The 107,714-nt window shown below is 37.2% G+C and overlaps 1 protein-coding gene across 1 annotated transcript; it reads left to right on the forward strand.

Annotated features, from left to right (window-relative positions):
* Positions 1-6,992: 6,992 nt before the first annotated feature.
* FAM171B (family with sequence similarity 171 member B) lies at positions 6,993-73,105 on the forward strand. The gene is made up of 8 exons (XM_079924131.1): positions 6,993-7,354; positions 42,340-42,573; positions 47,428-47,520; positions 50,487-50,645; positions 59,057-59,227; positions 62,394-62,510; positions 67,852-67,975; positions 68,220-73,105. Exons 1-8 carry the CDS (start codon positions 7,132-7,134, stop codon positions 69,562-69,564), a joined length of 2,466 nt encoding a protein of 821 aa, XP_079780257.1. The 5' UTR covers positions 6,993-7,131; the 3' UTR covers positions 69,565-73,105.
* Positions 73,106-107,714: the final 34,609 nt, after the last annotated feature.

Below are 107,714 nucleotides of genomic sequence, written 5' to 3' on the forward strand. Positions count from 1 at the left end.
GACTTTCTGACGAACCTTTACTACTAAACCAGAGCGAAGCACTTCACTATCATGTGGTACTAAATTACTAGCAAAAATTGAACCTGAAGTTTCTTTTCTCAATCACTACACAGGTAGGTATTCAGTGATTACCAAGTAATAGAGATGACAGAACAGAAACTAATTTTACCATATTCCCACTGAACAGTCCTAGCCTCTCAAGGGAACCCTAAAATAGCGGCAGTATAGGAGTGATTTAATAACAGAGCTGAGAATCTGGTTTACACACTGTACAGAAATAGTTCCCTCTTCTCACCTCTAATTCTCCAAATCCAGTTCTTAACTTTTTTTTTTTGGCGGTACGCGGGACTCTCACTGTTGTGGCCTCTCCCGTTGCGGAGCACAGGCTCCGGACACGCAGGCTCAGCGGCCATGGCTCACAGGCCCAGCCGTTCCGCAGCATGTGGGATCTTCCCGGACCGGGGCATGAACCCGCGTCCCCTGCATCGGCAGGCGGACTCTCAACCACTGCGCCACCAGGGAAGCCCCAGTTCTTAACTTTATCTACTCCATATCCTTTCCTAGATCCACGCAGACTTGGTCATTGCATGAGGCTGGTGACCTCATGCCTTGGATAGTGAATTAGTTTTAAATTATTGCAGTCTCTTTGCCATGATAGGTAACATATTCACGGAATCCGGCATTAGATCATGAACATCTTTTGGAGGGCATTATTATGTCTACCACGGTCCATGGTCTGGCCCTCAAAGATTCACATCAATCTCACAAGCAAAATACATTCAACCCATTCCTAAAGTCCCCCAAAGTCAAACCACTGCAACATCAACTCAAAGTCCAAAACGACTTCTTAATCTCAGCAGCTCAAATGTCCCAAATCTCATCATCTAAATTATGGGCAAGGCTTGGGTATGATCCATCCAGGGGTACAATTTGTCTCTGTATGTGAACATGTGAAACTAAAGAAACAAGTTTTCTGCTCCCAACATATCACAGTAAGACAAGCATATGATAACAATTATAGACATTCTGGTTTAAAAAAGGGAAGAAATAGAAGGAAAATAAAAGAAGTCACTGGTCCCAAGCAATTCCAAAATCCAGCTGAGCAATCTATATTTGGTTTCAAAGTCTATGAATTTCTGTGGTTTCAAACTATGTGGTTCTCAAACTCTGTGGCTCATGGCTTCACCTTATGAGTCATCGTTTCTCCCCTCATGAAATGTAGCAAATGTTTACAGCTGAGTATTGTTATCATTTTCTTCCTACTGATAAGACTGTGTGGGTTCAGTATGCTTTTTCATTTTGTACACTATCCCTTTAGACTAAGCTGGCAGTGTTTCTGCTGATATAAAATTCACAGGAACCTTACGGATCGCCTGTGTATGTCAAGGATATTTCACTCCATTAGACTAGAGGCTACGCCACAGAGCTTTCCTAAATAATCTCATCTCTATCTTTGGCTTCTGTTGGGTTGTGTGAGGAGAATCTATGAGTTACACACTTAATCTCTTCAAAGAAAAATTTCTGAGATATTAGCAAATGTTTGTACAGTCTCTGTGTTCTTTCTAGAGGAAACTCTCTAAATATATAAATCTCTTAATTTTAGCATCTTCTGCAATCTGGATATGTTGAAAAGTTCCCAAATCATAAAGTCCTGGCTTCCTGGGTTCTCTTTTTTAAAGATTCATATCTATTTAATGAATTTAGATAGTTAAGGTCAAGACACACAAGAGTGGGGTCAGAGGGCTTGGCACATAGGCCCTCAACAGTCTTGTCCCTGAAACAATCCAAGCTTTTGAAAATCTAGATCTGGTCTTGAAGTAAACTCTGGCTTGAGCCTTTTAATCTAGTTTGAGCTGGCTCCATCACTTCCCTCTACACGTTGGGCCATCCTAGCCGTAGTGCCTAATGAACTCTTCTACCGAGCCACCATATTTGGAGCAACCTTGTTGGGGGTGAGGGTGGAAAGTACCTGAAATGCCATGGATAAAACTGCACAGCAGGTAATCCATGCATGCTGACCCCAGAGAGTCTTAATGATTTACATGCCTGTACCTGAGAAGGACCTCTAAACCCAGAGTTTAGTGACTATTTGAACCATATGACCCACTTTGGTTAATAATCCCAAACTGTCCCTATCTCTATGGATAACCCTACCCGGATAAATGGTTCTTAGTCAAAGAAATACAAATTTGAACTTTGTGCAACCCTCTTTAACAGTTAGTCCTTTGGTTTTCAAACTCAAATTAAATGGCTCACTATCAAATGAAGGCAGCAGTGTTGGAGGAAGAGTCATAATTTAAGGAAACAGTCAGTTACTAAACCTTGCAAATCATATTTCCAAAAAGGTAAACGTTCTTACCCCTTACATAAATATATATCTAATATGTTTAATATGTTATTAAATCTAACTCACTCTGTTCCTCTAGGAACAATGGTTCAGTATTTGCTAATTGAGTGTTTGCAGTGACTATATAAAATATAACAAGAAAAATAAGAATTGATTACGTATAAAATTTTATATACATTATAAAAATATACAAATGAAACAGAACAATACTACATAACATTAATAAAAGAAGTAATGGCTGACATTTACTGAACAGTTCCTATAGCAAGAAACTCTAAGTATTTATATGTTATCTTATTTTGTTATCTCCTTTAGGCTCTGTTATTTCTCCCACTATACAGTTGAGAAAACTGAGCCCGAGAATCTTCTGTAAATCACATAGCTGTGAGGGGTGGATACCAGAGCTGTCTGACTCCGGGCTCTTCTCCATTAACTAACAGTTCTGCCGCTTTAAAATCGATTTGTTGATTTAATCAACCAAGTAATCAGACAACCACTGTTGGGCATTGTGGCAGGAGCTGGGGATACAGCTGTGAACGTGATGGCCCTGACCCTTGTGGAGCCTACACTGGTGAGGATACAGGCAAGAAAATATCCACTTTAAGTAACAGAGTCCTAAGGGGAAATACAAGGGTCATGAAAGTTCATAGCAAGGGCTCCTAATCAAAGCCAAGGGTGTCAGGGAAAGTACCCTAGAGGAAGTAATACCTAAGCTAAACTTGAGGCTCTGTGGGAGCCTGTCAGTTAGAGATGAGGGAGTAGAGTTCCAGGCGAGGAAATCAGTATGTGCAACCTAAATAAGTCTAGTTCAAGGGAATAAAAGAAATCCTTCCTTTCCCTTCCCTTCCCTCCCCCCACCAACCACCATCTCTGTGTTTATGTAGGAAATATTAAAAGGTGAGCCTGCATAGTCAGAGGATATATTGTGAAGGGCTTTGTAAATCTGTTGGGGATTTTGGACGTTATGCTAAGAGCAATGAGGAGGTACCAGTAGATCTTAAGCAGGGAAGAATTATTATATACGTATGGTATTACAATCTGCTTTCCGATGGCTCTTGCAGTATATTTATAAAAATGAAGACATTCTAACATTAATGATTACATTGTATTAAGCATGAACAGTACCATGGATTAGGAACCTGAAAATAACTTCCTAGATCAACCGGCATCTTCCATTCCTTTGTAAAACACACTGGCTGACATGTAAAGTACATGAAATTAGCAGGATACCCTTTCCTGAACATCTGCTTGGTTTTGCCCCCACCAGTTGGTCTGTGTCTGTGCCGAAAGTCAGTTATGTTTGTTTACACAGTTGTTTTTGGCAGTTCTATGTGTTATAAGGTATGGATGAAATATAAATTTAAATGAAGTATATTTTTCTATGAAAACTAAGTTTAATACTAAGTGGGTGAGAAAATGGTAAAATTGGGGAAAAATTGAAAATAGAAGGATTTGGCATTCGAATTGTTTGTCAAGAGTTTTTAAGAACTCCTTCCACTTAATCGAAAACTGCAATTAATAATAGGGATGCATTGTAATTGTGGTTTACTACTTCAAACCCTAGGATGTGGTTAGATTTAAAAAAAAATTATTGGCCCTACGTCAAAAGATTGGTAAATGAATATATATTTGCCTATTTTAAGATAAAATAAGCAGCATAAAATATATTGATTTTTTTGGTCTCTTGACCTGCTTTTTTGATTCACCAACTACTAGTCCTGATTGCATCCAATAATATGGCTTTTGTATATTGCACAGAAATTAAGCATAAACTATATGAGTAATGGAGCAGTTAAAGACCATCTAAAACCCATCTTGATTAGCAAAGCTTATTTCTTTAAACAGTCTGTAGTATTGAAGGATTTCACGTCTACCCTCCACTGAGGGCTGTGAAATCAGCAACTTTGCCTCTGGAAGGTCAGCTTCTAATATATTAAAGATGACTTGGCCACCGTAAGGCAGGATGACAGAAATCCTGGCAGCATTCCTTTCCTTCTGATCTGCCAGTCAGGATTCTGGAGCCATTTCCATTTTCTCCTTTCTTCTCTCCAGGAGCAGAGGTAAATTGGAGGAAAATGCAACAAAAACAGCTTGATGAAACTAATGAAGACTCTCTGCATTCAGCCTCCCTCCCCCCATAATTCCTGCTCACACAGGTGAGGCAAAGCCATGATGGAATAGTGGTGTTTTGTGTGAGGGACCTCATTTTGGCATCTCTCTTCAAAAAATTATGTAGCCTATATTATGTAGTTTATTTTCATCTAAAAATCACTAAAAAACAATGCAAGCTCATGGCGAAAGTTTCAAACAGTGCTGAAAGGTAAAGTCACTTCTTATTAGTGTAGCCTTGGGCAAGACAGTTGCCTCTCTGATCTTCAGTGTTTCCATTTGCTAAACAGAATAATGAGAGCTAATTTGTAGGACTGCTTTGAGGATACGAGATAATGTATGTAAAATGCCTATTATTATTATTAGTTATAGTTATAACTATATAACTATATAACTATAGTTATAACTATATAGTTATGGTTATATAGGCACTAGTTTCACATCCTTGACCAAAGAATAACTTTCCACTAGTGAGAAATTTGTTCTTTTCCAGCATGTTGGAAACATTGGGACGAACACACAAAAGAGTGGTGAGTGTGGAAAGGGACTGTCCAATCAGCCAAATCATCTGAATCAACTATGATGGTAAAGGATGTGATGTCACAGATCACATTTTACATATATTATGAGATGTCCCACAGACATTCCAAATACAAAGAGACTACAACTGAACAAGCCATGGCTTATCACTTATTCTGTAGTCAGTAGTACCAGCTAATCTTGATAATGTCATAAGCAGCCACCCAAGATCTCAATCTGGCAATTTAAGTGTCATACTACACATGCCCATCTTTCTCCTTTTCTCTTCCTCACCCAAACAATCAACCATTTTTGCTGATTCTAGCCCTACATACTGAATCTCCCACTCCTTTTTTCTCCTTTCTGGTCTCACAAGCCTTTGATATCTCCTCACTGGCTTTTGCAGACACCACTAAACTGGCCTCCTCTCCGCCAATCTATCCCTCTTCCTCTTCCATACCGATAGCAAAGTGAAAACACAGACTGGTAGCAAGTCCCTTCCCTGATTAATTTCTTTCACTATTTCATAATCACTTGCAATGTAAATTTCAGTTTCCTTGTATAGCATCCAAGGTTATTACAGGAGTTAATGTATATAAAGTGCTTGAACAGTGCCTGGGCACAGTAAGTACTATAGAAGTGTTTGCCGTTATTTATTTTTTTAAAAATTTTATTTATTTTTGGCTGCGTTGGGTCTTCATTGCCGTGCACGGGCTTTCTCTAGTTGCAGAGAGTGGGGGCTACTCTTCGTTGCGGTGCGCGGGCTTCTCATTGGGTGGCTTCTCTTGTTGCGGAGCACTGGCTCCAGGTGTGCAGGCTTTAGTAGTTGTGGCCTGCTGGCTCAGTAGTTGTGGCACACGGGCTTATTTGCTCCGCGGCATATGGGATCTTCCTGGACCAGGGCCCGAGCCCGTGTCCCCTGCATTGGCAGGGAGATTCTTAACCACTGCGGCACCAGGAAAGTCCCTGCTATTATTTTTTTAATGACCTGATCTCCACTCTCCTTTTCGATCTAAAACACTGTCACTCTGTCACAATCATTGCTGACAATTTTCCAAGCACACTGTGCTGTTACACACCTCTAGGTGTGTGTGCACGGGCATACACACACACACACACACACAGAGCTACACTTTTTAGATGACCTGGTTACACCCACCTATGTGTGGAACTCTTATTCTTCTTTAAACCCCACCTTTCCTAGTGTTTCATAGCCCCCATCCATATACCACATTGTTAATTTCTTCCAATTCAGTGCAATCTCTGCATGCTGTAGTGTTTCTCCAGTGGCAGGCACCACCCTGGATTATAATTTGTTTATATGTTCCTCTGTCCTAACAGGTAATGAGCTCCTAGAACGCAGGGATTGTATGTTGCTTATTCCAAGCACCTGACTAAATACTGGCACGTGGTAAGCACCTAGCAGGCATTTAGAAAAATATTTTTTGAGCAAATGAAAAGTATAGACTATAATTAGACAAAACGTAATTAAGAATATTTTACGATATAGAAAGAAATTCCAATTTGGGCAGAAAGAGGAATTTAATCAAAATCTGGAGAGCCGCAGTTTAATTTCTAGCTAACCAGTGATGGCTGTGATACCCCAAAGCCCACATGGTTAAGAGATCCTGGCTTTTTGATCCGCTGGTGCTGCGTTAAGTGTTGTGGGAGCGTAATCAATACACCACCTTCTCTTCTACTTTGCGGTCAGGTGGAGGGAATTTTATTCCACTTTCTGCAAAATTTCCCGGTGTCTCGGTAGGGGCTAGAGGATCTGAAGGTCTACCAGCCCCCAGAAAGGCTCTCCTTTTTCGTTTACCCTAGGAAGCCACCACCAGCACTGCGCCCCAGCGCCCCGCCGAGCGCGCGCGTCCGAAGCCCCTGAGCCCGGGGTGAGAGCGTAGACGCGGCGCCGGGCGTGAGGCTCGCCCCACCCCGCCCCGCGCGTCACGTGCGCGAGGATGCTAACTTCCCCCTCCTCCTCCTCCCCCGGCGTCTCCGCCGCCACAGCCTCCTCCTTCTGGTGAGGGTGTGCGAGGCAGACCGAGCGAGGGGACCGAGCGGGCGGGCGCTGCCAGAGCCCGCAGCCCTGGCGCCCGCCGCCGCCGCCCGGACCTCCGCCGCAATATGCCGCCGCGGCCCTCTGGCTCTCGGCCATGGCGAGGCTCAGCCGGCGCGTCCCTTGCACCCTGCTCCTCGGCCTGGCCGCGGTGCTGCTGAAGGCGAGGCTGGTCCCTGCGGCCGCCAGAGCTGAGCTCAGCCGCTCCGACCTCAGCCTCATCCAGCAGCAGCAGCAGCAGCAGCAGCAACGGCAGCGGGAGGAAGCTGAGGAGGAGAGGCCAGAGGTGCCCGGGGCATCCTCTACCGTCACTGCTCCCGGTAGGTCCCGGCAGCCCGGCCCTGCCTTTCCTCCTCTGGTCTTGCTGGCCTCCTCGCCGCTTCCCTAGCCAGATGGTTTCCCATCGCCTGCATCTACACCCCCCCCACCCCCACCCCCCCAAACGCCTGCCTGCGTGACCCGGATTCGGGCTCTGCTTTGGTTTTGGGAATCTGCCCTTTGGGTGGTGAGCTTTCTGGGAAGCGCAGAGCACTGCAGTGGGGTGGGGAGGGGTCGGGAGGGATGGGAGTGAGTGCCTGGATTGATTTTTTTCTTCTCCCTCCCTTCCTGAATTTTTCCCTCCGCCCTGGGAATGATTGTACACACACACACACACATACACACACACTTCTCAAATCCTTTTAGCCTTCTGTTCTTTATCCTTTTCTCTCCTAGAGACTGAAAAATCTTGCAGTAGACACCCACACACCCCTTTTCACCATCTCACTCCGCCTATATATTTAAATTTAGCTCTGGAGAAAAGAAATCTTAATTTATTTTATTATTTATTTCTGTCTCTTCTTATCCCGGGAATGGTTGAAGGCAGTTTGCAAGAATGCCTTCAGTATAATAAGATGAAACAAACCAAAAAAGAAATAGGAGCTTGTGGCTGAAGGAAAGGGAAAAGGAGAGGGGGCTGGATGAGGTGAAGTCTGTAGCGGATGTTAGTACAGCAAAGCCTGCCCCCAGAGAGGGGAATCTCCTTACTTGTTAGTAGAAGGTAATGAGGCAGATTCTCCACACTATTCAGCTGAGGGTGAGGAAAGCCCTTTTGGTATACGTGGCTGTAACAGTCCCTCAGTTCCTGCCTGGTTCCCCTCCATTAAAGCTACGCCGGTAAGCAAAAAGCTGGATTATCCATATTAATAGCTTCTCCCTACCCCCCAACCCCAGTCCCCTTCCCTACTGTAGAAGCTGCCTGCTCTTTGGAAAGAAAAAAAGCCATCAGTTTTTTTTGGCAAGTGGGCTTAGGTTTCTGCAAAACCAAAGTGAATTATAACATTTGTTTTCGCTTTAAAATCCTGCCTAGTAACGTTATACGAGATGCCGAAAATGAGATTTTAAAGAGTAGGGTTCGGTATCTTATTTTGTACCGTTTGCTCATCATCAAAGAGCAATACTCAGGTACACCAGCTGCGATTCCTGACACAGCCAGAATGATTTAATTTATCAGAGTGCTCTGAGCGTAGGATGAAATCACCAAAGTGTGCCGGAAAGCATGTGTTTCTGACACCCTCTCAAACCATTTAATAACACTTGAGCGTGGCTGAAACTCCTGAAAGATGTGCTGTGTGTGGTGGTTTTCCTACCTGGCTTTTTATAACTGAAAGTGCTAACCACAGGGTACGGGCGAGGCAGCGATTAGATATGCTGTTGGGTAAACTTAAGGACATGAGAGATAGGAGAGTGATCGAGAGCCTGTCTTCATTATGGGAGGGATTTCATAAATGATGAAACAGAAGTCAGAGTGGTGATGGATTTTATGATTTGCAGTATATTTTTATTTCGATTTATCGTCTTTCAGGAATATTAGTTAAATGGGTTTTGGCTACTACCATATAGATAGGTTGTGATGAAGGTTACGAATAACGGAAATAATATGAGAAACATCTGTATCCAGTGTACGTGTGAAAATATTTGTTTTCTGATATTTGTGATGTAATATTTTTGAAAAGGGTTATTTTGGGGGAAACTAGCAGTTTTTATCTTATTTACCTATTAATGGAGGTAAAGGAACCATTAGCCAACAGATCAAACTACAGCCTGAAAAGTAACATAAGATGACTCTTGCATTTCCCTCAAAAACTCTAACCCTCCAAGCCAGTGGCAAACAAGAGAGCAATTCAATTGACTGCTGTTTTAGTTTCAGGAGTATTTGGGTTGTATAATGAAACATAACCTATAAACAAATGAACTTAAAATGTTCCTCTGAGCACATTGTGATCTCTAGGTTGAACTGGTCTTCCTGCTTCAACCTTTGCTCCTCTGTCTGTTCTCCTCACACAGTTAGTGATCTTTTTTTTTTTTTTTTTGCGCGGTACGCGGGCCTCTCACTGTTGTGGCCTCTCCCGTTGCCGAGCACAAGCTCCGGACGCACAGGCTCAGCAGCCATGGCTCACGGGCCCAGCGGCTTCGCGGCATGTGGGATCTTCCCGGACCGGGGCACGAACCCGTGTCCCCTGCATCGGCAGGCGGACTCTCAACCACTGCGCCACCAGGGAAGCCCTAGTGATTTTTTTTTTTTCCTAGTGATCTTTTTAAAAACATTAAATAGGATCATTTCTGCTCACAGCCCTCCAATAGCTTCCCATCTCCCTCACACTAGATGCCCAGACCGTGAAAATGGCCCACAAAGGCTGAGATCCTCTGCGGCCCTCTCACTCCCATCTCCCTCAGCTCTGACACTAATTCAGCGCTGGGGCCACACTGGCTCTTTGTTTCTTCAGTTTGCAAGTGGGCTGTGGTGTGGGGCCTTTGCACTTGTCATTTTCTCTGCGTGGAATTCTGGACCTTCGATTCTTCAGGTTTGCTCCAGTCACGCTAACAGAAGCCTTTCCTGACAGCTGTATTAAATAGCCATCTGCATGCTCTTTCCTACTGATTCTCCTCCATGGCACTTACTATCCTCAGCCCTTCTTGTAAGCCTGTCTCCCCTTACTAGAATGTAAACTCTCTGAGGGCATGAACTTTGCTTTGTTCGTTATTACATTGAATTATTACATATATTTCTAGCACCTAGAAGAGCACTTGCTACTCGTAGGAACACATATTTTTGAATGAATGAATGAATGAACAAAAATGCTGGCATCAAGGATCTCCTTTACTTTATGAGTGTTTGTTATTTCACATCTTGTGAAATTCTTCATTGGAATTTAGCAGGGTCATATAAACATAAAGAAATGTTAGGTAGAAATATTTGTAAGTGGAGGTTATAAAGTATATATATTTTGGACTTTTAATTTTAGCTAATTTCAGTGTTTATCTTGTGTTCACTACAGAGAACTGCTAGATACAATACTTAAGTCCACTTTTTAGGTTCTGTCAAGAAGATTCTTTACCCAGGTGCACTTATAATCCTCTTATGGGTATTAACATACCTTTAAATAGCTCTAGGAGGGTATTAACATACCTTTAAATAGCTCTGACTGAGCTTTAATTCATTCTTTGCCTCTGTGTGGTGCTTCTGATTCTTTGGACATGTTTTGTGAAACGCTATAGGACTTTTCTCAGGCAATATTTAGAAAACTAATAAGACTTGTTTAGTGACTGATACCTGATTGAGCCTCATAAGTCCATAGTAGAGAAACTGACTGCTGACTCTGGTTACTCTGGATTTTATTATTTTGAAAATTTATGTCTCTTCATATTGCTGAGAAATAAGAAAGTGAGGTTAAAAGAAGTTGAATATGAGATTTTAAAAAATCAGGATGTAAAAAAAGTAAATTTTCATTTTCTCATTAACTTCTAAAACACCATCCTCAGAGAGTAATGAGAATAAAGACTAAGGTTGAGATCTGTTTTCTCCAGTGTCTGCAGCAGCTCTGATTTCTCCATCTGCACCAGTATTTGTTAGAAATAAATATTCGAGGGATGAGGGAAGAATTAATTTGGGGGTTGGTGGTAGCGGAGACAACCATATCATATTCAGTCTGATGGCCCATTAGATGGGAGGCATGCTGGGGATGGGGGCAAGGGGAGCTGGAGAAAATAACAAGCTCCATTTCAAATTCTCCATGCGAAGCACAGACACTGGGGATCTCTGTGGATTTTTATAAAAGTCTTCTGAATACAGAGAAAGCCTCTTGAGGGATATATTTTCACAGTATAAACATTTTTGATTGTACATTTTACTGATCTATGTTTTTAAACCTTTTACCTTGGAAAACGTCAAATATATAGAAAGTAAACAGGATAGTATTAAAAACAGCCCATACCCATTACCCAGCTTTAACAATGATCAAGTTCTGCTGTGACTATTTCACTCACACCTCCATCCATTTCCATTATGTGGGATTTTTGGGGGGAGCGGGGAGGTAAAATGTACATACATTAAAATGTACATACCTAAACTGTACTTCTTTTTTTTTTAACAATAAACTATAGTTTATTGGGTGGGGAAAGTGGTGTTTGATTTACAGAGTTGCCACATTATATATATATATATATATTTAAATATTAAAAATATATATATATATATCTTTTTTTTTTTTTTTTTTTTTGCGGTACGTGGGCCTCTCACTGTTGTGGCCTCTCCCGTTGCCGTCCGATGCGCAGGCTCAGCGGCCATGGCTCACGGGTCCAGCCGCTCCGCGGCACGCGGGATCCTCCCGGACCGGGGCACGAACCCGTGTCCCCTGCATCGGCAGGCGGACTCTCAACCACTGCGCCACCAGGGAAAGCCCAAAATATATATCTTTTAATTGATGTTAGAATTTTATTATCACTCTATGTTTGCCTTACAAAAATATTCAAAAGTAATTTTCAAGTGAGCTTATGATTATATACATTTTGTAAGTATTGGTTTAAAAATATCAAAAGTCATAAAATGAAAAAAAGCTGTAAAAGCTACTTAATGGATGTCCATACTTCAGATTCTGGTATTAACATAAACTGTATTCTCTTGACAAATGGATATACCTTTGTAACCATTACCATATCAAGATATAGAACATTTATATCACCTTAGAAAGTTCCCTCATGCCCCCAGGCAATCTTTGCTCCTGACCCATTGACAACTGTTCTGATTGTTTTCGTCACTGATTAATTTTGTGTTTTCTAGACCTTCATAAAATACAACCATATAGCATGTACTTTTTTGTGTCTAGCTTCTTCAGCTCAGTCTAATTTCCATAGGTTTCATCCATGTTGTTGCATGGATGTTCAGTAGTTTATTCCTTTTTACTGCTGAGCAGTATTCCATTGTATCAATTACTGCAGTTTGGTTTATCACTTCTGATGGATATTTGGGTTATTTCCAGTTTTAGCTATTGTAAATGAAGCTGCTACATTCTTGTACTTTTAAAGATTTTTTTCATATTCTATGTAGCTGGGACCTACTTAACAAAATTTAAAAATACTGAAATTCAGTAGAGAGTATTACTGAATACTTTTTATTAAATTCAAATAACTTGATTTAAACTTTGATTTAAGCAAACCTGATTGAAAATCTCCTATCCATGAAAGCATTTGTTTAGTTTTTTTCCGTTCAAGGAATTTGAAAATCAATAGAGTGGTACTAGACATTGGCTGTTTTATCTAAAGTACTCATGCTTTGAAGGCCGTATTCCCAGATGGAGTAATTATGATTTCTTTCCAGGATTTTAATAACCAAAGGGAGCTATTTCTTGGTGTTGATTACAGGTGGAAAAACACATGCCATTGTGTTGAATTTCAGTCCAGTTTGTTTTAGTGGTGGTTTTTCAGTGTTCTTAATGTGCCTGAACAGAAACAACCAAATATTTTTCTGAAACAGAACTCTTCCCCCTAAGTATATAAATATTGAACTTAATTCTCTTTCAGCATTCTGACTAGGTACTAGCTGCAGTATTGTTGTCATTCATTGACCTGGCTTAGTGTAATGTGTCTTAATTTCCTTTCCTCCAAGTTGCCTTAGCTAGGAAATGGACATAATATTTTCCATCTGCTATTGATAAAAAGTATGCTTTGGAATAGTTACCTGGAAAATTCTAAAACTATGAAAGCTATGCATTGTAGTGAAATACATCATAGGCTTAAGAAAACAGCTTCTGTTTGCTTTGAAGATTCTGTTTGGAGATGTCTCTTTAATTGCCCTTTTGTGTAAGCACAATCCATCTGTCCAAGACATATCAGATTCTGTGCCTCTTAAATTTTTTTTTTTTTTTTTTTTTGGTACGCGGGCCTCTCACTGTTGTGGCCTCTCCCGTTGCGGAGCACAGGCTCCGGACGCGCAGGCTCAGCGGCCATGGCTCACGGGCCCAGCCGCTCCGCGGCACGTGGGATCTTCCCGGACCAGGGCACGAACCCGTGTCCCCTGCATCGGCAGGCGGACTCTCAACCACTGCGCCACCAGGGAAGCCCTTAAATTTTTTTTTTTATGACTGTCTATGTTATGAGGACTAGGCAGTATTCTTAACTACTTGTTGATAATGTCTCGGAGTATAATTAGGCCAGTTCACTTGGGCCTGAAATGAGGAATGGTTTCCGGGTGCCCTTTCATGTAGGGTAGAGGGTGTCAAGGAAATGGCAATTGCTTTCCATGTTAATAACGTGTCAAATCTGTGACCTAGTGAACCTAGACTGTAAAATGTCTCAGCAACGTCTTGGGCTTCTCTGAAGCCTTGAGTTGATAATGCCTGTTAATTTCTCCATGTTCAGTTTCTGTGTCTTGCACAAAAAACAAGATTTGAAATTAATTTTATTTATATGTGACAGAGATTTCAATTGTTATTTAATGTGGTTTTTTTTCTCAAGTAGGTTTCTATATCATGACACGAGGGTCTAATTTAAAATTAAACATTTGCCAGTATTATCAGTTATTGTACTTAGTTTAGTTTTGTTCCTATTCCTAGAGAAACAGCACTTAGAAACTATATAGTTTTAGTTCACTTGTTAGCTCTGCTAAAATTTAGAACACATATATAGCTAAGCCATTAGCAGTTCATATCTGTGGACCTAAATACTAGTTGGGCTTTCAGTGACCACTTGATCAATTGGAAACTCGTAGAAATGTCCAGCCTCACCTGGGGCTCATGCTGTAAGGCCTTTGGCTTACCTCGGGGGTAAGTGCTCCAGGGATGTTGTAGAATTCCATATTCATTGTTCTTTCTAAAATAAAATAAGACCAGTGTCCATGGTTTTATTCACACCTACCTGTTCTGCCACTTTTTTGTAATAGGAATGTGACACAAACAGAAACAGCATGGGTAGATGGATAATTTGTTTTTTCTAATGGGTTAACTATAACCAGGAGTTGAATAGAAGCTGCGAAGGTCCTGGATTTTGTGACCCATTCCACCCTTGCCTGTTTCCCACCCCTGCCCCCAACTGCCAGTGTTTTTGAAAATGATAGAAATTAAGCTGTCAAAATATGGCTCTATATAGTTAAATGGATTATGTTTCTTCAAAACTTTAAACATGCTGCTAATGTTTTCATATTTGTATGAGTAGGATTTGTTTATAATGTCTGGGTGACTGAGACAGGATTACCAAAAGAATATCCATTTACTGTAAAAATGAAGTAGAGGGAGGCCACACTTTTTGCGTAAGGGGAAAAATGTCACCAGGGATAATGGGTATAGTACGACTTATTTAATTATTTTACTAAGTAAAATGAACCATGCATGGATCAATAAGTGTGTCATGAAGCACAGATTATGATTAATTCATGTTGTGTGCCTGAAGTTAAAAAAAAATCTATCTGGTCACTTACTTTTAAATGAATTGGTGTATTCCAAATATTTGCATTTAAAAACAAATTACTTCTCCTCATAAAATAAGTACATTCCAAAATATATTTTACAATATTTTTGTGCTGTTAGATTCTGGACTTTTAGCAGAAAAGCTGTGATTTAATGATTCCCCAAATTCCAGTGTTTCTTTAAAGTAATCAGAATTTAAGTCTCATTCATAATCATATGCAAGAAAAGTATCTCTGTACTAATGTATGAAACAACTAATCTGATCTTCTAATGCTATTTATAACGAAATGATGTCTAATATCAATTAAAATATGCAGTAATTTAAAAAAACCAAAAGTTTTCACTTCATAGATTAAAATAAGACTTGGAATCATAGGCTCTTGGAATTGGGATGAGGTAGAAATGACCTTCTCCTAAGTGCTTTGCTCTGGCAGTGTTTTAAAAGTATATAACATAAGCTGGAACACATCCACGTCTTTTCTTTTTTTTTTAATCTGGTAATTTGTAAATTTTCTTTTTTTTAAAGACAGTTATTTTATTTTTTATTGAAGTGTCACTGATTTACAATGTTATATTAATTTCAGGTATACAACATAATGATTCACAATTCTTAAAGGTTATTATACACCATTTATAATAATTATTAAATATTGGCTATCTTCTCTGTGCTGTACAATATATCCTTGTAGCTTATTTATCTCATACATAGTAGTTTGTACCTCTTAATCCCCTACCCCTGTCTTCCCTCCATCCCTGTAAACACTAGTTTGTTCTCTATATCTGAAGTACTATTTGTTTTATTTTTATTTAAAAATTTTTATTGAAGTATAGTTGCTTTACGATGTGTTAGTTTCTCGTGTACAGCAAAGTGATTCATTTATACATACACATATATTGAATATATATATTTTTTTCAGATTTTTTTCCATTATAGTTTCTTAACAAGATATTGAATATAGTTCCAGTGCTATGCAGTAGGTCCTTGTTGTTTATGTGCTACTCCTAAATTTCTATGTTATTCCCAAATTTCTAATTTATCCCTCCCCCCGCCTTTCCCCTTTTGTAACCATGTTTGTTTTCTATGTCAGTGAGTCTATTTCTGTTCTGTAAATAAGTTCATTGTATCATTTTTTTAGATTCCACATATAAGTGATATGTGATATTTGTCTCTCTGACTTACTTCAATTAGTATGATAATCTCTAGATGCCACATTCACATCTTAAAAGAAATTGTGGTACCACCTGGCAGTTACAGATTCTGATAAAACTGTTACTTAAGGATAATTTGATGATTTTCTTCATAGCAAATATAACTAAGGTAAGTGAGCTTTTTAATAGTTTTTCCCTACCAATGGATTCAATTTTGTGAATCAGAATAGTCAAAAGAATGTGCCTTTTTAAATTGCTTCTGTGCCATAGTATTTCTAATAGGAAAGAAGTCTTGTGAATCCATAAAGTTTGGTAAATATAGGGTGTCAAGATGTAAAAGGTGAAGATTTTGGAGGCTCATAAGCAAAGAAGAGAGAGGTAATATAATTCGCTGTGACAAGTTTGAGTGGAGGTCAAGTAAGTTCATAGGGAGAGAAAGTACTCACAAATGGTGAATCTTCTTCTCCCCTGTTTGTGTAAGGGACTCACTATCCCTTATACCCTATATGGCAGAGGTTCTAGGGAACCAGTGGAAGGGTGTAGAGGGTTTATGAGCACCCTGAAATTAATTATACAATCTCAGTTATCTAGTGTTGAGATCATCTGTAAGATTTTCAAAGGAATCCTTGACCACCCCCAAAAGGTTAAGAAAACCTGCCATGGTTGATTAGACCTTTGTAAGTGGACTCAATAAGAAAAGAACAAAGGTAACGTTCAGACTCAAATAACATTTTTGTGTTTTCTTAACATGTGAGGTTTCTGTTATTGTGTACATGTGATGGGTAGAATTAGTAAGCGTGACAGCAACATAACCCGTCCTGCCAGAAGGCCTTAACCCTTGAAGAAACTGATTGTGTGGGATGCACGTACCTTGGTCGATTCTTTCAACCTTTGGCTTTTCTTTCAACCTTTGGCTTTTCCATTCTGTTTGTATAATGTCTACCAAAATGCAATAATTATCTTTTGATAAACCATATGACTCTGAATTGTTTTATATCCAGGTTTCATTATATAATAACCTAGTGGGATATCTTATACCTGAAAAAACCCTCTGTTCAGAATTTTTTGGCAGTCAACCCAGAAACTCTCTGCATCTTGGCTCCTGGCTCTTGCACTGAAGGATAGGGTCACTAAGACCAAGTTAATAATCTTAATAAGGGCTCTGATTACTTTGTGATTCATCCAGTCCCTCAGGCCTGATTATAAACTTCAATGCATTTTAGCAGATGAGGGCCTGCCCTGGTTGTTATTAGCCTTCAGAGAAGGCATTTATAAAAACCTAAGCCATTTCCCACCTGCTGAAGCAAGTATTAATCTTTGGTTTTTTAACAGTTTGGGGGTCAAAATAGTAATTTCAGGCTACTGTGATTTACGTCTGTGATTGAACTTGCTCTTTTCATCACCAGTGCTCTTCTCGACTTTCAGAATTAATATCATCTCTAAACTCATTGAAACTCATGTTTTCCTTATTTACTTTTTTTGATTCACACCTCTCCTGGTTTCACTAATAACTGACTACATTGGAAAAGCTAGATGCTAGGAAGAGTGAATAGCAGAGCGATTCCTTGTTTTGAGGAATGGATTTATATTGCAAAATTTTTCTTTCATTTGAAAGTCCAAATGGAAAAATTTGTATTTCAACACATTCTGATGTTCCAAAGATAAATAATAGCATGTGCTGAGACTTGGAAAGCTACAGCTTCAGAGAATGGCACGGGGGCACAGACAGGGAGGTCAAAAAAGACATAAGCTTCTCCTGACAAATCCATCTTACTGTGGCCTTTGTGTTTCCTGTATGTAAGGACTGGCTCACAGACTGGAACTGTATGCAGGGACTGTATATGGGGCCCTTCATGGATCCAGCAGCTTAGAGATAGATCTGACAAAGGAAGATGAAAATATGGTGACCCAATTTACTCCCCTTTCTTCCCTATCAATATCCTTTGTCAGTAATACAGTCTCAAGTCTGTAACTGTTAAATAATTTGCTATGCAATAATTACATTATATTGTAAAATTATACTTAAGTATTATAGGCATAAAATATTTGATAGTGTAATATGTACGTAATTAAAATACCTTTATATTCTAAAAGTAGAAAAAAATTTTTTCCATTTAATTTAACATTCTCTCTTCTCATTCTCTTCTCTCACAAGGTGATCTCATCCCCTCTAGTTGCTTTAAATACCACCTATATGCTAAGACTTCCCAGAGTGCACTCCTGAATATACCCACCAATTATTTTGACATCTTTATGTGGATAGATCACAGGTATTTCAGTTTAAGCATGTCTAAGTCTGGACTCTTCATTTCTCACCAGACCTTCCAGGATAAAAAAAAGTCCCCTTCTTATTTTTTTAAACTAGGGTCATCATGCTGTACATTACCTTCCAGAACTTATAACTGGCAGTTTTCAGCTTTCGACCACCTTCACCATTCATTCTTCCTTTTGTTACTAAAAACCCCACTGTTATTAAAGTGCCCCTCTGGCCAATAAGGAGAGTTGAGGGTGCTGTCCTTGCCGCTTCCTCTACCTTCCTCTCCTAGTCCCTCACCAAACCCACCAAGTCTATCTCCTAAATATTCCTCATCTGTTAACGTCTCTTCATCTTCACTGCCCCTGCTCTAGCCCAGGTCACTCTTAACACTCTAGTTCAGGTTAGCATATTAACTGGCCTCCTTGTTCCATTCTTGGTGCTCTAAAAATCCATACTCCAGTTATGGGAATCCTCCCCCAAGACCCTACAAATAGTGTTTATTTTTAAGAACAAGTTTTATCAGGCTTCCCATGATATTGAGAATCAGTGACCTATAAGGGCCTGCATGCTTTCCCACCCCAGTCTCAGCTCCAGTTCTCTGTGCCTTGAGTGTGACAGGTTTTGTACCTCAGGGCCTTTGTACAGGTTGTTCCTCTGTATCTCTGCTTGCAGTACTTCCCTGATCCATCCAACACACACACATACACACACACACACACATGCACACTCACTCTCTCTCTCTGTCCTGGCTAAATTCATTTAAACTTCAGGTATTAGCTTAAGTGCCACTTCGTTTAAACAGATTTTCTTTAGCTTTCCAGTCTGAGCTAGGTTCCTCTGTTAATGTGCTCTTGTAAGCACTTCCTAATCACTCATGGTCTGTAGTTGATCTGTAGCTAGGCATCTATTCCATAATTCCATATTTGTCTTCACCTCTAGATTGGAAGCAAGATGAAGCCAGGTGCAATAACTGTTTTGGTTGGGACTGTATTCCTGTATAAATAGTTGTTGAGTGAATAAATGAATGACTGAATATAGTTAGATATTTGTGCAGTTGATTATCTTCTTTCATCCCCAAGCTTGAGTGGGCTTCTCTAGAGAGTATATGTATGAAAAGAATATTATATAGGGAAAAGACTGTAAGACATGCAGAATGAGTGGCCAAAGTATGCAGGTTTTATATCAAGAGCAATTCCATGATTTGAAAAAAATATACTGAAAGAGGAACTGGTATTTATTTGGAGTTAACACATCATATGTTGGTTTATATGTGGGGCTAGAGATAACAAAGATTCATACAGTAAATGATTTCATTTTTTTCTTCTTTTTTTTTTTTTTCAAATCTCACTAATTGCAGAGAACACTTGGTGGAGACAGAGAGAGACCACAAATCATAACAGAGTGTGATAAGTGCTTTATTCGAGGAGTATATAGGGGACAGTGGGAACACAGGCTTGAGGGGAAATAATTTGGCCTGTTTCCTGGAAGAATGCACATTTAAAGTGTGTCCCAAAGTGATATAGAAAAGCAAAAGGAAATTATTTATTATTTTTGATTTAGATCTATTTTTTCCATTTCTTTTGTGATTAACAGTATAATAATTCTGTTCCTTTTATCTTTAGTATTCTCTAGAATTCTTTTTTCTTTAATTTCTCTTTATTTCATACTTTTACCGCTCATCATTCCATGCTGTTAGAAAAAAATAACATAGTTCTTCCACCGTTTCCTCATTTCTTGAAGACACCAGATGTGCCCTCTCCTTTCTAAACAAAGGAATTGAATTCAGGATTCAAAGATAAGCCCCATTTCTATCAATTTAGGTCTGCTGTGAATTAGCAGTGACTGTGTCTTGCCTTTACATTGATATATAGCAGAAATAACTCTCCCCTGCCTTTAACAGTGGGGTATCACCACCTTGACCAAATTGTGCTGTTTTCTTAACATCTCAGTTCTCCACATGAACACAGCACAGAAAGCTGTGTCTTGACGTCTCCTGTAGCCTCTCTCTCCCATCTGGGCCAGCCTGTTGGCCATTTCCCCACCCTATCATGGGAACAACTTGGCTTCTCTTCTTTCCTCCTCAGTGACCCCAAATTTTATTTCCACACCCCACCACAAGGCAGTGAGTGATTTAAGATTTATTTTGTTAATGATTGTGTTTGCACCATCCGAATTGAGACTTTAAAAAAATGTAATTGCACATAGCAGTTGCCTGTTTTTCTGCTAAATCAGAAAGTATATGAAAAATAATAGATAGGAATTTTATATATTCATGAACTTTTTCTCCATTAAGGTTAATCTAGAGGTGTACTCATAGCAAGAGGCCATTTAGCTGAAATTACCAATGCATGAGAAAAGTTCTCACATTTACTTGAAGCTATATACATTGAGGTATTTTTGTGGATACAGTCGAAGTTTGCTCTTACCACTTTAAAGCACCCTATCATGCAGTTTTTGCATTTTTAAAAAATCCCTGAAATTCTGTAAATCTTCCAGGCTAGGGGAACTGAGACACTGAAACAGGTGGCTTAACAGGGGGAGCATATGGGCTGACTCTGGCTGTTTTCCCCCAGGCTCTAGCCCAGTGTGTCTGCCTCTCGTTCTTAGGGTGCTTGTGTGGTACGTTGTCTTTGGATTTTCACAGACTATAGGAGGAGATTATACCACATAGTCAGCATATGAACTATATTTACATGGAAGAGGCAATATATTAACATATTTAATGAAAGACATTGTCTTAACCTGACAAATCTGTTCCCTGCTTTAGACCTTATCTATTTCTATCCCTTCCCTAATCATTTGACTTGGGGAACCAGAGATCATCATTGATTCTGTCTTCTCTCTCCCCCACACTCACCTGTCACTCACTGGTTCTTTTAAGTATTCATCACAGTCTTTAGTATCCATTCCTTCTGTTTCATTTTCACAGCCTCCTTCTCAGTCCAGCCCATTGCTGCCCCGCCCCCCATCTGTTTGGACTTATACAGTAATCTCTTAGGTCTCTCTATTTTTTACTACTTCTAATTCAAACCATACCCTTTCTACATTATCTTCCTGAAACACTACTTTCATTTTTTATGCTTTCATTATATTGTCATTTAAAATTTGAAGTCTTCTGTCAGGCTTCTACTTCCCTCCAAATTTTTATAATGAATACTTTGAAATACTGTATACTGAAAAATTCAATTAGTGTAATGGGTATCCATATATCCTCCAAGATGCAACAATTGTTAACATTTGTCATTTTTGCTTTATCTCTATTATTATCTGTCTTTACACACACACACACACACACACACACACACACACACACACACACACACACACACACACAGTATTGCAGAACCAATTGAAACTTAAATTTATACATCCTGACTTCTCATCCCTAAAAGCTTTAGCATGCTTCTCTTAAGATCTGGGGAACATTCAGTGGGCAAGTAACACTTTTTTTGAAATGGTAAAACAATTATTAAAAACTTTTAATTGAACTGTATAACATCAATGAAGAAAAGGTATAGAGCTTCAAGTAAAGAATGAATGAGTAAATGAATCTTATAGATTGTATATGGAATTTTTAAGAAGGTTTCACTTTGGCTTGTTATATTTGTGCAAATAACACATTACACATCCACCAGGTTGTGATAAGACTGAGTTTTGTATAAAGGTAGCAATTTAGCTACATTATGCTACAAAATGGGAGGTTCTGCCAGGCTTTCAAGTTACTTTGTTTTTTGGTCATTTCCCACCAATCTAGGATCAATTCCCATTAATCAAATTTTTACTTGTAACGTTTATGGTGGACGTATATAGAACTGTCTGTCTGGTACCTATCTTCCCCTTTCTTCTGCTTATGCTGCCCTTATCCATCCACATTTGATGTTGGAAATGGTAAGATGTAAAACCTGAGAGTTGTCTTCAGCCATGCTGCCCACCATGTGGAGAAAGCCTATGAATGGAAATGATGAAGCCAGTATTCAGAGATGGAGTTCCTGGTCCCAGTCATTCTCCAGATCGGCTGGATAGTTGCCATCCCTGTGGTTTTCTTGTACAACCCTTTCTAGTATCCATCAGTTGATAAATTTCCATTTTGCTTCAGGAAACTCTGGTTGGATTTCTATAACTTTAGTCGAAAAAGTCGTAACTAGCTTAATAGCTTAATATGTTATTTCCCAAGCTAAGTCCTAGCTCCAAGGAAATTTTAAATCCTTTGACTCTTTTCCCTCCCCATTGGCACTGCCCTACCTCTTTTTTATCTCTAACTCCACCAGAAACCAACTTAGCTCTCCTTTTTTTTTTGGCGGTGCGTGGGCCTCTCACTGTTGTGGCCTCTCCTGTTGTGGAGTACAGGCCTGGGATGCACAGGCTCAGCGGCCATGGCTCACGGGCCCAGCCCCTGCATGGCATGTGGGCTGGACCGGGGCACGAACCCGTGTCCCCTGCATCGGCAGGCGGACTCTCAACCACTGCGCCACCAGGGAAGCCCAGCTCTACTTTTCTCATGAAGCTTTTTCAGTCCACAATTATTTTCTCTTACTACATCAGTCAGTCTCTATTTGGTGATTCAGTACTTGATAATATGGTGTTCCTTTAGAGCATAGATATATTCCTTCATTCGTTTTTACATTCCAGAATACCTAACACTCAGTAAGTGCTCAATAAAAGCATGGCATGTTGATTCATAACATGCTATGATAGTATATATTAAGAGAACTATCTAAGAACCAAGGATCTTTTGTTATTCATATTATTCATTTACTCCTCATGCCTATCACGGTGCTAGACACAGGGTAGGTGCTTTAAAATTCATGTTAATGAAAACATATTTGTTCTTAGATTTATGAGTTTGGGGTAAATGCTGATGATATTCAAATGAATTTGAGGATGATGATTTGAATAATACTTTATGATGCTTTAAGATTGTGAACTGTCAGTCAACCATGTACAGTTCTTAAACCCAGAGTACTTTGTCAGAGCCATTTTCTTTCCCTTTTCTATATTTTTGTTTCCTTTTACTTCTACCTTTATTTTTTATCTCTCATTAGCACTTAGTTTTGTCACTTTCTGGTCCATGATGAAAAAACATCATGCCTCTCACTCCCGCTTCCCATTTTTTCTCACTTACATTTCCCCCTCACTTCACAGTACTAATTTAGATGTCCTTAGGTTTCCATAAAGGGATCTTATTTTCTCCGAATATTGCCCTCAGGCCTCTGACTCACAGAAGCAAATTTCTAAATCTACATTGCAAACAAGTACATTTAATTAATCTAGTCCTCAATAATTATCAAATAAAAGTTCTGTGTCACAATAAAGCATAATAAATGAGGGTAGTCGTTAAAGATTATTTTTTGGCACTTTAAAAAACTGGGCGACTAGCTGAACTGCGGTTCATGATTGTAATTTTGGAGAGGAAGGGCCTTGGTGAGTTTGAGCTGTGGAAGAAGGCCTGTGTGGCTGCCCTGGGGAGAGTGAGATGAGAGGGTGGGGGGATGGGGTGGTTAAGGGATGCAGGTATGGTTGGTTGTGGCAGCGCATTGGCTTCCGTGCACTCCTACTTGCTTCTGTGGTTGATGTCTTTACCAGAAGAGGAATCCTTCTAGGGTGCGTGGTTTGGTGGCTAGACCATGGCCTTTGGAGTTTGAGCAACTGGAGTTCAAAATCTGCTCTGCCTCTTCTTAGGTATGCTCTTGGGCAAACTAATTAAACTTTCTCTGAGACAGAGATAATGATACTTACCTTGCAGCGTTGTTAAGTATTAGAGTTGATGTATGTGAAATACCTAGAACTTAACAGATACCTATCAATTACTGCTAGTATTAGAGACGATTTTTAGTAAATTAAATATTTCAGAAATATGAATATTCTGTCTTGATTTATATTCTATGGTGGTAAGGATTGAATAAGTAGACAGAAAAGGTAACGTGTCAGTTTTACCACTTTCTAGTAAATGAGGCTGGATTTCTTTTCATTGCTTTATTGCGTTTCCTATAAATTGACTCTAAAGAGAATATGTTTATATAGTAAGAAGTATTAAAACATATCGTGGAATAAAATTTCTGTTTTTCTTTTAAAGCAACCTAGAAACAACATTGTCTTTGGAACGTTACCTCAAGCAAGCAAGCAAAATATATTTGAAAGCCAAAAATCAGAGGGAGGGTATTCATCTGTGAGCTTCATGTTTTCACTACTATATTGATTCCTTTTGTTTTGCTGAGAAGACAAATTGGCCCTTAAGAAAGGCTGAATTCAAACAGTAGTTTTTATTATTCTTTCTTCTGTCTAGAAAATCTTAACATGAGCTGGAATATTCTCAGCATACAAATAAGCCAACGGATACTGGCTGTGGTCCTTTGGAAAACTTTGTATGGAAAAGGTAGTGTTTCTTCTTTATGGAACAAACAGGAATGTTTTGCAGCTCACCTCCTTTCTCTTTTTGCTAGCCTTGGCATTGTGCTGGGGCGTCAGATCTGTCCATTAAAATGGTGTGTCTTGAAACATTCTCTTTAGAAAAGAATTCTGCAAAGCAGATGAAATCTTAATTTAGTTTTGAATACGTGTCTCAGAGGAGTAGTAAATTATGTTTCTTTGTAGTATTGCGGTTACTGCCCCACAGCAGAGAAGGGCATTGACATCCTAGTGGAGCCAGCTGATTGATTAACGTTATTGATTAGATCTGGAAGATTGTGTGGAAGATTGTGTTCTGTAAAATTCAAGGCTGATTGAATTCTCGATTGGTACGGCAGTTGCATCTAACCAGTTTAAAATTTTCTAATGTTAACAACATTCACAAGTCAAACAACATTTTAAGGAGTCTTCATTAAAAGATGGGATGAAAGAATGAAATAGAATTATTATAAACTACACATTAAGAGAAAAGGATTCTGAAATTATTGGCCATTCTTCTCTCTATAAGTAGGAAGCAGGAGACAGTCATGAATTGTAAAGGCCAAATAGGATTCATCAGGAGTTTACTGAAAATTCCTAGTCATGATGATAGTTATGTTCAAATTTAAGTAGTAAACCAGATGAAGGTTTACAAAGTTCGTAGGACAAAAATAAATCAGAGCAAGTAGTTTAGGAATTATTTTTAGTCCACTTTGAACGTACATGGAAACAAAGGATTCAGCTATGTCAGACTGATTTTTTTTTTTTTTTTTCCTCTGTACTTTCAGAGCCTGGCAAGTGGCAGGAAGGCATTATCAACCCTGGACTTGTGTTGGGTTCACAGTAATAGCTTCCTGAATGGTTGGATCAGTGGATAAATGTATGCTTCCTGATGGGTTAGGTGGAATTGATTGACCGGTGTGGCAAAGGCTAATAAGGCAGCTGTGTCTAAAGTGATGGCTGGCTAAATATAAGATTTGATTTCTACTGCTCAGTTCTTTACCTAAAGCAGCTTTTGCTATCTTCTCAGGCATTGTCATGAGAAAGAATTAGAAGCACTTAGTTTAGAAGTGGTAGTTTCTTAATCTATTAAGTCCAATAGTTAAAAATTAAATGATATACTGAAGTTCTAAGATGGAAAATTATTCAGTCAGATAGAGAGATGGGCGTATAGTCTAACACTCAAAGTCAATATAGCAACTGCAGGTGAACATTTATTATGCAAAGTCTCTTTGACTTTTTGAAGGAACTTTGAAAAGTAAGGTTTTTGCTCTCAAGATACTTAACATTTAATTGATGGAGAGGGCATAAACATATGTAAATATAATTTAACATAAGTTGCCATAATATGCCCCATTATGAGTTTCAAAGTGCTGTGGGAACCTAAGGGAAGGAGAGACAAACTTTCAATCATTAAGGGACTGATTTCCCAACTGCTTATGGTTTAATTACCTGCTTTTTCGTCACCACAGTTTTAGAGCCTACATTACAGGGGGTGGCTCGAAAGCAATAAGGAGAATGTTTTTTGTGCTGATTGTCTCTTAGTAGAAGGCCAGATGGTAGAAGGAGGAAATAGAAACTAAGATTTTGGTTTGTGTTTTTGTATTTACTCACCTATTCACTGTAGGAATACATTTTCCCACTTCTATTCTGTTTTTATTTTTTACAATTTCATCTTAATTATAAAAGACTTCAAACATAGAAATATAGTCTATATAGTTTCATCACTGAAATTAATCAAATATTAGCCTTTTGCTCTATTTGTTTCAGATTTCTCTCTCCGTCTTTTTTTAGGAAATAAAAATTAAAGGTCAAATCAAGCCCCACTTTCATCCCCTTTCCCTCATTATCCAGAATTCATCACTATCCTGAAACTGGTGTTAATCTGTTTCAAAAACTGGAACAGATGTGCATACATATTATACATATCCTTTAGCAGTTTGATTTTTTTTTTTACTCAATATCATGTTCATTGTTGATACATTAACATCTCATTAATTCAGCTTAATTGCTACATAATATCCCATTGTATAAAAAAGCCACACTGATGGGCAGTTAGATTTTATCTAGTGTTTTTTCAGTTTTCAATAAGCTTCAAGAAATATGAGAAAATTTAAAAAGCACCTATACTTTTTATTCAATATATACAGTTATTTGTATTTGGTGCATAATAATTATTTAAAGATGTATTCTGTTCTCTTTATTTATGAAGTAATACTGCTTTCAAAGCATTCAAAATGAAAGCAATTCATAAGGAAAACGATTCATGTCATACCTAGTATTGGTGTGAAGGATGCGGTCTTAGCCTTGGAAGGGTGTTAGCAAAATTATTTTTTAATGTGGTAAATATTACTTTCGATGTTTGCTTAGGCCTGACACAGCATGCTTTGTGTCGAAGGATGAGACCACCATTCGATATCTGAGACAAAAGCAAAATGCTGAATTTGTCGCATGCTTGATAGGGAGAGCTATGTTGGTCGGGCACAGTTTTTCTCAGTAGAGCAGGAAACTGACCTTACATGGAGATTTTTGAGGAAGTGTTGAGTTCTGGGATGGACGGGCTTTCAGAGGTGTTGTGGGATGACGTTGGCAGGGGAATCTGGCTTCTCCGGTGAGGCTTTTGCTGTTTGGGTGGCAGGGCAGAGGCACAGTCGTTGGAGTGAGTCTGCTCCCGATAGGCTGATGCTTAGGAGTGTTGGTCGCTGAGTGGTTGCCTTACAGAGGGGCGTTCACTGAGGCAACTTGTCAATGTTTGATTGGTTAAAGGAGTTGCAAACCAATTCTGTGAAACTGAAGGCCCCTAACTTTGGTGCCCTTTCTCATGCCAGTCCTTCTTCCTGATGTGACCTTGCGTCAAGTCTGTGTTTTAAAATTTAGCTACTCTTTCGAGTTTAGCCTCAGTTAATTCCTACTTGAAAATACCTCACATTCTCACTTAGAATTCATATTTCCCTTTTCTGCATACCTATAATACTTTGTTCATATCATTTTTGTATGCCTTTCCTGCTAGATTTTGAACTGTTTCAGACCTGAAACTAGGTACTATTAAATAGAATCACATAAAAATTTAGCAGAGCATAGTTTCTGATACAAAGATGGTGTTGAATAAATAAAAGTTATGATATGTGCTCCACTGGATCTGGCATTTAACCTGATGCCTGGTCAATATTCAATAACTGGTTACTCAAGTGAATTTCATCTGGAGTTTTGAAAATATTGTGATGCTACCTATGGACCTTTCTTTCATACAAAACGCATACTGCTTTACCTTTTAAGATCTTTTGATTTCATGTTATTTTTTTCACTGAAAAAAGAAATTAATGATTTGTTCTGCTTGAAATTTCCAGGCCAGTATATTGCCTCTCTGCTAATACTGTAAACTGCATCCCATTCAGGCTGTAGTAGTCATGCTATGGTCATGCTTTAGGCACTCGTTCTTCAAACACCTGAATTTCTGTTTACTGGTCAGTATTCCTTTCAGATGTCTAATTAAAGCGAAATTGCTACATTTTACTAAGTTGTCAGAGGAGCATTGGAGAAAATTCTGGTACTCATTCTGTTTAAATCTAACCACTCTCCCCACAGGGTGGGTCTCATCTGCTTAAACGAGATGCTGACAGTAAGTTTAAGACCCTTTTAAAAAAGCCGTGCTGAAGCATGTATCTGGCAGGTTCTAAATAAGTTCCATTTTCTCTGTACTGATTTAGACATATTTTGCATGTAGAAAGAACAAGGAGAGAACAAGGAGAATGTCTTTTGAAAAAGGGAAAATGGATGTTTTATTAAGTCCTTTCCACTTTATTTTCCCGTGAATAAAGTCTATAAATTCACCAATGCCATCCCAGAACAACAAAATACGTAGTATATGTTGGGCTCTTTGTCAGGCTATTGTTTGTCTATTTAGTTTTGTTCATAAGAAAGCTCTCTCAACCTATCAAGAGGGTGTGAAGGAAAAAAAACAACAGTGTTAGGAATGAAATTTAAAGTAAAAGGAAAATAGAATAAATGATTTCAAAACTTTACTGAGTAGTTTTCATGGTAACTCCCTGGGGAGACAGGAGCAGTCATATTGATATATTGACTACAGCAAAATAAAATATGAATACTCTTCTGTTTACACTATAAATTGGTATCATATTCTGGAAAGCAGTTTAATAATACATATCAAGAAGCTTTAAACAGTTTATACATTTTGGCCTATTATTTTTCCTCCCAAGGAAATAATTGAAAATTCAGATGGAGATATATGTACATGGATTTTAATTAAAGCATTGTTTGCAAATGCAAAAAATTATAAATGACTAAACATACACTAATGGGAGAATAGGTAAATGAATAACAACCCATAGAATATTCTTCACTAATGAATACGGTAATTTTGAAAAATATTTAATAGCATGGATACATGTTCACAACACAATCTTAACTGAAAAACACAGCATATAACATTCTTTATCTATTTTCTTTTTTCTTCTTACTATAATGCATGCTCACTGTAGTAAGTCACATCGCATGTTGTATGCAGTAAGTCAGATAGTATCACCCCATGACCCAATTAATAATAGTCAGTGTTGGGCTTCCCTGGTGGTACAGTGGTTGAGGGTCCGCCTGCCGATCCAGGGGACACGGGTTCGTGCCCTGGTCCGGGAGGATCCCACATGCCGTGGAGCGGCTGGGCCCGTGAGCCATGGCCGCTGAGCCTGCGCGTACGGAGCCTGTGCTCCGCAACGGGAGAGGCCACGGCAGTGAGAGGCCCGCGTATCGCAAAAAAAAAAAAAAAATAATAATAATAATAATAATAGTGTTAACAATTTGGTCAGTTTCCTTCACACCTTACTTCATGCTTATATAAACATATACACAATTATATACATATATACAATATGCTTTTAATTTTATAAATCTATTTATAGATTTTTAAAGTACTGGGTGAAATCCAGTACTGTATGGAATCCAGTACTTTTAAAATCTATAAGTAACTTGGATGGAATCCAAGTTATTTCTGAGAAATTGGATTAGGAAATTTTTTTTATTTTTCTGTATTTTCCAAAGTATCTATATAGAACATTAAAAAAAACACTGAGTGAAGCCATACCTGAGTTAACCAGGTATTTTGAATGTGAGAAGGACACAGAGATAAATGATTAAAAAATAGCAGATATCAGTGATTTAAAAAATACCCAAAACCACCAACAATAACTATTAGTAGACGTAGCCACCAAGGTCAGCTTTCTTTCATGTCAGTATCCCATGTCTCTGATTCCCTGGGGTGCTTATGCAAGCCATGGAATAAATGTGCAAGCCATGGAATAAATGAGCATGCCAGTTTCAAAGATAAGAAGTTTAAATTCTTTTGTAGTAAAAGAAACAATACTTGAAGAGGATGGCTTTAGGTCATGACCCTATCCCCTTGGGATATACTTATTGTTTAGGTCAGTGGTTCTCAACCTTGGCTGTGCATTAGAACCATCTGGGACCTTATGAAAATTTGATTCTCTGGACTGCATCTGCAATGATTCTGACTTAATTGGACTGGGGTGGGGCCTGGGAATATACTAAAGGTTCCCCAGGTAATTTTGATATCTACACAGGGTTGAGAACCACTGTCCTAGGCCAAGAGAGTTGCACATGCTGGAAAAGGTAACAATAGTAGCACATCATGCAAATTGATAATTTTGAGGTTTTGTTAGATTTTCATTTAATATTTCATGTATTTGTTTATTCAAGCAATCAGTCACACATTCAGAAAATAATTGAGTAGACACATGCATGTTTACAATTCTAAATGTGTTTTTTCCAAAGAACAATTGTTTTCTGGAATGTTCTGACTAAGACAAAGTGAACAGGCACTTTTAGAAAGATGGATGCTAAGAGTTCACATGTGACTCGTTTCTTGCCTAACATTGTTAACCAGAATAATTTAATCATACAATTCTCTTAACTCAAACATCTTATGTGCACTTTTTTTGGCACTATCACTCTTTTCATTTGATTCTCTCAGGTAGGTATTTGAAGGCAACTAATTTCTTTGCATCTCTCACAGTGACTAGTACAGATCATGCATATTGTAGGTGCATGTGTCGCATAAAATGACTGCTCAAACCCAGACTCTGGAACTTTCTTGGTTCACAGTCCTTTTAGTGCCTCAGTAATTTTTTTTGTGTGTGTGGCCGGACAGCAACTTCTAACAACTTAGTAGTCATTTGAAAAAAATAATCCATATTTGCTAATTACTTAATGGGATGTACTTGTCTGTTAGACACTGCACAACTTCTCTGACCCTGGAGTGAGATGGAACACTGCCATCCTCATTTCTGTTCAACATTGGTTTTCATGCAGTGTTTACTTTTTAGCAGAACAATCACTGAGCACTCAACTTCTCAAAGATCTCATGTCATTGATTTGAGTATAGAATGTTGAATTATGGACTCTCAAATTAGTTTGCTTTCATGAAAATTTAAAATATCTTCTGACACCTCTGAGTTTGTTGTGTCACCTTTGGTGGCTTCGAGCATAGTTTAGGTTTTTGTGGCCCCAAATCTGGGGCTTCTGATGTTTTTCTGTTATAGGCACGACAGGATTTGTCTACTAAGTTTTTGTTGCTTATGTTGTTTGCTTTAGATATCCAACTGCTAAGCCTACGCATACATTCTAACAGAAGACTAATCATAGTCTTTCTTTTTTATAGCATTAAGATGTGGAACCACTAAAAATAGATACTTAGAAAAAGCACTTGGATTCAAGGCACTGTACTAATAAGTACTTTATAGTATCATATTCTTTGATTCTATCATGTTTTTGAAATTGAACGATCTCACAAAACTTCCCTGATGCAGGACAGAGAGGAATAGACTGTCTGTCCTGTTGTGTTGGGCTTAGAGATGGTGGTCTTTGGGCAGTGCTTGACTGTTCTCTTGGCAGGAGGTGGAGGGTGCTGGCCATTCCAGTTGGGATGGACCGTGACCCTACCTGAAAGCCCATTCTGGAGAAATGTGCTAACGCGGGCTCCAGGAATGAGTTCTCTCTTATGCCAGGTCCCCTGGCTTGGAGTTGTGCAGCCCAAAATAATAATCCCACTTTACAATTATTTGCTCTTTGGAGTATTACATCCTTTCTGGGAACGTGGTGGGGAATATTTTGGGGGAATAATTTGAGGGAGGCATTTTTAGTTTGGTACGCTAAATCTTTTTCAGGATATTAATTATATAAATAGCAATAGCTTGATTCTCCTTTTGGCCTGGACGACATAGTCCTTTCCAGACTTCATCCATCAATTTTACTAAATTAGGGATACTTAAGGAAATTGAGTCATTAAGTTGCACAGGAGGCTAGAGTACTCTGTATTCAGTTCAAAGAGTTCATACTTAATTCATTCCCAAGTGGGTATTGTACACCAGCTAACCCGATTTCCATTGTTACATTCACGAGAGGGAACATTCATTGATTGTTGGTTCTCTAAAGGTCTTCTCTCCTATATACGATCATTAATATATTTGAAATACCTAAGGGAAAAACATTTACCACTCACAGATTCCTAATGGACTTTTCCTTTTAAATAGCGTTTTATTAAGAAATCTAAGTCTGTGTGAAATAGATTTTGTAACAACTTTATATTTTTAAATTCAATTATTTTCCCAAATGGGTTTTTTTCCCTTATAGCAGTCTCTTGTTTTCACCCATATTACTTGTTTCCATTTTTATTGTCAACTTCAATTTTGGCTCCTTGATGATCTGCTACAGAGATTTTTCCAATTAATTATTTAGAATTGGGCAATAATTGGTAGAACTTAATCATCATTTAATTGCTTTTCTAAGGAAAAGCCACAATGGTTGCCCTAATCTTGTTTTGTAAAGTTCTTTCTCAACATCACAAGAGTGAACATATCTGTTGAAGAATTTATTGAAAGAACAACTGGTAAAGAATCAAAGAATCTGTACTTTGCTTAAAGTACATAATTATGAATGTTCTCTGCACAGAAATGGTTGCTTACACATTATCTCCTTGCCCCTCCCTCCACTGCAAGACTTATGTACTTCATATCACACACTTGCATCCTCCCTTGCAGTTATTAAGTTGACCTCTCTGGGCATGGCTGATGCGTTTATTTTTCATGTTGTTTTTTACTCTTTATCCTTTTGCTGTTACAAATCTTAGTTGTGAGTGTGACCTGCCAGTAAGTGGTACCTTTTGCCTTCTGCTGAATCACTGAACGTGAAAGTGGTCTTGGGACCCCTGAGACATAGAGCAAAAAGGACTGGGAGGGTAGGACTCATGAGAAGTATAATTTTGACTTTAAGGAGGTGAGAGTAAGACATTTGGATATGTGGGAGGGGGCGGGGGGTGGGAGAGAGAACTCTAGGCAGAAGGAACAGCCTGTGCAAAGACCCAAAGGTGGGCACTTGCCTGGCTCAAGGAAGTGCAAGGGGCCGATGTGGATCAGAGGAGTGAGGATGGAGTGGCGAGGATTAAGCTCAAAGACTCAGTGGGACACGTCATCTCAGGCAAGGACCTTCTTGAGGGAAGGGGATGATGTCAGTCAGCATATGCTTGCTGGGTAAGTGACTAAATTCCCATCTTTCCTCTAAGGAGGAATATCTGCTTCTCACGTTTTCTTAGCTCAATCATTTGTCTTTGGTGGAGACTTCACATATTCTGTTTAACCTCATTGTTCTTTCCTCAGTCTTAAAAATTTTTTTTGCTGATTTTTCTCAGGAAAAGAAATCTCTCAGTCTTTTCATCTGTGATGCCATTGGGCTGTCAGTTCTTCTGTCACTCCATACTTAGCACCTTCGTATATAGTGTACGTAATTAATGCATGTTGGGCGAAATTTGTGAGTGAATGAATAATTGTGATTCTGAGGCAGGATGAAAAATTGAGAAGACAAGATAAAAGTTAGGATGAGAAATGCCTGTGGAGTGAGCTTGGGCAATATGTTTTAGGATTTTGATTTGTTTATTTATCAGACTGATTTATTTCTACTGAGGGAAGGGGCCCTTTGGGTAGGCAAGAAGAAACTGAGTCCAAGTACTAATGGTTCACTTTCTCATTTGTTCCCTATTCAGTCACCTGCAATGTGCTTGTTCTTAAGTTATAAGGACTCTTTTTTATGTCATTCATTTCATTAGTTTTGGTGAATCACACTCATTTAAGATTATGGTCCTAATGGAGAAAATGTGCATTTTACTTGGTCTATAACATTTTTCACCTTTGGAGATCATGTCCTTATTCTATCTCTGTAATTTCTTCTTAGATTTGACATTTTCTCTGTAATGAATATTAGTACAATAAATTTGTTTTTGCTTCAAACAGGCACAGATTTTTTTTCTCTTAAACTCCACAGCCAGTAAGAATTTTGGATCCAATCTGATGCTTAAGCAATGAAAAGGAGGCTTTTCTAATTTATTGAACTTTTTCTTTAATTCAGCTCCCTTTTGTTCCTTTAAAAGAAGGAGGCTGTGTGTCCATATTTGAAATGCTGTAAAGATTAAACTGTTGAAGCCCTTTCCACCCTGCTTTACAGAATGTGGAATAATATGTTCCTTTCTTTCACAAGCCCCTTTGTTGTCCTCACTCTTTCCTAAACTTTCGGCCCTCCTTCCAATTAAATACGGAAATTGTGCTGGTACCCGGGAGAAAGAATTTTAAAACTACTTTGTTAGTATTGTTTTGTAATAGTGAAAGTAAAGTTAATCTTTGATGTAATACAATTGCAATATATTTATTTAGCAAGTTTTGCTACTTATGTGTTCTCTAGTCAAAATTTCCAAGTTAAATATTCTTAGAAAGAAGGAAAATTCGTATTAATTTCCAAAAGGAAAAGGAATCTTAATATTTGTTTTTGTGATTATTGTAATAATGTAAAATGTTTCTTATTGGCAACTGTGGGATTAAGCTCAAAATTTCACCAAATACTGGGGCCGGAAAGCTGGCTGTAATTTCAAGTGGCTTCTGTAGAAATCCTATAATTATCATTCTTTCCCCAGTTCATGGTCACTTCTGATCATCTCTTCCTCTCTTCCTTCATTTCTTCTCTTTTTCCTGCTCTTCTCATCTTCCCTCCCTTCCTCCCCACCCCTGTTGCATTCATCTAGAATCTACATGCTAAACTCTGGCGAAACACAAGGCTGAGTTTGAAACAGTATCGGCTGTCAAGGAGATTGTTCTCACAGAGAAGACAAATGCACAGAAAGTAAAACATACACCATAAATACTATGTGCTATCAGACGAATCAGTACAGAAGAAAAGAGCCCATCTAACTGGGATAAGGCCACATTTATTTGAAGAGTGTCGTTTGACCTAAACTTTGAAGGATAGCTTAGGATTTTTGATGGGTAGAGATTAAAATTAAGATTTTTTTCAGATAGAAGAAAGGAATGATATAGCAGGAGAGTGGGTTGGTCTTGGATAGTGACTAGTGACCCATTCATGTGACGATATAAAGCAGAGTTCTGCAAACTTTTTCTGTAAAGTGCCAGAGAGCAAATAATTTCTTCGTAGACCATATGGCCTGTGCTGTTGAAGCAAAAGCAGCCATAGGTAATCCATAAATGAGTATATTGGCAGTGTTCCAATAAAACTTTATTTACAAAAACAGGCTGCAGGTCAGAGTTGGCCTGCAGGCTGTAGTTTGCTAATCCCCATAAAAGAGTGGTTAGTGGGAAATAAGGCTGGAATGGAAGGTGGTAGCCAGATGTCAGCTTTTGAATGCTAGGCTAAAGGCTTGGGAATTAATTGAAACGCTCTTTAGTGAAACCATGATGATGTCTCTACTAAAGGCTTTAAATACCTTAACATTTAAATGTGGAACCAGATGTTTTCTATTTACATCCTAAGATATCTGTATAGCTAGCTCTATTCCAAGGTTTCTCTGACTGAATATTTTGTATGAAAATGGTGGGTGGAGAACAAACTCTAGGCCTCTGAATGCCCCCAGTAAAGTTTGATTTGAGTCATAACATCTTTGAGTCATAACATAAAGTCTCCACTGGAATGGACCAAAAAGTCAGATCATGGAAAACAGGAGAGAATGAATGGGCAGGCCCTTTGGAGATCTGAGCTCAAAATGTCCACAGTTTCCCTGTTCAAGAAATGATAATGTGAACTGATTCCAAAATAGATATGAGATCCACATTTTTTAAAAACCATTTTATTGAGGCATGGTTGACATGTAAAGGCTGTAGATATTTAATGTATGTAACTTAATGAGTTTGGGGATAACTATACACCTGTGAAAACATCGCTACCATCAAAACCATAGACATATCCATCACTTCCCAAAGTTTCTTCCCGCCCCTATTATTATTATTATTTTGTGGTAAGAACACTTAAAGTAAGATCAATCCTCTTAGGAAATGTTAAATATATAGTACAGTATTGTTAACAATAGGCTCTGTGCTGTATACTAAATTTCTAGTGTTATTTATCTTGCGTAACTGAGACTTCACACCCTTTGACCATCACCTCCCCATTTCCCCCTCCTCTCAGCCCCTGGCAATTACCATTCTAATCTCTGCTTCTATGAGTTTGAGTATTTAGTTTCCACATATAAGTGAGATCATACATTATCTTCTTCCTGTGTCTGGCTTATTCCACTTAGCATAATGTCCTCCAGCTCCATCCATGTTGTTGCAAGTGGCAGGATTTCCTTTTTTTTTAAAGGCTGAATAATATCTCATTGCATGTATATACGAGTTTTCTTTATCTGTTCATCTGCTGATGGCCGTTTAGATTGTTTCCATATCTTGGCTATTGGGAATAATGCTGCAGTGAACATGGGAGTGCAGGCATCTCTCTTTGAGACTGATACTTATAGGAATAGTGACACATGTTGATTCTGAATTTCTACATAATTTCATAGAAGATTGTATTACGTACTATAGAAAGTTGTTCTTGGTTTCAATATTGCCTTTTTAAAACTTCCTCTATAGTAATATCAGATAATTCTGCAGTACTGTTTTTTCACGTTTCCTTAGAATCTTCCTCAAGGTAAGAATGTATCCTATTAATGTTTGCAGCCCCATTACCTAGCTAGTGCGGATCTGGCCAAAGTCAGGCAGTCAGTAAATATTTGTTGAATCAATCAATGTAGGTAAACATTTCTAATTGTTCCCAACCAATTATTTAATTTCACTATATTTTTGTGTTCTTTATTTTTTTATAGCTCTCATTTAGAATGCATAAACCTCAAAGCTTTAAAATTTTCATTGTTAAAATATTTTATTAAATTTTATCTGTGATCTGTTTATAAAAACTTTATCTACCTAGTATATTTTTAGCTCTATATTCCTAGAGAGGAAAAAAGTTGTATATTAAATTATTGTAGATGCTTGAAACATAATTGAAAAGAAGTAGGCTTGTTTTTGTACTGGAGAAATCTGAAAAAGTTTCTCCATGGGTATAGTTGTAACCTACATAATAGTAACAACATAATAAGATGATGTCAGATTCTCTTGAAAAGAAGTGGGGTTGTAATTTCTCAGCGCACCCCACTTCAGATGTCGTCAAATAAATAGCTATTTTGGACTTTGATTTACCTATCTATATCCTGTAGCAAAACCATAATACAGTGTTGATTCTAATATGCTTTTGCAAGAACATTTCTTTTATACCTATTTAGTAGTCTTTTGAATTTGTGATTCTCATTCCTTAATGCTTCTAATCATGTGCTAAATAGTTAAATCTTTGTCAGCAACCTCAGACCTCGCTCATGGGTGTGTATTTTATTTTTCCTTGTTTCTCTCAACATTTAGATTATATGTTTTCTTAGGGTGCAGTTGAAATCATTTGATATTGAACCATTTTTAAACCAATGGTGACATACTGAAAAGAAAATTATGTGGGCAAGACATAATGATTATAATTACATGACAGAGAAAATAACATGGGCATGGAAAGCTGAAAAATACAATGGAGAAGAGTAGGTAGATTATGGAGACAAAAGCACCTCTGGTTGAAAATCATATATTTAATCACACAATCTGCCCCGTCTAAATGCCAGAGTATTTTTGTTGGAGAAGAGAGCTAGTGAGGGGGATTATTATGGATATATATTACTTCTGGCTGCCAGTGCTGTTTGCCTGGTCAAACTTGACATCACAGAAGTCAGAGGCATCCTGTTTAAGTCAATGGCAGGTAATTCTTTATAACTTTTTATTTGAAGGAAAAAGAGTTGTTTGTGCCTCTTTAATTGCTGTAACCAGGCTTTCAGCCAAGATTTTGTTTTTCGGGTTTTTTTTTTTTATTTTAATGCTATTTTTGCTGCGGCTTATGTCGGGGCCAGAAAAACCAGGCTGAGAGAGGGGATGAGCAGGTCAGAGAATCAGCAAATGAGCACTTCCTTCTCTGCACTAGTTGGGAGGAAATAAGTGAGCTAGTGAATATGATGGAAACCAAATTCCTAAGGCTTTTCAATGAGAGAGAATGTGGAGTAAAACACATGGAACTTGGAGTAAAATGAACCTGTTAATCCTGCCTGTAATTTATTAGCTGCTCAACTTTAGCCTCGATTTCCTTGCCTTAAAAGGGGGAAGTTTTGCAGGTTTGTATTAGGATGAAATTGGACAACCTGTGTAAAGTTTCTAGAACTGGGCCTGAGGGAGCAGGGTGTGTGTGTGAATGTGTGTGTATTATACAAATAACTAGTTTTTCCCATTTGAGCTAGAGAGGACAGTGCTGGTCAGGCCTACAGTATGTCTTAAGTCTGTTAGGCAATCTAAGGTACAGACATAGGGGATCTCCACAGACAGAGAGGCTATGAGTTTGATAGCCAAGATGTGACCTTTGCAAATTGTTTTTTCTGAATTTGATACTCATTTTCTCATCAAATTTATTACATTAACATTATTAGCACATGTGGAAAAAAATCGTCCGTTCTGGATTAGAAAACATTTTATGAATCAAACCCAGCTTCAGAATGCCAGGAGGCTTTAGGGTGTCTTATTTTGGCAACTGTACTTTCACAAAGATGAAACATATGGAATATGCAGAGGTTTTTTTTTTTTAATGAGTTTAGCTTAAGATCTTACTACACATTGGACTTTGTCTATAAATCCAAAGGCTCTGAGAATTTCTAAAATCTTTGGAGCAAACAAATTAATAAAAATTCCCTGTTGAGTCCCATTCCTGAAAATGCGGTTGAAGGAACCATTGTAGGTACATTTGATTTGAATAAGACCCATTACCAAATTTTAATAGGGAATGTTAATTCCTTATCTTCTAGTTATGTGCAGTCTCCCTCTTATGTGGTTTCTCATATTTTTGGTACATTAGCCTTCCCTCCTTTGCCTTCTCTTATAAAAGATAGGGTAGCCTATTAAATAAAATATCATATATTTACAGTTGTATCCCATGTCATTTAAGGTACTTGCTTTGGAAGCAAGCAACAGAACCCAACTCTGGCTACAAGATTCGGGGGAGGGATTTTGATATAGCTCAATCAGCAGAGGGACAGTACAACCCAGCTTCTGGAAGGAGAGGGACATGTAAGCACTGGAAATCACAGAGAGTAGGAGTTCATAGACTCTCTCAGATGATTCAGCTCCAGCAACTGTTAGCCTCTGTGTATCTTTATTCACATTTTGAGGGCCTGACAGACTGTCTGGCCTGCGTTAGTTAGATGCTTTATGCCAGTGGCTCAATACATTTTGTCTAGGGGATTAGGGGCAAGTGACTGGGGGAATTATTTTGAATTGAGCAGCAGCTACTTGTCCTCTACACATAACTAGTGTTTTGTACTAGGTGGCTCTATTCAAGGACATTGGTTTAGAAGCCCATCATGCCCTATTTACATATGGCAACCTTTTACTTTTTTGCCTAAGAGTTGTATTCCCATTTGAATTTGAAGCCATGGTTTGGCATCAGCATGTATGTATAATTACTTTTTTTCTTTTTAATTGATGTTGTATAAGGATTTAAGTTCTCAGTGATGATTGCAATCATACATTCCTTGAATTAACCTGAGTAATGTGACCCCAGGACTCACTATAACATGATATAAAGATGGCTTTGGAGTCATGCATGGGGGGGACACTTGAAGGCTGACACAGCTTCTTTTTTTTTTCTTTTAGCATCTTTATTGAAGTATAATTGCTTTACAATATTGTGTTAGTTTCTGCTGTATTGACACAGCTTCTTAATGACTGTGAGATTTGAGGCAGTTTGCATAGCTGCCTGAATGTCTGAAATCTCACTTCTTCATCAGTAAAATGGACTTGATAATATATATTTGACAAAGGTATATTGAGATGTTTTTTGATAATATACACACAAGGCTTGGCAACAGGAACATGTATTTATTCCTAGCCCTTTTTCATATTTTGATTTTAAATTGTTAGCAACATGATTTATTTTAGTGTGAATTTATATGATGGGGAGGTAGTTAAATAATTTGAGGAAAGCTTGGAGTTACAGCCAAAGGCTTAGTTGACCTTTTAGTACCAGATGCTCCTGAATTTTTCTATTAAAAGTAATGATAGTAATGACTGCTCACAAATAATTTAACCTCCCACAAAGGCTTTTTATTATTAAAAATGCCGAGAAAGTAGAGGTGTGGATAAACATCAGTTATCTATATTTTTCCTTGTAATCTATTCTCCATATTTACATTTGAATATATACAAAGTTGTTTTGGAAATTAACCATTTTTCAGATATACTAATGGAACCTCATTTTAAGGTATGACTCTACAGGAGTCATTTTTTCCCCCAGTTCTTCCCATTTCCATGCTCTAAAGTGGGACTAGAGTAGCTTTTAAGGGTATAATCAGGCAATTGTAGTGCAATAAGAGCACAAGCTTTGAGGAGAGACTGCGGCAAGTTTGTGTCTGGTTTCCTCCATGGCCAACTTACAAACCGTGCTAACCTGCAGTTACCAATATATGAAATGAAGACAGTCGTATCTATCTAACGGGGATGTTTTGAAGAGAAAATGGAATGATGCACTTAAAAATTAACACAATGCCTGGTTCATTAACCGCCAACACATTTTAGTTCTTTTTAGAGTTAATTATTATCATGTATGAGGAAATATATGAAAAATATGTTTGTGTCTAAATATGTAAAGAATTGTGTTTGGATAACATTTAACCTCATTTTTTGATTCTTAAAAGGTTAAGGACTATTTTATAACTTGCTGAATGATACCTTTCCTAGGACTGGGCAGTTACAGTGGTTCTATTTGTATTTAAAATATCTTTGTATGGTCAAAAGCAATTTAAAGTCTAGCTTATCTTAACAAAAAATAGATACGGTGTGACAACAGTTTTGTAGCAATATTGCAACTCAATCATTGTTGACTAGGATTTTTTACCTGACGTGATGTTCTTGCTAAAAATTCTTTTTAAAAAATGGGTTTGTTTACACAAATGCATAACAGCATAATTAATCCTTATGAGATGTTTCTTATTGAAGTACTCATGTTTATGAAGTGGTCTCCAGTTGTGAAGTAATAATTTTTGTTATAAATAACGATACTAACATTAGATGTGACAACCAAACACTGTACTGAGCACATTATTTGCATTATTTTATTTTACTAGCTCAAAATAGTTGCTATCTCCTGATTTTACAGATGAGCAAATGGACCGAGAGGTGAGTAACTCACCCAAAGTCACATGTCTAGGGAATGGAAGAGATGGACCTTGACTGGCTGCAGAGCCCATTATGGTAGAAGATAAGGCATCTTTAGCAAAGGTGTTATGATACAGGCTTTGCAAAGGCATTTCCATGATGGTAAAAGTTCTTTTGTAGCCAAACATTATCATTGGTAAATGCATGGACACATTGTCAAGATCTATAAGGCTGGAGGTTTAAGTAGAAAAAGCTTTAATTCTTATTTTCTTGACTTTATTATTTTCACATGTTGTATCTATATATTTAATGGATAATGTTTTTTTATATTTTAGAAAAAGGGTTTTTTTTTTAACTTAAGTATAGTTGATCTACAATCTTAGTTTCAGGTATACAGCATAGTGATTCAGTATTTTTGCAGATTATGTTCCATTATAGGTTATTACAAAGTAACGGCTATAATTCCTTATGCTATACAATACCTTCTTGTTGCTTATCTATTTTATAGATAGTAGTTTGTATCTGTTAATCCTATACCCCTAATTTGTCCCTCCCCCTTCCCTCTCCCTTTTGATTACCTTAAGTTTATTTTCTATGTCTGTGAATGTGTTTGTTTTGCATATACATTAGTGTTATTTTTTAGATTCCACATATAAGTGACATCATAGTATTTATCTTTCTGACTTATTTCACTAAGCATAATATTCTCTAGGTGCATCTGAGATTCTGTTTTGATATTTTGTAATTTGGAACTAAAACACATCCCCTGCTTTCCAGACAACAGAACAAAATAAAGGAGCTAGCCATGCACTAAGGGGTTTGGTGAGATGGCATTTTATTCTAAGACCTTTGACTGTATTTTAAATTAGTATTAAATCTATATAACTTGATAATATTAGAAATTAGTAACATAAAGTAAAAATTATTTTCCTAAAGCCAGAAACTCTTTCCATTATTCACTGTTCTCCCTTCTTCTTCTAAATGGCAGAGAAAATGGAGTGATAATCCTGCGCCGTGTTAATAATAAATTCAAATTTATTCAGTTTTAGGGAGAATAATGAATTTGTTGGAATGTTTAACACCTCTTTCTATCCATCCATGTGTATGTATTTCCTAAATTTTTCAACAGTTTTGTACTGTTGGTTCAGGTGCCTTAAATGACATTTTAAAGTATAGTGACATATGCTTTCTAGGATATAACGTGCTGCGATTTTCTTTTTCTCTTCCAGTGTCTGTATTTATGCTGAAGGTCCAGGTGAATGACATCATCAGTCGTCAGTACCTGAGTCAAGCAGTTGTAGAAGTGTTTGTAAACTACACGAAGACAAATTCCACAGTAACTAGAAACAATGGAGCAGTGTTGATAAGAGTACCCTACAAGTTAGGACTCAGCCTAACCATTATTGCTTACAAAGATGGCTATGTGTTGACACCTCTGCCTTGGAAGACTGGAAGAATGCCAAGTAAGCAGTTAAACAATGTTTTGCTTTCACTAAATGTAAATGATTTTTTTCTCTTGTTCTGATAAACCGAAAATGAGACTATGTGAAGCCAATATAAGGAGGTAGAAAGGCGTGCCAGTTTGAAGAAAACATGAAGGTCTTTTTCCTTCTACAGAAGCTTGAAGGAATCCCGAGCTACAGCTCTGCTCTGGCACAAAGCTTGTCTGCAGGTGGCGGAGAGGGGTGTGGCATGCCCAAAGAATTAGTTAGAAGCAGGATAGTAAAGTAAAGTAAATTATCTGGCCCAAAGTAAAGTAAAGGGCCAGATAATTAAAGGACAGTCTCAAAAGATAAGATGAACAGTTTAGATTTATGTGACGAATAATTTAGAAACTGAATTTACAGTGTATAAAGAACAGGGCAACAGCAGCGCTAAAATGGATTCAGGGAGCCTGGCTATGAAGCTGTGGTTGTGCTGCTGGACAGTAGCCTGATGTAAGAAAGGAAATGGAAAGGAGAGGTGAGAGTACAAGAGGCATACTGGAGAAAGAATTATTAATTATTGTGGCAATCATTTCACAATATAAAAACATATCAAATCATCACATTGTACACCTTAAACTTACATGATGTTAGCTGTCAATTATATCTCAATAAAGCTGGAAAAAAATTGGTAGGAGTGATTATAACTAATTGAATACTGGGAAAATTGGCCATACAAGGTACCAGAATACAAGTCTGATTGACTGGAAGGATGATACATTAGGTAGTCAATCTTTCTAAAAATTTTATTTTTTATTGTGGTGGTTCTTGTTGTTAGGTTTTAGATATTTTATTTAGTTTCATAATGGAAACATTTGAATTCCTGAACTATTTAAATTTAGAATGAGAAAGAAAATGAAAAATGAATTAGATAATTTAATAAGACTCATGTGAAATTGTAATAAAATGACTGGAAAATCCAGATACGGATGTATTTGAGGTGACTTCATGGTATCAAATGCTTTAAATTTTTTTAAAGACAGAAATTAAGTACAACTATTCATTCAACAAAAGTGAGAAAAATAATGAAAGACGAAACCAACTAAAATGGGAAAAAGGAAATAAAAAGATTGAAGTAGATTGGCATATATTAGAAAAATAAAAAGAAATAATTGACAAAGTGTTAGTTCTTTGAAGTAAATTATACATACATCTAGCTAATTTAAACAAAAATGAGGGAAATAAAAGATAAAAATATATAAAAGCTTTAAAAATCATAAAAATTATCAAAAAATTTGGCAATAATCTTAAAAATCCAATAAAACAAACAATTTTGTGATAATATAAATGGTATATTGATTTTAGATGAGGTAGATTAATAACCATGGGTAAAATGTTCTGGGTAAAAATAACTTCAAAGGCTATAAGGAAAAGTGCCCCAGATCATTTTACCGAATCAGTACAGCCTTGATTCTGAGACCTAACAAAGGTAATACAAAATTAAATGCCCTCATGTGTGCATACTGTCTCTCATATACACACACCTCTCTATTGACCAGTCATACTTATAACTCTAAATGTAAAATTCCTAAACAATACAGAAAAGAATTTCACCATTATTTAAATATAGGATACTGTCAAGACCAAGTAGGATTTTTCTTCTTTGCAGAACTATAAGGATGTCAAACTTCATTAATTTTATGTATCATATTAGTAGAACAAATTAGAACTAATATGTGATAATATCAACAATTGCCTGAAATGTTGCCTGAAATGCATTTTATAAGTTCACCATTCATGCCTAACCAAGAACACACTCTTTAAAAACTAGGACCACAAAGATATCCTTAGGTATCTCAAAATCATACTTAACTGTAAAATATTAGAGGTGATCCTACTAAAATAAGAAACTAAACACAGATGTCTATATTATTTTACATTGTAGTAGAAGTTATTATCAGAGCAAAAAGATATTAACAGATTAAAAAAAGGGAATAGCTATTAGGAAGGAAGAATCAAAACCATTTTTTCTGGTTATGATCATATCCCTGGAAAACTACAAATAAGTATTGCTACAAATCAATACATGTTCTTATATACCAGAAGTAATAAACAATTAGGAAAAATAATGAAAAGAAATCCCTCTCAGAACAACAAGAACAAACAAAATATGCAGGGAAACCTACAAAAAAAAGTGAAGTAACTGTGGGGAGGGAAAATAAAACTACCAAATGTTACTGATAGACCTAAAAAAAAAAACCAGCTCAACTAAAACACCAGAAACTGGAAAAATATTTTTTCTTAGCTTGAATATTGTAAAGATTTGAATTCTTCCCAGATTAATTTATAGATTTAATGCATTAACAAAACACTTGGCAAAATAACCCTTAAAGAACAGATGTGTCAAAATACCTGAAATCTTGTTTTAAAAGACGATTTACTAGAGGCAATTTGCCATTCCAGATAACTAAAATATATAGCTACAGAATTAAGTGATATTGTGCTATGATTTGTAATGTGGTACAAATCAGATACTAGTAGGCATAAAAAATATAATCTATGATAGGAATCATAAATCATAGAGGAAAAACCTGAATATTCAATAAGTAATATTGGGATACTTTGGTTAACTATTTGGAGTAAATTAATTTGAATCCATATTCCAAAATATATTGCTCAAAAAGTTAAAATATGGAAAATTAAATTATATTAAATTTAATAAACTATCTTATTTTTTTAGTATGGTCTTTTTAAACCGAAAAGCAATGAAAGATGTCATAAAAGGTAGATTTCCCCATAATTTTAAAAAGTAGTAAAAAAAATATATGAAATAATAAGGAATGATATCCTTAATGTGTTAAGAATTCATACACATCAGTAAAAAACCAAGGCCCTGCCTAAATAAGGTGAATGGATAAAATCATGACTTAGTTTTCAAAACAGGAAATACAAATGATTAGTAAATACGATAAAATATTTTACCTTCCTAATAATCCAAGTACGCCTCCAAAATACACATTTCTTAGATTTTTTTCACTTTAGAAACATTTTTTAAAAGTGAACATACTCAATATTGACAAGCTGGGCAAGACGGCCATCCTCAAACACTGCTGGTGGGAGAAGTCGGCAGTGTTATCTGGATAACAACTTTGAAATGTGTGTGTCAGTGTCTTCGAAATCTTCATCATCATTGACTGCTGGGAATATATCCTAAAAACAAACATACAAATAAAGTGGACAGGTATCTGTGCACAAGGATGTCGAGTCAAATATTATTTTGTAATAGTGAAAATGGAAACAATCTAAATATACAGTATTGTACAGTGTGGTGGTTAAGTGAATCTTGATACTTTAAGAAATATGTGACCTTGAAAATGTTATGAAAGTTTCTATTGAGGAACAGAAATGCTTACAATATTATTTTAAGTGAAAAAGCAGGGTGAAAGTATTCTGTATACAATATCATACTCCTTCTTTTTAAAAACAAAATCACAGGAAAAATCCAGGAAGAGCTACACTGAAATACTAATAGTGGTTGTCTCTGTGGTGGTATTGTGATGACCATCATTTTCTTCTTTCCTTTTCTGTATTTCTCAACTTTTCCAGAGTGGATATATATCCCGTTTATAATCAGAAACATTTTTTAAAGTCAAAGGAAATCTGAATCCAAGTTTAAGTGACTTTCTGAAAGATTCTCCTCAGGTTTAATAGAAGAGCCCTTTTTAACCTCCCTGGGACTAAGAAAATATCCAAATATGGGATACAATCATCTCGGGTCCAAGCTACTACCCTAACCACCTCCTCTCCAATCTAATACGTCTAACAATCCATCTAAATGTTAGTGTATTCTCAATTAAAATTACTTTCATTTGGTAGTCCTCTATTCCTACTTAAGAAAAAAGTATATTATTTTACATCCACCCATACATCATCGTATACTTTTAATATTTTATCCTGTCTTTTCCGTATTTCCTTTACAGCTCTTTGAAATATCTCCAGATTTTAAAAGTATTCTCATGCAAGTGTGTTTTATCCTTTCTTAAGTGATTTAGGGGTATTGTATCATTTCTGTTGATATTTACTTGCATTGCATGGAGGAGAGAGATCAGTGAGAACTTGAACTCTAGGTGATGCCTCAGAACTTATTTTTCTTTTGCAGGATTGGTCAGGTTGTTTGATTTGGTCTTGCTTATAAAACGATGGTCTTTTGTCCCTGCCTCTTGTTCCTGATCTTGAAAGAATTTAGTTATCTTTCAGGGGATCTGCACTTACTCATCCCACCAGGCATTTCAGGTGCCTACTCTTGTAGGCGGGTCCAGCCCCATCCTCCCTACTACTAAAGGTTGCCTCTGGATCATTTTATGTGTTAAACTGTTTCTTCCTTTGGCAAAGCACAGTCTGTTTGGTGAACCACACTGTGAAGAAGAGCACTGCACCTTTGTATGGGGAGTTAAAAAAGAAGAGTGGATATACTCCCCATCTGAGAGAACCTTGAATCATGGGGCCAGGAAAAAACGGCTTAAAAATTATTCAGTATAAGAAGGAAATAAGTAACGATTATATAGAGAAAATAGCAGAGGGTTGTTTAAGCATTTAACTTGACCAAATATATCTGGGCTTAGTTAGAGAACATTATTAGTCACCTTGGTACAAACTACTTATAAAATTTTAAAAAATTAGTAAAATAGTGATGCCAAATCGTCTCACTTTATTATGTTCCTTTTTTTCCTCCATCATATTATACATGCATTCTTCCTTTGTTTTGAATTGCTTTTCCCATCACAGAACTTCTTTTTCCCCACAATTTTAGGACCTGCCAGAGCAGAACTATATTTGTCCCAGTTTTCCCCCCCCATGTCTAATAAAATATCCTAATTATGCTATATTTCACAGTATATTCATCAGTTACACTTTCACTGTTCCCGCAAAGCCAAGCAAATATATGGCTATTTGAAGACACTGTTTTAATTACTGGAAAATTAGCTGGTAAGTACACCACTTCTTACTTAGCTAGTAAGTAAAGAGACTATATTGTGACTATATTGTATAACTATACTTCTTCACCAGTGGATCAGTGTTGATTATAAGGTGGGAAAAATCTAAGTTGATCAGGGATGATTAGTACTGACTATAAGTTGATCTGAACTGATTCTTATTTCACTATCAAACTATAGCATTTGTGTGTGTGTGTGTGTGTGTGTGTAGTGGGAATCATTCTCTCTTTTACCATTTTAGCCACCCCCAGTAGAACATCTGACTTTCAGAAGTACTGGAAAGAGTCCCTGAACTGCTTTCCAAATCACATCTCTCACTGAGCTTTAGTGGTTGGTGAAATTGGGAAAAGGACTCAGATCTCTGGGGCTTTCTAGTTTGCAGGTCACTTTCATTCCTGCCTCTGACATTAATCTTGCTGCCTGTGTGGGAAGGGTCTGAGGCTGGGGAGTTAAGTATCTGCTTGGCAGACATGATTTGCCCCACTCACATATCCCAAGGGCAGGAATACAGGAAGCGTGATTTGGGGTCTGATTCAAGCTGTGTCCTCCAGCTCTGCTTTACCAACCACGAAGATGACAGTTTTATCCTTACCTCACCTCCTTACCCCCTTAACTAGTCCCAGCATTTTGTGACTCTTAACTGCATATTATGTAAAACCTCTATAAATGACAATAATTGGCTTTTGTTTCTTTTGGGAAATTAATGTTGAGAACTAAAGCATAATAAGAATGACTGGTAAAGGCAGAAAACCTCAAAGTCCAATACAAGAGTCATGGTAAAAAGAACTGTTTTTGAAGTTCTCTTCATCTTCAGAAGCTTATCTTATTTAGTCCTAATGTATTAAAAAAGAAAGCCTAACACTATCATTTGGAAAAAATTAACTAGGGCTTGATTAATCTTAGAGTAATTTACTGAGCAAGGCAGTAGAATCTCTTACTCTTGCACTGAGTTTGCCGGTGCATGGCAGAATGGGTGGATGTAGCGTTGAGTATGAAAGGTGGAAAGTAAATAGGAAGTACATGTTTGCAGAGAGAGGCCACATTGTACACTGCTGGGACCTTAGTGAAATCAGGTTCTCCACAGTCCTGCTTCATTTGTTTGTTTTGGTTTTATCTTGACACATCCTACTCCTTCCTGGATTCTTCAAACCCCATCACAAATTGTAATTTCTGCTGGGTTATATGAAAAGGGTCAGCATGAGCATGTTCATGTACCACTCCTTTGCCACTGTACGAAGCTGTGGTGAGCTCTCGTCTGTCTGGGTGGCACTGCACATGCCATGTGCCCATCTCTGTGAGAACACTGTGAGCCCTCTGGAATTCCTTTTACTGCCTCATTTCCCTAAGAGTTGACCTATTGGTGAGGCCAACTAAGAAGGGATGGATGTTTCTGATGATGTTAAATCTTTCCTTAGGAAAGTACACATCCTCACTTCTTAACTTCCAGAAAACGTTAATATTTTTCCTTCTAAGATTTTATCAGGAAGTTGTTCATTTTGTGTAGTGAAAAGTATGTTAGGCCTGTGTGTAAATATATTTGTAGTAAAAGGAGCAGCAAAAATTGGGAACTTCAGGAATGTGTAAAACCTTAGAGAAGTTCAGTTAGACATTTCCTTTAGTGTACATGTTTTCAGTTGTAAAGAAGTTTGGATTTTCATCATAATTAAGCCACACATTTTAAAAAAGTAAGTTGTAGATAGTACCTGTAAGGGATCAAAAGGTATTACATTGTTCCCTCAAAGCAATTTAACAAGGATAATATAGATGTGTTGTTTTTTTCTTTATATCCCTTAACTGTTTATTTTCCAGGTACCATTTTTCTAGCTTCATACATAAATGATAAATAAAACAATGTAAGATAATTCTCAGTCAGTGTATAGTTTATTTTTTATTGTCATGTAACTCTTTAAAAATGGATACTTTTTTCATCCTAAGAACTTAACTGATTGTTTCTGATAATTTTTAGTTTTAATGATATGAGTTGACCCTTGAATTGTTAAAGATCTGCTGAATACAGAAAAAAATCAATATTGTCCCTGGGTTCTCGATAAATTAGAGGATAGTCAATTCAAAGTTATTTACATGAGATAATATTTATAAATTGAATGCCTGGCATTTGAAAAACTTTTAATGCATGTTTAATTGCCTGATGCAGAAACCTACCCACTTAAGTATATGGCTTATCATCAAAGATACTTTCTGTTGCAAGTTGCTGAAAACCCAACCCGCAACTAGTTTAAGCCCAAAGGAAGCACTTATTTATTGCTCAAATGATTGATAAGTGTAGGAATGGGACCACCTTTAGACATGGCTTGATCAGGGCTTCAGCTGAAATAATTGAGAACTAGTTTTACTCTTTCTGTTTCTCAACTCTCCGGTCCTTAAATATTGTCTCATTTTCAAAGGAGCTCTCATTTTTGGTCACAAGATGGCTTTTGCAACTCCCAGACATATATCTGCTCACATAAAATCTAGTGGGGAATAGAAGGTCTTTTCCCCTAGAAGTCCAAGCAAAACTCACATTTTATCTCATTAACTGTGGTTGTCACAAGTCCCATAGTTCAACAAATCACTGTGACCAACAGGATAATGAGATGCTTTTGATTGGTTTCAGCCCATTCTGGCATGCACCATTACCTCTACTCTTGTTACAGAAATGAAACCCCAAGTGAACCACATGGGTCAATGTGTGGTTCCCTAGAAGTGAAACTCAAAGGGTGAAGAAATTCTGGGCAAGTGAATCAAGCACTCTCTAGGCTAAAGGTGCCTTGTATGATCTAAAGAAAGGGGCATTTCTTATTTATTCAGATCTGAATATAAAATAATAATTATAATTAGGAGATGTCAGTAATGTTTTAGAAATAACTGGTTCACTTAGAGTAAAATGTCCTGACCAATAGTGCTGTGCTTAATATGCATTTGTTTTGTCTATTTGCTAATGAGGTTTCCTTTTTCCAGATGCCAAATCTCAACCAAGTGTTCAGTTTTCAAAAGCCTTAATTAGACTACCCAACAGCCATCACATTAGCAACGTTACAGGCTACCTTACAGTCCTACAACAGTTTTTGAAAGTGGATAATTTTCTGTATACGACTGGAATTACTCTCAATAAGTCAGGTATTTTCTAATTTTTTATAATCTAATCTATTTATAAAAACAGCACATAAATCTCTCATCAAGTACTATTTATTTAGATGTCTGAAATTCATTTAAGCTTTGGAGGAGACATGTCACTTTTGAAACATAAATATAGTTATTAAAGTGTTTATAGGCAGTCCCTTTGATCTAATGAAAGATTATACCAGTCTTCTGCATACATTATTTCAAATTAATAGAGAGTTTAATTTACAGGATATTTTTATCCAAAGGAGGTAATCAAGGTATAGAAAATAGTAATGATTATTGTATAATTTTGCAAATTAAAAAATATTGAAAGTAGAAATTTGATTAAGAAGTTTACATATATATTATAATTTGACCTATTCATTCTTATCAAATTGATCAGCAGTGTCAATAATCATTAGATATAAAAAAGTTTATAGATTAGAGTAAGCAACTGGAAATTTTTCTTTTCAAATATATTTGATATACTCTGAGTAAAACGGTAATATTGAAAAGTACTTTTTACATTCAGCAGCACTAGTACACTTACATAAGGCTGTCATGACCTACATTACGAAGATGATGGAATCTTACACTTTATTTAACAATTAACTTATGAATGACACCTGTAAAAACTGTATCTTCCCTCTGTACATCCACACTTGTTCTACCATTTCTACCAGTTGTTGCAATTAACAAACTCCACTGTTTTTATTTTTTTATTATTATTTTTTCACTTTGAGTTACCGTGTATTTTGCTAAAACTTTAAAAACTTTACAAGGTTATTTTTTTAACATCTTTATTGGAGTATAATTGCTTCACAATGGTTTGCTAGTTTCTGCTGCACAACAAAGTGAATCAGCTATACATATACATATATCCCCATATCCCCTCCCTCTTGCTTCTCCCTCCCACCCTCCCTATCCCACCCCTCTAAGTGGACACAAAGCACTGAGCTGATCTCCCTGTGCTATGCGGCTGCTTCCCACTAGCTATCTCTTTTACCTTTGGTACTGTATATATGTCCATGCCACTCTCTCACTTGGCCCTTCCCCCTCCCCATGTCCTCAGTCCATTCTCTACGTCTGTGTCTTTATTCCTGTCCTGCCCCTAGGTTCTTCAGAACCTTTTTTTTTTTTTTAAATTCCATATATATGTGTTAGCATACAATATTTGTTTTACTCTTTCTGACTTACTTCACTCTGTATGACAGTCTCTAGGTCCATCCACCTCACTACAAATAACTCAATTTCATTTCTTTCTATGGCTGAGTAATATTCCATTGTATATATGCACCACATCTTCTTTATCCATTCATCTGTCAATGAACACTTAGGTTGCTTCCATGTCCTGGCTATTGTAAATAGTGCTGCAGTGAACATTGTGCTACATGACTCTTTTTGAATTATGGTTTTCTCAGGGTATATGCCCAGTAGTGGGATTGCTGGGTCGTATGGTAGTTCTATTTTTAGTTTTTTAAGGAACCTCCATACTGTTCTCCACAGTGGCTGTATCAATTTACATTCCCACCAACAGTGCAAGAGGGTTACTTTTTCTCCACACCCTCTCCAGCATATATCATTTGTAGATTTTTTGATGATGGGCATTCTGACCGGTGTGAGCTGAAACTTCATTGTAGTTTTGATTTGCATTTCTCTCATGATTAGTGATGTTGAGCATCCTTTCATGTGTTTGTTGGCAGTCTGTATATCTTCTTTGGAGAAATGTCTATTTAGGTCTTCGGCCCATTTTTGGATTGGGTTGTTTGTTTTTTTGTTATTGAGCTGCATGAGCTGCTTGTAAATTTTGGGGAATAATCCTTTGTCAGTTACTTCATTTGCAAATATTTTCTCCCATTCTGAGGGTTGTCTTTTGGTCTTGTTTATGCTTTCCTTTGCTGTGAAAAAGCTTTTAAGTTTCATTAGGTCCCATTTATTTTTGTTTTTATTTCCATTTCTCTAGGAGGTGGGTCAAAAAGGACCTTGCTGTGATTTATGTCATGGAGTGTTCTGCCTATGTTTTCCTCTTAAGAGTTTGATAGTGTCTGGCCTTACATTTAGGTCTTTAATCCATTTTGAGTTTATTTTTGTGTATGGTGTTAGGGAGTGTTCTAATTTCATTCTTTTACATGTAGCTGTCCAGTTTTCCCAGCACCACTTATTGAAGAGGTTGTCTATTTCCATTGTATATTCTTGCCTCCTTTATCAGAGATAAGGTGACCATATGTGCGTGGCTTTATCTCTGGGCTTTCTATCCTGTTCCATTGATCTATCTTTCTGTTTCTGTGCCAGTACCATACTATCCTGATTACTGTAGCTTTGTAGTATAGTCTGAAGTCAGGGAGCCTGAATCCTCCAGCTCTGATACTCTTTCTCAAGATTGCTTTGGCTATTGGGGGTCTTTTGTGTTTCCATACAAATTGTGAAATTTTTTGTTCTAGTTCTGTGAAAAATGCCATTGATAGTTTGATAGGGATTGCATTGAATCTGTAGATTGCTTTGGGTAGTAGAGTCATTTTCACAATGTTGATTCTTCCAATCCAAAAACATGGTATATCTCTCCATTTGTTGATATCATCTTTAATTTCTTTCATCAGTGTCTTATAGTTTTCTGCATACAGGTCTTTTGTTTACTTAGGTAGGCTTATTCCTAGGTATTTTGTTGCAGTGGTAAATGGGAGTGTTTCCTTAATTTCTCTTTCAGATTTTTCATCATTAGTGTATAGGAATGCAGGAGATTTCTGTGCATTAATTTTGTATCCTGCTACTTTACCAAATTCATTGATTAGCTCTAGTAGTTTTCTGGTAGCATCTTTGGGATTCTCTATGTATAGTATCATGTCATCTGCAAACAGTGACAGTTTTACTTCCTCCTTTCCGATTTGTATTCCTTTCATTTCTTTTTCTTCTCTGGTTGCTGTGGCTTGAACTTCCAAAACTATGTTGAATAATAGTAGTGAGAGTGGGCAACCTTGTCTTGTTCCTGATCTTAGTGGAAATGCTTTCAGTTTTTCACCATTGAGAACGATGTTGGCTGTGGGTTTGTCATATATGGCCTTTATTATGTTGAGGTAAGTTCCCTCTATGCCTACTTTCTGGAGGGTTTTTATCATAAATCGGTGTGGAATTTTGTTGAAAGCTTTCTCTGCATCTACTGAGATGATCATATGGTTTTTCTCCTTCAGTTTGTTAATATGGTTTATCACATTGATTGATTTGCATATATTGAAGAATCCTTGCATTCCTGGGATAAACCCCACTTGATCATGGTGTATTATCCTTTTAATGCGCTGTTGGACTCTGTTTGCTAGTATTTTGTTGAGGATTTTTGCATCTATGTTTATCAGTGATATTGGCCTGTAGTTTTCTTTCTTTGTGACATCCTTGTCTGGTTTTGGTATCAGGGTGATGGTGGCCTCGCAGAATGAGTTTGGGAGTGTTCCTCCCTCTGCTATATTTTGGAAGAGTGTGAGAAGAACAGGTGTTAACTCTTCTATGATGTTTGATAGAATTCCCCTGTGAAGCCATCTGGTCCTGGGCTTTTGTTTGTTGGAAGATTTTTAATCAGAGTCTCAATTTCAGTGCTTGTGATTGGTCTGTTTATATTTTCTATTTCTTCCTGATTCAGTCTCAGAAGGTTGTGCTTTTCTAAGAATTTGTCCATTTCTTCCAGGTTGTCCATTTTATTGGCATATAATTAGTTGCGTGCATTAATCTCTCATGATCCTTTGTATTTCTGCAGTGTCAGTTGTTACTTCTCCTTTTCATTTCTAATTCTGTTGATTTGAGTCTTCTCCCTTTTTTCCTTGATGAGTCTGGCTAATGGTTTATCAATTTTGTTTATCTTCTTAAAGAACCAGCTTTTAGTTTTATTGATCTTTGCTATCGTTTCCTTCATTTCTTTTTCATTTATTTATGATATGATCTTTATGATTTCTTTCCTTCTGTTAACTTTGGGTTTTTTTGTTCTTTCTGTACTTGCTTTAGGTGTAAGGTTAGGTTGTTTATTTGAGATTTTTCTTGTTTCTTGAGGTAGGATTGTATTGCTATAAACTTCTCTCTTAGACCTGCTTTTGCTCCATCCCATAGGTTTTCGGTCATCATGTTTTTATTGTCATTTGTTTCTAGGTATGTTTTGATTTCCTCTTTGATTTCTTCCGTGATCTCTTGGTTATTTAATAATGTATTGTTTAGCCTCCATGTGTTTATATTTTTTACAGATTTTTTCCTGTAATTGATATCTAGTCTCATAGCATTGTGGTCAGAAAAGATACTTGATACAATTTCAATTTTCTTAAATTTACCAGGGCTTGATTTGTGACCCAAGATATGATCTATCCTGGAGAATGTCCCATGAGCACTTGAGAAGAAAGTGTATTCTGTTGTTTTTGGATAGAATGTCCTATAAATATCAATAATTCCATCTTGTTTAATATATCATTTAAAGCTTGTGTTTCCTTATTTATTTTCATTTTGGATGATCTATCCATTAGTGAAAGTGGGGTGTTAAAGTCCCCTACTATGATTGTGTTACTGTCAATTTCCCCTTTTATAGCTGTTAGTATTTGCCTTATATATTGAGGTGCTCCTATGTTGGGTGCATAAATATTTACAATTGTTATATCTTCTTCCTGGATTGATCCCTTGATCATTATGCAGTGTCCTTCTTTGTCTCTGGTATAGTCTTTGTTTTAAAGTCTATTTTGTCTGATATGAGAATTGTGACTCCAGCTTTCTTTAGATTTCCATTTGCATGGAATATCTTTTTCCATCCCCTCACTTTCAGTCTGTATGTGTCCCTAGGTCTGAAATGGGTCTCTTCTAGACAGCATACATATGGGTCTTGTTTTTGTATCCATTCAGCCAGTCTGTGTCATTTGGTTGGAGCATTTAATCCATTTACATTTAAGGTAATTATTGATGTGTATGTTCCTATTACCATATTAATTGTTTTAGGTTTGTTATTGTAGGTCTTTTCCTCTCTTGTGTTTCCTGCCTAGAGAAGTTCCTTTAGCATTTGTTGTAAAGTTGGTTTGTTGGTGGTGAATTCTCTTAGGTTTTAATTTCTCTGTCGCATCTGAATGAGATCCTTGCTGGGTAGAGTAATCTTGGTTGTAGGTGTTTCCCTTTCATCACTTTAAATACTTCCTGCCACTCCCTTCTGCCTTGCAGAGTTTCTGCTGAAAGCTCAGCTGTTAACCTTATGGGGATTCCCTTGTATGTTATTTGTTGTTTTTCCCTTGCTGCATTTAATATTTTTTCTGTGTATTAATTTTTTGATAGTTTGATTAATATGTCTCTTGGCGCATTTCTCCTTGGATTTATCCTGTATGGGACTCTCTGTGCTTCCTGGACTTGATTGACTATTTTCTTTCCTATATTAGGGAAGTTTTCAACCATAATCTCTTCAAATATTTTCTCAGTCCCTTTCTTTTTCTCTTCTTCTGGGACCCCTGTAATTCGAATGTTGGTGCATTTATTGTTGTCCCAGAGGTCTCTGAGACTGTCCTCAATTCTTTTTTCTTTATTCTTCTCTGTGGTAGTTATTTCCACTGTTTTATGTTCCAAGTCACTTATCCATTCTTCTGCCTCAGTTATTCTGCTATTGATTCCTTCTAGAGAATTTTTAATTTCATTTATATTGTGTTGTTCATCACTGTTTGTTTGCTCTTTAGTTCTTCTAGGTCCTTGTTAAACGTTTCTTGTATTTTCTCCATTCTACTTCCAAGATTTTGAATCATCTTTACTGTCATTACTCTGTATTCTTTTTCAGGTAGACTGCCTATTTCACCTTCATTTGTTTGGTCTGGTGGGTTTTAACCTTGCTCCTTCATCTGCTGTGTATTTCTCTGTCTTTTCCTTTTGCTTATCTTACTGTGTTTGGGGTCTCCTTTTCACAGGCTGCAGGTTTGTAGTTCCCATTGTTTTTGGTGTTTTCCCCCCGTGGGTAAGGTTGGTTCAGTGGGTTGTGTAGGCTTCCTGGTGGAGGGGACTGGTGCCTGTGTTCTGGTGGATGAGGCTGGATCTTGTCTTTCTGGTGGGCAAGACTGCGTCCGGTGGTGTGTTATGGGGTGTCTGTGAACTTATTATGATTTTAGGCAGCATCTCTGCTAATGGGTGTGGTTGTGTTTCTGTCTGGCTAGTTGTTTGGCATGGGGAGTTCAGCACTGGAGCTTGCTGGTCATTGAGTGGAGCTGGGTCTTAGCGTTAAGATGGAGATCTCTGGGAGAGCGCTTGCTGATTGATATTACATGAGGCTGGGCCAGGAGGTCTCTGGTGGACCAATGTCCTGAGCTTGGCTCTCCCACCTCAGAGGCTCAGGCCTGACACCCGGACAGATCACCAAGACCCTGTTAGCTACACGGCCAGGTACGTGGGCAGTTTCTTGCCTTTTGGGAAGTCTGAGGTCTTCTGCCAGCATTCAGTAGGTGTTCTGTACGAGTTGTTACATACATGTAGATGTATTTTTGATGTATTTGTGGGGAGGAAGGTGATCTCCACATCTTAACTCCTCCGCCATCTTGAACGTCCCCTGGCAATTATTTTTTTTTAACTTCTATTTATTCCACTGTTTTTAAAATCACCTCAGACAATATGTAATTTTTATGGTTTCCCTTGAGTCAAATTTTTGGTCCATATCGTTTGGGGAGTAGTCAGAAATTAGAGTAATAAGCATATAGATGTTATGGTTAGATAGGCTTTTTTTCTCTTTTTTTTCCTAACTTGCTGTAGCTGATGCTGTTGATACCCCAGCCAGATGACCCTGTCTTCTGTTACAAGCCTATGTTTCCTACTGCGACTCTGCCTAAGGGCATTCCCTGGTCCAGGATGCAGACTTGGCCCTCACAAGGGGCAAGCTCTCAACCAATGACAGATAAAGAACACATAACGCATACACACCTGTTCATTAACACATCCTGTGTTGGCTTCCTTCTTCTGTGTTACTCCTCCATTCTCTCAGTGGTGAGTGCTTCCTCCATATTGTTATTTCAGGGTTTGCTTCGTGAGGAAGCCAATCTAAGATACCTGCCAAAGTTTTCCAGTTGTAAGTTACAGGATGCTTTCAAAATAAAAACATCACAAGAATGATACCAATATATACACTATTGCAAATGAAGCTCATGGTGCATTGGAGGGTTTTTATGAACAACACTCATTAGATTCAGTGGGAAGGAGTCATAATGTGCTGTGCCCTTCAGCGTTCCTCTACCCCCTGCTTTTGAGATTATTCATTAAACATTTCAATTGTCCTGAGAATGCTGTTAACATTTTCAAAGTTCTAGAGCTGTGCTGACAAATGGGAATGTTCTGCTCTGCCCCGTCTGGTAGCTGCTGAGCCACATGTGGCTGTTGAGCTCTTGACACATAACCAGTGCACTGAGAAACTGTATTGCTCATTTCATTTAAATTTAAATTGCTGCAATCGCTTCTGGCTACTCTACTGGATTGTACAGTTCTAGAGCTCTACGAGTATGAAAATTCTTTGTGAAAGTTTCCTCCTCATTGTTTTTCAGACTCTTTTTTCTTTCTTCTTTGAGTTGGCCTTATCCCAAATGGTGGGATGCTGATTTCATCAGTTTCAGCTGCATTCACTATGTGAAGCCACCGACTGTATAGAACTGAGGGGTGGAGTTAAGAAAGCCAGCTGGCTTTATAAATAGTTTGATAGAAGAGATTATAATTACTTACAGATTACATAGTACTTTTTACAGTGCATTACTGACCAGTGCAACTAGTCTACAGAATATGTATGGCATTATTTTGCTTACCTTATAGTTAGAGTTTCAGGATGTTTGCAAAGGTTAATTCTCTTACATTTAACAGAAAATTTCCAATAAGCCAGTGGTTGCCCTGTCTGATAACTGAAGACATATACCAGATTCGGTGGCAGCGATAATAAGGATTCCTTTCGATGGCCTCCAAGGCGCTATGCTATTTCCATCTCTCTCTGACCTCCAGGCTTCTTTCTTTCTTACACATGCCAAGATCACTTCCGATTTGGGAGCTTTGTGCTGGTTTCTTCTGCCTGGAAGGCTCTTCTCTGAGGTCTCTGCATGGATGGCACCTTCTCATTTGGCCACTGCTCAAATGTCTCCCCCTCAGAGAGGCAGCCTTCCTGTTGGTTTTGTAGGTTTTTAAAAACATTGAATTAGATTCCAGTGACCTTAAATCAGAGGACTCAGAGAGAATTTGATCTTTAGGCTCATACTGATTTGTCAGTGTTACATAAGTATAGCATTTATTTATGATATATTATATACTTTAAAAATCCTTAAGTAGAATCCAGTATCTATTTGATATTAAAATGGATAACCCTGGGTGAAATAGAGGAACTAGATATTTTAGGCCCATATTAGTCTGTTGTTAATACACAACTACAGTTTGTGTTTTACATATGATTTTAATGAACTGTCTTCTGTTTTTAGGTTTTGAAGGCAATGAACTGACTCCTCTTGCAGCAATATGTGTGAAAATATATTCGGGAGGAAAAGAATTAAAGGTGGATGGCTCTATTCAAATTTCTCTCCCACTTCTACGTACAAATGGTATAAGTGCAGGGGATCACATACCTGCCTGGACATTTGATATGAATACAGGTATGTGAGCTAGGTGAAAAGGTTCTGAATATTTTAGAAGTATGTTTCTATATTTTTATTTAAAATTTTCATCTTTATTAAGGTATAATTGACAAATAAACTTTCTATATTTTATACAAAATATTAAATTTTAATATGCATTATTTAAATCATTAAAATATTTATATTTGAATGTTTTTTCTTTAGTAGAGTACTAAATCAGTAATATTATAATTTTAAGCACTTTGTTAATGACGAAAAGTGACCCTACTTTGATTAATATAATACAATTGTGGGGAAAAGGATATCACTGTTACATTTTAAGATAGCATTATTTACTCACATTCCCATGTTTTTATATTTTGAGCATAAATAAAATTTTTAAAATTAGTTCTGCTCTTATGAGTTTATTTTTGTTTTGATAGGAAATATGAAGTTATATATAAAAGCTTGGCTAAAGCAATTGATAAATATATGCTAATTTCATGAAAATAACACTGTTTTTTATATGTATGTGTGTGTATATATGTATGGGTGTTACATTTATAGAGAGAGAGAGAGAGGGAGAGAGTAGAGAGATTATTTTCCAAAAAAAAATCTTTCGTACCAATTTTGTTCCCTGAGTTTATCCTCCTAAATGGCAGCTGGATGCACTTTTTTCCCTTCTGCTTCTCTTGGTTTTCTTGTGTTTCCATGTAAATAAGGTGGGAATCTTTACCAAAAAACAAAAACAAGAAAAGATGATCAGTCCAAAACTGGGTCCAGGGGTAGAACTGTCTTGGGTTAAGTCACGTTACACAAGCTAGACAGTTTTGCAGGACTTGATTTCTTTCTCATCTGTTTCCTGTGTTAATACCTTTCTGGAATAGGATTTCCCTTCTGAGTATCAAGAAGGCTGTAGGTGCTCTCACTTTATACTACCCAGGTTAAAGTCCAACGGAAAGAGAAATTCTTTTCCTAGTAGCTATTACCTAAGCCCTTGGATTCACTGCATTTCTAGAATGGGGTTTGCATGCCCATCTTGGAACCAATCTTTGTGGTCTGCAAATAGATTGCACAAATTTACTTAGGCTTAAGTCATGTGTTGGAACTGGGATTGGAGCCCTAAACTAGTCATGTGGACTGAGAATAGGGAGCAGTAGATCCTCAAAGGAGATTTGGAATGAGGTTTCACTGTAACTGGAAGGGTAGGTAGTGAGGCACAAACACACACATGTTCACTATAGAAGATAAAAACATGGATATATTATTGTTTAAGAAAGACTGGAAACTATATAAGTAACAATGGTAGTTGTAAGGGACAAACTCTTCTTCTCTCAACTCTATTCTACACTCAGAACTTCACTTCTGGTCACCAAATGTGAGGGTGTTTTTTCTGTACCAAGCAGGACTCTTAACACGAGCTAATAAGTGTCCTAAAATTTCATTCAATTTAGACACTCTCTACCTGGAGTTAGTGTCAGATCCTACAGGTTAAGGACTCGGTCCTGCAGCCCCCAACTCAAGAGGCCAGTTGCAAGTCCAGCTTGTCACCCATGCTTCTGCCCAGCTGGCTATAAATTGGAGGTTCCCATGACCCTCTCCTCGAGTTTGATAACTTGCTAGAACAGCTCACAGGAAGACAGTTTACCAACTAGATTATCAGTTTGTTATAGAAGGGTACGACTTGGTAATAGCCAGATGGAGGAGATGCACAGGGCAAGGTATGGGAGAAAGGGCCTGGAGCTTCAGTGCTCTCTCCTCTGGTGCTCCACCCTCCCAGCACCTCCACGTGTTCACCAACTCTGCTCTCTAAACCCTGGAGTTCAGGGATTTTTATGGAGGCCTTATTATGTAGGCATGCTTGATTAAATCGTTGAACACTGGTGATTGAGTTCAAGCTCCAGCCCCTCTTCCTCCTCTACAGGGGTGCGTAGGGGTGGGGATGAAAGGTCCAACTCTCTGATCACGTGGTTGGCTCCTCTGGCAACCAGCCTCCTATCCACAGGGACTTTCCAAAATTCATCTCATTAACATAAACTCAGGTGTCATTGAAAGCAGCTTGTTATGAACAACAAAAGACACTCTCCACCTTTTTGGACCTTATCACATAGGAAATTCCGAGGTTTTAGGAGCTCTGTGCCAGGACTGGGGATTAAAACCACATATATATTTCTTATTATAAATCACAATGTCACAGTGGTATACTACTGTTAAACATTGGATTAAGAGCTCTAAGACCTGGATTCTGGTCCATTTACCAGCAGTGTGATTTTGAACAAATCACTTAATTTATTCCGGCCTCAATTTCCTAATTTGTTGAATGAGAGAATTGTTTTAAGACACTTTAAAGAAGAATATCTGCTTTGAGTTCTGCTTTCTGATTGTTTCTCCTGAAAAAGGCTTTTGTCTCTAATGTACCTTCCAGTGGCACAATTTTTGAATTAATTTGTCACATATGTAATGCTTAGTTTTAATGTGACTATTTAAAAAGCAGTAGGTTGACTTATTCTGATAATTCCAAGTTTGTCTACCTTATTAAAAACACTGTTTTACATGTTATAGATATACATCATTACAAGGAATCAATAAACCAAATACAACTATACACCAAACTTATAAATAGCTTTGTTATGCTGGACTTCATAAAAGATACTGGCTTTACTGAATGCTTTTTTCTGTGAATAACATTTAATTGAATCCAAATAGCATTTTTTAAAGTTTTAAAAAATTGAGCTCTAAAAGAGCTAAGCCAGCAGTACTAGAACAAAACTGTATTTAATAAATAATAAGGCCATAAAACATAGACTATAAGTGTTTAATCAGAATCCCAGAATAGGTAACAACCACCTGTTGATAAATTTGGATTTAATTACTCACATTCTTATTAAGACATATCTCAATATGCACAATGTAGACATTATTTGGAGTCATGATTTCCCTAAATAGATCTATATCCTTAGTTTATTAGTATTGATTTTATTTCCTTTAGTCTTAACAAATCAAATTATTCTATTTAATATATTATAATATGTACTGTATTATGATGTAATATATATATTATCCCATGATAATATATTGCCACAGTTTTCATAATCTTTGAAAAAGTCTTGCAAAGTATTCTATACATGACTATCAGCAAACTCCTATCAGCATTAAAGATATATAAACTAATTGATTAGTATTTTTTACTTGCCTTCCTTTGTAGGTGCTTGGGTAAATCATGGCCGGGGAATGGTCAAGGAATATAACAATCATTTAATTTGGACATACGAGGCACCTCATTTGGGCTACTGGATAGCAGCTCCACTTCCAGGAACTAGAGGTATGGTAAAAATGAAACAAAGAGTAAATTTTAAAAAGTCCAAATAGTCATGCTGAAATTGATATTAGGAGATTCCTATTTTATTCTGAGCATTGCTACTTACTGTATGACACTGGAAAAAGCTTTTAGTCTCTTGATCTCAGCTTTATTTTATTTTTTCCATGTGTATCAGGAAAGATTAAATTCCATGAACTCGAAGGTCCTTTATAGCTGTAATATCTGATGAATCTGAAGTATGAAGTGTATTCAAATCAAGAATTTCCTTAGTTTACTTTTTATGAATAAATTCTACCCAGATCAGTTAGCGTTTTTGGTTGCAAAAAACAGGAATAGATTTTAGATAATTAAAAACATGTGTTAGGATATAGGGAGTTTGCAGGATCCTAGGGAAAGCTGAAGAAGCAGATTATAAAAGGCAGGAATCCTAGAGGGCCCAGTTAGCAGACCTACTTGACTGTCTTTGGAAGACTGCTGCTTCATAACAGCTGATACTAACCCTTTGCAGTCCTTTCCTCATACTGGTCCTGATCTTTCTAGAGATGTGGAATTTAGATGGGCCCAGACTTAGGTCGTGAGCATTCTCCTTGGTGGGGCTGTGGTGGGGAGGAGGAGGGGCTGTTGAATAATAGTGTCCCCAGACTGTTTCCGAGATAAGACAAGTGATAGGTCAAATGGAGAGTGGCCTGACATATGCACAGAAGGTGGACAAAAACCAAGAGCTATCTGCTAGGAATGGCCTATTCATATTCTAGGAGAAATAAGTATTTCATTTTTCCTAGATTTAACATGGTATCAAATTATCTATTTACTTTGTGCTTAAACACAACTCAAGACGTAGGATTTCTATCTCAAAATACTCAAACATTGCATGTTTCATCCATTAATTCATCTTAAAAAAAGAAATACTCTAACCTACTGTAGTGTAGACTGGTTGCATCATGGACCTGCTACCACTTTCTAGGGCATCTGGGTGTTCACTGGTATAAATTCTTGGCTTTCCCTGCTGCCAGCTCTGCTAAGTCAACTTTCCAGCAGTCAGCATCTTGTTGCTCTTGTCTCTTATCTCAGTCTGCCTTAACCTATGGGTTTTTGTCTATTTATAAAAACAAAACATCATCAAAAAGTCTACAAACAATAAATGCTGGAGAGGGTGTGGAGAAAAGGGAACCCTCTTGCACTGTTGGTGGGAATGTAAATTGATACAGCCACTATGGAGAACAGTATGGAGGTTCCTTAAAAAACTAAAAATAGAACTACCATATGACCCAGCAATCCCACTTCAGGGCATATACCCTGAGAAAACCATAATTCAAAAAGAGTCATGTACCACAATGTTCATTGCAACACTATTTACAATAGCCAGGACATGGAAGCAATAGCCAGGACATGGAAGCAACCTAAGTGTCCATCAACAGATGAATGGATAAAGAAGATGTGGCACATATATACAATGGAATATTACTCAGCCATAAAAAGAAATGAAATTGAGTTATTTGTAGCAAGGCAGATGGACCTAGAGTCTGTCATACAGAGTGAAGTCAGTCAGAAAGAGAAAAACAAATACTGTATGCTAACACACATATATGGAATCTAAAAAAAAAAAAAGGTTCTGAATGCAGACGTAGAGAATGGACTTGAGGACACAGGGAGGGGGAAGGGTAAGCTGTGACAAAGCGAGAGAGAAGCATGGACATATATACACTACCAAACGTAAGGTAGATAGCTAGTGGGAAGCAGCTGCATAGCACAGGGAGATCAGCTCGGTTCTTTGTGACCACCTAGAGGGGTGGGATAGGGAGGGTGGGAGGGAGATGCAAGAGGGAGGGGATATGGGGATATATGGATACATATAGCTGATTCACTTGGTTATACAGCAGAAACTAACACAGCATTGTAAAGCAAGTGTACTCCAAGATGAAAAAAATAAAATAATGTAAAAAAAAACAAAACAAAGCTTTCAGTGTCATTTTAGTAAAGTTTAGGGAAAGTGTGAAAGCCAAATGCATATGTCATTCCTTCATCTTTAATCATGTGTCAGAGAAAATTCTTTTGGTTTATCTAGTGTCTTGGTTCCCAGCTGAAAGGCAGCTGCAACCTGGCGATTTCATGCTGTTCAGGAATAGTCCCAGTGCACACCCTGATCCAGGATGTGGATGATATTTTGCATACATTTCTCTGTAGCAATTTATCTGCTAGCTTTGTTAGCAATTTATCTGCTAACTTTGTTAGGCTTTGCTTTTTTCCTGCAATTTTAAAAATAGTTTGGTATTTTCATTTTACATTTGACAACCTTTGAATTTTAAACCATGCAAGGTAACAAGACTTTTTTTCATTGAAGCTAAAATTTAGTATTTCAATAGAAGAAATATGAGCTATTAATATTAGCCATTACGATCAAGAGGATGTTCTGTTTTTGTTTGAACTTAGTGCTTATGAGATTTATTCAGAAACCAGAGGGTGATTACTTTTGTTTTTCATGGTGCAAAATATCATGCAGTCTTGCCAGCTATCTGACCATATCCCATTCTAGATTTGCCACTATAAAATGATGAAAAGATGAAAAAGAACAATATTTAATACTTCAGCTAAATCCAAGTTCTTTCATTTCTAATAAAAATGACCTAAGGGGCACTTGAGTTTTATAGAGAAGTGTGCTTTCCACTGAAAATATACCTGAAGCAACCAATCTATACAAGATGACTATGAATTCTAAAAGCTGAAATAATTTTCTAAAATAGGTGGAAGTTTTGTTTTAGCTTGTATGTCAGGAACGATTTTGTGTGAATCAGAGTACTAACACAGAAGTGTGGGATTCCCATTCAGTTTGAATTAGATACCTTCTAGTGATGGTTTTGAAAAATCCATACGAGAAATATGGATAACTTGATAACTTGACTGTAGTTCTGGCTTTGACAGTAATTAACAGGGTAAGCTTGAAATAGGTACTTACCCATCTGAGTATTCGTTTTCTCTTTTCTAAATTGCGGGAGTTGGATATGAGGATCACTAATGTCCCTAAACATTTTAGGATGCGAGTGCTACAGTAAACTCAAAATTGGTCCTATGATGGGCCAGTTAGTGTCTGGTGTGCTAGAGCTACTTTAGTTATAATTTGGTTAATAATATACTAAATCTGTTTTTAAAGTAAATCTTAATATTTTTTCAAGGAATTCTAGAAATCTGTTTAAGTGCAAGAAATTAAAATCAATTGGTTTTTCACAGATTGCTACAGGTAAATAGGTGGCTGAGTATAGAATTTATTAAACAAGTACCATTACTTTTTTTAAATATGCATTTTCAGGTATATTTGAATGAAAATATATTGTAATTTTCTACCTTTCTAACCCCTTTTGGGCATGCGCATATACACCCAGTGCGCCCACACACACATGCAGATGTATGCTTTTTTGCTATTGTCATACATATAAGATTTGGGACAAATGCAACAATGTCAGCCTCTTAATTCCAAAAGTGAGTTCTGTTGGAATTCTGTGGAGTGAAAATTGTTAGCATTACTCTATTGTGGAAATATATATTCAATATTCTTTTGGAGAAGAAGTTGAATTTCACCCAGTGAATAGCCGAACTTTACTCTGTTGCAGCTCTGGATCCTGAATAAGAATCTGTAGGTAGAATTGTTACCCTTATCTCTTTTTTGTTTGAAGAAATTTCATATTGTGCGATGCTGTGCTTGGTTGCCTATCCAATATGATAAACATTTTGTTATCAGTTACCATATAGGAAAGCATGGTCAATACTGAAGTGCCTGTTCTTCTATAACCTTGATGTTTCATTTAACAACAGTGGTATAATACAGCTAACACTTACTGAGTGCTTATCATGTGCTAAGCACTGTCGTAAATTTTATACGTATTGACCCATTTAATCTTCGTAACAACCCACATGGGTGAGGTATGACAGTTATGGACTGAGACACAAGTAAATGAAGCCTGCCCAATACCTCACAGGAAGAAAGGGTGAGGCCAGGATTCCAGTTCAGGCATTCTGGCTCTAAAGTCTGAATGCATAACCACAACACTGCTTCTCCAAATCCTTTAATATTACTATTACTTTAATCAACTTAGATGATGCAAAAGTTAAAGGATCTAAAGGCCTCATGATCCTTAGTCTTTCCAGTGTCCTTGGTGAAGCTGAAAGCTTCACGCTGGACATCTTCTCATGGTCAAGATGACCAGAAAATCGGGTGTCTCATCACCTTGAATACGTATTAAAATCCAGTTGATACTGATCTGTAGAGTTGTTGTTATATACATTTTTGAGCAAAATTAGGTCTTAGTGACGTTGAAACATTACCTCAAGATAAGTTGCATTTATTTTCGTGCAGAATATTCATAGCCTGCCCTGATCATCCCAGTGCTTAGTCTGCTTTTACTGCAGTTAAGCTAATTACAACAGCACTGTATATGTGTGCTCATTGTATATATGTGCTCATGAAGAAGAATAATGGCTCACCTGTGCCGCTGCTGGGCTTAGCTTGCTGGGATCATAGCGTCATCTTGTTCTGGAGTCCAGCCTGCAATTAAAAGTTGCAACTTTTAATTCCTCAGGTCCCCCAGTTTTTGCATTCTCTTTGGTCCTTTTCATCCCTGCTTACTTTGGCAAATTCTTTTTGGATTTATCTTTAAAATTTCTTTTTTAATCAAATGCAGCTAATCATAGTCAACGCTCACTCCATTCTATCTCAAAACCTCTTTGCACAAAGCTCTCGTTAGAAATATTTTCTCCCAGTTTATTCCAGCAAATATTTTGCTACCACATGGCTTGGGCCACCATTTTTATTGCCTCCTGCAACAGTTTCCTCACTGCCTGGCTTGGAAGCCAGTGTCACACATTTTAGGTTTTGTCATAGCAGCACTTCAGCATCTCGCTGCCACTGTCTGCAATACTCAGCCATAAGTAACAAATAAACCTGTTATCTCAGCAGCTAACGATAGCAAACACTTGTTTGTTGCTTTCACTTCATGACTGTTGGGCTTGGCTTGGTTCGGCTCAACATTTTTTCTCGTTCCAGAACCTAGGTTGAAGGAATAGCAAAACTTTGGGATATACTATTCACATAATAGAGGGCCTTAGCAAGAGGACAGGCCATTCAGGCGGCCTCATTTAAGATGCTCACATTTCACTGGGCAGAGCAAGTCAATTGATTAAGCCCAAAGAGGGTAGGGAAAGTAATCTCCACCCACAAAGAAGCCTGCCATGGGAGGGGAGCAAATAAATACAACTGTGTATACACGTATTTAGTCAGCCTTGCCCAAGATAGGACATTGAAAATTTGACCTAAAATAATATATTTTCTCTTTGTTTATTTTGAACCATTTAGGGTCAGGTATAAATGGAGATTCAAAGGACATAACTGCCTACCACACAGTGTTTCTTTCAGCCATATTAGGAGGAACAATAATTATTGTCATTGGATTTTTTGCTGTACTTCTTTGTTATTGCAGGTAAGAACAGTATTAATGTGTATGAACACAGAAACTATCAGACTATAGTATCATGTCAATTCTGTGTATTACAATGTTAGTAGAAATCAATGGTTTGATCTTTAAAATATGTAGATTAAAATAAAAATGGATATATTCTTAGAGTAGCATTGCATATATTAATAAACATATTATGAGACGATTTTTTAAAATGAAACCTTCTAGATAAGTTTTAAACATTTTTTTGCCTTCTCTTCTACTCTAGGGATAAGTGTGGTACTCCACAGAAAAGAGAAAGAAATATCACTAAACTTGAGGTCCTCAAGAGAGACCAGACAACTTCAACAACTCACATAAATCACATCAGTTCAGTCAAAGTTGCATTAAAAACCGAGGACAAGTCACAGTTATTCAGTGCCAAAAGCTCCTCGTACAACCCTCAGAAAAAGGAACCATCAAAGGTAGAAGCAGAAGAAAGAGTTTCCATGGTAAAAACTCGGGACAGTTTAAAAATCTACAATGAAGATGTTTCATTTCTGTCAGTCAATCAAAATAATTACTCAAGAAACCCAGCTCAGTCTTTGGAGCCCAATGTAGGATCCAAACAACCTAAACATATTAACAACAATATATCTTCATCTCTAGGTGATGCTCAAGAGGAAAAGAGGTATCTCACAGGTAGTGAAGATGTGTATGGGCATTCTCACATTCCAGAACAGCTTATGCATATCTACAGCCAGCCCATTGCCATCCTTCAGACATCTGACCTCTTCTCCACTCCAGAGCAGTTACATACTGCTAAGTCAGCTACTTTGCCAAGAAAGGGACAGTTAGTCTATGGCCAATTGATGGAACCAGTAAATAGAGAGAACTTTACGCAGACATTGCCCAAAATGCCAATGCATTCTCATGTACAGCCACCAGATGCCAGGGAAGAGAATATCCCACTCGAAGGTCAACAGAGCTTGCCATCCCAAACTGCAGATTGGAGCCGGTATTCAAACAGCCTACTAGAATCTGTTTCTGTTCCTGGAACACTAAATGAAGCTGTTGTAATGACTCCCTTTTCATCAGAGCTTCAAGGAATTTCAGAACAGACCCTCCTAGAACTGTCCAAAGGAAAGCCCTCCCCCCATCCCAGAGCCTGGTTTGTGTCTCTTGATGGAAAGCCAGTCGCACAAGTGAGGCATTCCTTCATAGACCTGAAAAAGGGCAAGAGAGCCCAGAGCAACGACACGAGTCTGGACTCTGGGGTAGACATGAATGAGCACCACTCAAGTAGAAAACTGGAGAGGGAAAAAACGTTCATCAAAAGTATGCATCAGCCTAAGATCCTTTACTTAGAAGATTTAGACCTGAGCAGTAGTGAGAGTGGAACCACTGTCTGCTCCCCCGAGGACCCAGCTTTAAGGCACTTCCTAGATGGAGGGAGTGGAGCTATCATGGAGCACCCTGGGGAAGAGTCCCCAGGAAGAAAAAGCACCGTTGAAGATTTTGAAGCCAATATATCCCCCACTAAAAAAAGGGGAAGACCACCACTAGTCAAAAAAGATAGCAAGACTAATATCTGGAAGAAGCGAGAGGAACGCCCACTGATTCCCATCAATTAACAGCAAGAGTGGTTGTGTCTCTGCTGTCTCGTGCTGTTTATTCTTGCTTGTTGTTATAAACTGCCGTATGAACTTCTGCAGAAGTTGAGACTGAGCAATCTCATGGTCCCTGGACATGTCTCAAGCAGAGTAAATAGTAAAATGGTAATTCAGTAGTGAGAGAAAGATACTAAGGAATGCTTTTTCTGGCCTATTCTTTTCATTTATTTTTGGGTGATGAATTTGAAGTATCCAAGAGTTCAAAATGTGAAATAGCTTCAAGATGTTAGTTATCCAAAAATGTTGCTCAGTCAGCAAGTTGAGTCCTGACTCTGAAGAATAACAGTGAAAATTGTACTCCTAAAGTTGCTTCCAAAAATGTTGCTTCTGCTTTGATGACTACCCCTGTGAAATGTTTAGAAATGAAACTGTATTCTTCAGGCATCATATTCTTGTGAAATGTTACTATTATGTTCTCCACTGCCTATACTTGAAAATAACTTGATAAATATTCTGGATTGATGTTATTCTAGAGTTCAAAGGCCAAACCTCATTTTCTTTCTTTTTTTAAACAGCATGTGTATTGTTATCAACCCAAAAGTAAATTCCATACTCACATAAGATGGGCAAGAAGCTACTTGGTTGTTAGAGAGGGAAATGCCAGCTCTTTGGTTGTTTTTGGATACAACGTCACAGAATAAAAAGGTTAGTTTATTTAGAAATCTGAGAAATGAATGCCCTGATACTGAATTTTTATTTAAAAATTTCTTACCCCCTTCCCCATCACCAAAAGTGAAGTGAGCTTAGCTGTCAAGGAAAACTTTTTACCAATCTAAAAAAAAAAAAAAACCTAAACATTCCTCCCCCTCCCCAATTTTTAGTTTAAGACTCACTGATACATGTAGGCTAAAATCAGTTTTAAGGTATTTCTTCTATTTAAAAAAATTTAGTCACTTAAACACTATTAAACTTGATTTAAAAAATCAATGAATTGAAAGTTTCTTATGAACACTCAAAATTAAAATATATGGAGCTAAAGGAAGTAAATATTTCAATATTTTCTGAAATGTCAAGCAGAAAAAAAAATGCCATTTCCCTGAGAGAGACTCAAAAATACCTTCATGATACTAGGTGTATATCCAGCTCTTTTTTTTCAGTTGACATTCATAAAAAATGTTTGGGAAAAACAGTTTCAATTTCATGGGAAAAGTAAAAGATTTTTCTTAAATCACTTAAATGCTTTAAGTTATATAACATTTTTTCCAAGTTTGGAAGTCATATATTCATATTCTTTTCATCATAGCAAAGAATTCAGTGTGAACACATTCAACAGCTCTTTTTAATTATGTGTTTTCAACTCCAAATTATCATTCCTATGTCCTAAAAATGAAGCTCTTTGTTAATTAAAATCAGCTCATCCCATTTTTCTTAATTTCCATAAAGACAGATGTCTGAAGCAGCTTCCCCTTTCCCCTGGGGAAAAAATGAAACTAAACTGCTTTATTTCTCATGCCCTACTAATTAACTTGGAAGCAACATAGAGACCCAAGGCACATAAACAAGTTGAAAGAACTAAAATTAGCCACATTAGCTTCAGTCAAATTATATAGATATACAACAAAAGGCAACAGCTTTTTCCCCAAGACAGTAGACTTCAGCCAGTTTTTTCCTGCAACCATTTCTGAAGCATCTAACATGTCAGATATAACACTCCTTTCTGTATTAACCCGAAGAATTTAAGACCTAGGCAGAAGTTTGCTATATTCTACCCCAATCCATGAAACAGATAAATGTTTTGGATAATACCTAGATTTACTTTTTTTTTGGGGGGGGGGAGTGATAAGGTCCAAAATTAGAAGCAGCTTCTTATTGGTTTACACAGAAAGATGTAGTAAAAGCGGCATAAATGAAAATGATTTGGAAAAGGTTAAGGAGTTAGTGCTCTGCTGAAGTGCCTTTGATATAGACTTGCTTTATTAGAAGGATATGATAACATCTTTCTTAAATGTGCATTTTCTTTCTGTTAGCCAAATTAAACAGATGTGCCGTTTTTATTAATTAAAAATATAGACCTCGTGTTTCACGTTGGAACAATGAATTTTGCATGCCAGTGACATCTCTTTGTGTGTTTAATTATTTTTTGAATCCAGTTTATATTGATACATTGTTATGTTGGAATGAAGTTAGAAACTATATAGTAATATATTGCACTTCAATATTTTAAGTGTATATTTTCCCCACCCTTAAAAATGTTTAATCTCTTATCTTGGTAATGGAATACACACATTGATATAAGGGTATACCATTCAGGTATGCCACTTACTCATTCTTGTGTAAAGGAAATGAGAAGATGTATCCCCAAGGGCTTTTCTAGAAATACTGTTTTTGGTTTCAGAATAAAGTCTTATTTTTTTATACACTGCACATTCTGTTCTCAATTGGGTAGTATAGGCAATTTATCTTTTCTAATGATCCAAACAAAATGTGAGTAGTTCACAGATTTCCTGTTAAAAAGCTGAAGCCATCTACTTTTTCTTAACCCAAGTGATAATAAACCTGCAATATTCACAAGTTTCTTAAAATTTTTAAATTGAAAACCAACAGTTTTTTGCAAATGAAAACCTTGAGAATTTTGGTCACAAATGTTAACATCTGTGGATCCTTTATATATACTTTGGATATATCTTAAAGGCAAAATTATCCCTTAATTAACTGATGGGTTCATTTACTAAAGCACAGCTATATGTATTTTTGAATACATATTATGATCTTGAATTTATAAAATCCATTTTTATGACATTTATGCAGTTGTATAGGGATTATGCCCTTTTATAATACACAGTATAGCACGAAGGTCACCAGTATTGAGGAATAAAAGCACTTCTTTGCTTTGGCAGTCATTTTCAGATCACTTTCTATGTGTTTGAATCCTCTGGTATCAATACATAGTATAGAGTTTTAGGGGTCTGTGGGTCAAATTGTGTCCCTCAAAACTTCCCAGGAAGGTGAAGCTCAAAGTTAACGTATTCATTTATAGGGAATGAAGTACTCATTTCTCCATGTACTAGAGTTGTAAAGAATTTGACTATGTTAATTTCCATCTCAGACCTAGAGTTGACATTTTGCTCTCTTGTTTCCAAGTGTTTCTATCTTTTGTATTTTTTCATCAGAGGAATCTCACATTTCAGTGTACTTAGTGCCATTACTAGGATATTTACTGCTGAAAACTGTTAACAATCTGAAGATTTGAAAAATGTTAAACATAGTTCAGTAAAGATAATAAAATAAATCTAAAAATGTACTTGATGCATTGTTTTATTTTGGGTAAACTATGAAACATTCCTTCCCAAACTGTTGTTTAATATAGCGGATATTCAATTATTTTTTCTTTATTACACTCCCTATAGTAAAATAAACATATTTGAATACCCTTTGTTTATATAATGAACTTGATTTCTCTTTGTATTTCACGTTCTCCAAGGTTCACATTTTTACTACTAAAGCTGAGTATAGACATTATTTTTCCATTCAATGAGAATACTTTTCAAGATAATCTGATAGATATTTAGGTAGTTGCAGTTTTATATTCTAAAGGAGAAATGATACAATACACCCTCCCACAGCCCCTGCAAAAAAATTTCTTTTGACTTTAAACCAAAGACTAAATGATGACACAAAGGCTGTTTACACTTAGAGAGTTAGATCTCCTTCAAGACGCTTTCTGCTCAGTTAATTGAACAATGCCCAAGTTCATGCAGTCTGTATTTTGGGGCTTTAGATCTTTTAGAATGATTATCCTGACTTCATGTTTTTAGACATTTTGTACAACTTAAATAAATATGGTACTAGAAATACCTGTGGTCAGTTCTAATGGGAATTGGGCTCTGAATCTACTCACAAACACAGTGGAGATTATGACCCTCAACACTGGTGTTGAAATAGACACTTCCGCTTGGATCCCCAAGTGCAAGCCAGGCTATGGCCACCTTTTTCAGGGCCTGGTCTCCATCTAGGAGAGTGTGGAGTCTTAATAGAAATGATGTAGCCCCTGGAAGAATCATGCAGGACCCAACCTCACATGGAATTGGTTGTAACAGAAAAGAGATTTCATAAATCACAATCAGAAATTTAGCTTCCAAACAGACTGAAGTTCATCACATTCTCAAGGGAAATTAATATGGGAAGACGGATATGTAGGAACTACAGGAAAAAAAGTGAATGGAGTTAGTAGGTATTTTTAAAAGTTTATCAAAAGTCTTCACTCATCAGTTCTTGATAATTGTGACAGCTAATCAGGGACCCTTCCTTTGAACTACATGCTGGAAAAATGTTAAACTATATGGTAGTGTTGCTTTATCTAGACTTCATAAAATCATCTTTTGGCCTTTTTATAGGTGGATTTCTTTATCATAAGCTACAGTGAGATAGCTTGATTCCAACAGTAAGCTCTCTCTAAATAAATTGAGTTAATTTCTTTTGCAAAATCAGCCCTATTGTCTTAGATTTGGATATGTTTTCTCCATCAAAATAAATACTTTTTGGGCTTCCCTGGTGGCGCAGTGGTTAAGAATCCGCCTGCCAATGCAGGGGACACAGGTTCGAGCCCTGATCCAGGAAGATCCCACATGCCGCGGAGCAACTAAGCCCATGAGCCACAACTACTGAGCCTGCACTCTAGAGCCCGCGAGCCACAACTACTGAAGCCCATGTGCCTAGAGCCCGTGCTCCACTACGAAGAGTAGCCCCCGCTCGCCGCAACTAGAGAAAGCCCACATGCAGCAATGAAGATCCAACGCAGCCAAAAATAAATAAAATAAATTTATATAAATAAATAAATATTTTTCCTTTGACTTGTTTTCTTATCTTTTTCCTTTATTTTGGGCCTCTAATTTGGGACTGTGCACTTCTCACCATTGACTTAGTATTTTTCGTTATAAAAACATTTTCAGTTTGACTAGAGAAAAATTGATTTCTAGGACTTCCCTCGTGGTGCAGTGGTTAAGAATCCACCTGCCAATGCAGGGGACACGGGTTCCATCCCTGGTCCAGGAAGATCCCACATGCCACGGAGCAACTAAGCCTGTGCACCACAATTACTGAGGCGGAGCTCTAGAGCCCACGAGCCACAACTACTGAGCCCATGAGCCACAACTACTGAGCCCGTGTGCTGCAACTACTGAAGCCCATGTGCCTAGAGCCCATGCTCTGCAACAAGAGACGCCACCACAATGAGAAGCCCACATTGCAACGATGAGTAGCCCCTGCTTGCTGCAACTAGAGAAAGCCCACGTGCAGCAATGAAGACCCAATGCAGCCAAAAATAAATAAAATTAAAAAAAATTGATTTCTAGACAATCACAATTTATAATGTTAAATACCAAAAGTTAACTCAATTACAAATGATGGAGAAACATTTTCATTAGATATATATGAAAAATTTCTTAAGGGAAAAATAACTATTTTTCTTGATAAATACTTTCTTCCTAAGATAGCTAAGCTTAAAGGTCACATTTTAAAATTACCTGTGGTGTTTGTCAAAACACTGCAGTAAAACTTTTCTCCACTTTGTGTTTGCTATTGTAGATGAATATCTGCCTGTTTCTGTTGGGAAAGTTCACGTGTTGAGAAGAAGCATATGGCATTTTTTTTAACCTTTGGTGGCAAAACTTTTCTTGGTTGAACCCTATATTTCCTGGTTTTCAAACCTACACTTGTTACAATTGTAAATAACATTCCACAGTCCGGTAGGGATACTCCAGTTTCCCAAATGATTTAGTCTATTTCTTTCTACTTATATTCTTCAGGTTGACTAGAAGTTTCATAATTCATATGTTGACTGGTTCTAATCCCTATAGACCTTATTAAAACACTAGGCTAACTGCAGACATTCTAATTCTAATAAGGCCAGGAGTCTCTGGCCTTATTACACTTGAACATCTTGGTTAAGAACATTTCCTAAATACTGTATTGAAAAGTAGAATTGTAGCTATTAAGTAATGTGCAGTAGATATTTTTTCAAAATAATTTTTATTTTATATATCCCCATATTTCAGTCTGGAAAATAAAGATTTTTTTTGTTTTATGTAGAAAATACTTTTAAAGTAAGTTTATTCAGCTTAAATTTATCTCTAATATCCAGCATTCTGAAATAAATACTATCTTGAAACGCTGAGTTCTAACTTAGATAACTGCTGAAAGACTTGTCCATTAAATACAGAAATGTTTAATTATTAACATGTACTTTTACATATATTCTCATTATTAATTTTTTAATTTGGTGTTTGTTACTGATTATTTGGGTAACTAGGTGACTGCAGGAAGGCTTGAGAGGAGATCTGTCATTTTCTTTTGGATATTCCAAGTTAAAAGGATCAGTGTGGTATCTAGGAGATTTCCTGTGCACCTTTGAATCCATCTTGGGTTAGCTATTAGGGTCACATCAGATGTTAGATATGCAGGCAGTAGAGATTTGAAGAATTTCAGATGGTTGTTTGAAGCTACAGGCAAAGGTGAGATGGTCAAGAAAGAGTATGTACGGTGAGAAAAGACTCCCACTGATGTCATTAAATTATTTATGTAAAAAATAACTTAAAAATATAAGTAAAATATCAATTCTATTTAAGAATATTGGTTTTACAAACAAACTGATGTGTATATATTTAAGTTGAAAGTAAAAAGACAGTGACTTCAGCACCTCCTTTTATATTTCATAGATACGACTTTCACTTTACATCTCAAGTTGAATATAATTTTAATTTTTGTAAGTAGAATCTTATTTAAAAATAAGTGGCAAATAAGTCAATTTCTTCATTACTAAATTTGTTCTTTTTTTCTATCTTGCATTTTCACAATGTAGATTTTCAATAAATATTTTACAAGTAGTGGAGCAAACGTTAGGAGATCTGGGTTCAAGCCATGACACTTCACATTTCTAGTAAACTTCAGTTTCCTCATGTTACCTGGCTCTGACAATGTTCAGAACAGTAATATTGTAAGACTGAAGGTGGTACAAAGGAAAAGCACAGACCTGGCAAATATTAGTTATTGACCTATGGCACTACATTTGATGAATTTACAAATTACAAGGGGTCACTTTTGTGATTCAATCCTTTTTAACCAATAGGATTATCTCCAGTTAAGAGCTGATTATCACTGCACACTAACACCTATATCACTGATAGCTAATTATCAGAGTGTAGCCTCCAGATGCCAGAGTTCTCCTTACAGCCACTATTGTGCTTTTTCACTTAGGACCATTAGGAATTGGGGAAAGAAGAGAACCACTCAAATTATTCAGGGAATTTGATAAATTGGGGTACAGCTCTCATGCATATCCTGCCTCCCATACTTCATATTGTCTCATATAACTCAATAACTGCTCAGCTATCTAGAATGATTTAGCAACAACCATCAAAGAGGCATAAAAAAATCACCATTATTCAGTGATTCATGAATCAAAGGAACCTGAGTTATTTCTAAACATCCTCACCCTAGTAGTTTTCTCCTACATTTTTATTAATCTGAAATATGTTATACAAACTAGAAGTATTTAATTATACAGTTTCCTTCAGAAACAGATTGTTTCTAGAAAACTTTTTCTTGATCTCTTCACTGATATTTTTAATGTATTCTAAAACTTGTAAAAAATGGACCAAAACATTGAGTAGGAGATTTCCTGGTAGCCCGAAGGATCAAGTCCATAGAAGAAGAATAAAACACGTGTGTTTTCAGTCCAGAGAACCCTCAGTTATCAGGTCAACCATCTCTTCAAAATGTCTGTTGAGAGCAGTTTTTTTGCAGAATTGGTGCTAACTTCACCCCCCACCCCATTTCATTAATGCAAGAGGAAGATGGGGAAGCAGAGAAGTGCCCTTTCTGGGGAGAGGTTGTCATTGAAGGGAGCTACCCCTCACCTTACCCCCTGTGGTGGTGAAAGGAGCACTTTACTGGTACTCCTCCCAGAAGTTTCAGTGGGGGGACAAGAGGATCACTAGTGAAGTTTGGGGGTATCTACAATAAGGGGACACAGACATCTCTTTCTATGATTGGATTGCTGTCCTGTCCTAGTGCAAGTGGGGGAAAAGTACTGTGGGAGATGGCATTGTGATGCCACCAGGTGGGAATAAGAATTCTTTTTTGGATCAGATCAAGATGGCAGAGGAGTGGGACATGGAGCTCACCTTCTCCCACAAATACATCAAAAATACATCTACATGTGGAACAGTTCTCACAGAACATCTACTGAATGCTGGCAAAAGACCTCAGACTTCCAAAAGGGCAAGAAAATCTTCATGAAACTGGGTAGCACAAAAGAAAAAAGAAAAAAAAAAAAAAGAAAGGAATTGTGATGGGACCTGCACCCCTGGAAGGGAGCTGTGAAAGAAGAAAGGTTTCTGCACACTGAGAAGTTGCCTCACTGGTGGGGAGATCAGCTAGGACAGAGGGGGAGCTTTGGAGCTTCAGAGGAGGGTGCAGCAACCAGTTTGCAGAAGGCAAAGGGGAGAGAGACTTGCAGAGATGGTCTGTGTCACCGCCTGGCACTCCCTGGCCTGAGATGCTTGCTCATCTACTGTGGTGGGTGGGGACTGGGTGTTGAAGCTCGGGCTGTGGAGGTCAGACCTGGGGAAAGGACTGGGGTTGGCTGTGTGGAGACAGCCTGAGGGGCCTGGGGTATGGTGCGCCCCAACCAAGGGAGTATGGGAAGAAGCCTGGGCCCGCCAGAGAGGCAAGGAGAGGAGGGTGTGCAAGGAGAGGGGTGGGACCACCATAAGAGTTTCTTTTTCTGCGTGTGTGTGCTCTCAGGCAGGAGGGCACTGCCTACACAAGCTCCAGGGGTGCGTGCAAGACGCCGCTGCCATCTCAGACTCCAGAGGTGGGTACAGACTGCTGTCACTGCCAAGGGTCCTGCGAGTAGGTGTCACTTGCTGCCCCCACCTTCCCGGGGGCAGGCACAGGCCACTCACCTGCACAGCCTCTATCAAGGGAATAATGGCCAGCACATGCTAAGGAAAGAGACAGCCAGCATCCAAACCAAAAACAGCCCTCATGTGAAAAAATAATTAAACCCACACAAGCTATGCAGGGACGCTCCCACATATAAATAGCCCCACAAGACTACAGTAGATAATTGTCTCTCCTAAGCTCACAGAGTAAAAGAAATATAAGCAAAATGAAGAAGCAGAGGAACCACTCCCAGATGAAAGACCAAGAAAATTCCCCTGGAGGAACAAACGGTGAAACAGACCTCTTCAATCTAACAGACACTGATTTCGAAAAGGAGGTAATGAAAATACTGAAGAAATTAAGAAAGGCTATCAACAGAAATGTAAAAAGGAACTAGAAACTAAAAGGAGGAGCCAAGAAAAATTAGAAAATTCATTTGCTGAGACGAAAGCCGAGCTAAAGGCAATGAATAGCAGAATGAATAATGCAGAAGAAATAAGTGATCCGTAAGATAGAATAATTACCCAATCAAAACAGAAGATAGAAAGCCAAATGAAAAAAAAAAAAAAAAGAAAGCAATATGAGACCTATGGGATAACATAAAGCATGCCAATCTATGCATAACAGGGATTCCAGAAGGAGAAGAAAGAGAAAAGGGGATTTAAAATGTATTTGAAGAAATTTTGGCTGAAAACTACCCAAATTTAAAGAAGGAAACAGATATCCAGATACAGGAAGCACAGAGAGTCCCAATCAAGATGAACCCAAAAAGACCTACACCTAGACATATAATAAAAATGGGAAAAGTTAAGGATAGATGACTCTAAAGGCAGCAAGAGAAAAACAAAGAGTTAATTACAAGGGAACCCCCATAAGGTGATCAGCTGATTTCTCTACGGAAACTCTGCAGGCCAGAAGGGAATGGCAAAATATATTCTAAGTCTTGAAACGGAAAAATCTTCAACTTAGAATACTCTACCCAGCAAGATTATCATTTAGAATAGAATAGGAGGAGAAATAAAGAATTTCTCTGGCAAGCAAAAACTAAAAAAATACAACAATACTAAACCTATCCTAATAGGTTTAGTGTTGAAATATTGAAATGTCTTCTTTAAATAGAAAAGAAGAAGATACAGGAAGGAGGAAATCACAGTTGGACAGTAACATCACTTGAATAAGCCCGTATATAGATCAGAAAAAAAAAAAAAAAACCATTTGTGAAAGCGATGATAATCACAAGGAACAGCAAAAGAATTAATATAAAGAAGTAAAAAATGACATCAAAATCATAAACTGTGGGGAAGGAGAGTATGAAAATATAGATTCTTATTTTTAAGAATGTGTTTGAGCCTATATGACTATCAGTCTAAAGCAAGGAGATACAGGAAGGGGTTAACATACTTGAAAAACAGGGCAACCACAAATCAAAAACATGCAATAGATTCACAAAAACCAAAAATAAGAGAACACAAGCATAAAATAAAAGGAAATCATCAAACCACAAAAAGAAACAAAGAAAAAGAAACAAAGAATAAACATAGAATCAACTGGAAAACAAGGTTTGAAATGGCAATAAATAAATATGTATCAATAATTACCTTAAATGTCAATGGACTGAATGCTTCAATCAAAAGACATAGAGTGGGGAATTCCATGGCAGTCCAGTGGTTATGACTCTGCGCTTCCACTGCAGTGGGCATGGGTTCACTCCCTGGTCAGTGAACTAAGATCCCACAAACCACATGGCACAGCCAAAAAAAAAAAAAAGACAGACTGGCTGACAATAAAAAAAGAGGTTGCAATATGCTGCCCACAGGAGACGCATCTTAGGGCAAAGGACACACATAGATTGGACATGAGGGATGGAAAAAGATATTTCATGCAAATGGATATGAAAATAAAGTGGGAATTGCAATACTCATAACAGACAAAATAGACTTTAAAACAAAATAGACTTTAAAACAAAGGCCATAAAGAAAAATAAAGAAAGACACTATATAATGATAAAAGGATCAATAAGAGGATTTTACACTTGTCAACATATATGAACCTAATAGAGGAGCACCCAAATACATAAAATAAATACTAACAGACAAAAAGGGAGAAATTGATGGGAATACAATAACAGTAGGGGACTAACACCCCACTCACATCAATGGAAAGATCTTCTAGATGGAAAATCAATAAGGCAACATAGATCCTAAATGATACAATAGAACAGTTATACTTAATTGATATTTTCACAACATTACATTGAAACAAACCACAGAATACACATTCTTTTCAAGTGCACATGGAACATTCTCTAGGATTGACCACATACTAGGGCACAAAACTAACCTCAACACATTTAAGAGTATAAAATTATTTTAAACAACTTCTCTGACCACAACGGCATGAAACTAGAAATCAACCACAGGAAAAGAAATGAGAAAAAACGATTACATGGAGGCTAAACAACATGCTACTAAAAAACCAGTGGGGATGGGAGAGGGGGCAGATGGTGGAAGAGTAAGATGCAGAGCTCACCTTCCTCCCCACAGATACATCAGAAATACATCTACACATGGAACAACTCGTACAAAATACCCACTGAACGCTGGCAGAAGACCTCAGACCTCCCAAAAGGCAAGAAACTCCCCACGTACCTGGGTAGGGCAAAAGAAAAATGAATAAACAGAGACAAAAGAATAGGGACAGGACCTGCACCAGTGGGAGGGAGCTGTGAAGGAGGAAAGGTTTCCACACACTAGGAAGCCCCTTCGCGGGCGGAGACTACGGGTGGCGGAGGGGGGGAGTTTCAGACCCACGGAGGACAGCACACAGCAACAGGGGTGGGGAGGGCAAAGAGGAGAGATTGCCGCACAGCGGATCAGTGCCGACCAGCACTCACCAGCCCGAGAGGCTTGTCTGCTCACCCGCTGGGCCAGGCGGGGCTGGGAGCTGAGGCTCGGGCTTCGATCGGATCGCAGGGAGAGGACTGGGGTTGGTAGCGTGAACACAGCCTGAAGGGGGCTAGTGCGCCACAGATAGCCAGGAGGGAGTCTGGGGAAAAGTCTGGACCTGCCGAAGAGGCAAGAGACTTTTTCTTCCCTCTTTGTTCCCTGGTGCGCGACGAGAGGGGATTAAGAGAGCTGCTTAAAGGAGCTCCAGAGACGGGTGCGAGCTGCAGTTAACAGCGCGGACCCCAGAGACGGGCATGAGACGCTAAGGCCGCAGCTGCCGCCACCAAGAAGCCTGTGTGCGAGCACAGGCCACTCTCCACACCTCCTTTCCGGGGAGCCTGTGCAGCCCGCCACTGCCAGGGTCCCAGGATCCAGGGACAACTTCCCTGGGAGAATGCACGGCGCGCCTCAGGCTGCTACAACGTCACGCCGGCCTCTGTCACCGCAGGCTCGCCCCGCACTCTGTGCCCCTCCCTCCCCTGGCCTGAGTGAGCCAGAGCCCCCGAATCAGTGGCTCCTTTAACCCCGTCCTGTATGAGCGAAGAACAGACGCCCTCCGGCGACCTACATGCAGAGGCGGGGCCAAATCCAAAGCTGAACCCCGGGAGCTGTGCGAACAAAGAAGAGAAAGGGAAATCTCTCCCAGCAGCCTCAGGAGCAGCGGATTAAATCTCCGCAATCAACTTGATATACCCTGCATCTGTGAAATACCTGAATAGACAACAAACCATCCCAAACTGAGGAGGAGGAGAGCAAGATATATTATTTTTTCCCCTTTTCCTCTTTATGTGAGTATGTATGTGTATGCTTCTGTGTGAGATTTTGTCTGTATAGCTTTGCTTTCACCATTTGTCCTAGGGTTCTGTGCGTCCGTTTTTTTGTTTGTTTGTTTTGTTTTACTTAAAAGAAATTTTTTTAAATTATTTTTTATTTTAATATCTTTTATTTTATTTTAGGCTCTTTCTTTCTTTCTTTCTACTTTTTCTCCCTTTTATTCTGAGCCGTGTGGATGAAAGGCTCTTGGTGCTGCAGCCAGGAGTCAGTGCTGTGCCTCTGAGGTGAGAGAGCCAACTTCAGGACACTGGTCGACAAGAGACTTCCCAACTCCACGTAATACCAAACGGCGAAAATCTCCCTGAGACCTCCATCTCAAAACCAACACCCAGCTTCACACAATGACCAGCAAGCGACAGTGCTGGACACCCTATGCCAAAAAACTAGCAAGACAGGAACACAACCCCACCCATTAACAGAGAGGCAGGCTAAAATCATAAGTTCACAGACACCCCAAAACACACCACCAGACGTGGACCTGCCCACCAGAAAGACAAGATCCAGCCTCATCCACCAGAACACAGGCACTAGTCCCCTCCACCAGGAAGCCTACACAACCAACTGAACTAACTTTAGCCACTGGGTACAGACACCAAAATCAACAGGAACTACGAACCTACAGCCTGCAAAAAGGAGACCCCAAACACAGTAAGACAAGCAAAATGAGAAGACAGAAAAACACATAGCAGATGAAGGAGCAAGATAAAAACCCACCAGACCTAACAAATGAAGAGGAAATAGGCAGTCTACCTGAAAAAGAATTCAGAATAGTTATAGTAAAGATGATCCAAAATCTTGGAAATAGAATAGAGAAAATGCAAGAAACATTTAACAATGTCCTAGAAGAACTAAAGAGGAAACAAGCAATGATGAACAACACAATATATGAAATTAAAAATACTCTAGAAGGGATCAATAGCAGAATAACTGAGGCAGAAGAACGGATAAGTGACCTGGAAGATAAAATAGTGGAAATAACTACTGCAGAGCAGAATGAAGAAACAAGAATGAAAAGAACTGAGGACAGTCTCAGAGACCTCTGGGAAAACATGAAACACAACAACATTCGAATTATAGGGGTCCCAGAAGAAGAAGATAAAAAGAAATGGACTGAGAAAATATTTGAAGACATTATAGTTGAAAACTTCCCTAATATGGGCAAGGAAATAGTTAATCAAGTCCAGGAAGCACGGAGAATCGTATACAGGATAAACCCAAAGAGAAACATGCCAAGACACATATTAATCAAACTGTCAAAAATTAAATACAAAGAAAACATATTAAAAGCAGCAAGGGAAAAATAACACACAAGGGAATCCCCATAAGGTTAACAGCTGATCTTTCAATAGAAACTCTGCAAGCCAGAAGGGACTGGCAGGACATATTTAAAGTGATGAAGGAGAAAAACCTACAACCAAGATTACTCTACCCAGCAAGGATCTCATTCACATTTGATGGAGAAATCAAAACCTTTACAGACAAGCAAAAGCTGAGAGAGTTCAGCACCACCAAACCAGCTTTACAACAAATGCTAAAGGAACTTCTCTAGGCAAGAAACACAAGAGAAGGAAAAGACCTACAATAACAAACCCAAAACAATTAAGAAAATGGGAATAGGAACATACATATCGATAATTACCTTAAATGTAGATGGATTAAATGCTCTCACCAAAAGACACAGACTGGCTGAATGGATACAAAAACAAGACCCATATATATGCTGTCTACAAGAGACCCACTTCAGACGTAGGGACACATACAGACTGAAAGTGAGGGGTTGGAAAAAGATATTACATGCAAATGGAAATCAAAAGAAAGCTGGAGTAGCAATTCTCATATCAGACAAAATAGACTTTAAAATAAAGACTATTACAAGAGACAAAGAAAGACACTACATAATGATCAAGGGATTGATCCAAGAAGAAGATATAACAATTGTAAATATTTATGCAACCAACATAGGAGCTCCTCAATACATAAGGCAAATACTAACAGTCATAAAAGGGGAAATCAACAGTAACACATTCATAGTAGGGGACTTTAACACCCCACTTTCACCAATGGACAGATCATCCAAAATGAAAATAAATAAGGAAACACAAGCTTTCAATGATACATTAAACAAGATGGACTTAACTGATATTTATAGGACATTCTATCCAAAAACAACAGAATACACCTTTTTCTCAAGTGCTCATGGAACATTCTCCAGGTTAGATCATATCTTGGGTCACAAATCAAGCCCTGGTAAATTTAAGAAAATTGAAATCGTATCAAGTATCTTTTCCGACCACAACGCTATGTGAGTAGATATCAATTACAGGAAAAGATCTGTAAGAAATACAAACACATAGAGGCTAAGTAATACAATACTTGATAACGAAGTGATCACTGAAGAAATCAAAGAGGAAATCAAAAAATATCTAGAAACAAATGACAACGGAGACACAACGACCCAAAACCTATGGGATGCAGCAAAAGCACTTCTAAGAGGGAAGTTTATAGCAATACAATGCTACCTTAAGAAACAGGAAACATCTCAAATAAACAACTGAACCTCGCACCTAAAGCAATTAGAGAAAGAAGAACAAAAAAACCCCAAAGTTAGCAGAAGGAAAGAAATCACAAAGATCAGATCAGAAATGAATGAAAAAGAAATAAAGGAAACAATAGCAAAGATCAATAAAATTAAAAGCTGGTTCTTTGAGAAGATAAACAATATTGATAAACAATTAGCCAGATTCATCAAGAAACAAAGGGAGAAGACTCAAATCAATAGAATTAGAGATGAAAAAGGAGAAGTAACAACTGACACTGCAGAAATACAAAGGATCATGAGAGATTACTACAAGCAACTCTATGCCAATAAAATGGACAACCTGGAAGAAATGGACAAATTCTTAGAAATGCACAACCTGCCATGATTGAACCAAGAAGAAATAGAAAATATGAACAGACCAATCACAAGCACTGAAATTGAGACTCTGATTAAAAATCTTCCAACAAACAAAAGCCCAGGACCAGATGGCTTCACAGGCAAATTCTATCAAACATTTAGAGAATAGCTAATACCTATCCTTCTAAAACTCTTCCAAAATATAGCAGAGGGAGGAACACTCCCAAACTCATTCTACGAGGCCATCATCACCCTGATACCAAAACCAGAAATGGATGTCACAAAGAAAGAAAACTATAGGCCAATAGCATTGATGAACATAGATGCAAAAATCCTCAACAAAATACCAGCAAACAGAGTCCAACAGCACATTAAAAAGATCACACACCATGATCAAGTGAGTTTTATTCTAGGAATGCAAGGATTCTTCAATATACACAAATCAATCAGCATGATACACCACATTAACAAATTGAAGGAGAAAAACCATATGATCATCTCAATAGATCTAGAGAAAGCTTTCGACAGAATTCAACACCCATTTATGATAAAAACTCTCCAGAAAGTAGGCATAGAGGGAAGTTTCCTCAACATAATAAAGGCCATATATGACAAACCCACAGCCAACATCGTACTCAGTGGTGAAAAACTGAAACCATTTCCTCTAAGATCAGGAAGAATACAAGGTTGTCCACTCTCACCCCTCTTATTCAACATAGTTTTGGAAGGTTTAGCCATAGCAATCAGAGAAGAAAAAGAAATAAAAGGAATACAAATTGGAAAAGAAGAAGTAAAGCTGTCACTGTTTGCAGATGACATGATACTATACACAGAGAACCCCAAAGATGCTGCCAGAAAACTACTAGAGCTAATCAATGAATTTAGTAAAGTAGCAGGGTACAAAATTAATGCACAGAAATTTCCTGCATTCCTATACACTAATGATGAAAAATCTGAAAATGAAATTAAGAAAATACTCCCATTTACCATTGCAACAAAAAGAATAAACTACCTAGGAATAAACCTACCTAAGAAGACAAAAGACCTGTATGGAGAAAATTATAAGACACTGATGAAAGAAATTAAAGATGATACAAATAGATGGAGAGATATACCATGTTCTTGGATTGGAAGGATCAACATTGTGAAAATGACTCTACTACCCAAAGCAATCTACAGATTCAATGTAATCCCTATCAAACTATCACTGGCATTTTTCACAGAACTAGAACAAAAAATTGCACAATTTGTATGGAAACACAAAAGACCCCGAAGAGCCAAAGCAATCTTGAGAGCGAAAAATGGAGCTGGAGGAATCAGGCTCCCTGACTTCAGACTATACTACGAAGCTACAGTAATTGAGACAGTATTGTACTGGCACAAAAACAGAAATATAGATCAATGGAACAGGATAGAAAGCCCAGAGATAAACCCACACACATATGGTCACCTTATCTTTGATAAAGGAAGCAAGAATATACAGTGGAGAAAAGACAGCCTCTTCAATAAGTGGTGCTGGGAAAACTGGACGGGTACATGTAAACATATGAGATTTGAACACTCCCTAACACCATACACAAAAATAAACTCAAAATAGATTAAAGATCTAAATGCAAGGCCAGAAACTATAAAACTCTTAGAGGAAAACATAGGTAGAACAATCTGAGACGTAAATCACAGCAAGATCCTTTTTGACCCACCTCCTAGAGAAATGGAAATAAAAACAAAAATAAACAAATGGGACCTAATGAAACTTCAAAGCTTCTGCACAAGAAAGGAAACCATAAACAAGACCAAAAAACAACCCTCAGAATGGGAGAAAATATTTGCAAATGAAGCAACTGACAAAGGATTAATCTCCAAAAATTTACAAGCAGCTCATGCAGCTCAATAACAAAAAACAAACAACCCAATCCAAAAATGGGCAGAAGACCTAAATAGATATTTCTCCAAAGAAAATATACAGACTGCCAACAAACACATGAAAGAATTCTCAACATCATTAATCATTAGAGAAATGCAAATCAAAAGTACAATGAGATATCAACTCACACCGGTCAGAATGGCCATCATCAAAAAATCTAGAAACAATAAATGCTGGTCAGGGTGTGGAGAAAAGGGAACACTCTTGTACTGTTGGTGGGAATGTAAATTGATACAGTCACTATGGAGAACAGTATGGAGGTTCCTTAAAAAACTACAAATAGAATGACCATATAGCCTAGCAATCCCACTACTGGGCATATACCCTGAGAAAATCATAATTCAAAAAGGGTCATGTACCAAAATGTTCATTGCAGCTCTATTTACAATAGCCAAGAGATGGAAGTAACCTAAGTGTCCATCATCAGATGAATGGATAAAGAATATGTGGCACATATGTACAATGGAATATTACTCAGCCATAAAAAGAAACGAAATTGAGTTATTTGTAGTGAGGTGGATGGACGTAGAGTTTGTCATACAGAGTGAAGTAAGTCAGAAAGAGAAAAACAAGTACCATATGCTAACTCATATATAAGGAATCTAAGGAAAAAAGAAAAAGTCGTGAAGAACCTAGGAGTAAGACGGAAATAAAGACACAGACCTACTAAAGAATGGACTTGAGGATATGGGGAGGTGGAAGGGGAAGCTGTGACAAAGTGAGAGAGTGGCATGGACATATATACACTACCAAACATAAAATAGATAGCTAGTGGGAAGCAGCCACATGGCACAGGGAGATCAGCTTGGTGCTTTGTGACCACCTAGAGTGGTGGGATAGGGAGGGTGGGAGGGAGGGAGATGCAAGAGGGAAGAGATATGGGAACATATGTATATGTATAACTGATTCACTTTGTTATAAAGCAGAAACTAACACATCATTGTAAAGTAATTATACTCCAATAAAGATGTTAAAAAGAAGGAAACCAATGGTTCAATGAGGAAATCAAAAAGGAAATTAAATAATACCTTCAGACAAATGACAATGAAAACACAACCGTACATAATCTATGGGATGCAGCAAAAGCAGTTTGTACAGGGAAGTTAATAGCGATACAGGCCTTCCTCAAAAAGAAGAAAAATCTCAAATAAACAACCTGACCTACCACCTTAAAGAATTAGAATAAGAAGAACAAATAAAACTTAAATTCAGCAGAAGGAAAGAAATAATAAGATTAGAGAGGAAATAAATAAAATAGAGAGTAAAAAAAATAGAAAAAAATCAAACAGCTGGTTCTTTGAAAGGGTAAACAAATTGACAAAACTCTGGTCAGGCTCACCAAGAAGAAAAGAGAGAGAATCCAAATAAACAATATAAATGAAAATGAATAAATGAAATGAAAAAGGAAAAATCTCAACTGATACCACAGAAATACAAGACCATAAGAGAATACTATGAACAATTATGAGCCAACAAATTTGACAACCTGGAAGAAATGGACAACTTCCTAGAAACATACGGCCCACCAAAACGGAATAAAAAAGAAATAGATAATTTGAACACACCAGTCAGTAGAAGTGAAACAGAATCTGTAATAAACAAACAAAAAAACTCCTTACAAACAAAATTCCAGGACAAGATGGCTTCACAGTCTAATTCTACAAAACATACAAAGAAGAATGTATACCAATCCTTCTGAAACTCTTCCAAAAGGCTGAAGAGGTGGGAACACACCCAAAGACATTTTATGAAGCCAACATCACCCTGATACCAAAACCAGACAATGATACCACTAAAAAAGGAAATTACAGGCCATTATCTTTTATGAATATAGATGCAAAAATTCTCAGCAAAATATTAACAAACTGAATCCAACAGCACATAAAAAAGATCATACACCCCGGCCAAGTGGGATTCATCCTAATTTCACAAGGATGGTTCAAAATATGCAAATCACGGGCTTCCTTGTTGGCACAGTGGTTGAGAGTCCGCCTGCCGATGCAGGGGACACGGGTTCATGCCCTTGTCCGGGAAGGTTCCACATGCTGTGGAGCAGCTGGGTCCGTGAGCCATGGCTGCTGAGCCTGTGCGTCTGGAGCCTGTGCTCCGCAACGGGAGAGGCCACAACAGTGAGAGGCCCACATACCGTGAAAAAAAAAAAAAGCAAATCAATCAATGTAATACACCACATTAAAAAGGAAAAGTCAAAAACCACATGATCACCTCAATAGATGCAGAAAAAAGCATTTGACAACATTCAACATGCATTTATGAAAAAAACTCTTAACCATAGTGGGTATAGAGGGAACATATCTCAACATAATAAAAGCCATTTATGACAAACCCAGAGCCAATATAATACTCAATGGTGAAAGCCTGAAAGCCTTCCCACTAAAATCTGGAACAGGACAAGGATGCCCACACTCAGCATTTCTATTTAACATAGTATTGGAAGTCCTAGCCACAGCAATCAGACAAGAAAAAGAAACAAAAGATATCCAAATTGGAAGAGAAGAGGTAAAATTTTCATTATATGCCAATGACATGATGCTATATATAGAAAAGCCTAAGGGTTCCACACAAAAACTACTAGAGCTGATAAATGAATTCAGCAAAGTAGCAGGATAGAAGATTAATATTCAGAAATCAGTTGCATTTCTTTACACTAACAATGAAATATCAGAAAGGCAATGTAAAAAGACAACACCTTTTAAAACTGCACCAAAAACAAAACAAAAAACTAGAAATAAACCTCACCAAGGAGGTAAGATATGCTGAGAACTGTAAAATATTAATGAAGGAAATTAAAGAGGGTGCAAAGAAATGGAAAGATGTCCCACGCTCTTGGGACTAGAAGAATTAATATTGTTAAAATGGCAATATTATCCAAAGCAATCTGTAGAGTTAATGTGATCCCTATCAAATTACCCATGACATTTTTCACAGAACTAAAACAAATAATCCCCCAATTCTTATGGAACCATAAAAGACCCAGAATTGCCAAAACAATCCTGAGAGAAAACAACAACAAAGCAGGAGGCATATATCTCCCAGACTTCAGACAATACTGCAAAGCTACAGTAATCAAAACAGTGTGGTACTGGTACAAAAACAGACATAGGATCAATGGAACACAATAGAGAACCCAGAAATAAACCCACACACTTATAGTAAATTAATCTTTGACAAAGGAAGCAAAAATATAAAATGGAAAAAAGACATTATCTTCAGCAAGTGGTGCTGGGAAAGTTGGACAGCTGCATGTAAACCAATGAAGTTAGAACACACCCTCACACCATGCACAAAAATAAATTCAAAATGGTTTAAAGACTTAAACGTAGGACATGATACCATAAAACTCCTAGAAGAGAGCATAGGCAAAATATTCTCTGACATAAATTGTATGAATGTTTTCTTAGGAATTGCTCCCAAAGCAATATATATAAAACCAAAACAAACAAATGGGACCTAATAAAACTTACAAGTTTTGCACAGCAAAAGAAACAATTAAAAAAACCAAAAACCTATGGGATGGGAGAAAATATTTGCAAATGATGCAGCCAATGAGGCTTAATCTCCAAAATATACAAACAGCTCATACAACTCAACAACAAAAAAACAAAACCGAATCGAAAAATGGGCAGAAGACGTAAAGACACATTTCCCCAAAGAAGACATACAGAGGGCCAGTAGGTACATGAAAATATGCTCAACATCACTAATTATTAGAGAAATGCAATCAAAACTACAATGAGATACCACCTCACACTGGTCAGAATGGCCATCATTAAGCGTCTACAAATAACAAATGCTGGAGAGGGTGTGGAGAATGTAAGTTGGTACAGCCACTATGAAAAACAGTTTGGAGGTTCCTCAGAAAACTAAAAGTAGAGTACAATATGATCCAGCAATCCCACTCATGGGCATAGACCTGGACCAAACTGTAACTCAAAAAGATACATGCACACTTATGTTCATAGAAGCACTATTTACAATAGCCAAGACATGGAAACAACCTAAATATACATCAACACATAATGGATAAAGAAGATGTGCTACAGTGGCCAGCAAGATGGTGGTGTAGAGGACGTGAGATCACCCCTTCTTACAAAAATACCAAGATCACAACTAACTGCTGAACAACCATCAACAACAATAACAACAAAATGCTGGAACCTACCAAAAAAGATACCCTACATGCAAAGACAAAGAAGAAGCGACACTGAGATGGTATGAGGGGCACAACAATGATAAAATCAAATCCCATACCCACTGGGTGGGCAACTCACAAACTGGAAAATATTTATACCACAGAAGTTCTCCCATAGGAGTGAAAGTCTTAAGCCCCACATCAGGCTTCCCAGACTGGGGTTCTGGCAACAGGAGTAAGAGACCCCAGAGAAGCTGGCTTTGAAGGCCAGCTGGGTTTGACTGCAAGAATTCCATAGGACTGGGGGCAAAAGAAACTCCACTCTTGGAGGGTGCACACAAGGTCCCATGCACACCAAGACCCAGGGAAAAAAGCAGTGACCTCATAAGAGACTGAGCCAGACCCACATCCTAGCATTGAAGGGTCTTCTGTGGAGGTGGGGGGTGACTGTGGCTCATTGTGGGGACAAAGATACTGGCAATGGCAGTTCTGGTGAGTAATCATTGGCATGAGCCCTCCGGAGGCTGCCATTTCCTTCCCAAGACCTAGCTCCACCCAACAGCCTGTAGGCTCCAGTGCTGGGGTGCCTCAAGCAAAACAACCAACAGGGTGAGAACACAGCCCCACCCATCATCAGACAGGCTCCTTAAAGTCTTCCTGCGTATGGCCCTGCCCACCAAAGGGACAGGACCCAGCCACACCCACCAGTGGGGAGGAACTCTTCAACCAGGAAGCCTACACAAGCCTCTTAGTCTCATCCACCAGAGGGCAGACAGCAGAAGCAAGAAGAATACAATCCTGCAGTCTACCGAATGCAAGCTGCAATCACAGAAAGTTAGACAAAATGAGATGGCAGAGGAATAGGTCCCAGATGAAGAAACAAGATAAAACCTGAAAGAACAACTAAATGAAGTGGAGATAGGCAATCTATCATAAAAATAATTCAGAGTAATGATAGTGAAGATGATGCAAGATCTTGGAAAAAGAATGGAGGCACAGATTGAGAAGATGCAAGAAATATTTTTAAAAGACCTAGAAGAACTAAAGAAAAAACTAACAGAGATGAACAATACAGTAACTGAAATGAAGAATATACTAGAAGGAATCAATAGCAGAGTAACTGAGGCAGAAGAATAGATAACTGAGCTGAAAGAATTGTGGAAGTCACTGTCATGGAACAGAATAAAGAATGAAAAGAAATGAAGACAGTCTAAGGTAGGGGTCCCTAACCCCTGGGCCATGGACAAGTACCAGTCCGTGGCCTGTTTGGAACCAGGCTGCAAAACAGGAGGTGAGCAGTGGGTGAGTGAGTGAAGTTTCATCTGTATTTACAGCCTCTCACCATCACTCGTGTTACTGCTTGAGCTCCACCTCCTGTCAGATCAGTGGTGGCATTAGATTATCATAGAAGCACAAACCCTACTGTAAACAGTGCATGCAGGGGATCTAGGTTGCATGCTCCTTATGAGAATCTAATGCCTGATGATCTGAGGTGGAGCTGAGGCAGTGATGCTGGTGCTGGCAAGTGGCTGCACATACAGATTATCATTAGCAGAGAGGTTTGACTGCATAGTGACCATAATAAATCAATTGCTTGCAGACTCACATAAAAACCCGATCAGTGAGTGGAAAGTGAAAACAAGCTCAGGGCTCCCACTGATTCTGCATTATTGTGAGTTGTATAATTATTTCATTATATATTACAATGTAGTAATAATAGAAATAAAGTACACAATAAATGTAATGCACTTGAATCATCTCAAAACCATTCCTCCTGCCCTGGTCCGTGGAAAAATTGTCTTCCACGAATCCAGTCCCTGGTGCCAAAAAGGTTAGGGGCTGCTGGCCTAAGGGACCTTTGGGACAACATTAAATGCACCAATATTCACATTATAGGGGTTCCAGAAGGACAAGAGAGAGAGAAAGGACCTGAGAAAATATTTGAAGAGATAATAGCTGAAAACTTTTCTAACATGGGAAAGGAAACAGTCACTGAAGTCCAGGAAGAGCAGAGTCCCATACAGGATAACACATGGAGGAACACAGCAAGACACATAGTAAACAAACTGACAAAAATTAAAGACAAAGAAAATATATTAAAAGCAACAAAGGAAAAGCAACAAGTAACATACAAGGGAACTCACATAATGTTATCAGCTGATTTCTCAGCAGAAACTCTGTAGGCCAGAAGGGAGTGGCACAATATATTTAAAGTGATGAAAGGGAAGAACCTACAACCAAGAATACTCTACCCAGCAAGGCTCTCATTCAGACTCAGCAGAGAAATCAAAAGCATTACAGACAAGCAAAAGCTAAGAGAATCGAGCACCACCAGACCAGCTTTGCAACAAATGTTAAAGCAACTTCAAGTGGAAAAGGAAAGGCCAGAACTAGAAACAAGAAAATTATGAATGGAAAAGCTCACTGGTAAAGGCAAACATAAAGTAAAGGTAGGAAATCATCTTCACAAAAATAAATCAAAATCAGCAACTGTGAGGAGAGCACAAATTCAGGATACTGGAAATTCATTTGAAATTAAAAGACCAGCAACTTAAAATAATCTTGTTTATATACAGACTGCTATATCAAAACCTCATGGTAACCACAAACTGAAAATCTACAATAAATATTCACACACAAAAAGAAAAAGGAATCTAAACACAACACTAATGTTAGTTATCAAGTCACAAGAGAAGAGAACAAAAGAGGAAGGGAAGAAAAAAGACCTACAAAAAACAATCCAAAACAATTTGGAAAATGGTAATAGGAACATACGTATAGATAATTACCTTAAATGTAAATGGAGTAAATGCTCCAACCAAAAGACATAGACTGGCTGAATGGATACAAAAACAAGGCCCATATATACGCTGTCTACAAGAGACCCACTTCAGATCTAGGGACACATCCAGACTGAAAGTGAGGGGATGGAAAAAGGTATCCCATGCAAATGGAAATCAAAAGAAAGCTGGAGTAGTAATACTCATATCAGACAAAGTAGACTTTAAAATAAAGACTGTTACAAGAGACAAAGAAGGACACAACATAATGATCAAGGAATCAATCCAAGAAGATATAACAAGTGTAAATATATATGCACCCAACATAGGAGCACCGCAATATATAAGGCAAATACTAACAGCCATAAAAGGAGACATAGACCGTAACACAATAATAGTGGGGGACTTTAACACCACACTTTAATCAATGGACAGATGAACCAGGTAGAAGATCACTAAGGAAACACAGGCCTTAAATAACAAATTGGACCAGATCAACTTAATTGATATTTATAGAGTATTCCATCCAAAAAAACATTCTTCTCAAGTGCACATGGAACATTCTCCACAATTGAGCACTTGCCAGGCCTCAAAGCGAGCCTCGGTACATTTAAGAAAACTGAAATATCAAGCATCTTTTCCTACTACAACACTATGATATTAGAAATCAACTACAAGAAAAAAACTGTAAAAAAAACCAAACGTGGAAACTAAACAATATGCTACTAAAAAACCAATGGATCACTGTAGAAGTCAAAGAGGAAATCAAAAAATACCTAGAGACAAATGAAAATGAAAGGATGACAATCTGAAACCTATGGGACATGGCAAAAGCAGTTTGAAGAGGAAAGTTTTTAGGAATACAATCTTATCTCAGGAAACAAGAAAAATCACATACAAACAACCTAACCTTACACCTAAAGTAACTAGAGGAAGAACGAACAAAACCCAAAGTTAGTAATTATAGAAGGAAAGAAGTCATAAAGATCAGAGCAGAAATAAATGAAATAGAGACAAATAAAACAGTAGCAAAGATCAATGAAACTAAAACCTGGTTCGTTGAAAAGATAAACAAAATTGATAAACCTTTAGCCAGACTCATCAAGAAAAAAAGCAAGAGAGCTCAAATCAATAAGATTAGAAATGAAAAAGAAGTTACAACTGACACCACAGAAATACAAAGGATCATGAGAGAATACTACACGTAACTACATGCCAATAAAATGGACAATCTGGAAGAAATGGACAAATTCTTAGAAAGGTATATAACCTTCCAAGGCTGAACCAGGAAGAAATAGAAAATATGAACAGACCAATCACAAGTACTGAAACTGAAACTGTGACAAAAAACTCCAAACAGACAAAAGTCCAGGACCAGATGGCTTCATAGGTAAATTCTATCAAACATTTAGAGAAGAGTTAACACCTCTCTTTCTGAAATTATTCCAAAAAATTTCAGAGGAAGGAATACTCCCAAACTCATTCTATGAGGCCACCATCATCTTGATACAAAAACCAGACAAAGATACCACAAAAAAAGAAAATTATAGGCCAATATCACTGATAAATGTAGATGTAAAAATCCTCAACAAAATACTAGCAATCCAAATCCAACAATATGTTAAAAGGATCATACTCCATGAGCAAGTGGGATTTATCTCAGGGATGCAAGGATTTTGCAATATATGCAAAGCAATCAGTGTGACACACCACATCAACAAATTGAAGAATAAAAACCATATGATCATCTCAATAGACGCAGAAAAAGCTTCTGACAAAGTTCAACACCATTTATGGTAAAAATTCTCCAGAATTTGGGCATACAGGGAACATATCTCAACATAATACAGGCCATATATGACAAGTCCACAGCTAACATCATACTCAGCAGTGAAAAGCTGAAAGCATTTCCTCTATGATCAGGAACAAGATAAGGATGTCCACTCTTGCCACTTTTATTCAACATAGTTTTGGAAGTCTAGCCACGGCAATCAGGGAAGAAAAAGAAATAAAAGTAATCTAAATTGGAAAGGAAGATGTAAAACTGTCACTGTTTGCAGATGACATGATACTATACATAGAAAATCCTAAAGATGCTACCAGAAAACTACTAGAGCTCATCAATGAATTCAGAAAAGTTGCATGATACAAAATTAATACACAGAAATCTGGTGCATTTCTACGCACTAACAATGAAAGATCAGAAAGAGGAATTAAAGAAAACAAAATCCTATTTGCCATCACATAAAAAAGAATAAAATACCTAGGAATAAACCTACCTAAGGAGGGAAAAGACCTGTACTCTGAAAACTATAGGATGCTGATAAAAGAAGTCCAAGATGCTGCAAACAGTTGGAAAGATATACCATGTTCTTGTATTGGAAGAATCAATATTGTGAAAATGACTGTACTACCCAAGGCAATCTAGAGACTCAATGCAGTCCCTATCAAATTACCAATGGCATTTTTCACACAACTAGAACAAAAATCTTAAACTTTGTATGGAGGCACAGAAGACCCCAAATAGCCAAATGAATCTTGAGAAAGAAAGACAGAGCTGGAGGAATCAGGCTCCCTGACTTTAGACTATACTACAAAGCTACAGTCATCAAAACAGTATGGTACTGCACAAAAACAGAAATACAGATCAATGGAACAGGATAGAATGCCCAGAAATAAACCCAGTCACCTATGGTCAATTAATCTATGACAAAGGAGGCAAGACTACACAATGGAGGAAAGATAGTCTCTTTTAATAAATGGTGTTGGGAAAACTGGACAGCTACATGTAAAAAACCAAATAGAACATTCTTTAACACCATACACAAAAATAAACTCAAAATGGATTAAAGACCTAGATGTAAGACTGAATACTATAAAACTCTTAGAGGAAAACATAGGCAGAACACTCCATGACATAAATCACAGCAAGGTCCTTTTTGACCCACCTCCTAGAGAAATGGAAATAAAAATATACAAATGGACCTAATTAAACTTAAAAGCTTTTGCACATCAAAAGAAAGCACAAACAAAACAAAAAGACAACCCACAGAATGGGAGAAAATATTTGCAAATGATGTGACTGACAAGGGATTAGTCTCCAAAATTTACAAACAGCTCTTGTGGCTCAATATTAAAAAAACAAACAACCCAATCAGAAAATGGGCAGAAGGCCTAAATAGACATTTCTCCACAGAAGACATACAGATGGCTAACAGACACATAAAAAGATGCTCAACATCACTAATTATTAGAGAAATGCAAATCAAAACTACAATGAAGTATCACCTCATTCTGGTCAGAATGACTAACATCAAAAAGTCTACAAACAATAAATGCTGGAGAGGGTGTGGAGAAAAAGGAACCCTCCTACACTGTTGGTGGGAATGTAAATTAGTATAACCACTATGGAGAACAGTATGGGTGTTCCTTAAGAAACTAAAAACAGAGCTATCGTATAACCCAGCAATCCCACTCCTGGACATATATCCAGAAGAGAACATGGTTTGAAAGGATACATGTGGGTCTTCCCTTGTGGTCCACTGGTTAGGACTTCGTGCTCCCAATGCAGGGGGCCCAGGTTCGATCTGTGGTCAGGGAACTAGATCCCACATGTCACAACTAAAAGAGCCCGCACACCACAACTAAAGATCCTGCATGCTGCAAGAGAAGATCCTGCATGCCAAAAGTAAAGATCCTGCATGCCGCAACTAAGACCCAGCACAGCCAAATAAATAAATAAATATTTTTTTAAAAAAGAAAGGAAACATACACCCTAATGTTCACTGCAGCACTATTTATAATAGCCAAGACATGAGAGCAACCTAAATGTCCACTGACAGAGGAATGGATAAAGGAGATGTGGTATATATATATATATATATATATGTATATATATATATATATATATATATATGTATATATATATATATATATATATATATATATATATATATACACACATACATACATACATATACATACAATGGAATATTACTCAGCCATTAAAAAAGAATGAAATAATGCCATTTGCAGCAATATGGATGGACCTAGAGATGATCATACTAAGTGAAGTAAGTCAGATAGAGAAAGATAAAAATCATATGATATTGCTTATATGTGGTATCTAAAACAAATGATACAAACGAACCTAATTACAAAACAGAAACAGACTCATAGACATAGAAAAACACCAAGGGGAAGGAATACACCAAAACTGATTTTACAAGGCAAGCTGATACCAAAAGTAGACAAAGACACTACCAGAAAAGAAAACTACAGGCCAGTATCCCTGATGGATATAGACGCGAAATTGTCAATAAAATACTAGCAAACCAAATTTAGCAACACATTTAAAAGATCATTCACCATGATCAAGTGGGATTTATCCCTGGAATGTAAGGATGATTCAACATTCACAGAATCAATGTGATATCACATTAATGAAAAAAATTATATAATCTCAATAGATGCAGAAGAAAAATTTGACAAAATTCAAGATCAGTTAATATAAAAACTCTTAAAAATTATGTATAGAAGAAATGTACCTCAACATAACAAAAGCCACATGCGACAAGCCAACAGCTAACATATTTAGTGGTGAAAGTAGGAAAGCCTTTCTGCAAAGATCAAGAACAAGACATGGGTGCCTACTCTCCCCTATTCAACATAGTAGTAGAAGCCCTTGCCAGAGTAATCAGGTAAGAAATTTAAAAAGGTCAGAATTTGAAAGAAAAAAGTAAAATTGTGTCTATGTGCAGACAACATGATTTTTATTAGAGAAAATTCTAAGGACTCCACAGAAAAAGTATTATATCTACCCAGTGATTTCAGTAAAGTTGTTGGATACAGTATTAGCAAAACAAATCATTAGCATTTCTATACAATAACAATACATAATCTGATAAAAAAAATAAAGAAAATGATCCCATTTAAAAGAGCATCAAAAATAATAAAATACTTAGGAATAAATTAAACCAAGAATGTGAAAACTTTACACTGAGAACTACAAGACATTGATGAAAGAAATCAAAGAAGACAAAAATTAACACCATGTTCATGGACTGGAAGAATTAATATTGTTAAAATGTTCATACTACACAAAGCCATCTATATATTAAATACAATCCCTGTGAAGATTCCAATATTTTTTTCACAGAAATAGAACAAACAATTCTAATACTTGTATGGAATCACAAAAGTCCCTGAATAGCCAAAGCAATACTAAGAAAAGACAAAGCTGGAGGCATCATGCTTCCTTATTTCCAACTATATTATAAAACTACAGTTTTATAACACAGTTTTTAAACAATTTTTAAACAGTTTTTAAAACAATATGGTAATGGTACAAAACCAGATATGTAGACCAATTAAACAGAATTAAGAGCACAGAAATAATATTAGTCAATATTAGTTGACCATGTATATATGGTGAACTAATGTTTGACAGGGGAACCAAGAATACTCAGTAGAAGTCTCTTCAATAGATGGTGCTGGGAAATCTGGATATTCACATGTAAGAAATAGAATAGACCCCTATTGTACACCATTTACAAAAATTAACTCAAAATGGATTATAGTCTTAAATGTTAGATGAAAAACCATGAAGGTCCTAGAAGAAAATGTAGAAAAGAAGAAAAAAGAAAAAAAAAGAAAAAGAAAAGAAGAAAAGCTCCTTGACATTAGTTTTGGCAATGATAATTTAGACATAACATATAAAGCACAAGTAACAAAATAAAAAATGAAGAACTGGAAATACATCAAACAGCCTCTGCACTGCAAAAGAAACAATCAGCAAAATGAAAAGACATCCTATGGAATGCGAGAAAATATTTGCAACCCATGTACATACATATCTTATTGTATTGCACTCCACATTGTTATGCTTAGGAGATATGGATTTTTTTTTACAAATTGAAGGTTTGTGGCAACGCTGTATTCTAACATGATGATTAGTACTTTTTAGCAAGATATCTTTAAATTAAGGTATATACTTTTTTTAGACATTATGGTATTGTACACTTAATAGACTACAATATAGTGTAAACATAACTTAAAAAATTTTATTGGACTATAGTTGATCTACAATGTTGTGTTAATTTTAGGTGTACAGCAAAGTGATTCAATTATACATATACATATATCCATTCCTTTTCAGATTTTCTCATATAGGTTGTCACAGAATATTGAGTAGAGTTCCCTGTGGTGTACAGTAGATCCTTGTTTGTTATCTATCATATACATAGTAGTGTGAGTATGTTCATCCTAAGCTCCTGAGTCACACTTACCCCACACATTTCCCTTTTGGTAACCATAAGTTTGTTTTCGATATCTGTAAATCTGCTTCCTCTTTTGTAAATAAGTTAATTTGTATCATTTTTAAAAAAATTAGATTCCTCATGTGAGTGATATCATATGATATTTGTCTTTTTCTGTCTGACTTACTTCACTTAGTATGAAAATTCCATTCATGCTGCTGCAAATGGCATTATTTTATTCTTTTTTATGGCTGAGTAACATTCCATTGTATATATGTACAACATCTTCTTTATTTATTCCTTTGTCGATGGACATTTAGGTTGCTTCCATGTTTTGGCTATTCTAAATAGTGCTGCAGTGAATATTGGGGGACATGTATCCTTTTGAACCATGTTCTTCTCCAGGTATATGCCCAGGAGTGGGATTACTGGATCATAATCATAACTTTTATATGTATTGGGAAACGAAAAAATTTGTGTGATTTGCTTTATTGTGATATTTGCCTTATTGCAGTGGTCTGGAACCAAATCTGCAATATCTCTGGGGTATGCCTATATCTGATAAGGGCTTAATATCCAAAATATAAAAAGAACTTATATAACTCAATAGCAAAGCCCCCCCCCCAAATAATCCAATTTTAAAATGGGCAAAGGACATGAATTGATATTTTTCCAAATAAGATATATGAATGGCCAACAGGTACATGAAAAGATGCTCAACATTACTGAAAATTAGGGAAATGCAAATCAAAACCACAGTGAGATATCACCTAATACCTGCTAGAATGGATAACATCAAACAAACAAGAGATAACATGGCTGGTGGGGATGGGGAAGAAAGGGAACACTTATGCCTGTTGGAGGGATTGCAAAGTGGCCAATCCCAGCCAATATAGAAAACAGCATGGACGTTACTTAAAACACTAAAAATAGAACTACCATATGATCGAGCAATTCTGTTTCTGCAAATATACTGAAAGGAAAGAAAAACACTATGTTGAAGAGATATCTGCACCTCCATGTTTATAGGAAAATTCTTTCCAATTTTCAAGACATGAAACCATCCTAAGTGTTTTGACAAATGAATGGATAAAGAGATTGTGAGACATATATATATATATATATGACAGAATATTAATCCAACATGAATAAAAGAGAAAATCCTGCAATTTGTGACAGCATGGATGGACATAGAGGGCATTATGCCAAATGAAACAAGTCTAAAAGAGACAAATACTGTGTCATCTCACTTATGTGTATAATCAAACAAAAACAAAAACAAAACTCATAAAAAGAGATCTGACTTGTGGTTACCAGAGGTGAGAGGAGGGGAAACTGGATGAAAGGTGTCAAAAGGTACAAATTTCCAGTTATAAGATTAAAAAGTACTAGAGATATAATGTACAACATGATGACTAAAGTTAACCCTGTTGTATGGTATATATGAAAAATGTTAAGAGAGTGAATTCTGAGTTGTCATCACAAGGCACAAAATATTTTTTCTTTTTCTTTCCTTTATTGTATCTGAGATGATGAATGTTATCAAAATTTATTGTGGTAATCATTTCACCATGTATGTAAGTCAAATCATTATGCTGTACACCTTAAACTTATACAGTGTTGTATGTCAATTATATCTTAATAAAACTGGACAAAAGGCATACAAATTCCTCAACCAAATATTAAGAAACTGAATTCAACAATGCATTAGAAGGATGATATACCATGATCAAGTGGGTTTATTCCAGGGGTGCAAGATTGGTTCAATATCCACAAAATCAATGTGATGCATCACATTAATAAAATGAAGGATAAAAATCATATGATCATCTCAATAGACACAGAAAAACCTTTTGATCAGATTCAACATTCTTTACAATTAAAACTCTCAACAAAGTGGATACATAGGCAACATACCTCAACATAAAGTCCATATATGACAAGCCCACAACTACCATTGTACTCATTGATGCAAAGCTGAAAGTTTTTCCTCCAAGATCAGGAACAAGACAAGGATGCCCACTCTCAACACTTTTATTCAGTACAGTATTATAAGTTCTAGCCAGAGCAATTAAGCAAGAAATAAAAGGCATCAAAATCAGAAAGGAAGCAACAAAACTGTCATAGTTTGCAAATGAAATGATATTATGTATAAACACTCTAAGGACTCCACCGGAAAACTGTTAGAACTAATAACCAAATTGAGTGAAGTTTTAGGATACAAAATCAATATACAAAAATCAGTTGCATTTCTATACACTAATAACAATCTGTCAGAAGAAATTAAGAAAACAATCCCATTTACAATTGCATCAAAATGAATAAAATACCTAGGAATGAATTTAACCAAGGAGGTGAAAGGCCTGTATGTTGAAAACTATAAGACGCTGATGAAAGAAACTGAAGATAAGGCAAATGGATTGGAAGGATATTGTTAAAATGTCCATACTACCCAAAATATTCTACAGAATCAATGCAATCCCTATAAAAATTAAACGGCATTTTTTCCCACAGAAATAAAACTAATAACTGTAAAACTTGTATAAAACCAGTAAAAACCCTGAAGAGCCAAAGCAATATTGAGAAAGAACAACAAATATGGAGTATCACACTTCCTTATTTCAAAGTATATTACAAAGCTATAGCAATCAAAACAGTTTGTTATTGGCATACAAACAGACACATAGATAAGTGGAACAGAACAGAGAGCCCAGAAATAAATCTACTCATATATTGTCAATTAATTTATGAAAAAAGAGGTAAGGATACACAATGGGGAAATAACAGTGTCTCCAATCAGTGGTGTTGGGAAAAAGAATGAAACTCGACCACTATGTTACACCATATTTCACCATACACAAAAATCAACTCAAAAATAGACTAAAGTCCTGAATGTAAGACCTGAATCCATAAAATGTCTAGAAGAAACCATAGGTGGTAAGCTCCCTGACATCGATCTTGGTAATGAATTTTTTGCATTTGATACCAAAGACAAGACAACAAAAGCAAAAATAAACAAGTGGGATTACATCAAACTAAATGCTTCTGCACACCAAAGGAAACCAGCAATAAAATGAAAAGGCAACCTATTAAAGGGGAGAAAATATTTGCAAATCATATATCTGATAAGGGGTTAATATTCAAAATATATAAAGAACTCACAAAACTCAAGAGCAAAACAAAATATATGATTAAAAAATGGGCAGAGGATCTGAATAGACATTTTTCCAAAGAATACATACAGATGGGCAATAGGTACATGAAAAGGGACTCAACATCAATAATCATCAGGGAAAATGCAAATCAATGTCATAATGAGAGATCACCTCACACCTATTAGAATGGCTATCACCAAAAAGAGAACAAGTGTTAGCAAGGTTGTAGCAGAAAGGGAACCCTTGTGCACTGTTTTCGGATTAAATGGGTGCAGTCCCTATGGAAACAGTTTGGAGGTTCCTCAAAAATAACATGTTATGGTGACTATAGTTGATAACTCTGTATCATATAATTGAAATTTGCTAAGAGAGTAGAACTTAAATGTTTATATATGTATGTGTATATGTAAATACACATAAGTGTATATATATATGTACACATACATATATATGTATGTATTACTAGATGGGAGGAATCCTTTCACAATATATATGTCTGTCAATACATATACCTTGACAAACATATGATGTACACTTTAAATATCTTACAATTTTACTTGTTAATTATATCTCAATAAAGCTGAAAAATAAGAAAGTTAATCTTTAGTGAATTATGTGGAGAACTACTAGGAATTGTATAGCTAAATTCTCATATAGAATATTAAAGATATGTTCTTGCATATTCCTTTGGTTATATTTTTCTCTAGACAACATTCTTTCCCATTAAATTATGTAATACTCTCTCATTAAAGTCCAGGACTCCCTGGCTTCTAGGAAATCAGGTATTGTCATTTTTATACCATCCTTCAAAAATACTGAAGGCATTTGGATAGTTAGAGAATACATGCAGATATGATACATTTCAGATTTAATTTTTTTTAATGCTTTAAACATCAGATAAAATACTAATTTTCTAGAGGTAATATGAGTGAATTTACACTGGTTACAACATAAAGTTAATATATTTTAGGGGAGGAGATTAAAATGGCAGAGTAGGAGGATGCTGAGCTTACCTTCCCCCATGACCACATCAAAAATATATCTACATATGTAGCAATTCTTACTGAAAGCAAACTGGAAACTGGGAGAAAGACTCTTATACAAAGAAAGCTGTAAAGAAATATCCACTTGGAGTCAGGTAGGAAGGGAAGACAAGTGATCATGTAGGGCTATGCACCTCTAGGAGGGGTCACAGAAATGGGGGATTACACGGGTTCAGATATCCTCCCTGGGGAGTGAGCAGTTTGAAACACATATGGGGTACCCAAGCCCTGGGGTTCAACACTAGGAAACTAGTCCCCTTGGCTAGTTTGCCAACTAGTGGGATTGTCAGGGGTGCTTGAGCAACATGAACTTCATTCATAAAGAGCATACACATGGTTGCTTGTTCCCAAAACAAGGTGGAGGAAGCAGGTTGAGAGTGCCTGGGACTCTGGCCAGTTTCCTGTGATAGCCCCAGCGCATGCTCTTGCCCATGTCAAGTGCTCAGTCTTGCCCCTCCTGCTCCATGATGCAGCTCCCCACTAGGGTGAAGGTTGTCACTGCTGATGAGAGTGCTCATTTGTGAGGGATAGTGCTGTCTAGGACCTGGCAGTACATCTGAAGGGGGCAGGGGTGGCCACTGCTGGCATGCTAGGAGGCAGAAGATCAGGAGCAATCTGGAATTCTGACTGGTGTGCTGGGGCCACCCCAGCATGTGCAGTAGCATGCACTGGGTGCCCAATCCAGCCCCTTTTTCTCCAGATGTTGCTCTCTTCTGGGGCAAAGGTGCCAATGCTGGGATGGGGGAGAGCACACAGAGGGAACAGAGCCAGGCCCTGACCCTCAGGGCTTCTGCTTCAGCACCTTGGGACCTGACCTTGTCCCCAGTAGGATGGTGTCAGCCACTAAGCATAGGAGAAGTCCTGACTCACACCTGGTTCTAGCTCTAGCCCCTCCATCTCCAGCCCCACTTCCCAGCAAGGTGATAGCCACTAGCACACCCTGGGGGAAGACATGTCTCTTGCTCACTTCAGATCCAGCTCTCCCACCAAAGACACTGGGCACTTTCAGACTGTATAGGGATGTACCCACACAAGGACATCCTTTTGAGACTGGGATAGGTAACTCTTTCACCTAATCTCATGGAGAGAGAGAAGGTGGAACAAAATGAGAAGACAAAGGAGTTTGTTTCAAATAAAAGAAAAAGAAAAAAAAACCTGAAAAACAACTAATGAAACAGAGATAATTTACCAGATAAAGAGTTCAAAGCATTAGTAATAAGAATGCTAACTGAACCAGGGAAAAGAATAGATAAATACAGTGAGAATTTTAATAAGGAACTAGAAAATATGAAAAAGAATCAGTCAGAGCTGAAGAATACAATGACCAAAATGAAAAACACACCAGAAGGAATAAACAGCAGACTAGGTGATACAAAAAAGCACATAAGTGATCTGGAAGATAGAATAGTGGAAATCACCCAGTCAGAATAGCAAAAAGTAAAACAAATTTAAAAAAAATGAGAACAGTTCAAGGGATATCAAGCATACCAACACTTGCATTACAAGAGTTCCAGGAGAAGAGAGAGAGAAAGGGGTTGAAAACATATATGATAAAATTATGATTGAAACGTTCCTGAACCTGAAGAAGGAAACAGATATCCAGGTACAGGAAGCAGAGAGAGACCCAAACAAGATGAACCCAAAGAAACCCATACCAAGACCTTTCATAATTAAAATGGCTAACTTAAAGAGAGAATTGTAAAGGCAGCAAGAGAAATACAATGAGTCACATACAAGGGAACCCCAAGAAGGTATCGGCTGATTTTCTGCAGAAATTTTGAAGGCCAGAAGGGAGTGGTATGATATATTTAAAGTGAAAAGGGGAAAATATTACAACCTAGAATACTCACCTGGCAAGATTATCATTCAGAATTGAAGGAGAGATAAAAAACTTCTCAGACAAGAGAAAACTAAGAGTTTATCAATAGAAAACAGACTCTAAAAGAAAGGTTAAAGGGTTTTATCTAAGTGGAAAAGAAAAGGCTACAACAAGAAGTAAGAATCTATATAAGGGGTAAAAATCCCTCTAGAAAAGGCAAATATACAGTAAAGGCTGTGATCAACTACTTAAATAAGCTAATATAAGGATTAAAAAACAAAAAAATTGAAAATCAACTATAACTACAATAAACAGTGAAGGGACAAAGTTGAAGCTGTAAAATATGACATAAAAACCACAAAACGTGGGGGAAGGGAGTAAAAACATGTAGATCTTTTAGAATATGCTTGAAGTTAAATGACTACCAGTTTAAAACAAATTTTTTTTTTTTTTTTTTTTTTTTTGCGGTACGTGGGCCCCTCACTGTTGTGGCCTCTCCCGTTGCAGAGCACAGGCTCTGGATGCGCAGGCTCAGGGACCATGGCTCACGGGCCCAGCCACTCTGCCGCATGTGGAATCTTCCCGGACCGGGGCATGAACCCGTGTCCCCTGCATTGGCAGACAGACTCTCAAGCACTGCGCCACCAGGGAAGCCCACAAATATAGTTTTATGTCAAAATATATAAACCCCACATTAACCACATCAAAAACTTAAAATAGATATACAAAAACTAGAGAGAAAGGAACAGAAGCATACCACTAAAGAAAACAATCAAACCACAAGGGAAGAAACTAAAAGAAGAAGGAAAGAACAGAGAAGAATTACAAAAACAAGAGAATGAGTAACAAAATGGCAGTAAGTATAAAGCTATCATTAATTATTTTAAATGTCAATGGACTAAATGCTTCAATCAAAAGACATAGAGTAGCTGATTAGACAAAAAAAACAAGACCCTATATGCTGCTTACAAGAGATTCATTTCAGAGAGAAAGACACACAAAAGTGAGGGGATGGAAAAATATTTTATGCAAATGAAAACAATAAGAAAGCAGGGATAGCAATATTCATATTAGACAAAACATACTTTAAAATAAAGGTTATACAAAAAGACAAAGAAGGGCACTCTGTAATGATAAAGCGATCAAAACAAGAAAAAGATATAACACTCGTTAATATATATGCACCTAATATAGGAGAACTTAAATATATAAAGCAAATATTAACAGACATAAAGGGAGAAACTGACAATAATATAACAATATAGGAAACTTTAACATCCCACTGACATCAATGGACAGATCATCCAGCCAGAAAATCAACAAGGAAACAGTAGTCTTTTTTTTAAATTTAATTTTTTATACAGCAGGTTCTTATTAGTTATCTCTTTTATACTTATTAATGTATATATGTCAATCCCAATCTCC

This window comes from Stenella coeruleoalba, assembly GCF_951394435.1.
Source record: "Stenella coeruleoalba genome assembly, chromosome: 6".
NCBI lineage: Eukaryota > Metazoa > Chordata > Mammalia > Artiodactyla > Delphinidae > Stenella > Stenella coeruleoalba.

What these genes read in the sequence shown, in the direction of transcription:
- FAM171B (XM_079924131.1), top strand. Translation starts at nt 7,132, where the DNA reads ATGGCGAGGCTCAGCCGGCGCGTCCCTTGCACCCTGCTCCTCGGCCTG. An exon ending in AATTACTCTCAATAAGTCAG is followed by an intron (nt 50,646 to 59,056) that starts GTATTTTCTAAT and finishes TTCTGTTTTTAG; the next exon opens with GTTTTGAAGGCAATGAACTG. An exon ending in TCCACTTCCAGGAACTAGAG is followed by an intron (nt 62,511 to 67,851) that starts GTATGGTAAAAA and finishes TGAACCATTTAG; the next exon opens with GGTCAGGTATAAATGGAGAT.